Genomic DNA, 133104 nt, shown 5'->3' with positions numbered 1-133104 from the left:
AAGGTTGAGACAGCCACTGAAGTATTTCTGATGTGACAGAAAAGGCAGACTGTGAGAAAATCAGAAGGACAAGCATGGGATATTTTCACTTGGAAAAGTATTCCTCTTTCCTGAAAGGCCTGGAAATTAGTCTGAGTAGAATTAATTTATTTGCTCAATACTGATTCTGAGGAATGAGACCACATGGTATCGATTTTGTTTGGCCTTCAAAAGTTTTATGAGCAATATAGAGTTGTACAGTTAGTAAAACATTAGTACAGCACAATATAGGTAAGTATCTAGGTGTGTTTTTATGAATTTGTGATACAGGAAAGGAAATCTCAGCTTCTTGTTTGGCTATTCATGATGTAGACAATGTAAACCGAAAAAGGGCAATTTTGCTTTTGCTTTTAAGGTCAGTGACTAAATTCCACAGCCAGAACTGCAATGCAAGTTGGTTATAGTAAATAATGTACATCTTATTTCCCCGGAGGAAATAGCCAATAAGAATATGTTTTATTTGTTAAAAATAAGGTTTAAAGCCAGAATATTGATATGTAACGACCTGACCACACATAGAGTGTACATTGCAGTATTTTGTTATTTGAAAAAAAAGGAAAAGTGAAACTGAAAGCTGACAAGACTTAAAAATGTGTAGCTATCAATTGTACATGCTCAGGGCACATTAGGCGTGAATTTTTCAGGAGAATTTTCTATGGAGAACATTTATTGTCATTATACAATGGCATGATAAAACAGTTCCTTCCGAAGAAACTTTACCGAAACTAAATCTTGTGACAGCACAGCTGTGGTTTAGACTGGGTGCCAGTATTAGCAAGGCTATGAGAACCTGAGAGAGATTTACTAACTGCCAGGACTCGCTGAAGCTTTAAACTGCTGCAGATGCATCCCTCGTTGGAGCTAAAGAAAAGCATGTGTGTGTGCGTGTGCATGTGTGTGTGTGTTTTTCTGCTCCTACTGAAGAGAATGACCCACTCACAAATACACATGGCTTAAGTCCAGTCTAACTGCTTCTTTGCATTCTTTTATCAATGTCCTCTCTCTAACATTAAACTATCATAGAATCATAGAATAGTTTGGGTTGGAAGGGAACTTTAAAGGTCACCTAGTCCAAACACCCTGCAGTGAGCAGGGACATCCTCAACTACGTCAGGTTGCTCAGAGCCCCGTCCAACCTGACTTTGAATGTTTCCAGGGATGAGGCATCCACCACCTCTCTGGGTAATCTGTTTCAGTGTTTCACCACTCTCATTGTAAAAAATTTCTTCCTTATATCTAGTCTAAATCTACCCTCTTTCAGTTCAAAATCATTGCCCCTTGTCCTATCCCAACAGGCTCTGCTAAAAAGTTTGTCCCTATCTTATAGGCCCCCTTTAAGTACTGAAAGGCTGCTAGAAGTTCTCCTCAGACCCTTCTCCAGGCTGAACAACCCCAGCTCTATCAGCCTGTCTTCATAGGAGAGGTGCTTCAGCCCTCGAATCATCTTTGTGGCCCTCCTCTGGACCTGCTCCAGCATGTCCATGTCTTTCCTGTGCTGAGGACCCCAAAGTTGAATGCAGTACTCCAGGTGGAGTCTCACAAGAGCAGAGTAGAGGGCCAGAACCATGTCCCTGGACCTGCTGGCCACACTTCTTTCGATGCAGCCCAGGATACAGTTGGCTTTCTGGGCTGCAAGTGCACACTGTTGGTTCGTGCCCAGCTTTTCATCCATCAGTACTCCCAAATCCTTCTCCTCAGGGCTGCTCTCAATCCCTTCATCCCTCTGCCTATATTGATTCTGGGGATTGTCCCAACCCGTGTGCAGGACCTTGCACTTGGCCTTGTTGAACTTCATGAGGTTCACACTGGCCCACTTCTGGAGCCTGTCCAGGTCCCTCTGGATGGCATCCCTTCTCTCAGGCATGTCAACTGCACCACTCAGCTTGGTGTCATCTGTAAACTTGCTGCCTGTGCACTCAATCTCACTGTCTATGTCATTGATGAAGACATTAAACAGTACTCATCCCAATATGGACCCCAGAGGGACACCACTTGTCGTTGATCTCCATCTGGACATTGAGCTGTTGACCACTATACTTCGGATGCGACCATCCAACCAATTCCTCATCCAATGAAGAGTCCACCCATCAAGTTCATATCTCTTCAATTTAGAGAGAAAGATGTTGTGGGGGACCATGTCAAAGGCCTTACAGAAGTTCAGACAGATGACATCCGTAGCTCTTCCCTTGTTCACTGATATAGTCACTCTGTCATAGAAGGCCACTCAGTTGGTTAGGCAGGACTTACTCTTGGTGAAGCCATGTTGAGTATCTTGAATCACCTCCCTGTCCTCCATGTGCCTTTGCATGCCTTCTAGGAGGATCTGCTCCATGATCTTCCCAGGCACAGAGGTGAAGCTGACAGGTCGGTAATTCCCAGGGTCCTCCTTTCTACCCTTTTTAAAAATGGGTGCAATGTTTCCCTTTTTCCAGTCACCAGGGACGTCGTCTGATTGCCATGACTTTTCAAATATAATCAAAACTATACCGTACAAATACTATATCAGAAGTGCAGGAAGGACTCGCAGCCTTTGGTGGCTTTTTTCAGCTGCCTGCAGTGTCAGCTGCCTATAGCCCTGACACACAGGGCACTAAGCACGTTGGCAGTGACCTTACCTGCAAAGGAATGTGAGGCTGCTGAGCCTCTGAAGAACCGGTTTATTTCAATGATCCATTAGCACATGCCACACATTTAAAATTCCTCAGTTGACTTTGGTCCTCAAACATTGCCCCAAACTGAAATCAGAACCTGAGGGGAGATTTTATCCTGGGCATTGGCACAGAAAATACTGATAATGCCTGACGCCAAGTCCTTGTGTCCTAATAACCTTTCTTATTTGAAAACTAGGTCCCTATCTGTCTTTTTGTCACACCCCAGAAAAATACACAGAGTTAAGGACTGTTTACCTTGGTATTCATTCCCTTTAACTCAATATTTTACCACTCACTTTGAATCAGTATTATACCATGAGGGACAGATTGTTGCAGGAAAGAATGATCCACTGCTTTAAAGGAATTACTAAACTTAATGTAACATTTAAAATAAATATTCATGTTAGGGAAAGCAGGCAAAAAAAAAAGTTATTCATTAAATGAAACCATCTAAAGCAAGGAATTCTGAGTCTGTACATATCTTTATACATCCAACAATACATGGCTTGTAGGCTATGCACCCTCCACCCCTTCTAAAGATTTTCTACCATTTTTCAGCTTGTTCCTTAATAAATGAAAAGCAAATATTTGTGCCCAGAAAACGCTTCTTATTCCATTCTCAGTGGTACTGAGGTCTTCACTATAAGCACAGTAACTGACAAATCAAGTGACTTATATGAGTTCATGTCAGAAAGCTTATGGTTTTTTGCTTCTTTCTTTTAATGGCAAGGCAGCAAACTAAATTCCCTGGGTCAGAAGGAAGGTTGGAAAGGATGCAGCACTGTGCACTGCAGGAGATATATGCAAAGCAGAAGTGCCTGAGCTGTTTCCCAGTGTATTTCACAATAGCTAATCTTTTGTGTTGTGAGTCAGGCATAAAAGATCACTGAACAAGTATAAGTCAATTTTTTTCACATTTAGGTCAACTTGTGAAATTATAAGCTAATTCTGTAAAAATCATAAAAGTGAACAGGATGATCTCCTTCTCTGTTTACTAGTGACTTTCAGAAATCCACTTGCAAACAATTCTACATTGTTATGCTTTCACACAGCCATGAAAAAAGCTATTGTGTCTCCAGAATATCAATCCAGCACCAGAATGGATGCAGTGAAGAGGCAGATTTATGCTTACCACTTCCCTGACTTTTCACCAGGAGCTGTCTGCAGCCTCGTATCAGCCCAGCAGCCTGTGGGTCAAGGGCAGACAGACAAACAAGAAGGAATCTCCCTCACGCTGATGGCAAGAGGACACGGGCGACTCATAATGACTGTTTTTCTGTTTCAAACCTGCTTGAAGAACTGTAGGTCTCCCAGTTTGACATGGAAGACAATGTTACTGAGACTGTAACGAGATGACCTCTGAGATGACCAAGAAAGAGGGAACAGCAAGGAACGAAAGTGCTAATATCCTGAAGGCTAAAATATGGTTCAGAGAATATGCAGAGTGGGAAATAAATAGAGAAGGAAGGCAGTCCAATAAATGGTCCAAGGAAGGAAGGAGAGACAAATTAACAATAATAATAAAAAGTAATAATAATAGAAAAAGAAAAAAGAAAAAGAAAAAGAAAAAAAAAGAAAAAGGAAAAAAAAAGAAAAAGAAAAAGAAAAGAAAAAGAAAAAGAAAAAGAAAAAGAAAAAGAAAAAGAAAAAGAAAAAGAAAAAGAAAAAGAAAAAGAAAAAGAAAAAGAAAAAGAAAAAGAAAAAGAAAAAGAAAAAGAAAAAGAAAAAGAAAAAGAAAAAGAAAAAGAAAAAGAAAAAGAAAAAAAAGAAAAAGAAAAAGAGAAAAAGAAAAAGAAAGAGAAAAAGAGAAAAAGAGAAAAAGAGAAAAAGAGAAAGAAAAAGAACTTCCTTCACATGCAGGGCATGATTCTGGACTGGTATTAATCAGCTAAGCTTCATTGACACCAGTTGGACTATGCCTGATTACACTAATTCCTAGTCTAGCTGACCATGGGTAATGGAAAAGGCAAAGCTTAATGAACAGCAATGAAAAATATACAAGTGTTTGGCTGGAATCTCTATTCCAAAAGCTGAAGCTGCAGGTCTGAGGTTAAATTTCATTCTCTGAATTTTGACTAGATTTTCTTTCCTCAGCCCTAAGTGAACACTGCAGTTGTCAATATTGTGAGTCTCAAAGAGAGTGAAGACCCATCCACTCCTGAGCCACAGGATATGTACAAACTAAACAACAAATAAAAACCCTGACTTTTCCACATCGTAGAAAAATGACTGTAATGGACACCAACTGCTGCCCTGCCAGGAGTTTCACAGAGAGGCCTCCAGCAGTAATCCCCCTCTCTGATGTGTCAGACGTTGCTGGAGACCCTCTGAAAACTCTTCTCTGTGTTGTACCAGTCAGCCCGATGGCACTTTACTTATTCTTGGTCTCTGATCTGAGTTGAACCTGATGCAAACAAATAAAATTTCAAACAAAAAAGAAAGCGAAGAGTTTAAAGAACACTTAAAATCATAGAATCATATAATCATAGAATGGTTAGAGGTGGAAGGGACCTCAAAGATCATCTAGTTCCAACTCCCCTGCCATGGGCAGGGATACCCTCCACTACACCAGGTTGCCCAAAGCCTCATCCAACCTGGCCTTCAAGACGTAGAGGGATGGGGCATCCACAACTTCTCTGGGCAACCTGTTCCAGTGCCTCACCACCCTCTGAGTGAAAAATTTCTTCCTTATATCTAATCTAAATCTGCCCTCTTTCAGTTTAAAGCCATTACCCCTTGTCCTGTCACTACACGCCCTTGTAAAAAGTCCCTCTCCAGCTTTCCTGTAGGCCCCCTTTAAGTACTGGAAGGCTGCAATAAGATCACCCTGGAGCCTTCTCTTCTCCAGGCTGAACAGCCCCAACTCTCTCAGCCTGTCTTCATAGCAGAGGTGTTCCAGCCCTCGGATCATCTTCGTGGCCCTCCTCTGGACCCACTCCAGCAGCTCCATGTCCTTCTTGTGCTGGGGAATCCAGAACTGAACACAGTATTCCAGGTGGGGTCTCACAAGAGCTGAGTAGAGGGGCAGAATCACCTCCCTCGACCAGCTGGCCACACTCCTTTGGATGCAGCCCAGGATGCGGTTGGCTTTCTGGGCTGCCAGCGCACTTTGCCGGCTCATGTTGAGCTTCTCATCCACCAGCACTCCCAAGTCCTTTTCCTCCGGGCTGCTCTCAATCCATTCTCCACTCAGCCTGTACTTGTGCTTGGGATTACCCTGACCCACGTGCAGGACCTTGCCCTTGGCCTTGTTGAACTTCATGAGGTTCTCACAGGCCCACCTCTCCAGCCTGCCAAGGTCCCTCTGGATGGCATCCCTTCCCTCCAGCGTGTCCACAACACCACACAACTTGGTGTCATCTGCAAACTTGCTGAGGATGCACTCGATCCCACTGTCCACGTCACCAACAAAGATGTTAAATAGCACTGGTCCCAGTACTGACCCCTGAGGAACACCACTCGTCACCAATCACCTCCTTATTTTCTACGTGCCTTAGCATAGTCGCCAGGAGGATCTGCTCCATGATCTTGCCAGGCCCAGAGGTGAGACTGACTGGCCTGTAGTTCCCTGGGTCTTCTTTTTTTCCCTTTTTAAAGATGGGGGCTATGTTTCCCCTTTTCCAGTCATTGGGAACTTCGCCAGATTGCCACAACTTCTGAAATATGATGGATAGTGGCTTAGCAACTTCATCTGCCAGCTCCCTCAGGACCCGCGGATACACCTCAGCAGGTCTCATGGACTTGTCCACCTTCTGGTTCTTTAGATGGTCTCGAACCTGATCTTCTCCTACAGTGGATGATTCTTCATTCTCCCAGTCCCTGCCTTTGCCTTCTGTGACTTGGGCTGTGCAGCTGGAGCTCTTGCCAGTGAAGACTGAGGCAAAGAAGTCACTGAGAACCTCAGCCTTCTCCATATCCCGGGTAGCCAGGTCCCCCGTTTCCTTCCAGAGAGGGCCTACATTTTCCCTAGATCTCTTTTTATCACTGACATATCTATAGAAGTTTTTCTTGTTGCCCTTGATGTCCCTAGCCAGATATAACTCTATCGGGGCTTTAGCTTTCCTAATCTGATCCCTGGCTGCTCGAACAATCGCTCTGTATTCTTCCCAGGCTACCTGTCCTTGCTTCCACCCTCTATAGGCCTTCTTTTTGTGCCCGAGTTGGTCCAGGAGCTTCTTGTTCATCCATGCGGGCCTCCTGGTGTTCCTACCAGACTTTGTTGGGATGCACCGCTCCTGAGCTTGGAGGAGGTGATCCTTAAATATTAACCAGCTTTCTTGTGCCCCTTTTCCCTTCAGGGCTTCATCCCATTGTACTCTAGCAAGGAGATCCCTGAAGAGGCCAAAGTCTGCTCTCCTGAAATCCCTCAACTTGATAAAATGTTGAGGCTCAGAAGAGCACCTGAGATGCTGGCAGGTTAGCAGTCAGGGCTGAGCATCAGGTCCTCATGCTCTCTGCTGTCCTCAGGTGTCTGCTGTAAGTCAGGGCTCCCACCATAGCCACCTAACCTACCTGTGCTTTAGTTCACTCTATCAAATGGGTGCAGCAGAAAGGCAGATACAACTGTCTAACGAGCTCACACTTGAGGACAAAACTTTCACATAGCCCCGGCTCGGTCAAACTTTTGGGACACGCTGTGAGCATGTTTGAACAAAAGCTGAACAGGGTAAATGAAACAGATGGAGGAACACCCTCTTAACGTACATATCTTCATAAAAGGCTGTGAAAAAGCTTTGGATGAGTTAATCAATAAAAGGTTTTGAATGACTCAGGCAGTATGACCAAGAGGAAGAAGGAAACTGCCTGCTGCCTGTTGTGCCACTGTTGTGCAACATCATCTTCCCAAGCTCACAGTTACGAATCTGCAGCCAGCAAATCTATGGGAGGCAATCTTCCTCTTCTGACCAGATTAACTCTCTCCGTTAGAATCTGTAGCTCATTATATGATTTTGGCTATTGCATTACTGGAGGCTACTGTTGTCAGCGAGGGTTAGTTTTCCAAAAAGACAGGCATCATGTAACACCATGAAAACGAGTATTACAACCTTATGCTCTGAAGGCACTTACTGCATCCAGACTTTGAAAACAAGTGTTGCATCAGAGAAGAAAAGATAATAAGAAACATTGATCAACTTCATGCCACATCAGATGCATGATATCCCACATATTAATCATCTGAATAAGCCACACTGAAGCCTGAAGTGTCTTTTCATGACAGTAACTTAGATCTCTTTCCATAAAAACATATACTATCTTGATAGCAAGGAGCTGAAAAAGATTCTATTGGTGTCCATGGCTGTTTAATGTACCCGAGTTTGACCCAGACATTCAAATATTTTCATAACACCAAGAGCAATAAAAAAAATCATGCATAATGTTACAGTTGTGCAACCTGCGTGTACTTCGAAGGCTTTCGTACTGCAAGCAGTAGGTGGTATGCTTAAAAAATAAATATTAATCTCAGGAAAATGTTCTCATGCTGTTTTACTGCTATTCTTAAAACTCAGATGGACAACAATCTACCGAAGGACAAATGGAAATGTTGAAAGCTTGGGTTCTTTAGATATAACTGAAATGAGTAAAGTAACTACAGTAAAACTCTAGGGTGAATCAGAAACTTCAGGACTGAGTCCTGGCCTACCACAGAAATGGGATAATCGAAGCAGAACTCTAACTCCGAATTCCTGAACTGCTTATGTCATTACTCGTTGTATAGAGAAAAAGTATTATCAGCATCACCCTTGTCAAATATGGAAATAAGTGATTACATTATATCCAAGCAAATTGTCCCTCGGGTTTCTGTTTGGGAAGATGAGGTACGCAGTGTTCACTTCTTGGAGCACTGCTCTCTGCCATTACAGACTTGCTCCTTACTCTAAATCAACTCATTTCAGAGGAGGGTGAAGAGACCCTTGGGGTGGACTTAACAAAACTAGCGAGTTTAGTCAAGGGCTTTGAGAGTCTTCAGGTTGAAAAGCACAGGGAAAATGGGAAATCGTTATCATTTGAAAAGCCGGTGGAATGCTGCAAGAACAATGCCTGTCCCTGGGATTTACTTTGTTAGTTGTGGAGGCGAGGGAGGGAGAAAAGCAAGGTAGTAACCCTGGGCACAGACCAGCCCCTGTGAGCTCAGCACTGTTGTCTGGGGGCGCAAAGGAAACACTACATTTAGTTCACATGAATGTGAAAAAATGACACAGCTGCCTATACCCTCTCATGCCATGGCTACATGATGCAAACCACTGGGGTTCTTGCCGCTTTACACTTCCGTTATTCTTCTCTTGCATTCAGGAACTGATTTATCACTGAGGCTATAGAGGAGGAAGAGAGGAAAAGCTAAACATTTTGTGCACTCTGCATCTGGCAAGACATAAAACACTCCAATTTCAAGCATGAGACAGGTCACTGACAGTGACAGACATGGCTGGCAACGTCTCAGTTCAGCAGCAGTAACTTATCATCCAAGCTGAGTGTAATTGTCACCAGGTGTCAAGTCCCATTGTCTCCGGCTATAGGGCTCCAGGCTCCCAAGGAAATTATCACATGAAATTCTCCTATACAATGTGGTTTTTGCATTTGCTAGGACAAACTGACACCACAGCAAATCCTCTCTGCATTCCTTTTGACAGTTAATATCTCTATAGAATCCTCCTGAGTTTCACAGAAAGCAGAGAATAAAGAAAACAAGTTTCTCCTCTCAGTGGCTGAAACTTGATCACTTTTACTTAAAAGGGCCGAGAAACCCAGTAACTTACATTGCATCAATTTCTTCTGAGGAAGACCTTGGAAGCTATTAATGTCCTGTGCCCTACCCTGGAAGAATAATGTCTCTCCTTCAACTAACTAGAAAGTAGACAATGATCCTCATCTCCAGTGTAATGCAGAAGATAAAGCAATGAATATAACGTATCAAAGGCTGCAGTTTATGCATTTGTCCCATAATGGACCCTGTGCTGATTAACAAAACATAAGAACAAGCTGAGGTATAATAATGTTTTTACCGAATCACAGGTATATGTGTGAGGCCACACTGATCACCTAAAAACAGTCAGAAGTTAATCAAAGTGTAAAATGAAATGAACTGTATTTATCTCTTGCAGAATTATAGAAATGCTAAATATCAGTATTGTGTACTTTCATGCACATTTCAAATTTTCAATACATTTCTAGTATTAACTATCACTGCTACATTAAGAAGCCTGTATTAGTTGAAAACTTTTATGGCTTATCTTTTTCACTAATTTTTAGTAGAATTTTCCTCCAATGAACATTAAATGTTTATATAGCATTTGAAAACAATGGCACCACTACATTAATAAAAAATGCATAAAATGTTCATCCGAATGATCTGTACTAGCCTACCAAGCTATTACTCTGGCTAAACATACTGATTTGGCAAGGAATAAAGCTAATAGAAACCCAAACTTTCTCTTTTACTAAGAGTTCTTGTGGAGTTGTATGACAGTAGTAGGGACAATATCTATTAACACTTCTGATACTTCTGTGGTAGTATATAAAGACTCTTTTCTTTGCTTCTGAAGGAAAGGAGGAAAATAACCCTAAAGGGCTCCAAAGTCAAGAACCATAGCTGCATTGATTAAATTAAAAAGAAAATGCGATTACATGTTAGGGAGGGGGGAAAAATAACTCACCACAAGAAGAAAGCCCTGTCCTAATTAGCTTAATTTGGTAGTTTCCAATGACTCTGCAAGTAGGATCAAGAACACCTTAAAACTAATTTATCAGCTGCCAACCAAGAAAACAAAAATACCCAGATCAAAACCTGATGAAATTCCTAACGTAATTCATTACCCAGAGCTTCTTCTACCCTGACTATGCTCTATAGTATGCCAAGCATTCACAGTGCAGTGGATGGTGACCTGGTAAAGGTCTGACAGAAGAACACGAACGAAGTGTTTTCTGATTTCCTTTCATTGAACTGCAGAAGCTTGTAGGCTGGAAGAAGTCATCTGGTCCAGTCTCCTACTCTAAGCAGGTCCAATAAGAGCACGTTGCTTGCGTTTGTGTTGGTTTGGGTTTTGAACCCTTCGAGTCTCTGAGGAAGGAGAATTCAACACCTCTCTGGGCCCTTATTCCAATGTTTGATCACAGTAATGGTGAAAAACTTTTCCCTTATATCTAATTGCAATGTCCCATATTGCAACTTGTGTCCATTGCCTTTCACCCTGATATCAAGCACCTTGAGAAGAGTCCAAATTTGTTTTTTTTCCCATTAGATAGTTGTACCCTCCCATTAGATAGCTGTCAACAGCAATAATGTCTCCTCTTAGCTTTCTCTGAATAAATATAATCCTCTCAGCCTCTTCTCATACAACACATGCTACGATCCCTCAACCGATCTTGTCCCATTAGGTCAATGTTTTCCTTGTACTGGGGAGCCCACAACTGGACATGGTACTCCTGACATGTGTCAAATACAGGGGAAGAGTCCCTTCCAGCAACCTGCTGGCTGGATATACTTCTGCTAACGCAGCACAGTATGCAGCTGGCCTCCTTCGGCACAAGGGCACCCTGCTGATTTTGGTAGTTGGGGAGGTTTTTCTAAGAAGAGTGAAGAGAGTTCCTTTTAATCCTGCCCCTATAGAAGCCTGACATTCTTGAGAGATTTTTTAGCACTGGCTTCCTAAATCTATTATAACAGGATGGTTATTCCCAGCCCCATGTGAGTTTGCTGGCAGACACGGTTATTGTACAAGCAGAAAACAACCAGGACCTCAATAATATGTGAACCATAAAAGCAATGTAAGCCATCTCTGTAATTATTTTCTGATGGTCAGAGATAGATTTTTTCTCCTGGAGTTCTTTTCCTTTGTTCTACTTGAAACCATCTGTAGTAAAAAAGATTAGCCTTTGTGCCTATCAACCTACAATGCCCTGTTAAGCCAGCGGGAGCTTCAGATGTGAACGAATCCCAGGGTCTAGCCAGAGTACCACTCTGCTTGTCTGCTTCAATCAGAAGAGTGTGATTTGTATCTGAATATTTTAAAAAATCAAAATTGATCAGTACGAGAATCACTTGACCTGTTCCCTGCAGACCTCAGAAGCATAACGCCAGATTCAAATTCAATGTAACTAAAACCAAAATGCAGGTTATATTAGACGGAAATTATTATCAAATTCTCTGTGTCCACTACTGCTAGGACTCTAACCACTTGTTTCTTTTTCTCTGCGAAATACTTCTGTATTTTTACTTTTTTTTGGTGGAGTTGTTCTTTCTGCCATTGTAACATCCTGATCAGATTGTGATTTTCTTCAGAAGTAGCGTACACAGCATATATTAAACAATGATGATGAGAGTGTACAAAACAATACAAAGCCAGATTTTGGTATTTTTACTCATGTTAGAGAGCATCAAGCTCTAACGAGGAATCATGTTGCAGACAGACCATATTCAAGAGAAGTATTATAATTAAGATCAAATACGACATACACTAGTGTTGATTTCTGTCTCAAATACAATTCATATCAATACATTGTATCTCTTTCACCTAATTAACATTTATAGGAAACGTAAAAATGCATATAAAATAAAAAGAGTATAATCTATGGATTTCTATAGACATTTTTGTAGATAGCAAATACATTTAAACAATTTCTGAAACCTATAAATCGTACAGATTGGTGTTGATTGCAAATTATAATGCAATGGAGGAAAATGACTGTTGCTAAGCTTGTCTTACCTGTTCCAAGAAACAAGACATGGTATCTTCCATCAGCAGCATTCACTCGATCCACAGCAATCTTTGTATACTTGTAGTCGGCTCCTATCCGAATGATTAATGGCCTCTTGTGTATTGGGTAAATGGGATTAAACATCAAAGGGTGGTTCCTGATGAAGGTCACAACATCGTCTGGAAACTCTTTGGTTGTCCGCATATTAGGTGTGAAGGCTCCTCCTGGACACTGTAACAAACATGCACAGCAACGCTTAACGATACTTGCCATCTTTCAGAGAGTTTTAATCTCCAAGTCATTTACAAATATTGACAGATAGTTGACAAAGTAAGTTCCCGAAAGAGCACTTCAGACTCTGACTGAAAGTAATTATGTTCCAGTAACAGGAATGAAGTGCTTGAATAGCTACACTTTGAACTCACATCAATTCAGATAAAGGAAACACAAGCACATTTTTGCAGTTTCAAAACCCAGTATGATGGCAAAAATCCATACTTCTGGACCTATTTCCACGTTCTTTATGCTTCCAAACTGCCTGTTGAAAAAAAAAAATCCAAGCGTCTGGTACGAGAAGATACTTTCACAGTTGGTTTGTTATAGATTTAGTATAAAGGCAAAAGGTAAAATCGGATAATAACTGTATTTTTATCCCTCTAGTCACTACACTGATTATGAGATGGCAGAAGGGTCTGTGACTCATCTTCATTTGAAAAAACAGTAATATAGAGTTGATGAGGCAGTCCCCTGACAGCTCATTTACATCTGAGAAGACTGACCATTCACACGATCTTGTCTACACTGTTCCCTATACCCTAGAAATAACAGAGCTCCATGAATACTCTGGATGCTTCTTTAAATGTAATGAAGAACCATCCAAATCATCAGCCCTGAGGCATTCTGAACCTCCCAAGGAAACAAAAGCAATCTTAGAAAGCTCACGTGTTTACCCAGAGTGAAACTAAAAGAAGACTGTGGGAAGAAATCAGGAGCTATGCCAGTAACTGGTACAATGTTGTGGATGTACCTATGTTAACTTACATGACTTTTTTTCAGCCGCTGTTACCGCACTTCTTATTGGTGTTCCTGAGCTGTCATTTTACCCCTTACCAGATTTCTGAGCTGTGAAACTCGCCTTGGAGTATTGGAGCTATTCAGAAATATTTAAACAGAATATTTTTCCAGTTGGAAAATGTTGACTTGTTCAATACAAAGCATTTAATGGAAACTTGTTTATTTTGATGAGCACCATTCTTACATCTAGGATGGAATTTCTGGTCAAAACCACAGACACAAAAATAGCTACTAGCTTAGGGAGAGATTTACCTCACCTGACTTCTACTGTCTCAAAGTCAGGCATTTATTCTTAGTTAGCCATCTAGGTTTCCTCTGTAGTCAGTAATTCAGACTAGGTGCCCTGCTTTTAGAAGGCTAAAATTACGTAAAGTGAATCATACTTTGACAGACTAGGAAACTCACTGTGGACAAATGAGTCATGTGTCCAGCCTACTTGATGCAAGCAAATGCTACGATCTGGGTCTTCACCTCCTGGAGGAATCCCTCTAACCACCAGGCAGGAGTGCCCATTCTAACCTCGTTGCTAAAAGCTGAACCATCTTGTGCACATAACAAACTATTAATTGGGCAATACCAGGAAAAAAGTAGAGAGGGACTGCAGCCTAATCCCAGGCTTTACAATCATTTTCTGGCTCAATTAGGATTTAATTATTTATACAAAGCAGAACAGCTTTGGTAGGAATTCCTTAAAAGAAACTGCTTTGACACCAGTTACCTTCAGGAAAAAGAACCAGAACTCCGCTGGCGTATGGGTCTGTTTTCCCATCTGACATCCTCGATAATTGATTCTTCTGGACTCCTATTATCCTGAGGGTTTTCGTTTGGTTTTCATTAGAAATGACACTACATCCTAGCCCTTTAGGTCCTCACAAAATTGAATTCTGACTATCTTGTTTGCTCTGCTCCTTCCCTCTGTGGCACTTCCATCCACAGTCTTCCAGGAAATGTATGGAGCTATCTGCTAAGATCAGCAACAAATGCTGAAAAAATGAACTATCTTTTGTAGGCTATTAGCAAGATTGTTCTAGTTGGTAGTGATCTGCCAGACCTCGGCTCCTCCCCAGAGGAATTCTGTTTCACGAGCAGTTCAAATTAAACTTTCCTATCCCACACAGCTCAGTTAAAAGAAGACTTTCTCTGACGTTTTCTGTCCTTCCATTCTTGAGTTGGAGATCATAAGACCTTTGTCTGTGATTTCCAGCAAAAATGCCTGTGCTATGGTTCACCTCGGTATGACCCTAAAAACTTACATTATATTGTTGTTCTGAGCAAAGCCTTAACAAACATCTTTAATCAATTAATTCTTTTGCTATCCCCCATATAAACCAATGACAAGCAAAAGATGTTACTGAAGAACTCTATAAGCTCTCCCTTTCTTGGAGGGATTGGATGTGTATCCTTCACACCTCATTCAAGGACTTGGCTACATGATAATTATGTTCACAGTTGATCACCATGCAGGCAGATTGCAGGGAGAAACAGAATCCTTTAATTTACAGCATATTCCCCAACATGCCGTAGGTACAAAAACTATTTCTATAAACTCTCAAAAATGGAAACTATCCTCAAACATCATTGAATTTAGTAGCAAGATGCCAATTATGCATTTTTTTCCCCCTTTCTTTTTCCAAACGTAAGATTTGCTTGTGGAGAAATAAGAAACCATTGGTATTTAGTGAAGGGCAGCCAAACATTGCAGAGTTGATTATGGGCAAATGAATGTATTGCATTATTTAATCCTACTGAACCTATACTGAAGCCTTTTCATTGTTTATCTGATGTACTGCGACACAATGAACATTCATTGCTATCCAGAGTTTAGTATGAATATATCTTCAGGCAACAGTAAAGTAGGATTTTCCATGTCACATAAAAAGATATCCCTGTCCAGTCCAGCGTCCTAGAAGTTGCAAAAAACCTATGTTCCAGAGGAAAAAGCCTCATGCCCCATAGTCTGCAAGTGTAGCTATTTAAAGTTAACCCTTTGAACACAAATTCTGAGCAGCAGAAAAATCCTCATGTCCTGATTTTTACAGAGGCTTTGACACAAATGAAAAATACCAGTTTGTGGCATGCACTTAAAAGCGGAATTTTTTGGCAGTAAAATAAAAGCAAAGCCAAACAAGTCCCACCTTAGAAAACACACCTCTAAGATACTGTGTTGTGGCTGAATTGTGAGGAAGCACAGAAAAGCCAGTGATCAGAAAACCAGCAAGAATCATCTTAAAAGAATCTCTTTTGACTTGATTTTTTGTGTGAGCTATGATCTAGGAATTTATCTTCAAATTCAGAGCTTATCAGCACATCTGAAAAATGTAGATAATTTCTGTCACCATGTTAAATCCAAATCTGAATTTCCTTTTTCCCTTTCCATTGTGCTGCCCAGTTTCTTTAGGTCCATCTGGAACATCTCATAAGCCTCCATGAGGCCAACCAAAAATAACATGGCAGTGGCTGAGGAAACACACACAAATACAATATTCTGAAGCAGCAAGAAACTCTGAAATGTGAATAATCACAAGAGCACGAAACTTCCTGTTTAAATGAGCCTTTTTTTTTTTTGTAAAGTTTAAGCTTAATGTCTTAGTGAACTCATGATGAGATTAGAGCTGTATGAATTAATTGCAAAGAAAGATCAATGCTAGCATTAGACCTTAGTGGAATATCAGGTATTGATTAGCTAATTCTAGGAATCTGGGAACATGAGGTCCTAAATCTTACAGCCAGTAATAACCGCACTATAATGTCATGAAGAATTGTGTGAACAGGGAGAGCTATTCCATGTGTCTGTTAAAAGTTCTTGCAGTGACTTGCAAAATTAAAATAAAATTTAATTTCCTGTGATGAATGGAAAAGCAACAAAGTGTTCATCTAAAAAAATTATAACTACATTGTTGAGAGATGATTTATAATTCTGTGCATACTTATTTAAGTCTGATACTTAAGAAACTGTAAGACGACTTCATAGACTCGTCTATTTCTAGGTCCCTCTTCTAAGATTCAGTGCCTGGCAGAGTATCAGACCTATCAAACAACAAGTCCCAGAAGCCTTGTTCTCCTACTACATCTCCCAGGCATCCCAATAGAGTGTAAAACTTTAGAGAACTATGGAAAATTCATACAGACTGAAGACAGACTTACACATGTCTGGATCCAGGCTGTAGAAGACACAATGCTGTCTTTGTGTGCTTATTTATTTAACTAACCTCTGCTCAAATATATACACAAAATATAAATGTACATGTGAACAATATGACTGCCATCTAATGAAATAATCCTTACCACCTTTTCAGCAGAAATAGCAAGAGCAACCAGCATTTTGCATGACTTTTAATACTTTCTAGAAGATTTCCAGATACTATGTGATTTCTATGGCAAGCTGAGAAGCAAATAAAATTGTTCTGAACGGTAACTAAGTGTCATAGTCACATATAGTCCATTCTCCTGGAATAAATAAGATTAAACAAAGACAAGTAATTGGCAAGCCTGCATAAACATCTTTGTACTTACGGTGCCAGGTCTCGGGTATGGAATTCTGCCCTGATATGGAATCAGCTGGTGGTTTGGGCCCTCCTTGTGTGCAAATGGCCCATTGAACACGGTCTGGATGTCAGATAGATGATACACACACACAGCTGAGCCTTTAAATATGGAGCTGGAAGACAGCAGGAAAAAGTTAGTATTGCAATCTACCAACTTTTTTATAGCTTTTCCATCATTTTGCATGGTCCAATGATGAAACACACGTCTACAATAATATATTTAATACAACTTAATGCTTCTATAGGATGGATTTAATACATTTAATATCAACTGATCTAGCTTCCCAATATACATCACCACTCCTCAAGACACAGTACCTTTTTGAACAGTGAACTGAAAAAAGAGGGAGGACAGTATTACCCTACTGGTGGAATAAGAAAATTTCCTGATGTTGAATATAAAGAAATATAATCTGGCCCTTGTTAAACCAATGGCAAAAATATTGCTGACTTCAGTGAGGTAGGAGTTTTATAAACTTTGTACTGCCAAGCTCAGCACAGGTTTCCAGAACTCCCTACCAGTATATTAACCACAAGACCTCCATGAGCCTCCTAAAATATATGGCTAAAATATTAATCAAAACATCCAGTCCAATTACAATTGGTTAGATTATTACAGTCAGTTGCAAGCTTTTCTAAGCAAAATGGGGACAGGTTGTGGCTGCAAAAAAAAAGAATTACTCCTATACAGTCCTCAAAGCCACCCACAAAGTTGGTTTTACAAAGACCCCTTCAAGAGAGTTGAAGTCTGATGCTTCCTGAGGAGAACACAGGGTGTCACTATGAAAAGGGCATGTTTTTCCACTGCTCTGAGTTCAGCAATGGTCTCAGGTGCCTTCTCAGCCAGTACAAGCCCTGAATGACCTCCATCACCTTGTGATGATGGAGGGCACTAGAAGAATAATTTCCAGAGTGATGCTAAGACTGACTGGAGTGAATTAACTTTTTTTTTTTTTCTCTCACTCCATAGAGGGTTTGGGATATTTATCTTAACAAGTGGAAACTCTGGACAGTCTGAATCTGCCTGATGTTAACTGTAGGATGAAGATAATCCAAGTAACCCTCGGTTTTCAACTGAAAAAGAAAGAAAATACTCCAGAAAAAAAACCTGAAAACATTACACGTAGTGTCTAAACAAGGAAAGTGCAATCCACATTGCATTTAGCTATATATGGATTAGCAAGAGGAATCTTTTAGATGGATTACGGTATTTGTGGAAATTTTAGTAGGTATTAATCAGTTTTAAGAAATTTATTTAATCTTTCCAGATGTTTCATTTTAGATTTACAGCAGATTATGCCACCAGAATAATTTGCTTCAATATTACTTCATTTTCTTCTGTATAGTTTAGATAAAAGTACTAATAGTTATTATTTGCTGGGATATTTCTCTCTTGCTACTATTGGAGTTGGAGGTCTACAGAGTTGAAGATATAGGAACTCCCAAGGAGTAAAAATCATTATGATTGCTGTATTTAACTGGGTAACACATTCAATCTATAGTCAGGCAAAGAGAAAGAAAGCACAGACCATGTTCATGATAACAGAAATGCACGAATGTAAAAACTTTCAATAGAGAGAGAAAACAGCTTGAGAGCCAGGAAAAAGTGAAGTTTTCTCTTTGTTGCCACCTTATATGGTCCTGTGACTCAAACCTCATTTCCACTGCAGGAATACCAGGAGAATTAGGTAAAAGTGTTTCCAGTTCAGGCATGTTGCATCCACAACCTAATCATAAGTGTGGTTTTACTGCTAAACATAACCTCAGCATTTTCTGTTTTTGTGCATTAAGGAATTATAAAATGTAGACAGCAACAGATGTTTACAAGCTATAGGATTTTTTTTTCCCAATTAAATATCATAAAATCATATTTTCCTGCCTGGCTCACACATTTGAGAAAGTAGATCACTTGATCCACATGAAAAAGACAGCAAAGTGTATCAGGAAAAAATATTTTTTCATGCAAGGATTTCTTTACTGGAAATTGCCACTAGAGGAATTATCAGTAATAAGTTAAATAATTTGCTAACTTGATCAAATAAATTAAACGAAATTTAAACCCAAGCAAAACCCCTCTTTGAAGGTAATAGTAATAACAGCTAAATACTACAGGATAGCATATCAGCAGTCAGTAAGCAGAAACTATTTCTACTCTGTATACTACCACTATGTGGTAAAGGCAAGAAAAAAGTGAAAAAAATAAAGGCAGAGATGCCAGAATCTGTTGGCCCACCTGTTGGTCTATCTTCACGGTGAGTTTCAGCATAGTAAGCTATATCTGGTACTTCCACTGGCCTTGGGAGCTCACTGAGCACTTTCTAAACTGGACACTAAAGGAATACTTCTGACTGACAACAGAGAGCTTAACGCTGCAAGAAGGTGATCAAATTCCATGTAAGATTGTCTTTTCATAGCCAACTGAAGCCAACACAGGTTATTTGCGATCCGTGTGATCATTTGCCAGCTGAGACTGGAAACGACTTGTATGAATTCATGTAAGAAGCCCCGGGTTGACCCTTCAGGGTGCTGGATGTCCTTCAGGAGGTGTTAAGCACTCTCAGATGCCACGAGTTCACTGTGTTGATGTTGTTTGGCTTTCTGCTGCTGAATGGTAACAAGTGACCCTCTGCGGAAACGTTTCCCCAGTGCCAGCTGACCGCACGGCAGGGAGCAGTTTGCTCCAAGCAGCATAGCTCTAACATGGATATCAACAGTAATGATACTGACACTGTTACTCCTGCACGCCAACGAGGGTCACAGCAGACACACAAAATTGCACAGAACAGCCTTGACCCCAAACCATCACTTTCAGTTTTCATGTAGAAAACTGGGCAGTTCAGAAAGGCAATTTTTTTCGAATCTCCCCATTTACCTTGATGTTGTAAAAATTCCATACACAAGCGTTGTTCTGGGGTTATCTGTCTCTAAAAGAAACACATCCTCTGTAAGAAAAGGAAAAAGAAAAAACATTTTGAATACCAATAAAAACTTTATTTTCCAGTCCAATTTATGACTTTATGCCTGCTGACATCACCAGAAGTTTTGTCTCAGACTTGAATGGGAAAAAGCAGACTTACCGTACGAATGGACCATATGAATAAATCTAGAATATGAGTAAATTCAGAAACTGTTTTGGAAATTATGAAGACAGAAGACAAACGTTTTAAAATATGTTCAGGAACAGTGTCACACGTTTCTCTCAGCTGGATCTCATTTCAGCAGGTTGCTCAACAGTAGGTAAACGTTTAAGTTGCAGTAGGTCAAAGACAAAAGAGATCCCATAGATGGATGTAATCCAAAGCAGGACAATTAGGTGTTTTACCATCCAGCACACCCTCTGGATGCCCTCACTAGATCATTTTCAACATGACATGAATGACACACAGTTTTGCAGTGAAGACACTGAGAGATGCAAACCTCCTAGCTTCTGTTGTGTAGGGATTTATTGACTGCACTATGCAAAACTGTACCTACTCACTGAATTGAATTTGCCCACATTTACTCCTGATCTGTTGATTTGGTTTTTTACATTTCAGTGAAAAATGCTTTAATTTCTGACAGTTTCTCCTTACAAATGCTTTCAATAACTATAATCAAGCTACCTCTTCAACTTATTTTACAACACACAAAAAGACTGAACTGAGTGAGCTTTTTATCATAAAATATGTCCTTTAGCTTTCCACTAATTTATGTGGCTCCTTCAGTAACCCTCTGAAATTATTAAATATTCTGTTAAATATGTCAAAGTCAAAAGACTTCACCATGCAGGACTGGCAGTGTTACACTCTTCTGCATTATACACAAATTTCCAGCTGGGGTTGTATTCTTACTCTTTGCTACAGGATTGTGCTGGGAGCCCAGGACGAGAACATTGTCTCCTATTCTGTATGGTCCCTCATTTTGTCACACAGAAAACCAAAAGCAGTTATCCTACTGCTTTGTTGAAGAGGAGTGGGCTGGGAAATCACAGCTCTGAAAGACTAGTTGCTGTGGCAGTGCTAGGAGGTACTGGGAGCTTCTGAAAGTCAGTCCTCCAAGCACTTTACATATTCTGAGTTACAGCAAGTTAGGATCTGCTCCTAGGCTCATCAGGTTCCACTGAAACCTTGAACCAGAGCAAGTACACCAAATATTTGTAAAGGTATAAAGTCAAAAAGACTCCAAACCCCATTTGCTCTGGTGAGAATCAGGAATAATGACAGAGAAAAGAAATTACAATGGAGAGAAGATCAGAATCAGACGGAGCCTCAGTGGGGGACCCATTAGCTATTATTTATACTTATATTTATACTAATACATATAACAGATCTTCCAATATCTGAATTTAGAGCTATGACTTTTTATGTCACAGCTGTGGACACTGTAGAATTTGAACCTTTCTGATAATGTTGTTTGGCACTTAAGTATCAAGATATGCATCTATTAATTCCTTATATAGATTGTGACTGCTGTATAGATCATTAACTGAATATTTATTCATAGTGTTATTGCTGGTGCCAGTAACAGGATTTATTAGTATTATCTTGAACTATCAAATTGAGGCCTCTATCCAGCGATCAAAAGAAAAACTGTATTGTAGAAAAGCTGTATGTTATACAGTGGTATAAGAAACAGTCTCAAAGAGATGTATGTTAAAAACCCTCTATCATAATCCTAACTAGGACCAAAATAACAATAGACTTCAGTTACATGTTCTCTTCCAAATATTAAGTTTTCACATATATAATTCCTTTACATTGTCAAGATTAATTATCTTTATTTCAAAGATAATGATAATTATCCAGAGAGATTTATGAAGAATTTTTTCATTTCCTGTCCTAAAACTGCAAGGAGAATTTTGTCATGAATTTCACAGGGCCAAGATTTTACTGTCAACAACTTGACTAAGGAGCAGTACGAACATCAATAATTAAATATGCACAGGGTGCAGGATTTAGATAAAACTTTTAAGGGATTTTCTTGCCATACCTAATTCATCAAAGTACGTTTCTGTTCCATCTTCGTCCATCACTGAGCATACAAGTCTTGCTTTCAAGAATGTTGTCCACTTGTTCACGAGACTACGCTGACCACCTGTGTCATTCTGGAAAGGAACATTATTTTCAGAAAAAAAAAATAACACAGCTAACATTTTACTGGGCTTTCCCACATTTTCCTCAGGTTAATTTGACTCATTATCTAGACAATTACGCTGGCATATTCAATACAAAAAATAGATGAGCCTAAACCAAATCCCCTCATCTAAACACTCCAGATTCAGGAAAAACGAGAACTAGTTTTCTGAGAAGACTTTCTGCGCTGGGAGGGTTGGGCAGCAGATTTTGCGCAGCGGCAGTGTGTGTAGGTATGATTGCAAAGGACTGTGGAGGTCTGTATCACTCACCAACACTTAACTGTGGAGAAGTCGTGCTACCACTAAAAGGTCTAATAGGCCTGTGGAGGGATGTTTCTTCTAATCCTGACAGCAATATACCTGCATCCGACCTAGTAAGCCATGCTGGCCCATGAGATGGATGCTCTGAACTAAATTCAGAAATGATGGCTAGCATGGGTCAAGTTAGTTTTGCACTGTTGCAAGTCCTGCTAACTTGGTCCAGAGCTGGCTTGGTCACAGCTCACTCAAGAATCTCTCCATCTCTCTCCAAGGCAAGGTGAAAACAGTAACTGCTACAGCAGATGGTGCAGCTCCTGCCTCATTCTGCTAGTGAACGCCTTAGATAAGAGCAGTGTCTTCCGAACTGCAGAGCACGTCACCCAAGGAAAGGGGAAAAAGAGATGGAGACACTATGCAAATGTGATTCCAATGAAATGCTGGACATGTTTCACTGGTGCTCCTGGAGTCAGTAATCAGACTTTTGAGTGACCCATAAGGGATCTTTTGGAGAGGTCTCTCTTGGCACCATTGTACTAATACATTTGTCCTGTCTCAAAGGTGTTGATATGCGAATATGACCGTATACAAATATGAAGGGCTCAGATTTATTTTCATTGGCTTTGGGATTGTGCCACTGACTTCAGTGTAAGTCTAAACAGGCTGAGGCCTTTTCAGAAATCATCTGGGCTTCATTATAACAGTAACAATAACAAACACAACTATAATCGTGTGAAATGTCTTCTTGCAAAATACCCAAAAAGGCCTTTGGGCATCCTCACAAAAATATAGAAAACAGATTATAAAAAAGATTACATGCCTCAGCATATTGCTAGAGAAGGAGTTTAACACAATCCCAAACACACCCTCACACCCATGCACAACATCGTGACAAAGCATGACATTCTAAAGAAGACCCAGATTAAAGACAAGGAATACACAATCACTCACAATTATCCTCCTGAACTTTTCCAAAAGAAGGAATAAAAAGGCTAGCAGCAATTGTGCATTTATAATTTTACTTTCATTAAAAAAAATCCATTTCACTAGAGATATTAATAGCTGCTTCAATCATTTTTCATCTTCCGTTTGATTATAGATATGGAAAAGGAAATAGAGACTATGAGGAGTGCTGCAATCATAAATTAATTGCTGCACAAGAGTAGCCATTACTCCTGAATTTAATTTTCCTGTGCCATGTCTCTAAAGTTAGGCTCACGCATACATCAATGCAAGAACTTGGAAAGGACAGATATTGTAAAAATTAAAACAATATTTGAAAGTTAAATCAACCCATTTAAATGTTTGGTTCTGATATTTCCAGTTTGTTTCAAAGATTTTTATCGTGTGTGTGTGTGTGTGTGTGTGTGTGTGTGTGTGTGTGTGTGTGAAAGACTTCATTGTCTTATAATTCAGTTTTTCTAAGCAAAGAATGTACCTCATTCATGTGAAGGACAGCAAGTTTGGAAAGTAACACTGGTAACTATTCAGAGTCAGTCAGAGAAATACAGGAATTCCTGAATCTCTAAATTTCCATATCATTGCAGGTATAGCCAGATATACACGACATGTTCAGACTCTAGCTGTGTGCTCAGTAACAGCTCTTCTTAATTATAAATGTGGAAGCTGAAACAGGAAATTTGTTTTGAATGTAAATCAAAGGCTTTTCAATAACTTAGTCTTTTAACTTAACACGTCACACTAGCAGCTTGTCCCAACAACCTGGCAAACAAAATAGTTCTTACCGGGCATATTCTTGCAATCATTGAATGAATTTGCTTTGTGCTGCCACTGTTGTCTGTGAGTCTCTCTTTGAAGAAGAAGTAGATTTTGGCATCGTTGGGGTCAGTGCCATCTGGGATAACATGAGCATCCACAAAAATAGGCTCTGCAATGAAACAGTATACCAAAAAGATGAAACCAAAACATGTATCAGTATTAAGCGAATAATGATTTGATGGTTACTGACTGCTTCAAAGAAATGCTATGTAATACATAGAGTTACTGCTGCGGCAGGTTAGGCTATATGCTCTAGCCTCATGTGTGGATATACCAGATGTCACCAGGTAAATGGCTTCTTGCTGACAGCCTTAAGTTTCTACATCCTCACATTTTATTCCACTGCAGATTTTTAGAAAAGTGTTTCAAATACTGAAGCAATAGTATTAGATTACTGCAGAGATTCAAAGGCTTGGAGGAGGAAGAAGGGAGAATCAGTGTGTTATCGGGGGCACTTAAGGAAAGACTCACTGCGGCAAAACAGACAAGTGCTAAAAGGCTTTTGAGGAAAAGAACAAATAAGGTAGTTCCAAAATGTGTAAAAGAGGAAAAGAGCTGTTAGAACACTGAAAAAGGAAAGCAGAATATGCAAATGCTTGAACAGCATTTGAGTTCATATCAGAGGCTGGTAAACACACAAAACTGTAAAGAAGCACTAGTATAATGTAAATATAATGTAAAACTAGTATAATGTAATTTAAAATCTACATTATGACAGGTGACTGTGCACTAGTTTCTTGCAGTCTCTAAGCAGGCATCCACCTCTATTGGTGTACTTGCAGAACATATGTTTTTGGCAATTTCCTATGCTAAAATATAATGGACAGTGGAGGGAGTCATCAGAAGACCTCTTCTTTGGCTGAAGGAAGAAGCTACCTGCATGAAGGTTACATCTTCCCAAGGATCATGCAAGATTGCTTGATCGGTTGAAATGCAATACAAATCTTGAAACAATCCGATACAAAGGTTAGATGTCTGATAGAAAACTCACTTTAAATTGCAGCATTTTTCTATTCACGTAAGCCCATTCTCAACTAATATAACAAGTGTGATGACTCTGGCTCTAAAACAACATGGAAATAAATTGTGCTTGTCAAATCTTTTCTGAACAAACGTAATAGGTAGATTTTCCAGAAATCAGGCATTTTAATGGTTCTTTTTTCCTAATTCCCTTTAGGATGCACACTTCAGGGTGTACAGGTAAGTGCAAGAATAGCAAACAGAGAAACAATTTAGAAAGCAGACACAGTTTCCTGTTCAAAGTCAATTGAACTGATTCTGATTGAAATCCTGTGATTTCACTGTAGTCACACAAGAATAACAAGAGTCATCCTAAAAATAGTCAAGACAAAAACACATTAAATTTACTTTAACGTACTTGAAGGCTTTTTTAAATTGAAACTGCTATGATAGTTGCTCTGTAACCTTCCACATCTATCCCTGCTCAGAGGGCTGACCATCTTTTTAATCCAAAATAGCTTATTTGGAAGGAGTCGTCTTATCAGTAAAGTCAGGGAAAATTTTCACATTGATTTTGGTGAAGCCAAGAGTTAAGTGTTCGCACTCAGAAATTAGTTTTCCTAATTGTGTTTTGATAAAAGTGTTTTGATAATCAATTTCTTAACACTGAAATAAATGTAATTGTCACTGACTTCTCTGACAACGAGACTCTCTTCTGCACACATTTTTGAATGCAAGTGGTGGTGATTCTTCTGTACAGACGTGGATCAGCCTGAATCAACTAAAGTTGGTAGTTCATTAAAAAAAACTTAGAATCAAGCTCTCTAATTTAAGGCAATGTCTGATGCATTAGAGGTGGACAAGGCAACTCCCTAGAAGTCAGATTGTCTGACTGCTTGCCATTTGAGAGGTTTTCATATGCTTTCCCTTGACAAGTTTGGTTCAGTCTTAATGCAAACAAGGTCATCAAGTGGGGCAGCCTAAGAGGTTGGCTCATGCAGTGAACTCTTTATATCTGTGCATTGTCTACAATATGTATTTGCACTCATTTCTTCATGGTTCAACTTCATAAACTAAATTCAGAGAAAAGCTCTTTAAAAGACAAGCTCTTTATTTGAAGCAAAAGAAAGGAGAATCTCCGTGAAACCCATTAAAAGCTCTGGTAAAACAAAGGCATCTCACCACTCAGCCACTTGGAGTTGTGCTGGTCGGTTCGCACTGCATTCCTCCTGGTCAGGCTCCGAAAAATGGCCGCATCCGTCCCCATGAAATCAATATACATTCCTGAAAAAAGCTCTTCATCTGCAAAGAATTGAAATGGAGGGGAAAAAGCAAATGCATTGTTATGGCTTTTGGGAAATCCTTATTTACTGATCTATTTTTATTTTAAACTCGTCAGCTCTTTATTTACACAGGAATCTATACTGATAAATATTGGGTCAGGGGAATGGGGTTTCCTCTGACTTAAAAAAACACAATATAAAATGCACAAGAATCATCAAATTTTGCTCAAAACTGCATAATTAAACGAAACAGTAGAACTGCACATCAGGCTAGTATTATCAAAAAGAATCATATTCAGTTTTTTAAATAAGTACTTCAAAAAGTTTTTCTTTTGATATGGGAGTAGACAAAATGACTGGGCAGAATTTATTGCTGCTGTAACTGGCACAACATCTATTGCAGTCGATGGATCAGTGCCAATTTTTACCAACAGTATTGTCAAGGCTGCCCCAGGCAGCCTCAAGTTGAGTTCAGCATTGCAGAGGCCAGACAATCATATTATTGAACTTTACACAGAGTAATACGGAGTAACAATTGTCCCCTTTTATGTACTCGATTCTAAGTATAGGGTCATTACGCTTGAACGGAATTAGACATGTAACTCTTACATTAACAGAATCATGAACTTCTGCTCCCTGTGCAGGGCTGAAAACTCAATCCATCAGTCAGGATGTGTATCTGTGTTTGCATGAGTCTCTGTGTGTGCATAAATAAACATATACGTAATGACAATTATAATTACATATACTATCATTTTGTACTCCGTGAATAACCAAGCAATTTCCACTGACTAATGACAATGAAACCCCAGAGCAGAAAACAGTAGCTAAAATAATCTCAAACTCTCAGAGTGGGAGTGGTGGCTGAACACATTCCAGTACAGCTGGGTCCTTTGATTGATGTTTTTGTCTGAATTCCTGGACTACCCAGAGAGTGTGGTCAAGCTGGCAAGACTCACAGGTTCAGAAGCGCTTGAGGCTATTTTTATGCTCTATATGTGTGTGTATATGGAAGACTATTGACTCATGAGAGAATTAAAACTCTGGAGATTTTGGTTTTTTGCTGCTGGCTAGAGCCGGAACTGAACCCCTGCAGAGCAGACAGCAGCCACTCCTCTGCTCTCATCTCTTCCAGTGATGACAAGATGCATACACAGAGGATTTAAACAATGTATTCACTGCATGTTTGTAAAGCATTTACTTCCTGAGCAGGTACTGACAGAATGTTATTAGATCTATTATGATTTGTAACTGATTTTGTATATTGGCCTCATTGTCTCAATCCATAAGAGTTTTATTCTTATTACGAAATAAACTGTCTGAAAGAGATCAGGCTTGTGGTTCTCACTAAATGTTATGTACAGTTTCACGCATATACACATATGCACACACTTCAACAATCGTGTTACACTATGTAATACATTTTAATCCTCTTACATATCAATGCTATTATTTATGTCTTAAGCATTCCTAGTGTCTACTTGCTAATCATGTATCAGATGATATCTGTCAGCTCCACTTCCTTTTGGTTAAATTCTTAAATTCCGCACAGCACTTGGTCTGCACAGCACAACTAGTTCACACTACTTCTCTTTGTTTTTGGGGGAATTACTGAACTGATGAGGTATGTCTGCTTTTATAAATATCTCAGAGTCTTGGTGGGGAGGAAGACATGCATCCTGGATATTAGTTATGCCAAGCTTCTCCAAAGCACATTTTCCATTGCTTTGATGCAAAAGTGTCTTTGTAGAATGGCAAATTGTACCAAGTTCAAATTTGTTTTTATAGTATCACTTTTCTCTAAAGGGTGAATCAGCTTTCCTGCTGTATTCTAGGCTGGCGTTGCCCAAAATTGTCAAGAAATTGCAGCTATATTTAAAAATGGTTCCTTTGTTGTGGAAGTTACCCGGTCTGGCAGTATTTCCCATCTTCTGAAGTGAGGGGAAGGAATTCCTGCTGCTGAAGAATGCTCAAAGGAAAGTCCAATACATGGGCTCAGTCCTTGCATTTTAACTCAAGCTGTGATTTACAAAATCTTCCCTTTTCCGGCATGGATATTGAGGCTAAATTCATTCAAGCTTAATGTTTTTGAAGTGACTGGACTTTTTAGTAACAGGGAGAAAGTATAAAACTCAGTCTGTGGGACTCTTTTGATAAAAAATGCGACCTTTGCACAATAATTTAAACTTTGTAGATGAATTATGTCATGAAAGATATGCCAAACACTAGGGAAGGTCTCTTCAGTCACATAACTGAGACATCAAGGAAGATAACATAAAACCTACTAAGATGAACAAAGCTGCCATAGGTCTACTGCAGAAAAAAAATCAGCTTACTGTATATCCAGTAATTCAGAAACAGTGTACTTTAATGGTGTTTCATAAAATACAGAAGGAACAAGGAAAGGAAACCCTATTTTTTAATGACAGTTGATTCATTTAATAATAATAGAACAGTAATGAGTAGCAGTGGATTAATCCATCACTGACTTTGAACAAACATTTTCTTTACACAGTTGAGTGTCTAAACACTGACTACAGATCACTGATGAGATATAAGTGCAGCCAAGGGTCAGAGAGGTATCTAGGTAGCATTTGCCCGTCTTCTAAAGGTGCTTCAGTTCATATATCTGTGAATGAAATTACTTATACATTGTACTAAATATATTTGCAATGAGGAATCAAAAAGAAAAAAAGTTAATTTGTATTTGAATAGGCCATATAGGATAGACTATATGACACTTTCCTTAAGCTCCACGAGACTCAAACTTTAAAGGAAATATCTGGCACAATATGCAATTTCCACTGATTTCGGTGGAAGCTGAGTGGCAGAAATATCGCACACTGTTCTCTTGCAAACCTTGGGTGAGATACACAGAACCTGTGCGCACTGAGTTTTATTTGCTAAGACAGCCTGAAAAATCTGTGCAATTGCTGTTCCTTTCATAGCCAAAAAAATAGCAAGGAGTAGGCACATGTTGAAAAATCAAGGCTTTGGCACTAGAAGGCTGTGAACATGCTGCAAATGTGAAAGGCCGGGTTACACTACGTATATATCACATGGCTCCTGGTTAGGAAAAAAAAACAACAACGTGTTTCTTTTACTGATGACTTAGGTTGCACAAAGTGTATGCCCCCTTTGAGTTTTCAGTTAGGCACTGCACAATTAGTGCAACTGGCGCTGCAGTAATTCTTTGTATGGGGTATACCTCACAGTCACTGAGCACAGTCACCACCAATTCACAAGAATATTTGAGGTGTGTCAGCTGTACCCCTTTCTGGCCTTTCAAATGGAAAAAAATTGCAAAACCGGTTGGGTATAAAGCCAATTGAAGAATGAAGAGCAATAGCTGGTGGGCTCTACCGCAGAGATGACAACAAAAATGAAATTCAAAGTAACTGAAGTCTTCAGGCTTGCTTTCCCTGGCTAGTCTGAGATTTTACAAATAATTATATGAGACACAAGTGCTGTCTAGGATGAACAAGGTCAGAAACTGTTCAAACATAAAATGCCAGACAGGATAATGCAAAGTTGAAACTAACCCTGGGAAAAAATGCGTAAGCTGGAAAAGGGACAATATTTTGTTTTCTGATTGTCTCTCTCTCTCCCTTTCAACCGCTTATTTCTGCATTTCATTTGTACACCCACCTTTGGCTTCATGTAAACCTTGAAACAAGGATGGACCCAATCCTTGAGCCCATCAGCTGGACCCAAGATACCGCTCCTTGGAAGCTGAATTCTGTGTCCAGCTCATTTCAGGCATCCCAGCAATCCACATCATGCATGATCATACAGGTTTAGACCTCAGCAACTTGGAGTATCTGTACTTACTGATCATAACAGACACCGTGTTCACATTAGGGTTGAAAGAACAGCGTCCCTTCCCTGATTCACACTTGGAGTCAATCTTGAAGATTTGTTCCTGCAATGTAGATCTGTGTGTCACTTCTCATTCCAGAAACCATCAGACGTAAAGTGATTTTTATGCTTGTCTGTTCCCAACACTAACAATGCTCAGTGCTGCTGGGCACTTTTGCTGTGCTATCAGTAGTTTAGCTTTCCTATTCAGAATTTCATCACCTTTTTCAAGAACTTTTTCATTAGTACCCAGTTATTTTCAAGACTCTTGTTATAAATTCAAGACACTAAAATGGAGAATTTTTCCCTGTAGCTCAGTTACGCTGTGGAGAGATTAACTGATCTCTGCAATAACATCTGTGGAGGTTACTTCTGTGTTTTTGAAGTTATTTACAATTTATTTGCTGAATACATAATGATATAGGTGCTAGTCTAGGACATTTATAGTAAAACTACTAGAACAATAATATATATTAAATAAAAATCTCTTGTGACTACTGCCATTTGGTGAAAGCATAAATCATTTGCTCTTTATTGAGCTATCAGATCTCCAAAAATCCCCTAAGTCATACTTATTTTCATCAATACCATCTCTTGGATTATGTGCAGAGCTCCAATTCCATAGTGATAGATGATTTATAAATATGTCTTGCTGTAGCCTGAAATCTCTTGGAAATATTTTGCTTTTTAAGAATCTTGGTATGAGGCTTTGTTTATATTTTATATGATTTATAAATAGGAAATCTATTTGGCAAGGTAGAAGCAATCTAGACTACAGCTTGAAATGTAAACAGTTTGAATGTCTTTAGAAAATTCACCTGTTTTGGTGCACCTCCTCACTTCTTGTTTTCCAGCACTACTGAAGAGCACAGTGTGCTGAGCAAGAAAAGAAGGGACTCTTGGGCCCAAGTTTGTTCCTTAAAAAATGCAGTCAGTAACGGCAGAGACATCGATCCGTCACATCTACTCACATACCATTGTATACCAAACAAACAACCTGTTCCTAGGCTCCTATAACAAACATCTAATCTTTAATAGAAGGCCAAAAGGTACAATTGCAAAGGAAAAAAAAAAAAAAACAAACAAAAAACCAAACTGAAAACATTGCTGTTTCAATAGAAAAAGGTAGCCGACAAACTCCAAAGAAAGACTTTCTGTGATGTAGATGCCAATATATTAGTTATTATTCGAGGAAGGGCTGCAACTCCTTTTATTCCCTTTAATAATTAATGGAAATCACAGGGGAACAGGGATGCCACCCAGATCACTGAGCAGCCATCTGTTGACAGTGATCTGGAGACTCCACCAACCTGAATTGCTCAGCTACAGCAGGAAGTTTTCATATCCATTACCCTCTATGTCTTTTCTCCCTCTTCTGTTTTGCCTAATTTAATCACAGAGATCTTATCTACTCTTTCAGTAATAAGCTCTCTAAACAATGTCAAAACATAAGTATGAAGTTTCTGATACGATCTTCATTTTTTTTTGTTGTTTTATTTCTAGATTAATATGCAGTTGGATGTTAATCCACATTTACTATATTATACCACTATTTATCAATTCAAAATGCCCATTACTGCACTACTAAACCAGCTCCAGGACTACACTTCATTTTCATATATATTAAACTAAGGTTTAACCTATAATTAACTCACATAATGATTACATTTCCTTCTGTTTGTATTTACTTTGACATTAGAATATATTTGGGTGACTAAGAGAGTCATTACCAAAGACCAAAGTATTAAGTGTGCCAAGCAAGAAAATAAATTATTTTTTAACCTCTGTTTCAGGGAAAAGAGCAACACTCTGCCTCACCAATGAAGTCGCCTTTTTCTGTGAGATTATGCGAAATTCCGGAGACAAAAGAGCAAAATAGGCCAGTTCTTATGATTGTTGGACATGACTCTTACTGTCAGAATCTGTAGCTTCTAGAGAAAAACAGATGTGCTTTCTAAAATATCCATTTTGCATGTGCAAAACCAGCCTTAAGTGAATGGAAAACTGTGCTAAATTAAAGGTGAAATGATAAAAGCAGAGAAAAAAATGAGTTCTCAGTAGTCCCATCAGCATTACATAGTTCTTCATTCTGCTCTATTAATTAGTCATGCACTGATATACGCAACAAGTTCAGACGGAAATCCTTGGTTTTAAACTGTTATGCTGTTGTTGGCCTGTACAGTAATGGCTTTGAGCATGCGATGCCTACAGTCAAGTGTCTGACAGACTCCAGATGTCTGAAACAGCAGTTTATTTAATCAATTGATCATAGGCATGTAGCTATACAGACAGGCTAAATGAAGCCAATTCTGCTTTTCCAAGACATGTCTCCTTATTTTTAACTTAAGAAATCTAACATCTTGCATCATCGGGAGATGTCATTTCCCGCCCTTCCCTCCCCTCCCAATCTCATTTACAAAAACCCTAAAATAATGAGATTCAAAGTTCTCTGGGCTACAGTACTACTACTTAAGCTGATAAAGGAATATTACATTAATTAGAGACAAATGAGATCACTTTCCAGGTTTTAAATAATTTTTCAAGGAATAGGATAATGCTGAGGAAAGCTGATCTCAGTTTCAAACTACATCAAAATAAGTTAATGCAGACTCTGTTAACCAGAAGGATGGATTTACTTATTCAGTTCTGCTTGCTTGTGCTTTTAAATCTAGGTCTATGAACCTCCACTTCTAGATAATTCATTAGGACTGAAGGTGCAGTGATTCAGACTACACACTCTGTTAAGGAGGCTGGAGCCAGGCAGGGATCTACCAAAAGTCACTGAGATCATCCCATGCAAACCTACCTAGAGAAACAACAATTTATCACCTCCCTGGCAACCTCTGCAGTAGTCTTGGATCTCGGCCAGAATTCCCATCCCACTCCCAATGAAATCAGCAATGAATTTCCCAGTGTCTTTCCTAGAAGCCAGTCCAGTTTTTAAAGCTGCCTTCACATGGCAAAACTCCAGGTAGCACTCTCTGATCTTCCCAACACATCTGCTTCCACATTGTACAGGAAAATATACTGCACACCCCTGTGCCTGCAAGACATGAATCTGACCCAAAAACTACTGAGGTACTGGGTCTCGGTTAAGTGCTTTCCTTTCTCCTTCTGGTTGCTTAATTTATTACCTATTACATTTGCACATAAACAAACATTTCACTTTCAAATCAGGAAACTTGGACAATACACTTACAAAACACCTGGTGCTTTATACATTGAACATATACAGTGAAACTAAACATAGAAAAACTGGAGACCCATCTAGAGAAAGTAAGATTTACACCCTGGAAGATCTCACAGTGATGAGAAAACTTACTGACTTCATCCCGGCAGAATCTACTGGGACAAATCTTGTGCGGTGGATGAAAGTTACCTGTACTGGGATTGCATCTAGGGGGTATTAAGCTGAAGTCCAGCAAACCTTCGCATACTTGAACAGTTAGCCCACTTAAGGGCTTCTCCCAGGAACCAGTAACACACGGAAGTTATAAAAAGTAGACTGTATATTTTACTTTTTATCTAACTGGCTATTTCCTTTCAAGTATTCATTGGCAATTTTCCCAGCAAATATTAAGAATGAATTCACCAGACAACGTCAAATAAAAAGTAGTATCAAATGTAGCCCATCATTTGCTATGACTGTGGAATTTTGGACAACCATTGTATTTGAGGCATGGCTTTTGATCATGGCTTTGCTTCTTGCTGGTAACAGGTCAGAAAACTACGGATCTTTGTTCTTTTTCTATTTAACATGGGTGAAGGAAACTATTCAGATCATTGATTTTTGCATTTCTGAAATTTTGAGTTTTGCATAACGCTATTAAGATGGACCAAAAAAAAAAGAGTGGCTAGAATAAACAGAGCCTTACCTCGGACCTGCGCCCTCGGTTGACATACACACACACGGGGCTGAAGGCGCCGCTGCCACAGACATACAGGTGTGTGCGATTGTATGACTGTATCACACGCACAAAATTCCCACAACCATGCTGCAGGGAAAACAGAAAAAAAAAATCTCATTGGCAAATGTTATTAGATGTCAGGAACTCTATGTAATATACTCGGTTTATAATTTCAGTAGTATCATGAAAACAGTTACTGAGCTTGGTAGTCTTGGATTTGAACAGCTGTAAACTTCTATTTTCTTTTCATGCCATTTTGCCCAGTGTGGGAACTGGGCATTGATAGGGCACTATAGAGGAGTAATTTTCCCAATTCCACACAGCAATCTAATTTCCATCCACAGACTTCTCTATACCTTGCATGGGAAGAAGCAGTGCCTCTGCAGGAAAACAAGAAGTAACCTTATGAAGTTTCCTTAAGGATACCTCCAAAACAGTCACTTTTTTCCCTTACTTTTTGCATCATAGCTGGAGATAATCAAAAACCAAAGCAAGCCCAAATCTCAGGTCCCATTATTTGTGGAAACAAAAAATCTTTCCAAAACATTAAAACTCTGAAAAACACAAAGCAAGTTTGCAGTGAACTGCTACTTCCTATTAAAGATCAACGGTAACATCTTCAAATCAGCATGAAAATTAAAAAGAATGTTAAGTGGCACACAGTTTCAAACTATTGGATTTACAGTATTTTCCTTCCAGCACACCCCTTTCTTCTCTTGCTCTTTCTTTTTTTGACTATGATCAACTGTTAATGCACTTCAGGTTGAAAATAGATTTTTTTTCTGAATATTTTTCTTACTGAGATGCCAGATCTGCCTTCATATTCAATCATACAATCTTTACTAAAGACAGTGAGAATTGCTTGAATTTTGTGAGCGCAGGATTGGAAACCGTGTCATCAGTCATCTTCATGAAAATCAGTGGAGTTAATCCATGTTCAGCAGACTGAACAGTTTATTTATATTTAAAGGCATTCACATTTTTGGTTCAGCAGAAGCTGGTACCATACTACAAAATCTGAAAACTGGCACATGATTGTAGGTAGTTCAGAGTTCATGGAAGGAGTTTCTCTACAGGGAACATTGCATGTCTTTAGTTAAGTGTTAGCTCTAGCTACATCAGAAAAATCCTTTAACCCAGTCAAAATATATTGTTTCTCTAAAGCTGAAGGTTATTCCTAAATGTTTCCATTTTCTCATACTCAGTTATCTTAGTTGGGCTCAAATACGGCTTTAGTAATGTCTTGCTATCAAAGCCAAGCTTTCCTCAGCAGTACCACCAATCCACATTACAGCTGTGGAAAGGGAAGAGGGACAGGTGAAGGTATACCACCAGCTTATATATGCCAGAGTGTAAACTGATACTTTCTTTTCTTTCTGCTTGCAGAAAATTTTTCTAGAAGACTCTTAGATAAACAATTACATGCTGAGAAATCCCAGAATGAAAGTCTTCAGGGATCAGGACCAGGAAACAATGTCTACATGAACAGTACTGGTACATGGCACTTGCTACTCTGCTTCAGTACCATGCCTCATGCTTTCCAAAGTGTTTCTGGCAAGAAAACAGGGATGGTTGGATGAATAGCTCTTTTCTTTAAGGACAGCCTTCCGGGGTAACCATCTGACACATACTGTGTCTTCATGTCTCTTCTCTGCTGATTTCAATATTCAAGGTCAGGTTGAATGGGGCTCTGAGCAACCTGATCTAGTTGAAGATGTCCCTGCTCATTAAAGGGGGATTGGACTAGATGATCTTTAAAGGTCCCTTCCAACTCAAACTATTTTATGACTCTGTGATTCTGTTCTATGATTCTATGAATTACAGACAAGTAACACAAGTTGGCTCAATACCAACATTCTAATTTAATGCTGACCAGTGGGAAGACCATTCTATGATCTTCTCTGAGCCTTTGTCCATCTCTCTAGTGTTGAATCACTGAATTCCATTTGCAATTTGCTACGTAATTAATCTGGGTACTACACTGTGACTCTACAACCCAACAAAGCAACAAACTGTTATTTCAGAATATATTTGTAGGACTGTGATTCAAAAGCGCCTCCGCTTCAGTTTATTCCCCTTTCCTTGATATTGAAGTACTTTATCCTTTTAAATCAGTCTGGTCTGAAGTGTCATGAAATAGTTGTCTTTAGGATGGATGTTTGTCAAAGGCAGTGGCTGAGCTCTAGATAGATAATAACATACTACCAGTGCTTCTCTTGGAGCTGATACCAAAACTCACTCAGTAACAGTGTCTGGGGAACTGCCTTACTGTAGACATCTGAAAGTCAGTCATCCATGCCCTAGGGTCTCACCACAGTAAATGGAGAGAAATAATGTCATACGAATGTAAGCATTCAAGTTAGCTTGGTGAATATACTATTTAGAGCTGACAATTTCTTTTCAGTAATGAAAAACGCAGCCAAAGATGACATTTATCTAATGACAGGGAAAATGAATTCCCCCCAAATCTCCTTGGAAAAGAATTCGCTGATTGCACGAAGTCCTTCACTGGCTGCTCCAAGTCTATCTATTCTTTTACCTTGTGATAATCGTTATTCTCTGATAGGTCAAACCTTATCATGCATTCACTCGCTGTTCCCTTTTTTTTTTTTTCATTTGAAACTCTTAATTATTCTAAATTCATTCTCTGCTTCTCCTATGATTATCAGGAATGAAACTCACACGAATGCAATTAAAACCGAACTACACATTTTAAGTTGCAAACAGTGATTTAGCATTGGGTTCTCTTTTTCTCATTATTTCAGTGAGTTTTCAATAAGACACATCATTGATTTTAGTGGGAACAGCAGCTGCTTTTCAGTACTTTTTTTCTTTTAAACTCTTGAGGACAAATGCTAAGAAACTTTACATAAACTTCTATTTTTGGAACTTCATTTTTCTTCTGTGATGCACAGCTGGGATAAAAAAAAGTTAAAAGTTGATGCACATGGACATTCTTAATTAACTACATTAGAGAATATTAGCTTTACCCACAATTAAAATGCTGTAATAAGAGGTTCTATCCAGAAATCTGTCCACTAATGCAGCAACGTTTGAGTACTTTAATATGATTAAAAGCTAGGGAAGTCTCATCACTAAATATCCAAGATTAAAAGTTCTCTGGAGACTCCAATACTTAGTAGTGTCTTACGGGTCATATATTTTGCATACTGCTTTCAGCTTAGAGTATCATTTATGTTTTTCCCCTTTTTGCCCTGGAAGTGTTATCATATGTCAGAAATATGATTAAAGCTAATAAACTTTTGTATTTCAAAGAAAAAATTCCTTAACCAGTCTATCACAAGTTGATGCAGTTGACATAGTCAGTAACTAGGGTCAACATTAATCACCATTAATAAAGCTGTATGTTTTATTTTCACATTTAGTGCAACTTAACAGGCCACTAGCTATAGAATTTACTGCACACTGCAGTAACCGGAACAATGCAAAGATGTATAGAAACATAGGACATTCAATAGGAAAAATACTTGGTTTTCACTACGATAGGTACCAGGAAAGAAAGCAGATAAGCTGCCATACTGACCACAATATAGTTATTCATAAAGACTCATTCTGTTGCTCTGTAGCAACATAGGGAATTACTCTCCATGGTTTTGAAAAAGCAATTATTCCTGCAACATTCCAGTAGGCCAACCTTCTGGTTTCCTTACATTCATCAGCATTTGCAATAAATTCTCAAAATAAAGCCAACACATATTTTTCTTACAAAATGGGGTCAGGTGAATTATTGCAACATTGCAATAACTGAACTGTATGTCATCTGCATGTCATCACAGGCTCAGTTAACAATACAAAATGCGTAGCTAAAATAAATAGAAATATTAGGCATGATATAGAGATCTTTGAAACAAATAACATTTTTTATACTAAATTCAGTGGACTTCTCCATTAATTTTATTGTTTCTGAAATTAAAAGCTATAGTTATATACACCTGCTTATGTCCTTCAATCACTTCAGCAATTATGATCCTAGATATATGCTGAGTATGTTTCAAAGATGATTATATCAAATGTGAAGGCTTCTGATTTCCATAGTTCTTTTCTCAAAGTCAAATATAAGCAAATTTCATTGGTTTTTCTTATAAATTTAGTGTTGAGAAACTGTAATTTTCTAGCTCAGATTAGATTCTGAATTCTAATACTAAAATATCAGTTGGAAAACGCCTATATCTAAGGAACTAAAAAGAAAACTCGGATAAAGATCTTCAGGTGCTACTGAACTGGGGAAAAGTCAAAAGGTAACTGAATAGAATTGAAATGTGACTTTCAGCTTTACTTTTTACAATTTAACAGTCTTCTGTGAACAAAATCTAGGCATATACAGACTATAAATTCAAATTACTTCAGGAAGATAACCATGTTAATACACAACTCTGCCAAAGACAGGATCTGCTGTATTGTACCCCTCACCGGGTCTTTCAAAATAATTCATTTCTATGTATTGTCCATAAAGACTGTATAAGGAAATGACCAGCTGATTTAAGTCCTTTGGAAGGTGTCTGTATTTAGATGGGAGAATAATCAGCAGTGGTGCAAAATGACTCAACATAACCTCTCCATAGTCTGTGTTTCCTGTGATTCCAAAGATCATCTTTACCTCTTCCTAGTAAAGCATACTGGTTTCCAGATACTTATTTGGGCACTGTTTTATGGAAGTAATGGAAAGAGATGTTTGAGGTGTTCCTGACTCTGGGGTCTTCAGGCTGCAGACAGCCGGTACCATCCGCCTGTCGAGTCCATTCCTGGCGTGAGCAGAGAGCCAGAGCGTTTCCCTACACCAAAGAACAGCTCAGCAGGCTCTTCAGCATCATCTTCAGGACAGAGCTGGAGAAGTACTATTACCAAGGTTGACTAGTAACAAGTAAAAAAGGCAAGGGAGTGGACAATGCATACCTTTTTCCATCTGTCAAAGTCCGATGGTGCATTCTATTTACCTAGCTTGTTTTTTTTTTTTTTTTCATAAATTCACTATCGTTTGGTCCGCAGAGCATTTAAAAAGCAAAACAAACACTTCTTTCATTTTGCTTTTTGGCTGCGCTCAAGGTGCTCTTGCTTTATTGCCAAGTATGCAATTTGTGTACGTGTGTGCGTGTGCGTGTGGGTTATAACTTACCGTAGGATCTTTGCCAGCCATTTTGCACTCTTCAACCTTGTTTGCTGACGCTGGCCAGAAAATCTGCAAGGAAAGAAATATCTTTTAAGCAACATATTTATATATAATATTTTGATATCTTTTACACCTTGATTATAAGGCAAAACAGGATTTTCATTGATAAATGAAAAAAACCTTGCTGTCTTAGCATGCAGTAAACAAAGTACAGATCCAGGTCTTTGGTTGGTATAAATCAATTTTATTAAAATTTTTTAAGATAAGTTAATCAATTTATTTAAACTTCTTTCTTCTAAATAAAAGATATTTTCATCATTGTCTAAATTACTCTTATCTTTACTTTTTTGCTGCTACTGAATTTCTATAAACTGTTCACACTAGAAACCAGAAGACAAAAATATTGAAAGAAGGATTCTTGCAAAAATTATTTGGTTTTAACCTTAAAGGTTTGTAATATCTTATGTTAAAACCTGCTTAAAATTTCAAGATTTCAAGCTGATTTCTTGATTTCTTTCCAAGATACCTTGCACTACAGTTTTCTGATGAACATCTCAATGTCTGAATGTTTATCTGATCTATACTCAAACTCTAAGTTATTGAGCTTCTTCCTTTACTTATTTTGATTTTGAAACAGAAAAGACATCTATTAGAAATTTCTCCCTAGAAACTTTGTAGGTGACAGAGCCTGATAACATTTAACCTCAAGATAACATAAATAATAGTATTAAAAAATCTCTGTGTATATATATACATATATATATACGCAGAGAGTCGTAGTTATGTGTACATATGTATATACAGTTTCATAATGGGATAAGATCAGTAAAGAGAATCAGTTACAAAGATAAATAAACAAATGAAAGAACGTGTGGAATTGCAGAGATTAATTCTAAGCCTAATATTCGGTGATCACATTCGCTGCCAGAAAATCGCGGGTGTTTTTGCTTTCTGTTGATTCTTTTTAACTCTTATTTTTCAGGGCCTACACAGACTACTGAAATGCCCCACAGCTTCCTCCTGCAGAACATATTTCAGGCAAGGGAAGCCCTCCTATCCAACCGAACTGCGTACAGAATTAAAAGCAACTCGCCAAGGGAGAGTCGAAGCCGTGCGGGAGCACAGCAGCTCCCAGACACAGGTGGCCGGATCACCGGTGAGACGGGAATTAGCAAAAAGGTCACACGGGCTGTTTCAGATGCGAGCGGGTGGCCCCATTCCAGAGGAAGATTTCTGCACCATTCCGAGGAGGAAGGTCTTGCTCACGCCATCACATCAGAGGCATTTAATTCAAATATGCAAGCCAGAGCCAGCCTCCCGCACTCCCTGTGCTATCAATCCAGGTAGACAGGCATGTCCAGAGGGTGATTCAGAGCAAAGCCTAATTTAACTGCTCTTAATCACCCTTCGGAGGGGCCCCTCTCTCCCCTGACACATTAAAAGCCTTGCCTCTGAAGGAAGGCGTTTAACTTTGCTGCTGCAAGCTGAGGATCTCTGTCCAGGCCACCTATTGTAAAAGCAGAGAAGCTGGATTTGAACTGGCTCTGGAGACCAAAGTGAAAGCGATTTAAACATTTGATAATTTGATTTGTTTCATATAACGGCTGCCTACTACAGCCTGGGGAGGTGGGGCACCCAGTCCTTAGAAAGTGGCATCTCAACAAGGGAGAGAAGCCGTCAGAAAAGAGGTGGCGTCAAGAGGGAGATGAGGGTCACAGTGTCCAACAAACCCCGAGCACGAGGTGCATCAGCCAGCCAGCTGAAGGGCGAGGGCAGGCACAGACATAACAAAGATGGAAAAACAGTTCAGCGATTAGGCTTCAGAGTACAAACCAAAAATATAGTCAAGGCAATTCTGTCCCTGTTTTTTGTTCCCCTATGGCCTGAAAATGATAGCATGTATCTTATTCTTCCTTACAGGCTTCTTTTAAAAGTGTCTCTCTGAATTATCATAAACCTTGGAGAGGAGTGGAAACCATCAACTCATACAAATTTTCCTTATGAGGCCAAGCCGTGCTAAATGTCATTTCAAAATGAGTAAACAGGTCAGTTTTTAAACAGCGTTTGAGGAGCAGCCACCCTAATAGTTTGTTCATCTTGTATTACATGTAAAACAAGGACTAACAGTTCAAGAAGGTGCGGGCCTGGACTTTTGCCTGCTGCAAAACAATGAACACGCATACTGAAATTTTTTGTCTTAAAAAGAAAGGCATATAGTAAAGCAAATTTGGATTCTCAAAATAAATCTTGAACTTACACTGAGAGGGTCCTGGCTTATATTATTAATATTCAAAGACAGAATATGATCTTTGCTGCCCACGTAGATCCGATCCTGATCTTCATCCATTAATAATATCCTGTAATCCAGAGGACTGTGGGATATTCTGTGATATTCGGAGGTCTTTGTTTCTTGCAGCTCTGAATAGTAAAGACAACAAGTTAGTAAAGTGGTTCAGTTGCCTTTCTCACTTCACAACTGCATTTCTTTCTTTGAAGACAAGTGGGATCAATAAGAGAAGAAAAATCCTCATCAGACACTTGGTAATAATGCAGTGGTTGAGTAAAAAGAAATTTTCCTTTCCCAGTTTGAATGCAATTTTCTTCTACATTAAGTAGCTAGACATATCTCATAAAAATCAGGCACTGCTGTTATTCATTCATCTAATTAATTCTTATTTTAATGGATATAATTATTTACAGCTTTAGCTTTTAAGGAAGATCATATTTTAAATTAATCAATGTGTTCAATACATCTTGAAGTTTATGACTGCAGAAAATCCACAACATCAAAGAAAACTACGTAAGAAGACTTTACTTTCTTTTCCTAAAAGGGTGCTTCAGTAAGAATAGGTTTTTATAATTTTCAGGGTCAAATTATTTTTAAGTCTTCATCATTATGTACGGCTTATTTAAAAGAAAAAGAATAATGCATTCAGTCAAACTTAAATATGTCCCTTTATTCAGCTATTTGTTTATGGGATTTGGACCAAACTATTAGAACTTTAGAACTAACTCTATTTTTCCATATAAAACTTTCTTCAATGAAGTGAAGTGAAAAACATCCTTTGATCTCACTAGCGCAGAATCAGGCCTGTTACAGGAATAGCACAAGCATCTGCAGTGTAGGTATTACTTGCTGCCCTTGAGAAAGCTCAGCCTTCCTGTCTTTTCTTGGCCAATATGTTTTGGCTCTCACTCAGATTATTCTTCTTTTCAGTAATAACAGAAGGGATATTTCTCAAGAGCTAAGGAGAGAAAAATAAAACTTTAATAATCAATTTCTCGTTATTCAAATGTTTAACATATAATTATGCTTTCTTACCTCAAAAGTATTATTATTGGATTGTGTTCCCTGTGACTCTAGAACGGTGGCAAATACACTGCACATACAAAAATGAAGCCCTGCTATAATGTTTATTCATTAATCTAAGAACTGAGTCCACATTCCTTTTGCAAACTGTTTGTCTGGGACAACATGGCTTGACATTGTTGCTAAAGCCTATGTTTTACTAAAAGCAGTTTTTGCTTATTAGTTGCTTTTAGAAAACAGTAGATGTCCTATCCAAAATTAATCATCTATGCCTTTTAGATGACAGGATTAACATGGGCTAATGATATTTTGGAAAACAAAATTCTCAAAACAAAAATATTTTTGCATATTTGCTCCGTTAAAAAAAAAAAAAGTGTGCCTAAAGTATATACTTTCTGTAAAACACTTGCTTAGCTGGAAGTATAATTTTTTCTTTGAAAATTACTTAGTAAGTGATTTTTGACAAGCTGTAGACAAGCCACAGGCAAAGGCTGCAGTCTTGGCACTTACATCCATCTACTAGAGGCCTAATGATTGAAAGAATACTTAACAGAATATGATCTGCACTGATAAATATGCTACAGAACTCTGCTTAATTTTAATCATGATTGCTAAATAGTGTCAAATGAGGATGAAAAATATCTTCAGTTACTGAAAGATATGATGTTTGGATTCACTTAGACATGTGACAGCTCTCAGCAGCTAATGGATGCCTACATGTATTTATTTATGGTAATATTAACAAAAAAATATTTCTATTTCATATGTTGCTCAACAAAAGATAAATATACAATCAAGGTTTACAGTCTGCACCTAAAAGCCTAAACTGAAAAAGTACTCATTAAATATGTATGAAAATCATCCACATTATTTTCAGAAGTCCTTCTTCAGTGCTTGAAAAATCAATTGCTTTACTTTATTTTGAAAAAATCCTCCCTGTAAGCTTTTACTTACGATTTCCAAAGATACCTGGGAGACTCACCAGCATAGTGCCATTAAAATGCAGTCCCTTTGCACTCTCAGAAATTCTGACTGATCTTTCATAACAAGCCTGAGAAGCCAGAGCTCATCCCTTTTCCTGGTGGCCTTATTAACTTTACTGTAATATTTGGCAGCTGTAAGGTGAAACTGAACCTTCTCATAACTGTATATTTGATATCCTAGGCAAGCAGATACAACCCGGGAGAGGCAGCAGATTCCTGCACAACACGGGGTCAATGTGGGCACAGTGATTGCACAATAAAATGTCCCCCCTTCCTGCTTCAGTGGCTGATAACGACTGACAATGAATAAACCATGATTGACATAAAAGATGATAGAGATCATCATGGTTGTTCTTAAGGGAGAGACAAAAATAGCTACAGATATTTGATTTCCACCACTTTCATTTATTAAAATCTATTCTTTTCCTGGACTTTTAATTTCTTTGCAATGGTATTATTCTTTCTAAGGCATCTGGAGGGTAATTTGTCTCCACCAAGATGCTGATGAGGAAAATACCTTATGACATATCACTAGACCATGTAAACTCAATGCCATTCATAAGAGAGAAGGAAAGCCCTGAAACAAACATGTTCATATGGATTTATTAGTTTTATTTCTTTCCGCCGAAGCTTACAGCTTATTAGCCTCTTAGGGCTACTCAAGTAAGCAGGGAGGGAATTTATAATTGATCAAGTTTTCTTTTCATTTAACAAAATTTGCCACACAATCACCCAAGAAAATTTGATTTTTTAAAGATTTGCTATCTGAGTGTTTTTACTTGGAACGAGCAGTGTCTGGAAAGATGCTGTAAGGTCTTCCACGTTCCTTTTTACCTCCAAAAGTTTTTGTAAAAAAATGATGTAAGCATTTACTAACCTTCAAATAAACTCTACTCCATGGTTTGGGAATTTAACCAAACATTCAAGGCAGTAAACTCTGTACGGAGAACAATGTTGTGGACAGCTCTCTCTGAATATTAACAACTTTGGCAGTAAAAAAAGAGAATATAATATATTCCATATGCAAATAACTGTCATTCTTAATGATACAAGAATAATCTTTGTTTACCCTTTTTTCATCAGTCAGTGAATTTAGTTTTGGCTTTCCTCAGTGATAAAGCCAATACCAACCTGATTCCTAGTGTCAGAAATCTGATCTTAGAGGACAGGTTATATAGCTCTTGTCTCTTTTAACGAAAACAAAAGCTTCAGTGAACTAACTGTCTCCCCAGAACTATTGTTATTATTATTGAACTGCACATTTTGGAGATCCCAATGACTGGGAGCTTTCTCTGTACACCGTGTACAGCTTACTGACAGGCAGTTTAAAAGCTACTCTTTAATTAACCTTCTAATCCAACACAAAAAAAGTTATGCAGGTATTTTTATTTTATTTTTTTTTTAAATTGTGTTCTCACAGGAGAAAACCAAAATATTTGTGTAACATCACAAAAGCCTTTGTAACACTCAAAACTCATTGTCTTGGCCAGCTATCAGAGACTGGAAATCCAGGAAGGTGGAGAAATCTCCTCCACTGACAAACACAGCCTGTTATACCCAAATTGTCCAATCTGCACACGTGTATGAGCTAGATTCACTCATCAGGTTGTCCTCTGAATGTCTTATTTAATCACTCAGCATCAGTCTTTCATCACTCCTTAATTCAAATTCACTGGTGACACAATGCTGAAAACACAGCCTGACTTTCCTAACATAAGGGATATAATAATCCCTAATATGTAAGATAAGACCCTAATACAAGTGACTTCCTTGGTAGACATCTTATCCCAATATGGATGTTTGATATCTATGTTACTGAAACCAATACAATTTTTAGCAGGATCTTCCCAAAATACGACTTTTTCCTATTTGCAGACCCACATAACCACTTGTTACTGAAAAGTTCAAAATAATCAAGAAATTATACTGCAGAGTTTGGTAAGCTACAGCCGTGGTATGCAAGCATCCCCAGCCCAAGTTCAAAGCACTGAGTTTATCCACACATAAGCTGTGGATAAACTACGATACGTGAGAGAGTGCACGCAGTCATCTCTGCGCTATACCATCCCTGGCTTTCCAGCCTGGCAGGGCTTCTCCGAGCAAATCTAGGATGCTCTGTCAAGCTTTTAATCTAGGATCCCCTGTGGTAAAGTACAAGAAATAATATGTTTTCCTCTTCTTTCCTGCTGGCATAAGGATTCAGTCTCAGAAGGCTGTTTAAGGAGAAGTTCGGAGCAGAGGCGGAGACTCGGTGGACGTGCCTCAGAAAAAGAGGGGAGTAAAGCACAGCAACCCAGGTTCACACACACAGTGAAGGGGACAAACATAGCTTTCCAGAAGGATGAGCTACATTTCCTGAGGCACCTCTGCTGCCCAAATCAACATGGATTTTATGTAGCCTTAGCGATTTGGAAGTCAACAATACAATGCTGTTTTCTTTTATTCCCTCACAGTGCATGGGGTCCACAAACAACAGGGCTTGTGTACATCTAGCAGTAGGCTTGACATCAGCTTCTAGTTAAGGAGACTGTAAGACTCTCTTAAGCCTCATTAAACCCCCAGTTTGTGCCAACAAATATGCCAGTCCATGCCAAATATGATATTGCAATCTAAAATTTCAACTTCTAGGAACTGGAATGAAACTAATTTTAATATTTTTTTTCACCCCTGGAAATAAATATTTCAGTAGAATGATGTTTTTGCTTATAACATCAAATAGAAATGGCATCCTTCTACTCACAGGTCACTTTTGAACAGGTGGAAAAGTAATCTGCACATATTAATTTAGAGAGAGACCGTACATGATGTTGCTAGCATTGAAAGGAACAGCTACATATTTTAAAAATGTAAGCAGAATCAGAAGTATCTGCACAGTTACAAAAACTTATTTCAAAAAATGCTTCAGCCAGAAGAAAAGCTCTGTTTTATTTTAGTTTAAATATTTTCCTTTCTGCTTGGTATCAACTAACTTCTCTGGTTTGTAACTTAGTAGAAATGACTGCAAAAGATCTAGTTAAAAGGTATCAGATTTCATAAGAATCTAACAATTTTCTTGGCCTTATTTCTGAATTTTTAGTGCAAAGAAGAAATAAATGTATTATTTTTATAGTTTACATAGAACCTGTGGAAAAAGTATGCAATTTATAACACTGCTTTTCACCTCTACGAGAATACAGTGTGACTATTTGTTGAATTTTATGTATAAAAAGAGAACAAGGAAAACCTGACCATCTTCCTCAAAATTTCAGAACAAGTCCCCTTTGCACTGTCAATATTTCTTTTCTTTCAAGAAATCTGTATTGATTCCTTCTACTTAAGGGAGTGAGATAAGAGAGCTGTTAAAGCCTTGTGCCACTGCTCACGCGGTGTTCAAACTAAAACCCAACCCTCAGCCAGCTCCCAAGTGCAGCTGATTATAAATGGGTACGCAGTCATTCGGCCAAAGAGCCATAAGCAGCCAGATGTGCTACTAGTCAGTCCCTTGTGTGCCTTAACCACACGGGGCCCAAAAAGCTCAGGTGGACCTTTGACCTTTTCTTTATCTCTTTATCTCTTCTTCACGCATGAGAAGTCTTTGCACTTTTTTTAAATGCTGTCAGAATGAAATTTGGCTTTTTGTATAAGGAGGTAATAGGTTTATAAGGACTGGAAATCACAGATGTGCACACTTGCAAGCTTCTGAATCTGTCTGAAAGGGTTTTAATTACATTTTTATTTAAAAAAAATGAGAGGGGAGAAAATAGATTTACAAGTGCTCATAAAATCACAGGCTAAGTAATTAACAAGATCACTTGGAGGATAGGGAGGAAGGGAGTTCAGACAGTACAGGCTGAAACAGAAGCCTTCCTTGCCCAGAGCTAAAATGTATAATTTGCTAGAAGGAAACTTAATTGCTGTATTTGGAACGAAAGTAAATAACATGGAAATGTTCACGACATCTAAATATGATCTGATTTAAATATACGCCTTGAATATTTGTTGGTATATTTGCTAAATGAGTTGGAAATGGAATTTAAACATTACTGGATTGAGATAGTGTAGTCTTTTATAAATAAAAATAAAAGCACCAGGTGAAGTCTTTGGAGAATCAGGCCCAGAGGTAGCTCTAGCATGCCTGAAGAACAATCTGTCACCTTGAGCAGCTCAACATACACATTAGGAGCAGTAAAACGCTCAATAGCTCTTTGTGAAGGGGACCATGTGTTGATAGGAAAAGACATACCAGTTAATAGCTGACCTTAAGCAGAGCGTTTACATATGTCAGTAGATGAGTCTTTTTACAATTCACAAGACACACAGACGTCCTAAAATCCTGGTAACTTGTAGACTTTAAAAAGGTCACAATAGAATATTAACTGGCTTTTCATGTTGGGGCTTTTAAAAAGTTTTACTTAAAGGAGAATCATTGATGACAGAGTGCTGTTTTAGTAAAACTATCAGAAACAGAGAATTTTTCATCTTTGATTTGCTACTTTGGAGAATGAAGAAGGAGGGGTAGATCCACCGAGGTGTGGGCAGCTGCCAGTTTTGTGCAGGAGGAATGTGCTTTCTAAGCCAAAGCGAACACACTATGAGAGAAAGTCACTTATTTGTGTGTGGCAAAATGTATTAGCATGGCTCTGTGGTACATTCATCAACCCAATATACCCTACAAGGTTAACTGTGTTTTTACTGAAGCTTTATGTTATGAAGACCTGACATTATCAAAATGCTGATTTTTTTTTTTACTGACACAGATACTGTCATGATGAAATCACACCACATTCCGCAATAGAAGCCTCACTCCGAAACAAAGAGGAAAAATATGTCAACTTTTCCAAAATTCAGTTGCATAGCTATTCCAAGTCTTGCCAAATATTCCAGTATTGAGATTCCTTCATTGAGACCACCCACGCCCTCCAGCCAGCCAGTCTTGCTGGGCTGTAGACACTTCTTGGCATAATCTTCAGATTATTCCTCCGTTTACCTCGCTGTAAATCTGGAATAACTCCTCTGAAGTCTGTATAGGTATTTCAATAAAAATATCAAAAAGTGGGCTGCTTATTTTTTCACAAGTAGTTTGCAGTTCTAATTTTACCAGTCATCAAATTTATCCCTTTGTATAATTACAATTTGTGGGTTTTATTTCAGATGTCACAAATACTGCCACTATGCTGAACTTTCCAGAAGAAGATCTCTGATTTTTCAAACACTGCCTTGCTGATTTCTGCCTATCATTAACCTGTCCAGGCTTTATTCTCATTTTTGGTTCCAAAACCAAAGAGACAACTTTGGCAAGCACCGAGAGTCATAAAGAGATGATCACTGCAGCTGACCTAGCCATGTCAGATGGGAGCCAATCTTCTCCGTGTCTTGCGTATAAAGAGCTTGCATATAACAGCTCTGCGGTGTGCAAACTGCTCTCCGAGAGTTGTAAACTGCATTCTTCAAAGTCTGCACAGTTATACAGAGGTTACTCTTTTGTTTCTTTCCAAAAGACATGGAAAGAGTCCTTGCCACATTGTCTAAGGCTGCAGAAGCTCAAGTCTAGCCTTGCACTAGCCTTGGGTGCACACAGTGGCTTTGCCATTGGCGCTCGAGGGGTTTTTGTTTTCCAGTTGCAGGAGTGAGAAGCTTTCGGTTGGCAACTATGACATTATTTTTCAGATGGAGCAAGAAACAAGCCACACCTGTGGAGAAGTCAGACAAATTCCATGTTATTTTACTTCTTCTGGGAGCAGTATATCTTTTCATTGTAATCTCTTGTGTTTTCTTTCTTGCTCTTTTTTCTAGAGGACCAGCAACCACGTCCCTGGAGGAACGGCTGTGCTTCCTCCTGCAATGCTCAGTCACACGGAGAAATGTTCCAAGTAGCTATCAGACTAACTGGCCAGCTGAAGCCCTGACTGTATGCAGACACTGAAACTCTTTGATCCAAATTTTAAAAAAAGACATGAGAAATGGAAGAAAGTGAATTATTGTAATTGTCTGTCTGAAAAATGAATTAAAACTGAAGCTAGTGCTATTCTCCAAATCAGAACTGGGCAACAACATCAGACTTGTGAGCTGTTCTCCCAATTGCTTCATCTTCATCCCATTTGCTGCTACTGGCTTGACTTCTGGAAGGAGAACGAGGTCTGAGTGGACTTCTCTTTAGTTTTGCATCTCATTCAGGCTGCTTTTTTCATGACAAAAGCAAACATTTTTAGGCTTAGGTTTGAGTACCTGACTATTTACTCCCCACAACCTCATGTGGTAGATGATGTCAGCTGAGATTTTTTTTAATATTGGGGAGGCAGAGAGAGGAGGAGCGAGGGTGTACGTAAGGTTGAGTGAAAGGTAGGTTGTTTGACATGCTAGAATTATCTGTCTTTCCAAGTTTACCATTCTGTTTCAGTGTAAGAGTGTACTTCGCAGGTTTAGTGAGGTAGCCTGTAGACAGTGAAGACACAATTTGCCCTTTGCAAAACTGACAGAGGCAGCTACTCCCCAAATGCGCAGTTTTGAGGTGTTAATACATTTTCAGCGATGTACCGACAACCGTACCTCTGAATTGTAGTGAAGAGCTATCAAATGTGGCAACATAATCAACACCTTAAATAATGAAAGTATGACAGTAGTCTCTTAACTTCTTTTCTGAGCAAAAATGCTCTTCACATCAAATTACATACAGTCTTTCCTTTTCTCTCTGAGCATATCGTCACTAAACTGCAGAATTACTCTTGCTGCCAGCGCTAATAAAAACTCGTTGAGAAAACACAGCTCAACCACTGAAACAATTTCATTATGGTTTCTGTAATAAAGTAAGAACCCACTTCACTGTGGTGAGGCAGAGGAACCCTTTTCATTATATTCCTTTCCCTCCTTCAAAGAGCAACCTCCCCAGAGATTCAGTCAATCTCTGTATATCTAGGATTGGCACTGCTGCACTTGCTGCAGAAATCCTTGTCTTTATTGATGTTACCAACTTTAGCTGCAATTTTAGCCATGCAACTTTATCCACAGCTCTCCTTAAAACATATTGGTCCTTTCTTCAGCAGTCACTTTTCACCCCTACTCTGTATAAAAAAGGGTAATTTAGTATATGTAGGCTTGGTTACAGTTTCATTATTATTATGATCATTTTAATCAAATTAGGATTAGCTATCAGGCAAACATCAGGCATAAAGAGATCAAGTAAAATCCCAAGTGCTTAGCTTTTATTCACTCTTCGGTAAAATAATATAAAATTTACTCAGCTATGAGCTGGAGAAGGCTTGGAGGGCAGTATTTCACATTCAAAAGAACTTCATTAACAAATTCATTTCAATGGACTGGTGAATTACAGTTTACACACAGACAATTCAGACAGATGCTCGTAAAAGAAGCCAAGTTGTCTATAGGAAAAATAAGGAAACGGGTATGTGGGATGGTGCGTATCAGATACAACTAGGTAAACTGCTTCTTCCTATTTTAGTGTGCTTTCTTGTTTCCTAGCAGAGTCAGTATGTCAGTCAATGGTATGCATATACCTGGTGCCTATACACGCTTGTCTATATATCAGATAATCATCTCTATATACCAAGTCTAGAAAGTTAGCAAGTTCTGCTTTACATCTGGGAAGGATAAAAGAAACACTTATTCTCGCTCCACTACATGAGAAAACAAAGCAGCTGGAGGTCAACAAATGGCATCCCCCCTTCAGTGAACCTTCAGTGAACCCCCAGTCCAACATGATGCCAGAGGGGTCATTATATTGGAGATAACAAACTTTACCAAAGGAGATAGCCACACTCATTTTCACAGTTCTTTCATAACTGTATTTATCCAAATCTCCTCTCGATATTTCTAGTTCTAGAATAAACTAATAGAATAGGAGAATACTTCTCCACAACATTCTTAATTTATTTTCCTATATTTCTTTGTTGTTCTGTATGGTTAAATTACCCCTTGTAGCCTAATTTTCAGTCTTTGATTAAATTTTATTTTCCGTCCAAGAGGCCACCCAGCCTTTCGCATTGACAGGACGCAAGCTGCTTTCTGGACGTGGGTGTTTGAGATGTCTCCTGCAGCCAAGGAGAGTTTGGTTTGTGAGACAAGCAAAGGTCAAGCCTATCTTTAAATATTTTCCTGTTGTTTTATTCCTTGAAAGACATTTTTCTGGTATATTAAATGCATTCACTCAGAGGAATAGTCATGTGGTTTCATCAGACTGTAATTAATGCTACAACCTGTTTCACTGGACACAGGGTTTGGCCATGTACCCCAGAGGACTTCAGAGGTTGGATGCAACTGGAAATTATTAATTTCACTGATGTTCACTGTTTGTCTTGCTGAACACCTAGGATAGTTATGAGTACTTTCAATATTTAATTAATTAAGACTTAGGGTTTTTTTTAATGTCAACTTCAAAACACTTCTGAGCATGCATGCAGTGAAAATTATTTTATTTAAGCCTACTTTATTTCTGTATAGATTTGGAAGCTGGAGGTGGATTTGTCACCATTAGATGTCACTTCTAAGATATGGCTGTCCCTCCTGCAGGCTCAGTAGGAGTAGGAGTTCTGGGCTCAAGCCCCGCAGGAAGACATGTTCAGAGGGTAGCATGCTTGCTGTTTAAACACACAGAATGTAACCGTATTTCACTCTTTTTCACACCATGAAGACTGACACAAAGAGTGAATTTAGGAGCACATTCCAGAGCTGCATGCTATCATCAATCTTCAAGTGATCACCAGCTGGTATTTGGGTGCACAATAAAAGTCATGTTTAGTGGGCTGAGCATAGCCTGCTGGATTAGAGTCCACTCAACTCTAAATCCTATTCTGCTGGTATTTCACTTTTTGACTTAAGACGTGTCACACAAACTCTCTGAGTTACATATGTAAAGTGGAGGTAACAGTTTGGTATATATTTCACTGGGTTGTTTTTGGGCTGAACTTGGTAATGTACAAAAAACCCTTTGAAATTAAAATGAAATAGCTGGAGGAAGTTATTTCAAGTGTGTTTCACATGCAAAAAGAGATATTTTTTTGTTTGTTTGTTTTAAGTCCAGACTCTTCAGATTTAATAAGCTCAGCCAAAACTCTGGTTTGGATTTAAGAGATAACTTTTATGCTTTTCTGTTTGGATTTCATCTGAATGGGAAGCCATTTAAATAAATAAACCTTCTGCAGTCACTCACTGTGTTTAAACTAGACTTGCCATATTTATTCGGCAGGATGAGCATCTAGTATTTGGCCAAAAGAAGGAAAAAATGTATAAGAATTCCTCTTCTTACATGTCCACAGATATAAAAATAATTTAGATAAAACCTACTTGTTTATATTCAACTCTCCATTATGAAGCATCTCAAGATTAAAACATTACCACATTTAGATAATGGTAGGCTCTAACAGGAGTGAGCTATTAGCTAATTTCAATGAGCTGAACATCAACAAAAAGAGAAAAAGGAAGACAAATCATTGCTCTCAGGTAAAAGACAGAGGAGCCAAGAGTGACTAAAGTACTACACGGACCTCTTACAGGTTCAGCATAGAAAAAACAGGTTAAAGGAAGGAAGGACCCAAACAACAATCCAAAACTGAAGGGCATTTAGATTCCTGACAGATTAAAATTGGCCCACTGCAGGTATAGGATAGGAAGTGGTAGTGGACAGTATGGGATAGAAGTCAATCACATTCAACCACTTATCTCTGTAGGAAACTACTAATTGTAGCAGAGGATGATGCAACTGCCCTCAGTATATGATTCTGTGTCCTTGATCCTGAAGCAAAATAAAAACTGCACTAACATTAAAGGCAAAATTCACAGATTGTGTCCTTTATTTACACCCTTCATTCGTATTTTGGAAGCGTGGCAAAATAAAGCAGCTATTCATTTAAAGCATAACGTACAAATATCTAGAACAAAGGAGATTTGTTTCATGATCAGAACAGGGAACCATAAGTCAGTACTCCTGGGCACTTGCTCTCTGACCTTGAACAAATCTCTCACCCTCCATTTATGTCAGTTTAATCATCTGCTATATGTTTATAACAACACTTACCTGCCTTTCAGAATCACTATCAAGTTCAACTAATGCACGTTTGCTTAAAAAAAAACCAAAAAAAAACCCAAATGAAAGGCATTTTTATGTTCAAAGTATTATTCTAATTCACGTTCCTGCTAATCATTTAGGCTTATTGCATAATACATTTAAATCACTCCGTTTTACAGGTACATATGCTTTAGTGTTTCCATGTCATATGAAGTAGTGCTGCTTAATGCACAATGCATTTCAGCTCCATTGAATAGATAATACCATGAATTCTATTGTAGTAGAAAGGAAAGCTCTACCATGTGATTGTGGCAGAGTAAATAGAGACAGTTCTGAATAGCTTTAAATCAGAATTTGTTTACTGAAGACATGTTAACTTCTTTAGATTTGCCCATGAGGAGGAATGCCAAACAGCGAACTTTTGAACTCTTAGCTTGAATGCAAAATATTTTTAACAGGTTTAAGTCTTTTACCTGATGTTTACTTAATAGGGCTGTCACTATTATGTAAGACATATTTTGACTAGTTGCCTTAAATAGCTTCACCTTCATAGAATTTCACTGTACACTTGATAAACACATAACTGTTTATCAGTTATGAAAAACTAAAAGCAATTCTAATAACTTTTAACTTGTTAAACTGCTCTCATAGCTGTCCCTCTTCCTTGGCCTGTTTACTATTCAATGCTGGGTTATTGGGTGGTTTACTGACACTGAAAGATCCTAGAAGCAGGGGTCTCTTGCATCAAATACATATTGAGTATAAAAAAAATAATTTCAACTTATTCTTATGTGTTTTCTGGTGGCAATCTATTGTAAAGCCTAAATATTACCCACTGAAGACACTACAATCTAGAGATACCCATCTTTCTCATTTGTGCTACAAAAGTTATCAAATCCACTCTTTCTATGGGAGTATCACTAGCCTGAGAATTACAACACTTTACACAACCCTGAGTTTTATTGTCACTGACCAGTAGTCTGTCGACCTGATTTTCCACTGCATTCTGCAAATGTTCCACTCTCAACACCAACAGAATCAACAGAGAACTACTGGCATTAAAATACAGTTAAAGCATTAGGAATCAATTCTTAGGTCTCTGACCAACAGTCAGAAATGTAGTCTCCAAATTTACCAGTTTTCTGCAAGTACAATTTCAAAAATTGTTGAAATACGAGCTCATGGTGAGAAATGACCTAGAAGTTCAAATGCCTGGGCTCTACTCTTGATATTACTACTCAGCTAGTGTGCAGACAGGCACTCTTAGAAACCTGATTCTCAGCTTTGCAATGCCTGTCAGGCTCTCGTTGTACAGCAACCTTGAGGCAGAACTGATGAGAGCACAAGTATCCAGCTTCTTGCAGGAATATTTCAGGCACTACCCTTCTGCTTTTTTTTTTTTACAGCTACCACAGATCATTTGGTGCAGGTTGGACAGGCCTGAGAATGCATTATCAGGATCACCAAAGAATTTTGGCAGAAAAGTGAATTTGTTCTGCAGCCCAACAAACCTTACTACTACTAGAAACCTACCTCCTTTGCCAACCCAACTCAAAGAGAAACACTGTGCTGGGGATGCCCAGTAGTACAGCTTTTGTCTATGAAAATTTCTGATTCTGAGCTAGGCTGAGTTTTCCTGAATTAGCATTTTGAATTTAGGCTCTTAATTCCCACCTAGATGTCATTTTAGGTGCCTAATTGGTGTATTGATTATATTCCTGGTTATATGTCTTTGCTATACTCCACTTCCCATACTCTAACTTTGGGCGTGTCATAACTTCTGTCATCTCTTCTTCACATGAAGTCAGTACAGCAATGTTACTTTATATTCCAAAATATGATTACCAAAAGAATTCACCAATACCTGTTGATTTCATAACAAAGAAAACTTTCTGGAACCGGGTGAAATATGTTTTCTATTTTGCGTTTCATTCTGTTTTACATGTGCCATACTCAAATGATCATGCAGATATGATATTGCTACACTCAAAAGTCTAATTCCTGAGCTGAACCACAGCAGGCAAAGTGGGCTGTCCCGGAATTGTCACCACCTGCAGATGATGTCCCTGCCCATGTCATTGGTGTCCCTGCCCATGGCAGGGGGGTTGGAACTAGATGATCTTTGAGGTCCCTTCCAACCCTAACCATTCTGTGATTCTATGATTCTATGATCTGTCCCTTTATCATAGAATCATAGAATCATAGAATGGCATAGGCTGGAAGGGAACTCAGAGATCATCTAATCCAACCTCCCTGTCATGGGCAGGGACGCCCAATGCATGGTACTCCAGAAACCAGAAACAGAACGAATAATGATTTACAATTTATAAGATAAAGTACACACAAAGTTGTTCATCCATCCGTGTTCCTCACACCGAATGAAACGGTTACAAAACCTGCACTGCCAGGAAATATATCCTCTTCTTCAGGCTTAAACCACAACAAGACAGTGAGGGCAGTGTAAATTAGGCTTGGATATGAGAAAAGGGAAATCTTAACAATCAAAGACTATTCTGGGGAGAAACGTTCTGCTGAAAGAGGGAGATATAAAGTCATCATTTTCAGGTGTTTTCTGAAAGGAAGGACAGTGACACAAGAACCTAACTCATCCACATTGACATAATTTTGTCTTTTGTCATTGATTTCAACATTCTTCTGCAGGTTCCTGTTTGGTGGTTTTTGTTGTTTTATGTTGTTGTTTTGTTTGCTTGTTTATATTTTTTTTTTTCTCTAAAGATTAGAAAAGAAGCCTGGATGATTAACTCAGACTAGATATCTAACATTTAGATGACAACACTAGAAGAAGATGAATTTCCTCAATATGATAAAACTACAACTTTGGCTCAACTGGTACCTCAAGGGACAGTGTAACAGTGACAATAAAAAAAAAAAATAATCTGAAACCAGTTACCTAAGGGTTTTGTTTGTTTGTTTTAATGGTTGACTTCGGGCCATTGAAATAAAAAAGATCTAATTCTTTATAAATATATTGAGCTTAAATGTAATTGCATCAAAACCCTCCAAGCAGGACAAAAATCACACAGACAGGAGTACGGTCAATTAAGTAGTTTGATTTATCATCTTAGAAAGCAAGTGACACATGAGGAGAGGAAGGAAGGGAAGACAATAAAATATCTGCAATTTGAATACATTTACATTCATTTCCTGATAACATTAAATGTCACATAATATCCTCCTGCCCCTCACACACTAAACTGATGTGAGCTGAAGGTCCTGAAAACACTATTTACAGAAGTAATCAGAACGTTATTCTTCATACATGTAAAAAAATAACCACGTGAATAAATGTTTGCAAGTTCAGTCAGGCTGCACATCACTGATATTTAGATGCCGTTCACAAAGAGCACTCTGCAAAGCATATAATTAATACGATTTTTCTCCTTCAGTTCTACTTTCCTTTCTCCAGGTCTCCAATAAGGCAAAGGCTTTTAGCTGGTATGAGCTTTTGCGCGTCAATTGAGATGACACAGACAGTCCAGTTCCAAGTGCGAACTATAGTCTGCTTAGCAACACTGGTTAACATTTCTTTTTTAAAATGCAGTTGCAAAAATTGGCAATTTTTGTGTTGTGCCTTGGTCCCCAAATCATTCATATCCTGCAAAAATTCTGCTTTGAGAAGCTGACACCAAGAATTCACTTGTTCAAATATGATATTTTAAATATCTGACAAGGTTATTTATAACTATTGTATTATTTTAATTAAAATAAGACCTATCAATTACACTAATTAATAGTGGTAGTGTGTGGATGTGTGCCTAACAAGTGAATATAGAATGTAATTTGTTTGAACTGGCTTTTCTGCTCTAATGATACTGTTACTCAGGAGACATTAGTACTTGGCTAGATTTAATTGAACAAAGAAAACTATGTCAATAGCCTTGGGAAAAACATTCTAATCAGAAAGGAGCAAGTATTTAAACAAGCTTGCCTCTGTACTGAAAAAAAAAATAACAAACCAACAATAGAAAAGGCATAAAATAACTGTTAATGATTAAGATATGAGGACATAAAAAATATGCATTACCATTCTGGAATAGACAAAAGTCCTAAAATATTTCCAGAATCTTGTCTATTTTGCTTTATGTCAAGGTAAAAAGCACTTAATTAGTGTGATTATGTTAGAATATCACACTGTGATAAGGGAGTGTTATTTCTGATGCCATCTCATGACACAGGAGACAATGCTCTTACATTTTTTGTCTTGTTTTGTGAGTTCATTAAGTCGATGCATTTTTGCCTATGTCTTGCCTCTAAAATTACAGTTAGTAGTTGCTGAAAGCCAATTGACTTGGCTTTTAGCAGGCATTATTGAGGCTTTTCGTACTGGAAAAACACATATTTCTGGTGACAAGGACCGTTTAGATTAACTTGAGCTCTGCTACTGGCCAGCTGCATAACCGTGGGTGCATCATTTCATTTGTCAATTTCTCCTTCTAGCTTTGGTCTGTCTTGTTTATTTAGATTATAAACTCCTCAAGATGGGGCCACAGATAGCTTCTGAACCTCTGTGTAGAAGGGCAGGGACAGCATACTGCATAATTTCATTTTATTGCAATATAAGTACAAAAAAAAAGTGTTATAGTGGCTTAAATAATTTGGAAGAGGTTTCATACAAACAACTTCTCTTTTTTAATTAGTTTTTAAACAGTGCTTTTGCCCGAGAGATTTTAGGTTCCTAATTGGTATTTTGAGCAATGTCAGAGCAATATTCTTATGGGAAACTTTCCTTCAGGTTGCCTTCTGTCTGCTTCATTCTGTTGGGAGATCCAGGATAAATATGTTATCATTACTGTTGAGTCACTCAACCACATTAAAAACTCAAACCAAAGTCAAATCCTCTGTGGCCGTTAGGATTACAAACAATTTAAGCATCATTTTCTGGAGCAAATAAACAGGCAAGAAACACAGGAAAGTGATACGCAACAATTGCCTTTGAATATCAAACAAGGCAGGTCAATAGAAGGTCAAAAATATTTTGTACGGCAGCAGAAACCACAGACCCAAAGTCAGGATTGCCATTAAGTTACAACAGACCTGCAAGTATTACAGGAGGAGAAAAAGCAAGGGCATTCTTCCAAAAAACAATAGCTCCATCACCCTTTCTGACTCCACGAATACATAAGCAATTGAAAGAGGGCTCAGCAGGTTCATTTTAAGAATTCCAGGTTATCTGAGGGTAGGGACAAGGCTTTCACTACTCTGCCTTTTCCACTAATAAAGTCAAATCCCAAGAAGATGCGAGTTTGTCTATACACTGATCGGGCAGGTTGTAGAAAGTCATACAGTCTGCTGCAGACATCTACTTTGAAGCACTGAATTTAGGAGCCCAGTTTCTAGAAACTCTGTATATTCTCACTGAGAGAGAAAAATTAGAGGGTTAAACAGAGCAGGGGAGCAGCTTACACTCTCTGAAGCTCCTTCTGAAGGAACCAACCTTGATTTATTGAGTTGAAACAGGGCCCAAAGAGATGAGGCTCTAACTCCAATTTAGAAATAATTCTCAGCTTACTTCATCTGCACATCTAATAGTCTCTGTTCCCCATGAGATCTCAAAACAGGTGGAAAGTATACCTCCTTGAATAAAAGATCATGGACATTTTTCAAAACTCTAGGCCCACAGGTCAGTAGTTATGTATTTTTTCTTGCAAGTATTTTAAAATGCTTCAATATCATGCATATTGCTTACATGACTCACTACCAACATGAGAGTAAAATATTATAACTTTAATTAATAAAACTTCCATCTCCCTTGAATGTTTTTCCAAAGAGATTACACTTTCAGAGCTGATCCAGCCTCTGTAGATCTTTACCCTCACGCTCACTCCTTTTGCAATCAATGGGAGTCACAAGGTTCCACTGAAAGACTGGTGGCTGTATTTTCAGAAAGACAGGGCTAAAAGGGTGAAATAAACCAGGAATCTTTAAAGATTTCAAACAGGGGCATAGGGCAAGAAGAACATAGGGGCATCTTTAAATGCTCTGTTGGACCAATCTTTAATTTCAGGTAAAAAAAGAAGGCGAAGAAAGACACTCACATACAAGGGAAAAGAAAGAAAATAAGCAAGGAAATTAAAATATTGTGTTAGTTATTGCAAATGGGAATAGTGATGTCAGTGTTTTAAAATACACAGCAGTGTCTTACTGAAAGATAGGAAGCTAAATGTTCGCTGCAAGTTGTAAATAAACACTGGGCTGCCACAATTATGTATTGCTATCCCAGCAGAGGAAATAATCAACTAGAAATAAGAGGGCTATGGGAGAGAGAATAAAAAAAAAGATAGTAAGAAGAGAAGAAAATACCATTCTAGAAAAAAAGATTGCCAATACAGTTGAAAATTGCTTTGCAGGCTGTTTTCTTCCTCCTGCCTCTGTGCAATTTTGCTTGGATGCATTTAAGAACAGCCATTTTTCAAGAGTCCTTCTGGGTTAAGAAAACAAAGAGGGATGGCGGAAGGATACTCCTCATATGCCCAAGATGCTAACACATCTCTCTGGTAATTTATTTGTCAGATAGCACTAAATTACTTCAGATTCAAAGCAAAATTGCAACTCTTTGTGCAACACAGACAGAAGGCAATCTGTCAGAAACAGTCGCACCTTTATGAACAAGTCAAAGAAGAGAAATCAGAAATATCAAGAGTGAAAGCGACACGCCAAAAGTCACCCAAGACCATAACTGAGAGGAGTATTTACTGCCGAGGCCCACTTTCACGTCTTGTAAGATCAAGGGTAGCATCTTGGCCTCTCCTTAAGAGAAGGAAGAAATCATCTGGGAACAGTCATCCCTGAGAGGTTGCACGCGGCAAAGCCAGGACCCCTTCTCAGAGCCTCAGTGCATGTTGGCTCCTCTGAAGCCTTTCCAATGTCCTTGGAGGGACAGAGCGCTCTGGCCGCGTACTTGCATGGGCAGCAAATAAACAGCACATGCCTGGGGAGAAAATCGCGGAACCCCCTACTTTAAACAGCCATTAATGGTTTGTGGCTTAACTAAAAATAATGACGGCTGGAAACGCAATTGAATTTGCTTTTTCTTTAGGGGTTCAAATTATGCTGTGCAGTGATCAAGACATTTCATGAGATTCAGCCCAAACAAGTTAATATTTTACTGTCCTGGGAAGGTAGGTGGTTGGTTGTATATCCCCGGGAAACCTGTCAGAAGGAAGTTGGCTTTTATAAAGCCCACGCTAATACACTTCACTCCCAGCCTCCCACATTACAGAAAATTGAGCTAAGACATCACTCAGCCCATCTGCCTCTCCTACCTCCTAAATATGCTTCCCTTGGGTTTTAACAGTGTCTATGTCACGTGGTTCACAGCTACTAACAATAATGTTTGAGGAACAAGGGAAAGTTCGATATGGGCAAAAAGAAGCATCTTTTCTCTTGTAAACTCAAAAAAAAACCTCACCCAAACACAGATATTCTAGAGAGAAGTAAGCATGCAATCTAGCAACCCAATTTTCAGCACACAACAGTACAGTATGTGAAATGGCAAAGGCTTGTTACTTCCACAACCTGTCACTGACATCGAAGTCCACTGAACCTGAAGGCGGACAAGTCCATGGGACCTGACGAGGTGCATCCGCGGGTCCTGGCAGATGCAGTTGCTAAGCCACTATCCATCATATTTCAGAAGTTGTGGCAATCTGGTGAAGATCCCAATGACTGGAAAAGGGGAAACATAGCCCCCATTTTTAAAAAGGGGAAAAAAGAAAACCCAGGGAACTACAGGCCAGTCAGTCTCACCTCTGTGCCTGGCAAGATCATGGAGCAGATCCTCCTGGCGACTATGCTAAGGCATATAGAAAATAAGGAGGTGATTAGAGACAGCCAACATGGCTTCACTAAGGGCAAATCCTGACTGACTAATTTGGTGGCCTTCTATGATGAGGTTACAGCATTGATGGATAGGGGAAGAGCAACTGACATCATCTACCTGGACTTATCCAAAGCATTTGATACTGTCCCCCATGATATCCTTGTCTCTAAACTGGAGAGACATGGTTTTGATGGATGGACCACTCGGTGGATAAGGAATTGGCTGGATGGTCGCACTCAAGGAGTTGTGGTCAACGGTTCAATGTCCAAGTGGAGGCCTGTGACGAGTGGTGTTCCTCAGGGGTCTGTACTGGGACCAGTGCTATTTAACATCTTTGTTGGTGACTTGGACAATGGGATTGAGTGCACCCTCAGCAAGGCTGCAGATGACACCAAGTTGTGTGGTGTTGTGGACACGCTGGAGGGAAGGGATGCCATCCAGAGGGACCTTGACAGGCTGGAGAGGTGGGCCTGTGAGAACCTCATGAAGTTCAACAAGGCCAAGTGCAAGGTCCTGCACGTGGGTCGGGGCAATCCCAAGCACAAGTACAGGCTGGGCAGAGAATGGATTGAGAGCAGTCCTCAGGAAAAGGACTTGGGAGTGCTGGTGGATGAGAAGCTCAACATGAGCCGGCAATGTGCACTGGCAGCCCAGAAAGCAAATCATATCCTGGGCTGCAACAAAAGAAGTGTGGCCAGCAGGTCGAGAGAGGTGATTCTGCCCCTCTACTCAGCTCTCGTGAGACCCCACCTGGAATACTGTGTTCAGCTCTGGAGTCCCCAACACAAGAAGCACATGGAGCTACTGGAGTGGGTCCAGAGGAGGCCACAAAGATGATCCGAGGGCTGGAACACCTCTGCTATGAAGACAAGCTGAGAGAGTTGGGGCTGTTCAGCCTGGAGAAGAGAAGGCTCCGGGGTGACCTTATTGCAGCCTTCCAGTACTTAAAGGGGGCTACAGGAAAGCTGGAGAGGGACTTTTTACAAGGGCATGTAGTGATAGAACAAGGGGCAATGGCTTTAAACTGAAAGAGGGGAGATTTAGATTGGGTCTAAGGAAGAAATTTTTCACTCAGAGGGTGGTGAGGCACTGGAACAGGTTGCCCAGAGAAGTTGTAGATGCCCCATCCCTGGAAGTGTTCAAGGCCAGGTGGGATGAGGCTTTGGGCAGCCTGGTGTAGTGGAGGGTTTCCCTGCCCATGGCAGGGAGGTTGGAACTAGATGATCTTTGAGGTCCCTTCCAACCCAAACCATTCTATGATTCTATGATTCTATGACAACTCTTAGGTTTTCTGACTTGTCTTATTCAACGTTTGTTACTCTTGCTACACTTAATGTGCTTTGCACTGAATGTATACAAAGCTATTTCTTATTTCTGTTTCCTATTAGCAGAGGATTTATGTCACTGCATTAGAATGCTGTTACAATGAATAAACTCGTCATCACTCTGAAAACAAAAACAACAGGGAGAATAGGAAGAAAAGACAAAGAAAACCCAGATGTATATTCGGAGAGAAAAAAAGTTCTAAAGTTCCCTAAAAAATATATAATTTTTTGGCCATGTATGTATATCTTGGCGAGACAATGTCCCAAATGTAAAATGTAAGGGCTTTGGCCCAAAAAGTAGAAGAATTTTTGAAACAGACACTGACACGTCCAATTGCAGAGATGTGCATCAAAGAAAATTCAGAGAGTGAAGAAGAATGTATGTTTGGCCCTGTGTGCTCAGAAGGAAGCAGCAGGATATGCTGGTCTCCCGTTAACCCTGCCATCCTCTTTCACGTCATCAAAGAAAGGTACAAATTTTCATTACTCTTATAAATATCACTGCCTCGAGGAATATTACACATGTCAAAAGATCAGAGAATTCATTTCTTTAACAAACAAACAAATACTCTTGGCAGAGAAAGAGAAGTGTTTGGAGCAATGTGAATAGCGGGACAAATACAATCATTTTTACCAAACATTGGCCTACACTGAACTCAGGAATGAGCAGAAGCATGACTAAACCTAATTCAAGACCATTTCTGGTAAGGGAGATCAGGAGTCAAAGATATAAGAAAACAAATTCACTTGCACTGTAAAGATCATAAAGCAATCATGGAAACTAGCAAATTATTTGTGTCTTATAATGAGAACAGAATAGAAGAAGATGACTCAATCTCTGTGAAATAAAACAATAAAACTTCCTCTGTTCCTCTGAAATGATGCCAGTTACTGAGATTCAGAGATAGTTGGTAATTTCTTCCTTGAAACCTTATTGTAAATGTTGATTACCACTATTCTTCTATGGCTCAGGTAGAAGAAAAAGAGCTGAACTCTCACTGGAAATGCAGTAGCACCTCCAGTTTGTTTGGAAGAGGAGTGGTTTGGTATTTCCTGAAGTTCTGTAATTTTCGGAATTACTTTTTCAGAGTCTTTCCTCTGTCACGAACTGAAGCAGGATTTCAAAGAGACAGTCAATTATCAACACTGAGTCTTACACAGGGCTTGGTCCAAGCCCATTAGAGACCTCCCAAGTTTTTTGTTCTTGAACGCACCAGGCTCCACACGCGGGGTCGTGTGAACAGTTACATCCCCCACGTCAGGGCACTGGCCGAGGGCGGGCAGGGCACGCCAGCCAGGCGCTGGAGCCAAGGACTTCTGCAAGGGAGCATGCTTTCCAGAAAGTGCTCCTGAGCTCTTCCTGGGGTGTAATGCCCTGGTCTCTCTGACCTGCAAACTCATTTCCTAGTGCAGCAGGACAGTCAGCGGGTCCTGGCACACATGTCGCTGCAGAGGCAGAAGAAAGCCGTGACATGGAACGAATTGATGTGAGGGCGACCATATGAGCTAATCTGCATAAAGCACATGACTTACCAGGTATAGTATTAGTGGCAACAGAAAAACTTCATAGATAAAATAGAAATGCAGTAGAAAACATTGTTTTTGATAGGTCAGGGAGACAGTGAACTGATGCACACTTTGTCACGCAAGGTGACCCTAAAGCCAGGCAGAAGAAATAAGCCTGAGAAAGGACCGAGTTCAGATGGAATGAAAGCTGGCCTTCAAACTTCTTGTGTTTGTCAGCAGCAAACTCAAGCTTAACTTTATTGAGTCTCTCCCCATCAGTGTAGCTGACTGAGCTGTAAAAATAGGCCACATAATAATGAGGTTTTAGATAATGTTTCCCAGCACAAATGTTTCACAGAAGCTTCATTTGTTGCCTAATACTGCATAGGGAAATCATAAATACTAGTTAGAAATATATGAGTCTTTATGGGCTCATAATACATTTGTATCTGTTACAACTAGGATTAAGCTGTATACAGCTAGACCTGCAGGCTAAATAATAGCAGGTTTAATTAATTTGTTAAAGCCATATAAAGTATTCAGCTTTCTAAGTACAACAATTCTATTCATCCAGGTTGACTGAATACCAATAATTGCCTAACAGCAAATCTAGCTATGAGACAATGTAAGCATTCAAATAGCAAAAATTACATGTAGCAATTAGTTAATATGGTAAAACTAATAAAGCAAATGTTCATAGTGAAAAAAAGTGATAGAAAATAGTATATAAAAACAATAAAATGAATGTATTATTGCATTTGGCAAATAAACATTTTGCCTATCAAAATTATTTCCTTCTCCCTCCAGGGAAGCACACAACCTCACAGCCGGTGTCCAGGAAGAGCTCTAATCCTGCTCACTACATACGTCCAGGGAAAAAGCAATGGATTTGGCTTGCTTAGTTTTTGGAAGTTTTCATCTTGAGTAGGAACAGCCTACTTGATCAGATTGAAGTACCTTTCTGTGACCAGATCAGCTACTTCAGCATGAAACTTAATATCTTTTCTTTTGAATTTCACTTCAGATAAGAATAGGATGTGAACCATTCATATGGATACTACTAATTTATTTTTAGTAGATTCCATAAGAAAATCTGGTAGAAGGCAAGGAATTGGACCATTGCCTCCAAAGAACCAGGTTGGTGCTCTCAACCTTCTTACATGCCATTTTGAGTGTTAGATTTACAAATTTAGGTCATGTATACAAAGCAATTTAAAAAACAGTAACCGGCATTTACATTGCAACAGGTAATAAAACAACTACATGCAGTAACACTGCCCCAAGGATCCCAAGTCGCTTTAATTAAGTCTTAAAACATCACCCAGAGACAAGTGAACACAGTATAGTGAGCACATCTCTCAACAACCAGCTCCAGGTTAAAACGGAATAACTGTTCCACACTGCATAGCAAACAACACTCAAGCTTGGGGATGAGAATAAAAGCGAATACTGAAGTCAGACAAAGCTGTAGATGGTAGGTCAAACGCAAAAGTCAGAGGCTTAGATTTTACACAGCTATATATGGGCTCACACTCTTACGTCTTGAGAATTCAAACTCTAGTAACCTGACTTCTGTTTAACATTTCACCTGAAGGACAGCACCTCCAACAGCACAAATCCATCAAACTTTATTCTGGCTGTACCGACTTAGGAGACGGTCAGCCCCTGAACCATCAGCCAAGCTGCAGCAGCAGCTGGGTGTGCCTGGGTGCGGATCCAGCTCCAATTAACTCCACAGCCCCGAGAGCTGGCAGGATCCTTCTGCGAACCACAGCAGCTGCAAAACCTAGGTGGAGTGATGTCTCAAGCTGTCTGTAATGCACATTAATTTGCCAAGTGTGGAAAAATATACTGTGCAATATTTACAGTTAAAAATTTAAGAAAGTTATATTTTGACGTTGAAGACAGACTTATGTGGGTTTTGAGTATCTACTTGGAAACTTGTCAGTAACACTGGTTTACAGTTCATGTCATCCTCTACCTATCCAGACCTAGATATACAAAGATACCCAGATCTAAAGATTCGGAAAATCTTGGCTAGTGCTTTCACCAGTGCTTGCCAAGGCTGAAAATAAGCATTACAGAACTCAGTCTTCATGATGAACACTAATTAGCTGGCAAAATACTTAGGAAACATGTATGCTACAAACAAGCAAAAGAAGCTTTCCCACCTCCCCTTCAAAAAAAAAAAAAAAAAAAAGGAAAATGCTTTCCACATCAATGGACCAATTTTAACATGCTAAGGCTATGGACATTCAGATTTTTCCTCATTTGTTCTTTTCTATTGCTTGGATTTGTAACAGGTACACTGGCTGCACAGCATTCAGGTCAAAATGCGTATTTATATATTGACAGTGCAGCAGATTATCAACAAGCACAACTTTGGGCAGAAATGTTTTAGATGGTGCAACCTGGGCACGTGGACACAGATTTCTATTTCATTGGCACATTCTGTAACCACTAACAAATATCTGCTGTTTCTCACACTCAAAATATAAGTGGAATCCTCAGAAAGTCAGAGGCCTAGACATTTGGGAAAGGCTTTCTGGTCTTTTAATGTTGTAGTTCAGTAAAACAAAGCCCACTCATCACCCTTGAAATATGTCATGTCCTTGAAAATTTTTCTAAACCATCCTTTGGAAACAATGATGACAGAGAAGTAGCATATTTGTTATTATTCACTACTCCTTTGTAAGGGAGAATTCAACCGAAAATAGCATGTTAAACCTCCATAGCTACCGAGCATAGAGAACCCACAATAATCTTGGGAATATTTTTGTTATTTCTCAGCGTCAGCAAAAAAAGACAAGCAAACAAAGAGAAAACTCCCCAAAGAAGCTAATAAGTCTATTGTACATTTGACTGCTTTGTGAATATGTTCTGCATTTGTGTGTTGAACTTCTTTAAAACTTAACCAACACTGAGGAATACCAAATGATTTAATGGCCATATGAGTTTTTTCTCTCATGTGCATACTCCTGACCAAAGCTGTGCTGCCTGATGGTAAAATCGAGTATAATATCTCCCATAGAAACAGAGAATCTAATCATCACCTGCCAATCCTCACTGACAGTCGCAATACTTGCTAATTAACTACACAGAAAAGGTCAAGGAAGGAGGCATCGGAAATGAGATTCCTGTGGTGAGGTCCTACGTACAACCCAGTTTGACCAAAACAACTTACATCTGGGCAAAATTAGCACTCATACTGCCGATCCTTTGAACTCAGAGATGGTGGCCAAAGTGGCTTGGATGCAAATATATGGATGTGTGTATATATAAACACAGACGCACACGACTCAAAAAGACTGCCAACCAAGTTTTCTGTAGGGCCAGTCACCAAGACACATGAGAATCTGTGTCACATCTGTTAATGCTACACTCGGTACTTCAACCGTAGGCAGAGAAAAAGCACAGAATATGATTAAGTGTAAGATGCATACGTGGAAAAAAAAAAAAAAAAGAAAAAAGGACACTGTCATCTTTGAGGGCACATTAAACAGTGAAGAACACTGAGCTTTCAGATATAAAACACATGGCTAAGGCTTGTAATTTACAATACAAGAGTCTAAAAACGTAAAGAATCTCATTATACCAGCCAGGTTAAACATTTGAATTCCAACATGGAGAATTATTCTATTGTTAGTTTTCTTCAGAACTTTGACTTCTGTTAACTCTTGTATCCCCGCCCTGACTCAGTTAGAATTGTCAGGACCACATACAAGAAGTGAGAGAAAAGATTTAAGTGTGTTCTCAAAGTAGCTTTCCACCATTTACATAAATATTCTCTCACTGATTTTAAAATTTGCTGGTTGAAAAGGCCTAGAACTTGAATTAAATGCTAAATATAAAAGACTACATCTTCAGTATCAGTGGAATAAAGCCAGAACAATGTAGCATTACTGCAAAACTGGCACGGTTTCATAGTAACTCTATATAGCTTTCTAAATCCAAACTTTAGGTTTGCAACCAGCAAAAGACTTACTGTTTAAAATGCTTGAACACATTTGTCAACCCCCATAAAAGTGTGCAAAGGAAGGACATATGTGACACGTGCTCAGATTTCTTGTTTCCATACCCTTTCTTCAAAATATTCTTGCAAAATACGCCACCAACAGCACGATGCCAAGTGCCTTAAGGGTCACACTGGGCTTGCTTCACAGGACTACAATGATTATATCATGGTGGCGTTGACATGCAGCCATGTCCAAACAGCTGCTAAAGAGATGACAGGATACCATCTGTCAGGAAAAACCATGCCCAGCTGCTGTCTAATCTGAAGATTACTTTGCTGACATGATGCAGATGGCATGAAGAGCTTCATTACCAGGTTAGTTAACCAAGTCAAAAAAATCCAACGTTGCAACAGCAAAAGCCTTTCTACAGCTATAACAATGAGGCCTGAAGAAAATGGTGTTGACACCATGGCACGGCAGAAGGCTCTACAATCCACCAGACAGAAGATGAAAGCTAACAAGATACTAAAAGATCTGACAGTCTCCACTACAAGGCTGCTAACACTGTCAGGATAATTTGTTCTTATAAACAAATCACACCTGTCACTCTAAGTTTATCCTCCTCTAAGGCCCCCCATGACACAGGGGTGTACCACGGACCTCTGATCAAGGAAACCACTGTGTCCCTCTGTCCAGATAGCTGCCAGCAGCCACCTCTGGCTCCGGCCCACAGAGCGAAGTCATTCTGCGAGAGCACAGATCTCACCCAAAACTCAAGAAAGAACATTCCCATACGAAGCTTTGTCAGCCAGGTGAGCAAGGAAGAGGTTTTTGTGTTCTGGAACATCAGCTTTCTCCCTCTTACTATTGAATTGGATTTCATTTTCTTCATCGCTTTGCCTATTATGGAAATTGGTAGCACCTCCAGGACTTCAAAGAGCACAGTCAGCTGACATTAGCAAGCCCACTGCTTTGCTTTCTGCGGCTTCCAAGAAAAAAATGTTTATTGTAAGCAAAAAGATGCTAAAGTACCCCTTTCAATGTATGTACAGCTTTACATTACTATGAACTTGTTTTCTTTGTGTTTCACATTGCATGCCTGCTGATTGGAATAAGTTATACAGATTTCATTGCTGTAACGTGAAAACTATGTGAGGAATTTTCCATCTAAAAGATTTAGCAATACAACTCACTTTCAGTAAGATTTGTCCTGTCAAGCCGTAATTGCTTGAGAGCCCCACCCTCTAGTACTTTTAGTAAAAAGATAATGTCATTTCGTAATACAGGCATACAGCATACTGTATTTCACAAATATGTACGGTCCGTAGCCTCTGCCAAAATTCATAAAATAAAAAAGATAGGAAGCAATGCCAAATGCAGAAAAGGAGCTTTGTTTTAATCATGTACTTAGTTTACAATTAGCAAATGCAGTAATTCCATTTAAGGTTACAAACTGAGGATGCAGAACTCATAAAGAAGAGCACAGCTAGTAAAGAAGCTGGATAAGTAACGTCTTCATGCTTTTTCATTTTTTAAGGAAGACGTTTTAAGCAATACAGAATGCAGGGATAGTATCAAAACAGTTGTTCTACAATTAGTAATTTTTTAGAATTATTTCTCTACATACTATTTTGGTGCATTATATGAAACACTAATTAAATACACTGTAAACTGTCCCTCTCTTCCAATGGACTCTGTGTAGCTCTAAAAAACTTGTGTGTGAGTACACAAGAACTCACATGATTAGTGATCAGCAAAGTGAAGGTTTGGGAGCTGGAATTCCCTTTAGATGTTTATGTAAAGCATAACTAGATACGCTTTAAGATGAAAGTAAATAATGGAAATTAAGTCTTGATTATGAATTCTCTGTAGACTGCGCTGACCCAGACTTTGCATTACCGAATCCCTGTTGAGGTGACTCAGTCTGAGCCCAGGCATAGACAATAATAAATGCTGTTCTTATTCTGTCTTACATGCCTATAGTTACCATAATACCTGTCAAATTTGTAAGTGTCTTTATTCTCATAGTATATCTGTGATGTAGCACTACTACGGTTTCACTGATGGGAAATTACAGACAGAGGACTAAGGCACTCGCTCACAGCAAAGCTGTTCAGCAGTAGGGTGGTGAACCTCCTTCTCCAGGAGGCACCACAGATGCTTGGTCAGCCTTCTGCCAAAACACATCCAGGCAAAATTGGCAGAAATGTAATTTTGCTTCCTTAAACATTAAAACTTTGATTAGGGTAGGTAACACATTCAGAGAAGCAGCGTGGGTGCTGTATCATGCTCATGCCTATCTCTGAAGGAATAATGTAGGCTCTCTTGAACTTGGACAATTGAGATGACTTCTCTGTCCTTCAGTTTTACCAACTAGATAATATCCTCTTCAAAGCTTTTGATGCTTCTTTCTCTAAAAATATTAAAATGCCAAATATTGGTATTGTTGCTACCATTCAAGTTTTTGAGTGAGCAGAACAGGTCTGAATATCTTACAAACAACCACTGTGTTGAAATACTTTACATACTTTTGTAGCGTAGGCTGGATAAATCCCTGTAAATATAATAATGGTTTGGTTCACCCTTCTTTATAGAAACTGGAAAATTTTCAGCTACCTGGGGGAAAATACATTTTATATTTTCCAAAATGGTATTTTCCTTTTGAGGGTAAATATGAAATCGTAAAACATATCAAAAACTTTCCAGTACGTTCTTCTTAAAAGCTTGAACTATCGCTTCATTCAATTATTAAATGCATGCTGCTAGTGCTGCTAGTCTCAGTGAAAGCTCTCCTTTCTCTTCTAACACTGCTGTACTAACAACAAAATCTACCAAGAGTGAGAAACAGCACTGCCCACCCAGCACTCGCTGCAGCAATGTCCAGACGGTACTGGTTGTTGTCTCTACAATATCCTGAACGCAGGAGGGAAAAGCTGCCAGTAGCTATTTGCTATTCTTTTTTTTACTTTCTTTTTTTTCTTTCTTTTTTTTTTTTTTTTTTTTCCTGTCCGCATTTTACAAAGCAGCAGCAGCTCCAAGAACAACTCTTTGGCAGGGTGCTGTACATGCTGACTTGGAAACTCATCTCTGATTCTAATCCAAAGCAGCAGGCTGTGAAGAAAACCATAGTCTCCCGAGTGCAGCAAACATTTCTCCCCCATCACCAGCCTACTGAGACATTGTGTCATCAAAGATTTTACTGTCTCAGCAGGTGGGGGTTACATACCTTGCAGACAGCAACATTTTCAATTACAAACCAAACACGATGCCTTGGTTTTTAAAGGGACAATTTTCTGTCAAACAGTATGAAAAGTGTTCTGTACAGCTATAGAGATGTATCAAACCATGTAGATAGCAGAGGGCTCAGTGTGGCAGACCAAGAGCACACCTGCAGTCACAGCTGTATCTCAGGAAGATTTCCTCTTATAGCTATAGAACAGAACAGTTAGGCATACAAATGTTGAAGACATAAATGACTCAAACCCACTGTAATTAAAACAATTCTGAAACCTTAAAGCTGCTGCTTCTATCCAGAAAATCAGCTTCAAATACTTGCACAACCAGAAGATCAGCTCTGTGTCGGTACGCGCCCGTTGTACCATAAATCCTTCCATACTCTGCATTACTGCCGAGTAATTTTCCCTTCCAAAACATTATGTTGATAGTCTAAATACTATGTTGATAGTCTTTTGTACGTACCTCAGCACTTAAAAGTCAACAAGATAGAAGACATCTCCAACCCTATTCCTGAGAGTATAGTTTTGATGCTTATGTTTTTTTTAAAAGCACCAACCCAGCTGAAAGTGCAAGGTCTGTACCCTCTTGCAGTTCTTGTGCAGCAACCATTTCTGATATCATCTAGAGGCTTCTCATTATTGATGGGAAAACCTGGTGTTTTCCTGGAGCATAAGAGAGGGCTGAGATATCAAAAACGACGCTGCTTAGATAGCTGCACACTCTCAACACAGGATCCCCTGGATTATAGTGTCTCCCTTTTTCTCCATATGGGTAAATTCAGTCTAGCACCTACATTCATAATTGCAAAGCTAGTTCGGAGCGTCTCCACGTTTCAGTGCTTTCTGGAGGTGCACTCAACTCTCAGTTCCAGGGACGCATCCTGGAACCAAACTATATGTAAGACTCATAATGTTATCTGAACTAAGGCTTACAGAGTAGCTATAGCAGTTTCAGACAGTCAAATAAATATGTTCCCCCTATGTCCCTAATATTTAATCATGGAAATATTAAGTGATTTTACAGCTGGAATCCCACCAGAAAGTAGATACTGTATAGATTCAGCACATTAAGTATTCATCATTTCTTGTGGGAGCAGTTGATAAGAAATGTTAACAGGCAGTGAATTTGGCATACATGTGAGGGAAAGATTGACCTTCACAAAAGTGTGATTGACGGAAAAAAACAACCCTGATGCATTTACAGCTTACATTGGGGATGGCTCCCCTTTCTGCAGATCCAGCAGCGTTTTTAACTCACTAATGTTTTAACCAGACACAGCATTTACCTTACACTTCTATTAGCCAAACCGCCTCATTATTATTAGTTCCCTGTAGCCTTTATTACTCTTTATCAGCATAATGAATCACATCAATCCAACATGATGAATGCATCTAGCTTCCAGTTCTGCTGTGCTTACCTGAGGTGTGGCAGCATGAGGGGTCAGTCCAAGTAAAACCTTCGTGTTGAATCTCAGATAAAAAATAAAACTCAACTACAAACCATCAAAAGATCAAGACCTGACCTCAGCCAGAAGCTCTCACATCCTTCCTGTCCTTCTCTGAATAAAACTATAGCTGCCCAATGAGGGATGGTGGCTCACCTTGGCCCATTCTTTCAAAATCAGCATCATCAGTTATTTATTCACTCCTCTGCATCTCTGTGGAGATATCACTAATTCAGACCACTCTTGGTCTAAAAAGTTACATACAGGTGCAATAACCCTTCCACACAAATATATCTTGTGTGTAAGTGAATTAGGTTGGCTAAATGCCTCTTGTAGTATTTATCTTCAGATCTAGGCAGATCTAGGCTGGCTCAGTTCTTGGCGGGGAGGTCACCTAGGCATTATTTGCAGATTTAAAGAAGCAGTTCAAGCAGTTGGTAAATACCAGCCCAACTTCTATGCCCTTTCAAGACAAATTCTCTGAACCAAGTAATTCATTTTTTGTTGTATGTCCATAAGCTTGATGCAAATGTGTAGTCTAATTTCACAAATAGTAAATATTTGAGCTATAGTCTTTTCCAGAAATGTGTTGTATAGTAACACTGCTTACAGTTATTACTGACTTTTCATAGAAGTGAAGCCTTCTGAGGTACTACCAAAATGCCACTACAGTTGTTATACTAAGAAAGAATTATCTTCCTGATTTCATTATTCATAATTAGTTTGTTTCAGGACCCAGTACATGAAAGCAAAAACTTACTTTCATATGTATAGACCACACCAGCAGTAGAAGAATTTTCTGGTGTGGTTCTAGCTAAATAGTTATTGAAATAACCACATTTAAACCTGAACAGGATGAATAACAGAAAATTAAGCTACTTCTCTTTGCACTTCCCAGACTGAAAATGTGATCAATCTGCTTGATTTATTATTCACTTTACAGAAAAGCATATTCACTATGAAGCAAAGTGAGGCTACTTATTTACTCATTTGCACTGCGTAGGATCCAAAATCTGATAATCTTACTCATTTTAGGAAGGATCATGGAATTCACAGAATTTCGTGAACTTCAGCTTAAGCCAGGGTGCAAAATTTCTATTTGTTCCTTTAGTACATTTCTTTTTAACCTTTTAGCAGCTAGTCTTGAAATAAAAATGGTCCTCTCCTGCCTTGTGTCACTGCCTAACTTTATTCACCCTCAAAGCCCTGCTGCTGCATCCTCACTGCTCTCTCTCTTTTTCCTTGGGTGCAGGTGTCTGCCACAGCCATACTCGAAGCCTTTGCCTTATGTTCCCAGAGAGCTCAAAAGTCTGGACTCTGCTCCATACTATGCCTCCCTTCCAATATTGAAGATGGACTGGCACACTTTTACAAACACGTGCAGGAGTTCAATATTCATGCTCATTTAATATTGATGACCAAAGCCACTCAAGAAGCAGCAATTAAAGGTGAGCAAACACTTGAGATCACAAAGAATCAAATCACAAAACCACGAAACCAATAGAATTGCTATGGTAAAACTTACTAGCAGTAACAAAATTTACATTTTTCCTTTCTGTTATATATGGTCCATTCCAATAGCTCAAGTTGTATTTTATTTGGGCATACTGTACTGCTCTCTTTAGATTTCTGGCTCAGTCTAAGTCAGGGTAATAACACGGGACATCCCTAGAGGGATTCCATAAATGTTAATAGACATCTTCAGTACAGGAAACTCAACTCAGCACAGTATGATATGGAAAAAAAAAAAAAAGAGGGGAAAAAATTATGAAAGCTGAATGAAAAATGTGGGAAATGCCAGGCTTGTAATACTATGCACCACAACACCAACCACGGCATCACTCATAGATGGCAGTCATCCCAGACCTGTATCAGGAAAAATGCAATTTTGCAAAAGCAACTGAAAAGTGAATTTGGAGCCACCTTTAGCTCATTAAAAAATCTCTGTCTTATTTCCACTGAAGTCAGCAGCAAAATATTGTCTAATTTTATGGATCTGAGATACTAGGTTTAGATTTGCTCATTTTCACTTTGAAAAGGGATCCATATTAGAGCTAAAAATTATGACCACTATATATTTTTGGAGGAAAGGTTTAATTTGTAAGTTTGTGTAGATGCTCATTTCTAGACATTTCACTTTTTAGTAACCAGTCCATACAGCCCTCACATAGACTGTGATGGAAAGACCATGAAAATGAGATAACTTTTATGAAAAATATATTATGGAAGTATATGGAATACATGGAATATACAGAAATGTGTGGAATATATCGGCATTAATTATTTCCAATATGTGGAAAATATAGAATTAATCAGCATCAAACACCAACATCCTACAAAACTACTGGAGAAAGAATAGTTTTCATAAAAAATTGTTAGAGGTTACATATTGCAGTCAAATACTTGACTAATTTATATTTCAGCAAAGGCAAGAAATGTGTGTTATATTTCTTATACCACTCACATGGAAGCTAATGTAATGGACCAACTCAAAATGGAGGAGCAGAGTTGGGAAGGATCACAACATTATTATACTACCCTGCTATGTTGAAGAAGGATCAACGTATGTAGATGTAAGCACAATTTTTTTTCCTGATAAACATGTAATTCTCTGGAGACCATCGCTCCCATTCTTCCAATACAACCTGTTTAAGTCTGCACAGTTAAAGTTTCTCCTATGAACCCCTACTGCAAATTAAGTCAGTAACTCCTTGCCTTGTCCTTCGTGGATGTGGGGAGCAACTCATAAACCCCGTGGCTAAAGCAGTTTTGAAGACTGTTACCAGGTTCCCTCCTCTCACACTATGAGTCTTTATGAGTCTTCTCCTAGTTCCTCCAGACTAAACAAACTCAGTTGTTTCAAGCTTTCCTTGCAGGTCATATCTTTCATAACTCTTATCAGTCCTGATGCTGTCCTCCAGACTCCCTTCACTTTGCTTACGTCTTTGCTAAGTGTGGTGACCGAAACTGCACTCGTCAGTGTGCAGCAGAATAATTGCCTCCTGTGCAATGGACATTTCCATGAATTTATCTGACACATTACTTAGTTTGCAAGGTAGTACACCTAACTCCAGTTCCATGACGTTGTTGCCCAGTTTTCTTCTATTTTTCATTTGACCATTTAATTTCTTCTCCCTAATTGCATACACAGACTTTTCAGTTCTCCTTACTGAATTTCAATTTAATGATTTCAGACCATTTTTCAATTCAGTGAGATTATTTCGAGCTCTGACCTTATCCTCCAAAAATCTTGAAACTCCTCTCAGCTTAGTGTTGTGTTCAAATGTGGAAATTCTATTCTATCATCCAAGCTGCTGCTGAAAATGTGTAATAGAAATAGATTCCAGATGGACACTTTACGATCGCTCTAGAGAAGTCTTTCCAGTCTGACAGCAAAACAATATTCTTAAATTATTTTCCACCCAGTAAAATGATATTAAATTAATGTAGGCCTTTATTCTATAGTTTGCTTTTATGAATTTAAAATAGGGCACTGTTAAATCAAACTGTAACAGATGCACTTCCTCACATCCATAATAGCAGACACTCTATCAAAGAAGGAATTTGGATCAGACTAAAATCTACTTTAGGCTTTATAAATCTACTTTGTTTGATTCTATTCACCTCATTATCCTTCAAATGCACTTAAAACTGACTGTTACAGCACTTTGGTTAATATGGGAGTTTTTTTAGTTCCAATACTATCGACAGGTGTGTACTTTTTTAAACTTTGCCTCTTTACAAAAAGCAGCCTCACCTTCGCAGATGCACCATGCTCTGATCCACTTGGACATTACCATCCTCCAAGGACTCTTGAAAAGACTCACTAATGCTGTACTTGGCAACTAGGAGTCACCTATTATGGGATTAAAAATGAAGACACAAGCCTATGGCGTTAAACTGTGATAACAAGAGCCTGGCACTGTTTGGGCTGGTGCCAGGTAGCCCTTTCCTAATGAAATATTGAGATTGGATGCAGTACGGAAATAGCCACGGATGATTCCTAGTGAATGCTTTGGATGCAGATGATCTGTTTTGGAGGCAAAGATAATTTTTAGTGGAGACTTAGGCTGTTTCACGCCCCATGGCCTCCATACCCTGGAAAGTTCCTAGAAGTCTTATTTACTATTACAAGTATAGCCCTGAAATTGAAGGATTCCTTATACTTTCCTTTAATTTGTCTAAGATAAACCTAATTAGGCTCTCACACCTGAAAATATCTAGTGGGTCTAAATATCCTTTAACTTGTTCTTCTTGTATTATGATCAATGTTTCTCTCTTCCTCCTCACTAAAATAAACTGTTAAACTTGTAACCACAATATGTATATTTGCTCTCTTTTCAGTCAGCTACAGATTTGTACTTTTCTTTTGCATTTCTTACTCACCAAGACCTGCAGGGTAGAAAAACCTTTGCAGCACTTGCATAATTCAGAATCAGGCTTAAAATAAATCATCAACCTGCTCTAAAGTAACACTTTTAAATAAAAGCATTACAGGTTCTTTACTGACTCATCAATTAACAAACCGTTCCTTGGCCAAAGTCAGGTTTTAGTGGATTCATTGTTAAAATAGAAATTTCAAAATAGTTTTGTATCATTATAGAAACTTCTATTTCAGTTTGTTCAAAAGTACTGCAACACAAAAAGAATGGATCTCTGATACTAGCATGCATCTGCACTCTCGGTCAATTTATTTGTAGACTTTTCCTAAATTATGTGGTTAATTAGATTTTCCTAGTAGCTGAGTAGCCAAAAATGACCACTCGGTCAGAGTCTTATATGGTTTATAGATTCTACAAAGGTTACTCAATACTTTTGTTTTCAATTGCTTAACTGAAATTGGGCTAATTTTTTCCATTTTGGCTGTCTGCCTTGGGCTGAAACCCTGGAAATTTTCAGCTACACATTTCTGCTCTTCTAAAAAAAGGAGGCTAGGGATAATATATCATCTTGACCATTTTAATGTCAATAACTTTTCATATAGAAGGTTTGAGTATCCCTTAAATTACTGTTCTGAAATTTTACATGGAAGTGTTCTCTTCTCCCTTGTGGAAAAAGCACCCATGTGTGCCCAAAATGTGCACCTTTGAGAAACAATACTTCGCCTGTGCCCAGCAGAGACACAGAGGACTCACTCCAGCCTGATCCAACTGCTGCATGTCAGGCCAAGACACCAGACCAAAGAGAAAGAAACTTGGAGAAAGAAACTTGTCTCAGATTAACGCTTTCCATAACCTCAGTCTTACACCCTTTCTGCCCTTCCAACACGAGGTGAGGCAGGAAATGGAGGTAATTCCTTCAAACGAATACAATGGGTAACACCGGGAGGGAGGTTGGCTTATGGTCACAAGTGACTTCTCCTCTAGGTTTGGTCAACAAGGGTCATCTTACTACTTTTACCACTTAAGTAGCTGAGGATTGAATGACCTCAAAAATCAAATATGGTTTAGGATTTTTATGAGGATTAGGATGATGGCAGAATTTCAGCAGAAGAAGAAGGAGACACTCAAGAGTGCTTTTTAAAACACTGTTGCGAAGTTTTTTATTCATTCATTCAGCTTTATTTTGAAACAAAATTAACGCTGAAAATCCAAGCACTCAGAAGATAGAAACTGCCTGAATAAAATCTAATTTGACCTCTATGTTATTCTGAATTATAATATTATGAATTATAATCTATTTCTTAATTACAACAGCACATTTTTCCTTAGTACTCCAATTAACTCATTCAATGCATGGAATATTGAATAACCTTGAAGTATTTCAATATTTTTTTAATCTTCATTCCTCAGTGACAGGAATTACTCAACCTCTTTTGAAGACAATATTTTTAATTCCTCTGGGTTTATTCAGTGCTACTCAATGTAGCATATGAGCGCCTTTAGAAATGTTAACTAAATTACTATTATAACATAGAATCATAGAATCATGAAGGGACCTCAGAGATCATCTAATCCAACCTCCCTGTCATGGGCAGGGACACCTTTCAACTAGACCAGGCTACTCAAGGCTTCGTCCAACCTGGCCTTGAATACCTCCAGGGAGGGAGCATCCACAACTTCTCTGGGCAATTTATTCCAAAGTCTTACCACCCTCGTACTGAAGAATTTCTTCCTAAGATCTAATCTAAATCTGTTCTCCCTCAACTTAAACCCATTTCCCCTTGTCCTATCAGTGGACACTCTTGTAAAAAGTCCCTCCCCAGCCTTCCTGTAGGTTCCCTTCAGGTATTGGAAGGCAGCTATTAGGTCCCCCCAAAGTCTTCTCTTTTCAAGGCTGAACAATCCCAGCTCCAGCAACCTGTCCTCGTAGCAGAGGTGCTCCAGCCCCTGGATCATCTTTGTGGCCCTCCTCTGCACACGCTCCAACAAATCTATGTCTCTCTTATGGTGGGGACACCAGAACGGGACGCAGTATTCAACGTGGGGTCTCAAAAGAGCAGAGTAGAGGGGGAGAATCACCTCTCTTGACCTGCTGACCACGCTTCTCTTGATACATCCCAGGATGCGGTTGGCCTTCTGGGCCGCATGAGTGCACTGCCAGCTAATTTTGAGCTTCTCATCTATAAACACCCCCAAATCCTTCTCTTCAGGGCTACTCTCAACCCACTCTGTGCCCAGTTTGTATTTGTGCTTAGGATTGGCCCGACCCAGGTGAAGGACCTTGCATTTTGACTTGTTGAAGCTCATGCAGTTTGCACTGGTCCATTTCTCAAACCTATCAAGGCCCCTCTGTATGGCATCTCTTCCCTGAAGTGAGTCCATGGCACCACACAACTTGGTGTCATTGGCAAACTTACTGAGGGTGCACTCAATGCCGTCATCCATGTCGCTGACAAAGATGTTGAACAGCACTGGACCCAGAACAGACCCCTGAGGGACACCGCTTGACACTGGTCTCCATAACATGTCTATTAACTCATAGATGGAGAATTGAATTTAAGAAAAATTGAGGTATGCAACTGAATACACAAAGATACATTTCTTTTTAGACTTTAATATTGCATAGCAATCTATATGTCCAGTTGTATGCTGCTTATTATCAACCCTGAAGTTTAAGTATTTGTCACTTCTGCAATCAAACAGGAATCTCATCCCTGCTCAAAGAACTTTGTGACCAGCTGAAAACACTACTTAATGAACTAGTCTAGCTTCGCCAATGAAAACTGTGGAACAGACAATTCCCTCAGAAATGCTGAGTTGAAATTCTTCTCTTTCAATTTATACCTCCTGCAAATAAATGACAGTAGAGATCCACAGCCAGAAATCATATCTCAGGCCCTGATTAATTTCAAAGACGGAGACAGTCTACAAAAAAATGGCATGATAATTTCACAATACATGATCACAAAGTAGCTGAGTTAAATTTAGGCCAGCTATTTTCTAGCCTTTTAGTGATTGACTTGATCCTTCAGTAATGCTCACTTCACATGGCTGGGTTTTGGAAGAGTTTTGTAACGAGCCTAATTCTCACCCGTGCTCACTCATCAGTTCTATTTCCAGGCTGATGTGGAGGGGGAGCTCTGTGAATAGCTGACCTAATATACTAAAAGGCTTCACATTTCACAAGCTCTTACGCTTTCTGATCTTTGATAATACAGTTTGTCAGTTCTTCACTTTTTATCCAACCTGGGATCCTATCGGACAATGCCGACAGGGTCCCTTGGAGACGAGAGCCTCCACAGCAACATTCAGGTCATGGGAATCTTTCAACTGACTTCAACGGACAGTGGATCAGATTTTTAAAAGATGCCAAAAGCTGGTGTTCCTCTGCATTTCACAGGGCTTCAGATCACTTCAGACAACAGGCAACACACTAGCGTGTACACAGGATTGTGACAACATGGGGCTCAGTCTGCCAGGCTGGTGTGTGCATCTGGGAGTTCTTGACCTATTCATACATTGCAGGAGAGATTCTAAGAGCTAAGGTAACCAAAAACTTTGAAGTAGGCTATAAACATACGTAGTGCACAAATAACCTGGTGGTTTTGTTTCTTGCTAGAGGAAATTTTCAGTGTATTTATAATGCCCTTTGATGCTCCCTGTAAATTTGAAAACAAGAAGCCACATGTCCTTTCGATGAAACTTCAGTTTTAAATATATGTAAAATAAGCTGCTGGAAGAGTTTGAAATAAACAAACGGAAAGAGCTACACATACATCACCAAAACACAGCTTAGTTACATTTTAAAAGCTCAACAAGGCAAGCTTTGGCTCCCACAAGTTATAAAGGGTTGTTTAAATAGCTCTTTTTAACTAGCTATTTAAACTAAGAACACCATGTCTGAACAGGAGATTAAGATATACACTGGCTATGTGTTCCAGCACTTTTTAAACAAACCCCCACAAGCTATGCACATTAGAATTAAACAGACACAATTAAGAATGACGGCCCTTTCTCCTGCATGCAATTTCACTCATTTCTAGGGTTGAACTCAAATAAAATCTAATGTGTGGATCTGAAATATTCAGACATGTTATTTTATTCTAAATAATGGAAAAGGACTGGAAAGGACTGTCTTGAGACCTCTTGTTCTAATAGATGGAAGCAAATCTAGAGAGGCAACTTGACAAGGTATTGATGGAAATGAGAAGTAGGTTCTGTAAAACAGGCTACATACTACGTGCTAAGTGAGAATCTAAATAGATGCCAGCTTAACTTGGAAGCCCAGATATCTTATTGGTCACTATTCATGATAAGAGCACAGAAATCTTGCTTGACTGGATGAACGTGTATTTTCTAGCTAAAAGCCCACTCTGTCCTTGCTAATTAGAACATATACTTCAGGTGAAAAAATACATCATGGTTGTCCCAAGCAACAGAAAGAAATGAGACTCTGTGCATTACCATATGGCACATGAAAAGAAAGGAAAACTATACATGTCTTCAACAATGTACATGTCTGCAGCATCTTTTGTACTTGGTACTGAAGACTGCTTCCACAACCTCAGTCTTACTCCACTTCTCTGATAAAGGTAATGGTACACTGTACTGGAAGAGTTTGCTTCTGCAAGGCACTAGAGTGTGATGGATAAGCAGCAGTGGTTGAAATAACCCTTCTGTGGAAGCAAGCAGGATGTCACTAGCAGCACTGTGAATGGCTTTTCAATGGCACACAGCATAAAAATAGTTTGTTTCAACAGATTTTGATCCATATGCTATGTCATCATTGTTCTCTACAGCAAATCACAAAAAAAAATCTAGATTTCTTTTAAAAGTCCCCTTTAATTTAGGCTTTTCACTTAGGCTTTCTCTTTTTGAAGCATACGTAAATCCAGGTCTTGATGATTTGTGGGTATTTTTATAAAAAACTATACTAATTTCACATACATATTTAAAAATTTGATTTTCTGCAGATTTCTTCCAGCTTATCCAAGTCCAGAGGGGTTGATGTTTGTGCAAGAAAAATCTCCAGTTTAAGCTATGCTGTTTTACACCAGCTCACAGGGTAGCACCAGTCTACTCCACAAATATGAAAACATCTTGCAGAAAAAAACACTCGGACAAGTGTCCTGAAAGTACGCCTTGGTAGGATCTCCAGTGTAGCAACTAAAGACAGCCTGCTCTTCAGTGACCAAATTACCATTCTGATTAGCTTTTACAAACATTCATCTTTTGCTGCCCCAAACATCTGAATGAGACTAGGCAACCCTTTCATCTAAATGAGCTGCTGTTGCACGGTGTACCATTAGCTTATATAAACCTGCTGCTGTAAGCATCCATTACCACAGCCTGGTAGTGACATATTGATTTTCAAGCTGGAACTACTTCCCTTGAGACAAGAGAGCATATGGCTGTTTGTTAGACCTGCTGGGTAAAACATGTTGATGGCTAAACTGAAAAAGATGGAAAAAGTAGGTGTGAGTCTTTGTGATTTTTTAAAAATTATTACAGTTCTTAAAATAATGATAATTCAGTCTTAGTAACTGTCTTTTTTTAGACCAAATTAATTTCAGACTGGGTCTTCCGCTGTGTGTATCACACAGATAGAAATTCATGAGCACTGGAGTTTTACAATCAATAGTGGTATCAAGTTGAAGCTATTAGATTTTGAGCTAAAACAAAGTATTGAAAGGCAGCACCAGTGACTATTGGTATATATGTGACCAAGATCATAATTAAACACCTGTTGTACTGAGCCTGGCCAGACAGCCGGACAGCCATGCAATCTGCAGGAGTACTTTTGTGAAATGCTTAATGGGCTTCATGTTAGAAAATACAGCAAGCTGGTTTTGCTCACACCAAAGGTCTACACAGCGTCTACCCCAAAATAGCTAAAGGGGTATAATATAATAAAAATAACTTTTCGAATGAGATTCCATCTCTTCCCCATAAAATGCCTTCACACATGTACAAATCAGTATTTGATGTATTTAAATTTCTACGTTTAGCACTGTAACAAGTCAGATTTATTGAAACTTTTTAGGCTGAACATGTGAAATAAATTATATTAAGTGGCAAAGTTAAACATTTCAAAGAGATTTCAACTGAGGAACTCAAAAGAGCTGTGTCAAACTCTTTTAACCTTCCAACTCTTGATGCATTGATGAGACACAACTCCCTGAATAAGCTCATAAACTTTGCCTTATGCTGAAAAGTAACTAGTGTCCTGTTCATGAAAGATACCCAAAATATATAAAGAAAATAAAAACTAAAAAGAATTAGGTGAATGGTCAGGAAATGATATTTACAAATTGTAGCCTACAGGCAAATGTTTCACCATTCAAGCTGTCATGCATTGGTTCCATGGATGCAAGCTCCAGCCTTCTCAGCTATAGATGTACCAAAGCTTTACCATGTAGTGAAAACAGTGCTCACTACAGGGTTCAAAGCAGTTTGGGCAACTTTAAAATCAAGACAAAGAGAGAAAGCAAAAATACAGTTATCAAGCAGAAAATGCAAAGAGCCTTTTGCTATATGGTATCCATGCATGGAATAGGCTGTAGTCTGTAGAGTTTAAAGTGCTGCATAGTCCCAGCTCAGAAGATCATATGATCAGAAAAACACTTAGAATATACTAAGTAGTTCTGTTTTAGTAATGATTAAGGACAGTTAAATGGGTGAAGTGACCCCTGAAAGGAACAGGAGCTTACATATGACCACTGTAGGAAAGCATTTCTTTTTCCATCCCTCAATTTAGAGTGAGAATCTCCACAGGAGATTCTCACAGTAAACTGCTTTGCTTCCATACTCATCTTTTCTTCAGGAATTAGCCTAGTAGCAGCCTGGACCAGTTGCAATCCAATCTGGTCCCACTAATACTTTTAATATTTAGACTGAAAACCATTTTTACCCAAAGACTCCCCCAATTTTTTTACTTGTCTGTTCTAGGCAAAGACCTGCTTATATTGGAAAACAGAATAAATTGACAAAGAGAAACTGCAGTCATTTATGTTCTAGAGAGCTAAATACTAGCCACAAAATAAAAATACATATATTGGATGTGGATATGTACAGGTGGACAGATCACTACTCCAAGATGCTTTAGAAGTTCTGCTCCAGGCAGCGCTCATTACAAGTGTCCAGTAATTGCTGAAGCAAAACATTGTATTAGGTGGTTTTAGTGATTTTAGTGATTTCATGATTTCTGAGCTTCCACTTCACGGGCACAGAGAAGTGAAGGCAGCAGAAGCAGTACCCAGCACGAGGGGGTGGGCACAAAGGTGGGAGGCAGTGCAGGAACAGGGACCGTGAAAGAGCAGCACACGTTGAGCCCTTCACAGGTGCAAAAGTGCATGGGAGGAGAGGCAAAAAATGGCTATGAGAAGACAGCAGGCACTGTGCTGTTCATCGCAACTCTCTTCCCCCACAAATTTCTTCAAAACACTCCTATAATACCAAATCATAAGACAATTATATTTCTGGACTGTTACATGAACCCTAAATCCCCTGAGAAGCAAATGACTCCCTCGTGGGAAACGTTAGAAGTACTACAAAGGGAAAAACAGGAACAATTGAAGAAACAGGAAATTTTTATTCATCTTGAACATGATTTAATGGATACAGAGCTCTTCCTTCCTTGCAAGTCAATAAGCGGCCCACTGAGGTTAACTAAACTACTCCATGACAGACTAACCAAAGCTTTTCATTACTCCTTTTCTGAAAAAAAAAAAAAAAAAATATTATTTCCCACTTTAACTCAGCTCAGCACTTTCCTGGCTGGTCTGCTCATTCTGAAGCAGAGTCTATTTCTGCCTTCCTCCTGCCATCATTCCCCACTCTTCCTCTCCAGCCCCCTCTGACCTCTCCACTGCTGAGCGGAGCCTGCCGCTGCGGCACGCTCACCAGCGCTGCTAATACTCGCTCAGCCCACGTCATTCCAGGACATATCACAAGTCTCTAATCCCTGGAAAAATTATATTCTTAAAATGCTCTCCTTTATTAGAAACTTGAAAATGTATTTTAATCTCTTTTAACAAATGGTGAGAGTTTCTAGTGAGCAGCAGTAATTCCTGGACATGAGGCAACTGAAACAAACCAACCTGCAGTTTTAAGCTTGATCCACTTAAATTCAGCTAAAGACTGTCAAGCTAGGTTTTATTAACACTGTCAGACCAGCAGGTTACAAAGCAAGTACTCAAGTGCTCCTGAACTTTTCCAAACTATTTCTGGCACATCTTCAACTGCAAAGTTCAGAGACACAGCTGCCCGCTGGCATCGGCACCTCCGGACAGTCGTGACCCCAGCCCGGCTCGCAGGGCAGCTCTGCCGTCTTGGCAAAAAGTCCAGAGATCTCAGCCCTGGCACGGGGCTCCGCAGAGCGGAGCCAGGAGTCCTGCTGCGCCACCATGGCCCACGGGAAGCCATGCTGCTCTCACGGGGACACAGAAAGTGGGCAAAGATGGCCAGATTTACCTGCAGGTTCACCACTTCGGTAAAATCCAATTCTCTGTTCAGACACGGGTATGTGTAAGGTGTGAGGAGCACAGGATCAGACCAGCCTCAGGAAGAATGATCACTACGGTTGCTGTAGCATTATTACACAAAACTCTCTATTTAATTTTGGAAAGTAATAATGGAGAGAGGCAAGAGAGAAAATGACATAAAATGCAACTGAAGATTAGAAGGATTGATTTCTCCTATCTTATTTTCAGTCCTGATGTCTAATCCACATTGCAAAGTGATAGTAGAGTCTCATCTTCCTACAAGTCTTACAGATCTCGGTGCCGTTTCTGTAGCTTACTCAGTGGCTCTCCCATGTAGACCCTCCCGGTACGCTTAACATTGCACAATGTTCTCATCTGAGTTTTTTGGCTTTTATGCAAAAACTCTGCACAGTAGGTAATGAAACACTGCTTTGAAATCCAAGGACAAATTCTAATGATTCCAACAAAAATGCAAGCATCTTGGATTTTATTTCATACTTGTTCTAACGCCTCTTCCAAATTTTTTCATACCTTCAAGGAAGTGATAAAGCTAATGAGCTCAAAAGATACAGCCTACATTCATTTACTCTACTTAAAGAACAGCAGCATCAAATTAATTAAATATCATTAATTAAACATCATTCCTTATTGCATACTTCAAAATTTCTGCACTTTAAATCTTCCTGCTGCATGGCACGCAGACATCTAGCCATAAACAATGCAAATGAACAAACCAGAAATTCTTCTTATTTTGCATACACCATATAACTGATTTTACAATCCTTTGAAACATACACAAATTAAAACTGCCTTCAGGTACCTTATGTATCTAAAATGAAAAAAAAAACAACAAACAACCAACCCATATAAGTCTAATTTATTTTGTCAGTTGGATTTAACTGGGTCCTATGTATCCAAGGATACATTTTCTAGAAAAATAATATCTTAAGCACTAGAGAAAACAGGAGCTTTTCCTGAGCATCATGGTGAGCCCTTCTTGGTTTCTATTGTTCTTTAACAAAAGCCCATCACTCTCCCCAAGCACTTGTTTCTCTCCGCCTTTTTAACTCCAGCTCAAAGAACTGATGGATCAGCTAAACTTTTTCTTCTTAAGACTGCAAATTCCTCAGCAGTGCAACTTCTTTTTTGTTACATAGTAAACAACGGGCATAAGGAGATTATTTTACATGTGCATTATGCAACTGCAGTAAAGATTCCACTGCTGAACTACATTTTCATCTCCTTTCCATCACTATCTTCTTTCAGGGCATGGGGAGAAGATGAGTAGATGCGGAAGCCGCTTTCTGGGGAATACAGCTTGATGCCATAAGAGGGGCCAAGGAGGCAGCAGATTTCTAAGCTGTGTAATAAGGAACGCTGGCACTTGGTGACAATTGTCTGAGTAAACACTATTACACCAAGCCTGAGGCTCACTCCAAGCTTCAGACCCAAATATCCTTGTTGGATAAGTACGAGGCTGTTCAGAGCACAAGTCTACGGGGCAAGTTAAAACCTTGCTTTTGAAGGAAGCCCTCAGCAGACCAGCTGTGCCCATACACATGAAAAATACATAGAGAAAGAGTTCAGAGTTGGCAGCAAGTCACTGTTACGAGCAAATCTGAGGAAATACGCTTTCACTGGCATATTCCAATGCTGGTAACAATACTGACAGCATCAGTCACAGAGAGAGAAACATGTAACTGGTTCCGACATCATGAAGTCCCTATTCCAGTATCACAGCACTGTACCTGGACCTCTCTGCTTGTCTGCGTACTCCAAGCGCAGCAGACAGACTGCCTTCCCACTTAAAAGCAGAGTCATGGAGTGCTGCGGGGAGAAGAGGGGAGACAATTCCCTGAGACGAAGGCAGCCTGATGGAGCATCGCTGCCCACTCTTACCAGCAACCCAGCTCAGTATGGGTCTCCCTCATTCCACCTGCCAAGGTAATCCTGACTCAGGCAGCAGTAAGGAAAGGACTTGAGTGACCTTCAGGTGTGTGACTTCAGGTATCCTTTCCTTTTGTAGGTAAAACCTGAGATTTCCATCACCAGCCAAACCAAATGGTAAAATCTAGGATGAATTAGTCTGAAAACCTCTGGAACGACATACCCTCTAATTCACGCTTCTGTCCTACTGCATATGTGGTCTTCAGAGGGCAAGAACAGACATGTGCCTGAATATATTAAAAAGCTGGGAGTGCAGCCCTACGTGTTTGTACATTTAGTGAGTCAATGGCAAAACGAGAAGCTTCAGGGAACAGCGTGCACATAAGCATGTAAATAGAGTTGTCCAAAGTCTTGGCTCTCTTACTTCACTAGTACTGTGTCACTAGTGATATGTCAGGGTGCCTATGGACTTGGCTCACTGTATTTTTACTATTTCAAATCTAATACCTCAATACACAATTAGGAAGGTGATGCATATTCACCGACTTCAAGGGAGTTAGTCTGGATTTGCACACATTAAATTACCATGAGAACAATAGAAGCGTATGCACCTGCAAGAAATAAATTAAAAATGCACTGAATTGTACTTAGCATTACTTTGAACCCTACTTGGAGGAATCTCATCATAGAACAGCCCTTTACCACCCTGAGATTATCCATGGAATAATGAACTCCCTCGCTAAACTCTTCAGTACTAGCAATGTGAAGGAAAAGTGGAATGTTAAAAGTACGTAAGAGACTGAAGAGACAAAATTATGAAGGAAGAGTAAGAAAACACGACCAAACAAATCAACCAAAGCATGGCAGCAAGGCCAAAAAATTATTGTAAAGCAAAATAACAACAGTTCTGTGTATAAGCACTCTGTGCTCAGACGGGATAGGATTAGGATGCTGCACAAAAGTATAATTCACTGTTACAAAGAGTTACAAAATAGAAAACAAAGGCTCATAGTCAGAAAATAATTCTTCTTCCTGAAATAACAGCTCAGAAAAAAAGTTTCTGTGCTTAGGACATTCATTACTGAACAAGAGAAAGCACTACAAAAATGTGCTGGAATAAACACTTTTTCACTAAAATGAGGTGGATTAGAGGAGTTAAAGGTTTCTAATATTTCTGATTTTCATAATTCCTACATTAATAAGTCACGTATTTTCATTAGGACTGGATTTAAATATTGATTGGGTCTATTTCTTAAGACAGAGGTCTCACAGTGACATTCTGGGCCGGTGTGTGTACGCGTGCACACGCAGACAAAGGGATAGAGATGTGTGTGTACATGTGTACATATTAGGAGAGAGATATTTAGATACCTTTCTTACCTGAGGCAAAAACTATAAAGCGTGCTGAATTCACAACTATCTTGAATAGATATCAGTCCTGTTGCCTGAGGGAATGAGACATAAAAGCTCCAAGAAACAAGCAAAGTTAATGAAACAGAGCCAAATTCTCTGCTGGCAGGATTTCATTAGAGGTAAACGCAGCTGCCCCCACATACATAGCTGAGAAGGCTCCTCGAATGACGCAGAGAGAAGAGGGAGTCAGCCTAAATGTGTGGTTTCAAATTGTATTTTTCACTGTCAGCACAAATTGTAATTGCAACATTGGGCAATTTTTATTAATTAAGCACTTCAGAATTAGCTTATAAGTATGTATTGCCTTGCATTTCACAGTTTTTAAATTAGCATCTTCAGGATTGTTCTGATACATGTATTGACTACAAAGTGTGCCTCATATCGAAGAAACGTACTATTTTCACCCTGACTCTTAGATCTTTTCTTCCTTTACTTCTATAAAAATAATTTATAAAACTAAATTCACAGACTTCATCATTTTATAGTTGCTTCCAGGGCACTAGTTTACATCAAGTCATAAAGTAAATTGTTCTTACAAAGCATCAAACAACGATTTCATTAACCTTATCAAAGTTTTAAAGGAGATATTCACCAGGGCTTAAATCCATTCCAGAACACAGCATCTCTGTATGTCTGTATGCAGCATTTGGGGATCACTAGCATATAGAAATGAAAGATTTGTTCACTGATAACAGCAAGAACTTAAAACCTCCAAGCACAGGAGTATCTTCTGGCAACATATACAAATTTAACTCAGTTCTGGCATCTGACAGTGAGCCAGCCTAAAGCCAGGCCAAAGTGTTAGCAGCCTTCCAAAATTAGATGTTTCCCAACATCCAGCCTTGGAGATGCAACACAATGGATAATCTGTGAGGCCTAATCTGTGTAGAAAACAGTCAAAGAGATTTTGGGGTGAGGTGGGTAATGTTCCCCTTCGGTGGGCTACAGGAATCATGTGGTGGATGTAAAGAATGGAACAGTGGCTGGCCACAGCTCCAATCTTCCGTCATGCCAAAGACTGCTTCTAATGGACAGTTTCTCTTACAGAGCTAGCAGTTAGTATAAAATAAAGTTGCAATTATGAAAACAAGAAACTGCAGCTAAGACTCAGATCTAATCTACTGCCCTTTATGCTTCGCAGTCTAGCTGAGTTCATTCGACATAATTTTTTGTGTATAGTGCCAGGGTTTAAAGAGAGGAGTGAAAAGTACATTTCTTTCATTATCTTACCTTAAGCCTCCTACTTATGACAGTTATTTAGGAAACATGGGCTGGAATTTGAACTTCTGCCTCTTTGCTTCCAAATTAAGAGGGGAATGAAAACTTTTCTCACTCTTTGTTACAAACAATGCAGAAAAGAAAGTAATCTCTGATCAGTTCTTTGAATGTAATCTATGCAAACATTTCTCTTCAGGCAATAACCCTTCGTGTGGATTCCAGGTACCTCCATGCAGACCAGAATATGACAACTAAACAAGATTTGTGTCCTATTCCTGTTCTCAAAGATTCTCCCCTAGTGACTGCTAGGTCATGTTTAAAGAAGCATGACGATTTTTGGCAGCATTTTTTTATTTGACAGGGTTGCTTCAGCTCCTAGTCTGAGGTGCCTATCTCTTCCCATGGGCTCAAGAGCAAGTGCAGACACCTAACACAGGCTTTGAATTCCATCCAGGAGCCAGGCACATAATGTTTTTGCCAGAAATTTCAGCACATTATTCCTTTCTTGTATTAGCCCTCACTTTACAATACTGTTTGCATGCAGTCACTATCTATCTAGTATGTTGTGCATTCCAGCATATAACATACAGCAAGTAGCATCATTCATTGGTAAATTGTCTTTTGAAGCTCATCCAATATAAATTAATAAAAAGTTTTCAGGATTTAATGTTGGAGATCTTTGTACACAGTTAAGCCCCTGTAAGTTAGCCATTATACAGTTTGCTAGTGGAGTGAAAACAACTTAGGTTCTCAAATCACAGCTCCTCAGTTACCACAGGTATCTGCCACTCAACTGCAATGATCCGTCCTTATTCTAGAGCTAGCAAGGCCTGGGAAAGTGCATAACTGTGAGGATGCTTGGGTGAGAATTTAATGTTGCTACAGAAAGCTAATCCAATCTATCCAGACTTAAAATACATGCATTCTTGTTGCTTTTATGCTAAGCTACTAGCGCATCTACCCAAGAATACTTGGAGCACATATTCTTGTTTAAGTTCTTATTTCTTGCTCTAAGGTAAACACTTTATAGGCACATTTTTGTTTATTTAATGAGAGATATGTGTGCCTCCGCTGGGTGCTTAAGTGCATTAAAAAAGCCATGGTATGTGGCTACCAGGCTTATACGGTATGTAAACCAGACTGTGAAAAGTGACTCTATTCCTACCCAATGGTTAAAGGCACAAAAGAACCATGGGAACCTTGTTCTAGCCTTGATTTTTGGCTTTAGTAAAACAAACCGTAACTCTTTATTTGTCAAATTACTATCTGTTACAGTTTGAACTTTCCTTAAGCTTTACTCTCCTAATGAAGTTTAATCTGCCTCTGGCTTGAAGCAAAAGAGCATTGTGTGTTCGTGTGTAGGCAGTGTGAATGTGGTTTTGCAGAAAAGGAAGTCTTCTGAATGTTAGGGGCTAAAATCAATGGAAAATGGAAGCCAGCCTATTGCCCTTGTTTTTCCAGCTGTCAAATTTTACTCTAATAAAGTAGATAGTATTTCTTTACAACCCCATTAGTTTTTCCTAAGCAAACTGACAATACCATTCCCTGTTCTGTGAACGCAATCTCCATAATTTATGCTATTCTTCTGTGAGAAACACTCTGAATACTTATCTGCAGAAAAAGGAACCTTTCAGCAACATGTTCAGAGGCCCAAACATCTCTTATACTTTATTTTACTTTTTAACTTGGGCAGAGGACTACATACAGAAGGGATCAAATGTGAATCAAATTGGAGGAGAGAGTAAGTGTGAAGATTTGTCAGGGCAATTCACATTTTAGCCCGGCAAAATCGCAGGCAGTCTCTTAAAGAGCTTAGAAATAAATAACAATAGATTTAATAAAAAGAAGACATTAAATAGATCAGCTCTATTAAATCCTTCTATAATTATACTATTTGAAAGGCAGGCAAATTGGGGATGGGGCAATGGTGCAGAAGGCAGGAACTCCTCTTTTGCTACATGAGATGATCTGTGATTTCACACAGGATCTTCATCTATTAAACTTGTAGCTACACAGCAGATCATCATCTTTCTGATCTATGGTTTTACAAAATGTTAAAATTTCTTGAATGCGTTGCACTGTTTAAGATTCGGTGGGTCTAGCTATCAACAGGAGTCAACATCAGAGTAGGAAGAAAAACTTTGCAGCTATAGAAATTCAAATTTGTATTTGTGGAGGATACAACTACCCTCAGTCCTCACAATTCAGGTATTTGCAAGACTCAGAGTCACTAATAAATTTTATTTTTGCAACACCCCTGTAAATAAGGAGGCAGCATCAGTACAACTGGCCACATATATATTAGCAGTACAAAAAAGTTTATGAATATTTCTAGGTATCTCGTGCTTCTTACAAAATCTTGAAGTATTGAGATTGTTTGCATTAAAGACACTCGATAACTGAGGGTTTTGTTGTTCTTTTCATTTTGAAAAATCTTTATTTGATTTTGTCTGTGCATAATCAAACTCAAATCAGTAGGGCTGGCATTTGGGTTTTACTTTTTCCGTTCCTCTAAAGATTTGAGATGCTGGGAGAAATGGTCCTTCTCTCAGTCTGTTTCAGAAGAATCTTATTATTGTCATTATAACGGAAAAAAAAAAAAAAAGGCAGCTTTAACCAGTTAGGTATGAGACATATTTAATTGACTGCAGGAGAGACAGTAATTAATTATTGCTTCCCATCCACCCTCATATTATTTCCACTGACTAATACAAGCTTTAGCAGTGCTCTGCTGAAAAAGAGACTATTTTGCTTTTGATTTCACCACCTTTTCTGAACTGTAGTGTAACATTCCCTCAATTAGGAAGACTAAATATTCTCAAATGCAAAAATATTAACTAACTGCACAAGAAAACACAATTACAGAGAAGGTCTGTTTCTTTAACCTTTGTCTGAACTTGTAAATTACTGATTTCTTTTTGTGGTAGTTGCTTGACATGCCTCATTTCAGTTGCTGCCAGTTGTCATAAGATGGCAAAGTACACAAAAATCTTTCATTCTGCTTCCACCAGACAAACCTCAACAAAAGCTTGGCTGCAGTCGTGTGGGGTAGTGGCTAAAGAGAAAAGAAGGGAAAAACAAACCTGCAAACCAACTCTGCCTCTATAAATAATACAAAGTGGCAATTAGAGGCATGGGCAGCGATGAAGGAACAGCAAACGTGTACCCTGTTCATCGCTACCAAGGGAGCAGCCAGGACTGTCCTGAGATGTGTAAGTGCCACCCTGTTAATGCATCTCCGCTTCCACGGGCTTTGAAACCTCTGCCTTCGTGCTGAAGCTGGGACACAAGGAAAAACTGTAAAAACATAGAAACTGATTCTAGCATTTTTTGTTTTCATTCTAACTTCCATTAGAAAATTGAACACTCTCTTACAGCGAAAAAAAGAAACCACTGAACGCTGCCATGTGTCACAGCATTCATAACTGCACACCTTTCAGGGTGGAGCGTATTTCTAATTCAAATACCGAACCCATTGAAAAATATGATCATGATTCAAAGTTCAGTAACATCACTGGACTTCAGAAGGATTTATGCTTCGGTTTGGTTTTTTGGTTTTTTTTTTGTCTCCACAAAATGAAATTTCTTCTTATTTGTAGTTTCCTTTTGTTTTGCCAAAAACAAATGGAAACATGTAAGGCAGAGAAAGACTGCTGCAATGAAAACTATATGCTGTGGATAAACATCTGTGGACCATTTTTAATGTTTGAAGTGTACAGAGACACAGACATGAATATAAATATATTTTTTTTAAGTTTTCTATCGTAAGGTTTTGTAACACAAAGTTCTGTGACAACATCCATAAAATTGATCTCGGAATGAAAGCTGGAAGAAACAGCCTTTCCATGTCCTTTTTCTCCTTAAGAGTTTCCTTTCGTTTTGACATTTTGACTTGCTTCTTTCTGAGGGCCCATTCTGTCTAGAATGCGCTGTTTATGCTGGAGAAGCAGTTTCCAGTTGCTAAAATCCTGGCTTAACAGTAAAATAAAAAAAAATAATAAAATAAATTCATAATTAAAAATCTTGCAAGACCTATTCCTGTGTTCTGGATCACCATTGCATGTCGCTATCTAGCCAAAACCACAGCGAGAGACTGTGCCCTCTTCCCTGTGCTAGAATTCCTCTTGGGTGGGATATGTACATGGAAGCAAAAAGTCTTAATCTTGTAACACCATTTACATTAATTATGGCCTACAAGCAGAGCAGCACTAAATCTGTTATTCTCTTTACCTTACTTTCAGCCTCTTTTTTCACGTGCAGGAGGAGACAGGGCAGAGAGGTGTGGCAGCTGGGCAAACAGAGGCGGCATATTTTGCCATGAACTGTGACCCCCAAATCCTAAGCAATATTTGTAGAAAAGAACAATTGCTTTATCCAAGAACAATCTTGTTGGTATTTTCTATCCATAAAAAAATCATCAAAGGATTTTTTTTCCTGGCTCGATTTAGAAAGAAAATAGTTTTATTTGTTCTTAAAAAAAAATTACCTTCATCTCATCTAGTCTTTTTCATCATTGGCATTTATTATAGCAGATAACAGCTGCCGAGAGCCTTCAGTCACAGAGCTTTTGAAGGCTGATGGAAGCATCAAGCTAATATTTTCAATGGCTTTGGGATCTGAACCCATATCCTCAGGATTAAGGCAGATCAAATGAAAATGAATACCTCTACAGACAAAATCCACCTACCCTCTACCACACAGAGAATGTATTTGTCTACACAAAGTAGAGTCTAAAAGCATTGAATTGAGATACTTTCTATTTTATTATTCATATACGAGCTATTTTGCTCCTATTTTGGTATAACCAAAATGATGCAATGCTTTGGCTTCCCCCAGTGACAAGAATTAATGACTAAAATATAAATTAATAGGGAACTGGTAATGGATACATAGGCTTTTCCTTTTAAACTGCTTATATGAATTGAGTTATAGGCAGGAACCAAAAGGTATCCTCAGAAGGTTATAGAGAAAATTATCTAAAAATGGCTGGCTAGTGAGTTCCTCTTGATATCCTGATATCCAGCCTCAAGAAATACTCAACAACTGCCATGGGACACAACACTCACATTTCTTCACACTCTCCAGAAAAAAACCTGAATACTTTACTCAAACCCCACTGGAGCCAATGAAATCTTCCTGTTTCTTCCCCAGCTGGACACCAAAACAACTTAAGAGTCATTAAGTGCATACACAGACAGGTAGAGAGTCTTGATTCCGATCTTACTCAGATTTAAAGTGGCTGAAGGATCAACTATTGTAATACTAACGGAGTCAGACTCCGCATGTTTTATATGTGGAAATGAACCTGGAGAGGGGTGAACAGATGGTGAGCAGTTACTGAAGTAAGCAGCTCACTATTACAATGGAAGAACCACTTTCTAAGACTAAAAACAAGCCAAAGAACAAATAAAGTTTCTGGAGCACACGGCATGCGCAGAGAGATGAGAGAACTGGGTTTGCTCAGTTTTAAGAAGAAAAAGGAAAAGGAGAAATCTTGTTGCTGTGTACTATGACCTGCTGGGAGGCTACTGGAACACCGACATTAATGGGTGGGATTTCCACCCTCGGAATTATTCAAGACTGAAGTGGAGATGTCTCGGAGCAACCTGATCTAATCAGACTGGCTTTGAGCAGGATGTTAGCTGGAGGTGCCTTCCAAGCCACATGATCCTGTGATTCTATGGAAGACAGGAAAAATATATTGTTTTTGTCAAATAATGTCAGTAAGAGACCATTACAGCCTTTCAGAGAGGTTAAAGAAAGTTGTCCTAGATCTGTACAGCCTAACAATCAATACACTTTTAATGACTTTTTCAAATATTCAAAATAATACAGTACCAATCACACGACCGAACAGAATAAGCTCAGAAGCACGTATCACATTACTAGGTTTTTGCATGCTGGTTGTGCACGCACATGTGTGTATGTGTGTGCAACCATTTGTCATTAAAGGACAGAGCTCCAGCTTGCAAAGTCAGTCAGTGAAAAGAAAGAAAAGACAATAGCTTGGGCAAATTTAGGATGACATGCATATGAAACAGGATGCGTCGAGGTAGTTTAGGATTATTTACTCTGGACTTTGCCATTTTATAATAATTTTTTCAAACTTTTTTTGCTATGCATCTGCCATACATCACATAACATAAAACTTGCCCAGAAGTAGACACATGTACCTCCACAAACACAGTATGTGCTGCAGAAGTCTGCTTTATCTGCTCTATGTATCATTATACACACGTGCAGATACAAACTTTGAAAATAAAGGAGAACCAGATGTCACTGTAAGTAAAGATCTAATATCTGTTCTGAGATCAAATGTATACTGTGAAATTTGGTCAGAAACGTCACTTATTTAATTTAATCTTAATTTTAATTTGGTATTAAAAGAATTCAATAGAATTTTAAAAATAAATGAATAAATTCTGGGCCTGTAAATATAGCTACATTCTGCACACTCCATCATAACGTGTAGTGATTTAATCATCATATTATGAATGAGTTCAGTTTAACAAGAAAGTAATCTTTTTTTCTTAAACAAGAGAATAAAGGAGATTAAGCACAGAAAATACAGGTAGAATCATCTGGCGTTGCTTTCCTATCATTTCATGTAATGCTGCGTTTCTAGGATTTCTGCCATTCCTTAGAATTTATATTTTACTGTGCAGCTACAGACAGATCCATGCTTTTTTCCCTTCCCTACCAGGAAAATCTATTGTATTGAACTGTAAGAAAACAATTTACACAACATGTAAGGTTTCCAGCTTGGAAACCCACACTTCAGGCACAATAATTTGCAGTAGGCATCTAAATAAAAATTCCTGATGTTGAGTGTTTATAGCTTCCATTGTGGACACAGGTTGCCAGGTCATTTGGGTCAGATTTCTGATCTTTTTGAGTAAAGCTAACTTTCTTCTTCAGAACTGCTTTAGCAGATAAGCTGTGCTGGAAACACTGCCAAAATAGATACCAACGTCTTAATACTCACACCTGCTGATTGCTGATAAAATCACAGAACCACAAAGCACACAGGACAGAAAGGACACATGAAGGTTATATGAGCCAGTCCTGCTCAAAATGGGGCTAGCTTCTGAAGTGAGGTGGTTTGTACAGGACCTTGTCCAGCTGAGTTGCAGATACCTGACACTTTTTCCTTTCGTCCTGTCACTGTGCTCTTCTGAGAAGAGTCTGGCTCTGTCCTCTCTGTCCTCTCCTCACCAGGCAGTTGAAGGTCACTGCGAGACGCTCCTTTGCCTCCTTTTGCTCCACAAATTAAGTGTGGGTATATTTTTATATACATTTAGGAATGGGAATATAAAAAATTATTATAATAGTGATTCTCAGAATAAGCTACCTATGAACATGGTAACAAATGAACTATAACTTACGTATTTTACTACTAGTATTACTATAAATGAGATGATTAAAATTATTAACACTATGGGATCGTTTACCATAGCATACACAAATGCTAATGTAAGCATATTTTGTCTCATAACTGAGCCTATAATACATATGTATTTTCTTGAACATGAGAAGATCTGGTATCAAATCTGAAGTCATCTTCAAAGGAGCTGGAGGTTACCTCTAGAGCAGACGTTATGGCTGAATGCTGTCATACAACATGAGCTGGGGTGGAGTAACTTCATCCCAACTCCTTGTGCCTGCCAGTAATCTCCACGAGACCCTTTCACTCCTCACTCTCCACAGAGAAAGAGTCACTTTCTCCAAAGGGCCTTTTAGAGAAAAAAAGGTCCCAGTATCTGCTGTTGCTCTCTCACACATTTCCATGTAGGACTCATACCTATCAGCCAAGAATTAGATCCAGTTTGGACAAAACGCACTTTCAGCTGCTCAGCAAACAGGTTGGGGCTATCACAGGCGCAGAGCAGGAAAAATAAGCAAAGGGAACAGTAAACAGTGAGCGGCCACCTTGTTTATTCAGAGTGCTGGGGTTTATTGATGTTACACACAATCTCAAGTTTAGTTGATCTTAGATGTTAGATGTCTTCTCTCACAGCCACTCTGATCCGAGAGGGAGTTTTCCCCAGCTGGCGAGGGAAGCTTCCAACAGACATAAGCCATAAACCTCTCCCAACGCCACTGTCCCCTCATAGGTAGAAGAATAACCTTAAAGCAGAGGTCCTTCACAGTCACCACACAGAGTGGAAAGAAAAATCTCAGCTGCTTGCCTGTTGGACAAGTCCAAGCAGACTTCTTTCACCTCTTTAAGGACAAGACAAGAGAGGAACTGATTACAAAATGAGAAGGACAGGCTGCCTCATAACCAGCATTCAATGCCTAACTCCAATACCAATACTAGTACCAAACTACCAATACCAATAAAAACACACTCAATAGAAGCACAAGTATAAAATAACAATAATGGAGAGGGATCTCATCACTGTACCGCAGTGCTGGATGTATCTGGACCGCTCTTATGAGGGAAAGTTCTTTGGCAGTGACACCCTGAGAATCTGGAATGAACATATCTTTTTTTTCTGAAATCGCAAATGAAAATCAAGTTATCGTTTGTGGCAGATTCTTGTATCTGCAAAGAAATCCAACTCAAGAAAGGCTGCACCTCTTTCAAAAACTAATTGTATTAGATCACCTCATCCAACACATCTACGTAAATGACCCCAGTAGGTATGACACCTGCCCTGGTATTGATTCAGCTGGAACAACCTTCCTCTACAAAACTGTCTTCAGAGCTCCTGCATCAGGGTGGTCTGCACTCCCCAGCTGCTGAGGAGATGCTGAATTCCTGTGTTTGCCCCTCTGTCCCAGCCCCTGCTTTTACTGGAGTGGACACAGCAGCAGCTTTCACTAATCCAGTCGCACATGTACACACAAAAGCAGCAAGACTCATGTTCTTTCTCTTCTGCAAGTGCCATGCTAGTGCTTCGTGAGCTCACTGCTCATCTTCAGGGTGCTGGGGTGGGAGGAAGAATCCATCAGCTAAGGAAGCACATACTCTGCAAGCAAAGATTTTCCTGTGTCTCCAAGGCAAAGACGGGACCAGGTAGAAGTCTATTATTCGCTGGACCTGGCTGGTGGGCTGACCAAGTTCGTAAGTCTTCTCCTTGTTTCGCTTTCTGAACACTGTTAGTGCAGACAGTGGTATGTATACCTGACCACATCTGAAAGTTTCAAGTTATTTTTGCAATTTTGCCACAAAGTGGAACAGACTTTTTCAGCTGCCTGTGTCAGCTTAAGAAGACATTTACCTGAGATCAGGAAACAGTAGGAGAGAAAGTTTAAGAAACATCCAATGAAATAAAAATTACTGACGTTTGATTCTTCTCCCACTCTACTTTTCAAAATTATGTTTGAAGATGTCTTATGTATGAAAGTATCCATAAGAAAAACAAGGTTTCTACTGGAGAAATGAATGGCTGACACTCTTCTCATTTTAAAGGGACTTATGAAAGCTATAAAGATGATAAGTTATTAAATCAGAGATAATAGCTTTACAGGCATATTTATTTTCATATTTTATAGCCATGTATGTGCAGCTTTATTTCCCTAACGCAAACCACAATAAAACACTTCATGAGGGCTTTAAACTCTTTTGTCTTTGCTGTAGGTTTGTCTGCTTCAGAAAAAAAAATAAATAAAAAAAGATGGTGCATTATTTTCAACAGTGGCAGGAAGTGGGTTTTTAGTCGAATCAGCTTAAAAAATTCCAGCTGTGTTCACGCTGAAGCCATCGAAAAGTCTAAGCCCGGGATCAGCTCTCCATGCCAACTAAATCCTTTTCAGGCCTCAAAAAGTAAATTTTTGAAAAAATGCCAAGCCTCTCATTGAAAATAACATCTTAATTGGTTGATATTAAAAAAAACAGAAAGTGCCATTCTGAAGACGCAGGTGCTCACATTTTTGTATACTAATTTGATATCGTGCCCTGTAAGAGCACTCGACATTAACAGAGGCTATCTCAGAAAACTGCAGTGACAGGCACGCAGGCTGGTTATTTCAGACGAGGAGGCACTTCTAAGAACTGTAGAAACTAAACATGTTACGAGCTATCCTGTGCCACTGAAAGGCACCAGAAAGGCCAAAGAAGTGCGTGACAGCGTTTGCCCCAAGGAAAACACGGTGTTGCGTTCCCCGCCTGGCTGCAGCTCAGTAGAGGATAAGGAAACTCCACTCTTGTTGTCTTCTGAGATCAGTGACTGTTTTCAAGGAGTTTTTGTATCAGTTTGAGGTTCACACCTTGTGAAATGTTTGTGGTCAAAAAGCAGAAAATGCAGGTATGTATGATACAGTGTTTTGAATACTGATGCCTTTTTTCGTTAAAAATCAATTACTGCAGGATTATGAATACATCTATCCTACTATCTTTCCCTCTTTGCTTCCTGTTACACAATTAATTTTTTTGTACATACATATCATGATTTTTTTCCTCCTTCTGCTGCTCAAAACTTGGCATTCTTGGTCTGTTACATGAGAAGGAAAGAAAACCAACCTCGTCATTCCCCGCCACTGAACTGAATGAGCTATCAGACACTTGCCTCACATACTTCCCTTATCCCTGTAAATCTAACTCTGCGGCTCCTTTAAGCTGGGAGACTGAGAGATATAGCCTGATTTATACAGATGTTAAAAGAAGCCAAATTTAATTGATTCTGAGCTGACAGAAATTCATTTATTCTGCATAACTTGAAGCTTTTAAAAGCAAATGTATTTTTCATTAAGAATGGTAAAGGGAGATGGTATTAATCAAAGGAAAAAAAATCTAAGATACAACAACAAATGATCAGAAAAATAGGTGACAGAAAGCCTATTACTCTCAGGGAAGGATCTACAAGACCTTTTTCTTTTTAGTTGCATTTGCAAAGCAAATATAGGAACTATACTGCAAGACAGGAACTATGAAATTGCAAAGGAAATATTAAAAGGGGACACTAGTTGAGACAATAGATAGTTGAAAGTGAATTTTAAGGTCACAAATTTACCATGTAACTCTAAAGCAAAGTCCTTTTTCCTAATTTCCGAATGCCAGTCTTAATGGCTGAAAGTGATGTCTTTAATTAAAGAATTTGGCTTCAGTTTAATTTTGGGTTTTGGGTGTTTTTTTTAAAATAAAATTAACTGCCAAGACACATTTTTTTTCCATTAAGCAACTTGGCAATCCGGAGTGATTGTGATGTCTCCTCATCCACATTCTAGAAGATAATTTTGGTGAGGCAATCATTTATCCCAGAGCAGTGAGTAAGATTAAGCAGAACAGTTCAAAAGTTTGAGTATTAATTCCAAACTATTTCTAAATGTTGCATTTCATGAAGTCATTTGAAATTTGTACTAGAAGTAAAAACTTCTCAGCCCCCCAAACAGAAATAAAAAAAAACAAACCCAAACCGATTCTTCCCTCCCCAGGATTACTGATGTCATTAGAAATGTCGTATCACACTCCTGAGACAGTGGCCAAATTAAGAATTGGCCAAATTAAGAATTAAGAGCTCAGCCTGGAAAGGTGCTCATAGACCAAACTCTAAGCTCGCAGTGATTTGAGGGCATTCACACACCAGGTCTGAAGTTCACTTTCCCTCCCTAACATCATACGGAGCTCCTAACAGATCCTGCATTTCTTGTCCTGCCTGATTGCACTCACTGGAGTTGTGTACTGTCACACAAAATGCTGTTCCAGAGGTTTTTCTATCAAGATAGTTTGATGGGAGGTTCCAGAAAAAAAGGTTTTTTTCAGACAATGATGAAATACCATGGGCTACAGTTTCTTGGAGATAACATGCAAGACAGTAGCAGGACATTTCTTCAAAATGTTGTCTCCTGTTTGTATCACTGTCTTGGAAAAGAAGATAATTATTTTAAGATCATTAGTAAAAAATATTTATACTGTGTTTCTGCAAAAAATCTCTGGCGTATTAACTATGTTGATTGAGGAGCCTTTGTAGCACTCACTTTTGGGTAACTGATCTGCTGAGTAAGAGTAGCAGTTGGGAATATCCCAAATACTAGCTGCTGTACAAAGGCACAGGAAAAATAACCTCCAGCAACCTTATCCACACAAGAAGCAAGAGACTTTTCCTCAAGGAGAGATAGTTAATCATAAGGATAAGAAGAAAAACTAAATTCTCCAAAGGACAGGATGGTCTCAGCTCCTGAGAAAGGGTGGTTTCATGGTAGAGGCAAAGCTATCACTCCTTATATTCCTTCTGCTGTGATACCAGAGTCTTAGCTTCAGTAAACCAGTAAGCAGGATCTCTGCTTCCAGGAAGAAGTCATATCAATGGCGGACGAAGTAATGATGAAATGCAACCCTATCAAGCTTGCATTGAATATGAAGGGAAGGGAGGAAGGGCAGATGGTGTAAACCCTCCATTAATGACCATCGTGTGCTTCAGTACTGGAAACACACACTTAACACTTTTGATTTGCACACTTCACTGTAAGACAGAAGATCCAACATCACACTGATCCACACAGGTAATGGGGTATTTCTCACTCCTCAGCTGCATCCCTGACACCCCAACTCTGTCATCGGCTGAAGAGGAGAAAACACACAGCCTTCTTTTAACCCGGTGTTTGCTGCAGCCATGGCAGTCTGAACGTAAGATGAGACGAGAAGGCATGCTGTGAATCGGCAAACTGTGTCCCTATGACAAAGGCCCTTCCCTGAGAAAGAATGCCCAGTCTTTTTATTAAGGAGTGTTACTGAGAACACTGAAAAGTCAGCCCCAAAAAGAACTAAATACACATGTTGAGGAAACGGCTGGTTCAAGCGACAGGATAAGGTCTTGGTCTATGTATTTATTCATGGCAGGATCTCAGTCAACGCAGTTCAATAAAATGAGTAATTATTGTGAGTCACGTCACTAATTACGTCGGTTACACAAAAAGGCTTGTGCAGCACGAGATATCAAAGTGCACTGTGAACTCATCCAGTATGGAAATGGCTCACAGAGGAGCTCTTGTTACTGATACTCGAACAGTCCTGAAAAAGACAGGGTATTAGAAATGTCTTTGCCATTTTTCTCTCATCGCATTTTTTAAACATAAAAGGAGATGTGTTTTACAATAATGGCAACACAACTGCCTATGTAGGGACTTCAGCATTTGCCTTGGACACGCAACACAAGGGAGAACTGTAATGAGAGAGCAGTGGAATTGGCCAAGATAAGCAGCTTTCTTCTATGACAAGCAGAGAAAGCTAAGATATGTCAAATCTGTCAAAATGTTCTAAGATAAAGTTTGATTTTTCCATATCAAAAAAAAAATAAAAAGAGATGGTTCAGGTACAGGTCAAATTGACTGAGTTAGGAAACAGAAAGAGAAAGAGACTAAAGGAAGTGAGTCATCTCTTAGATAACACATCTGCTTTTTAGCATGCAAGAAACACTCAAGTCTTCTCGAACTTTGTTAAATCTGGATGAGTTCTTCATCCAAGAGTAGGACTAAATTTATAAGCTTTTCCACTAAATTTGGGGCCTGATAATTAACTACCTTGAAGACCATATCCTTATTTGAGATTTCCTACAAGGGTACCTCTTGTAGCAACTTTAGAGAATATACAATGAACTGGACAAAACATTGCCTGTGACTTCAGCTTTACTGCGTAATAATTTTCATAACTGAAGTCACGTCAGATGGCACGTGCAATCTAACTTTAAATATAGAAACAATACATGAAATTCTCCTCTCCCATACACGCATGTCAACAATAATGACAGTGAAGACAAGGCAGTGACGCAGCCACTGAACAAGAGTTAGTGTGAAAATAAGCAGATTCAATGTCATTTGCAATGTGGGACCTCTACCCATGGAACTCTAGAAAGAATACTGAGGTTTTCACATGAGGGTGGTGAGGCACTGGAACAGGTTGCCCAGAGAAGTTGTGGCTGCCCCATCCCTGGAAGTGTTCAACGTCAGGTTGGATAGGGCTTTGAGCAACCTGGTCTAATGGAAGGTGGCCTATGGCAGGGGACTTGGAATGAGATTATCTTTAAGGTCTCTTCCAACTGAAATCATTCTATGATTCTATGATTCATAATGCTTCCTTTAGTATCTGTTTGAAATGATTTTTTTTATATTTAACTCAGTCTATTCAAGTAATTCAATTTCTATACAAGTAAGATTCATTGCATTATGTCTCTGTTTCTTTTAACAACAGAGAAAAAAAAGACAAAGCAAGAAAAAAACTCTATATACGGCAAAGATAAAGTCTAAAAATACTCAATACCCTCAAATACTTCCATTTGTAAATTAGATATTTGTCTTTGGGAACAACCAAAGATTTCATTGTTGATTAGATCAAATGTAAAAATACCAACTTCACTACTAAAGATAAGAAAAAAATTATTTTCAGTTGACAACATTCAAAAGTGAGTTAAGTTTTTAGATCTCCAGTGCAAGACAATAGAAGGGGAAGAATTTTCACATGGCTGGTGCTCAATGCTTTATAAATCATTATTATTTAATATCCATGAAGCTGTGAAAGCCACAAATCAGTTACTTTTGAGAAAATCTGACCCACAATTTGCTGAAATTTATGCAACTATATAAACACTCGAGATTTCTGCATGAGTTCTGCATATAAACAAAAATAAACCCATGGTTTTCTTTTCTTTCTTTTTCTTTTCTTCTCTTTTCCTTTTTTTTTTTTTTTTCCTCTCCTTTTAAATGCTTTATCTCTACTCCATTTTGCAAGTAGCTTTCATTCTATGGACACCACCAAGGATCCAATCAACTATTTGAGCATAAACTGTTGCCTACTAGACTGTCATCAGCACAAAGTCCTTCAAATAATAAATGAACTTTTTATTAACTGTGGTAACATTAACATTACAATGAGGAATTGTTTAAAAACAAGTTGTACTGCTGTTGCTTAAGAGCTCAAAGAAAATGGTTCTCAGTTCCTTTATTTTTCCTTGAGGGTAACCACAGGGGTTGCATTAAATCTTTTAAAATATGTTGACAGTTGAATAAGTGCTGCTGTTGCTCTGGTGACATTTTATGCTTTTTAATTGTCATTAATGAAGCTGACTGATACTTTTAAGAAAGTGCTTTACGTGTTCTAGTAATTTCATGACAAAAAGAGGAACAAAACCGTCTGCAAATTAGCCTTGATCCACTTCTCATATGGAATTTCCACTGGAGACAATGGGAGGAGCTGCATGGGAAATATCTGCTTGACCAGACATTTTAGGTAGGAATGCATGAAATGTTCCCACTAAATTGTGAAATTATCACTTGGTTGTGTGTCTCCATATAAATTAAAAGCTCAAAAAAGATCTGTTTGAGTATATCTTCAAAAAATAAGTATTGGAACTATTTTGACTGATTCAGAACCTGAAGTTAAAACAGTATGGCCCAACATTTTCGGGTTGTAATAAAACCCACAATGTAGAAGTGAGTTGGAATGAAATTAAAGTCTGACACTATCCTGGAGTCTAATAACTCCTTTTTTATGTTGATAATACTCCCACTGATTTGAGAAAGGTTTTGCCCCTGTAAAAACTGAAGGATTCAGCTCCCAATTATCTGTTCAGGAACATGCAGTAACAAGGAGGAATGCACGTAGCTTGAGAAACAGCAGACACTATGCTTGAGAGTTCATAAACAGATAAGGTAAGTCTTTTGCTATGGGGAGTAAATAAACTACAGTGCTTTAAATTATGATGAGTGATTTAAGCAGATTAAGGAAGATCTATTCTGGGGACAAAGAGACAGAAGAGGTAAGAGGAGGGGGGGATGGTACACGAATAGCATAGGGAGATGTGTAAAGTCCTTTGCTTCCCGCAGCCCAAGTTCCCTCACTCCCTCATGCTCCGTGGTAACACAGCAGATGATTCTCCAACACTACTGCATCTGCTGCACCACAGCCTTCACATCTTTGTGATTTCAGAATCAGAAAAAGCTGCAGCCACCTTTCTTCAACTGCAGCAGCTCTTCAAGTGCAGATGTTGCACAAATACCAATAGTCCAAGCCATCGCAGTTGAACAGGACAATTAATCATCAATCTAATTTGTCATCAATTTGATTATGACAAATCTTTCCAAGCAAATCGAGAAGCCCTTTGCCCGATTCCCCATAGGCCTAGTGCCACGTATAACCACGCATACCTGGGCAAAAGCACGCGGTTCAGCTCCAGCCTGGCCTTTTCTTTCATCGGAGTAAACGGCTGCACCAGGTGCAAAGCAACAGAAGTTGGGCCTCGGGGTTCTGTACGGCGCTGAAATTTTCAAGACACTAAGGGTGCAGACCGCAGTAAGTTCCACACTCACGTCAGACGCACATTTAACAACCTCAGCTAAGTCATGAGCTACATTTTAATTAGACAAGGGGCCAGGCTTTTGATTTCAAAAATAGAAATTAGGGTTGCAGTCCTTCATCTATTGAAGTTAATTGCAAAATCCCTATTATCAAGCTCTTGAGGTATTACCCAGGCTTACTTTTTAATTACATTTGATTCTTAATGAAGTAGATGGCAAAGAGAAAAGCAGCCCATGATTCAAACGATTCACATTTTTATCTTTCCTGATGAACAACAGAATAGGTCAAGGTACTTGCTGGATTTTCCCATGAGAAATGCTGTGATGTGAATAAGCTCAATTGACTTGATCCTGAAGGAGCAGGTTAGCTTTGAAAAGCATCACTCATTTTCTCCTCCTGTATACGCTCTACCCTCAAAACTTATGCAATGTAATTATAGAACACCAAGCCAAATCCAGTTCGGAACTTGAAAAATACCATGTAAGTATCCTAAGCTTGAATGACTTGTCTTATATTGTCTAATGTCATTCAAAACATAAGGAGTCCTAATTATAGTTTTATTTTCAAATGATGCACTTTAAAAGAGTGACAATTCTCCATAAAAACTGACAACTTCTCAGGGCATGAAGACAGCCAATAACTTGATATTTCTACATGATTATAAAACAATAAGCTATGAAACAACTTATGCAGAAAGAGTATGTTATCATGCTTGGCAAGAGAATAATACAAAGTTTCACTTTTTTCTCTTACATCAGTACCCATGTAAATAAATGAAGATTTATAGAAAAGACATTCATACTACAGGTGGGGCCATTACCTTGTTATACACAACAACATTCAAACTCTTTTTACATAATGAAAGCTGTTTCTTACCATCTGGAAATCAGGTTTAAAAATAAAAGTACTGGTTTTCTATTATATGAAAAGCTCAGCCCTTTATTGCAGACATTATTTGTCATATTATAAAATGCATAACTAATTTCTTACTTTTATGACTTTGAAAGATCCATTAAAAATCAAGGATTTGAAAATGCAATTTTGTTTTTAAAAGGTTAAAGGTTGAGATAAGTATTAAAGAAAGTCAAATGTCCACTTTAAGTGAAATAGTATTGCAAGGCTCTGGTGACACTCGCTTTCCCCTACCTTTCACTGGGGACAATCAATTTTACTCATTCAAAGCATCACTTTAAAAATCAAGGAGAGGACACGACACATGCAACTACTGTACATGATACTGCAGAAGGGAGCTGTAATTGAGGCAGCCCAGCATGGTTACAGCCAGGAACTGGAGAACGGAGGCTGTGTCCACAGAGTGGCAGAGCTCTGGGGGCATGAGAACCTCACCAGAGGAAGGGGTTGCAGTGACATACAGATGTCATGACCCCTTTTAAAGGAAGAACATACAACCCCCTTTCAAAGAGGGACAGAGAAACTAAGGCTGCCATTCACCCAGCCTTTTTTCTTTTTTTTTTTTTTTTTTCCTAAATCCCTAGGTTTGGGTTTTTTTTTCCCCTATGGGTGGTTCTGTGTTTCAGACTTGCAGCATACCTGCTATGAACCAAGGAACAAAATACAAACCTCCCAAGTCCAGGTTAAAAGCATTTGCCCTTCATTACGATTCTTTCCCGTTCACAAGGCTGAAGACTTCAAAACCTGAGTAGGTCACTTCCTACTTCATGCTCACATCAGAGATCAGGGGAAGCCTAGATTACTTTCAAGGTCACCATGGACACGACATGGAAATCTGAATCAGCCCCTTCTACGTAACTGTGACAAACCTGCAGTGTAATACCCAACCACAGCCAAACTTCCTTCTGCATCACATTGTGTAGAATCAGCACCATCTACATTAAGCCAGCACTACTTAAGCAAGGAAAAGAACTTCTCACCTACTTCTTCATTTGGCAGTTCCCTCCTGGAATGCAATTTCTACTGTTGTTTTTACTGGAACGACGCCACTTTACACCTATTAAGTATTATGCTCATAAGTTTAGGGCCTTACGCTCCACAATATCAATATCTTGTAATCGTTCACTCTGTTGTTTAATATTTGTAGAAGTTCTAACTTGGCATGTCTCTTTCTGTATGACTCTCAGACTCAAGAGTACATAGTTATGACCACGGCTGCGAAAAGCACTCTGAGACACTTACTAGCCATTATTATCTTTGAAGTAACTTTTGTAAAGACTACTCAAGAGTACACAGAATATTCCCATGGCAGGACACAGCAGTTGCGGGGCATCCCTGCACTTGCAAACCATACAAACCATCCAAAAGCAGACAATACCAGTGCAGGGAGCAGCAAGCCCTCACGTCTCAAAGACCATCACAGACAAAGCAGAGGGCTGAAGAAAGCTAAAGCCCCTATGTATAGAGATGGAGAATTTCTGCTCAAATTTAACAGAACTGGTGAGCTCAAAGAACAGGTATTCTGAAGTGGTGGCTAAAATCACCAGTATTTAAGACAGGGATTAATACTAGAAGAATAACCTGCCTTACTATTAAAGTAATACTGAAGTAACTGCAGTAATAAGATACTGCTCACCACTTCAGAAGTAAATGCACCTTTCTTTTGAAAATAATAATTTTGATTGCATGTTTAGTGTGCCAGCATCAGTGATTGCTACATGCTCTGTACATCTGACACACTGTACAAAGTGCGTGAGGAATGATATTTAGCTAAAGGACTCTGTGCCTTGCTAACTATCTTGGTAAACCTTCAGGGAGCCTGATTTTCAGTGTATACAGTGTCTCAGTTGGGCACTAAATGAAAGCGACTCAAATCATTAATAACTTCCACTACATGCCATGTGCTATTATCTTTCTCAAAATTAAGGATAGGAAATAAAACCTTTAGTTGTTAGTAAGTCATAATAACTTTGAAAATAACGAGAAGGTATTATTAATTCTATAGCTATAGTAGCAATGAACTTCAGGTAAAAGTTTACGCTGACAGGTACCTCAGCAACACAACCCAAACATCATAGTTGTGGATGCAGATCAAAAAGCCAATTTCTACTCAGTTATTGAATTTAAGGGGAAGAAGAAAATGTTCAATCATAACATTTGCTTAAGAATGTTTATCTTCTTTCTTACCATTGAATGTTAAAAACACCCTTGCTTGAGGCTGGGAAGATCCTTTTACACTGCTAAAGTAAATAAATATCCCAATCAACACGTGCAGTGCAAGAAATGCCATCTCCTCGGATGCACAACTTAATATCCAAGAAACAGAACCTGAAAGACAGAGATATCACATTACTGTTGTTAAACAATTTTGTGGAGCAAAAACAACACTACAAAAAGATCTGTGTTAGAAAGCTCTTCCAGCTGAAGACATAATATGTGATAATATGAAGGAGGTACAGCAGTTCTGTTTTTCCTTTGTACATCTGAAAATGGTTTTCCCCCACAGTCTTCTGTGCTGGCAGAAAAGGAGCTCTCTGCCTGTCAGTATGAACCAACAGAGCCCAAGTTTTGGCTAAGGCACACTATAGCATTAGGTTCAGTTTATTTAAATAAGGACAATTCCACCTGCTGGAAAAATAATTATACCAAATGTCAAGGCAGAATAAAGCAAGGACAGGAGATAAAGTTTCACGAATAAAAAGCTGGCTGATATTTTTAGACGTCTCTCCTTAGTTTACATCATATTTGATCACCCTCTCGTGTTTTTTTTGGAGGGGGCAGGGTTGGGTTGTTGGTTGTGGGGTTTTTTCTTTTTTTTTTTTTTTCTTTTAACACATTTTAAGTCAAAGGTGCTTGGAAATGAGTTTTAAGTTGTAGTAAGTTGACTGCTCTAATAGCCCTCTACATTTTGTTTTAAGATGAAATCCTGACTATGTCTATCACTAATTTTAAAACCCTTGAAACCAAAAGTATTTCAATATGCTTGAAACTATTAGTCAACGTTTACTTTTTGGGCTACCTTCTCTCAGGATACCTACCTGCTCTCATAGACTTCTACAGAGCACCAAGAACACCTGGCATTGGACCACACGTTACACTTGATACTTCTACTACTCCTGCACATCTACTGAACCTACATTCATTTTATAGGGTTTAGCTGCTGAGAAGACTGAGCTGCTCAGAGATTCAGAAAACACACCAAAACAAATCTGCACCTTTTCTTAGCTCAGGAAGGGCTTGAGGTCACTGGAGTCAGTGGCACTGTCATATCAATTGTGATGGTCTTTTGACCAAACCCACAAAACCTAGTAGACATTAGAAGCTGAATATGGTATACCACTCCCAAACTGCATCTCTCCAAAAACTGAGTAGTCCAAATTTCATTTCACCTATGATAACAACTTTGTTCTTCAGCCTAGCTGCAAAAGCGAGAGTAAAATACATCTTCATTTTATGTCCATTCTACTTCCCTGCTTAAATGTATTTTTTCTTTTTGGCATCAACAGCCCTTCTACTAGACACGACTTACTGGTTAATCAGCTGATATATTTGATTCTATGGTAACTGGAAGCACTTTGAAGTGTTGTATTCTTCAGCTAGAAGATAGCATTAAAGGATATACATTTATTTCGTGAAGAGTTTTGTTGCCTGTGCAATCATCTTAACACTTCTTTACCTCAGCTCTGCTCCAGCACTACAGTCCCTCCAGTGGAAGCCAATATTTCTACACGCTTGTTCATTCGGTCCCTTTGAGATTCACACCTGTCCTAAAAGAGCCGGCTGTAACCACCACAGCACAGCAGGAATCAGCTGTCAGGCAGGGATGACTTTAGGTCAACACCAATTTGGGCTGGATCCACACCACTGACTGAGCGGTAAAAGCCCCGTATCTCATTACTACCTCTGTCATTCCCCAACCACTCACTGTAAATTGTTTTCAAAGGCTTCTCTCTGCATGAGAACTTCATACTAAGTTAGGAGTGGGATGGAGAGCATGCAAGCGAGGGCACAGCTCTGTAGCCCACACTCTAAAACTCTCCTTCACCACTGGAGTACTGAGAAATTCATGAAGATCAAGTAATGCTGCAGCTCTGCTAATTGACAAAAACACCAGAAATTTGCCAGCTACCGATCTGGTCTACGGGAGAAACATATCCATTCTGGCCCAGTTCCAAATTATCTCTAAGGGTCTGTTAACTAATGAAATGACAGTTGCAGAGTTTTCGCCAAGAATAATTCTTAAACAGGCTGCATGAACTCTAGTATTAATGTTGCTTTGTGGGCTTTAAATTTAAAACCTTGTGACTAGCCCATGGGATATCTTTTAACTTACCCCTCTTCTAAGAGAGAAATGCCATTAAATCCTGATAAAATTTCTTTGCCAGGCCAAGACAAATAGCCAAACATACAGAACATGTGATTTAACAGATGCAATGGGATTAATATTTTACAGTAGTAGCACTATGCTTTCTTTGCAACAGAGATAAAAAGTCAAAGAGGAACAAGTGTGTGGCTTTCTCTCTTCCCTTAAATGATATCGCAGGAAATAATAATGAAAAAAAAATCCCTTTCAGCACTCTTTCCCTCCCACTCTCATGCCTCCTGCCAGTTCTAGTGCAATCAGTTACAGGAGTGAAACACTGCTACATTTCATTGCTCAAATTGCAGATCTTCACTGTTAACACAGAAGTGACAGGCAAATACAAGATTCCAATTCTGAGCTGCATGGTTCCTACCCAACTGTTAGACACACAAATAATAAATGCATATGGTGCCAAAAAGGTACCTCAGGGTGTCTCGCATGTGAGGTACCTAATGGAAATAGGTTTAATTTCAGAGATTTACATACCTGGTAACTGCACACAAACCCATTGCAGGTTTGAGTCTCGGTTTGGGCTTTTATCCCAGTTCTGAATTTATCTCAGTAAGTCATGATACTATATTCAGCATGTCCTGTGCACATGATCTCTGCTGACAGCCCACAGACCTGAAACCCTGCAAGTACTTTTAAAGAATCTTTTTGGACAGACAAAAGGCAAAGTCTAATTACATTTCTACTCTAACTGTAAACAAACCAGCAAACCGCTACTAAAGTAAAGTGGAGAAGTTTTCCTGCCACGGAGGTCGCTTTCAGCATGCTGTATTGCTTTTGGAAAGTACTATACAGCTTTGCTGTGAAGTGCTGTGCAGGTGTCATCTGCTACAGGCTGAGTCCTACCCTTAAATCCTGTAAGGAAAACCATGCAGCAGAAGAAAGGAAAGAAAGAAAGGGGGGGAAAAAAAAAAAAAAACCAAACCGTGCCAAACACAGACTATGCTAATCTGGAAAATATTGCTTTAACTATCTGTGAACAGTAGGAAAATTCAGCCATCAAATACATTTCACATCTATTACAGCAAAGAAAGAGAACTTTCAGTTATGCTTACCCAGTGATTGGAGGAACCAGTAATACAGATTTCTGATTTCTATCAGTTTACGGACTCCACTCCTGCTACCAGAACATTTTATTTCCAAACCTGCTCATTGTGCGGGGAAAAAAAAAAAAAAATAAAAAAAAAAAAAACAATAAAGAAAAGTCTCTCGTCCCGGTGGTTGCAAAGGTACTGCCGGCTCCTTTGTAAAATAATCCTTCCAACCGGACTCCTGAGGCAGCAGGAGCGCTTCTCCTCAGCCCTCAATTACGCACCTAGGAGTGAATGGAAAGCGGCCGGGCGGTGACGGGCAGGCTGGGGTTTCCAGTTACAGGCGCTGCCCTGCCCTCGCCGCCGCGCTAGCGAGGCGAGGCACCGCGGCCCCCGGTGCATCATTAGCTGAGCAAATAGGGGCTGGAGCTCATAAATAACGGCGAGGCCACACCCCGCCGAGCGCCGCGGCCGCCCGGCCCGGCCCGCCCCAGGCAGCGCGGGGCTGCGGAGCGCCGGCGGGCGCGGAGTAGGGGGTTACGGTACAATCGGAGGCTTTTTAGGGGACCAGCCGCCTCCTCCGCCCGGCTCGCCCCCGAGGGGGGTTCAGCGGCAGGTAGCCTCCGAGCCCCATCCGCGCAGTTTGCGCGCCCGCGGGGCTCGCTGGAGGAGGGAGGGAGAGAGGGAAGGAAACTCGCCAGGAAAGTTTTGGCCCCTCCGTGCGCGCCGTCCCGGGGCTCCGAGCGCGCCCCGACGGCAGCGCCGGGGCTGCCGGCGCGGGCTCCGTGCCGGGGCCGGCGGCCAAGCCCGGGGAGAGGCAGCGGTGCCGGGCAGGGAGCGGGGCCACGGGGGAGAGCGGCCCTGCAGGGAGCCGGGCCCCGGGCTGGGAGCGGGCCCGGGCGGAGCCGAGCTCCCCCGAGCCCCCAGGGAGCGGCCGCGGTTCCGGGGAGCGGGAGCTTTCGGGCGAGGCCGGTAGGTGTCACTGTGAAGAGGGAAAGCGGCGGAGTCGTGGGGAGGGGGGACCGGGTCACATCCAGCCCCGGTCCGAGGCGCTTCTGTTATTTCCCCCGAATTATTTCCTCGATTTGAAAGTGTAAAGAAGATAAGCGAAGAAGAGTATGAAAGGAGCGTTAGAGCAGCGGTTGGGTTTGTAGTTCAACCTCCTCATTGCTCCAGGAGTTTAACCACAAGCTTTCAGAAGCTAATTTGCAGTTCAGAAGTCTGGGAGCTGCATTTGCTCAAGCTCAATTTTTCCCCAAGATACTAAGCTATTAGTTGTTGCACACTTTCTGGTTTTGGTGAGATTTGTGCACTCATGGCAGTCTGATATCTTTGAAAATTTTACTCAAAGTGTCTTGAAAATGTGAACTGCAGCATAGCTCCATTAGAGCCACTAGAATTTTCCAAACAACAGTATTTGGGTTCTGGGTTAGGTTTTCCTAAGCTGTCTTGCAAGCATATTATGTTCTAATCTGGCCTTCTAGGTGCAGACTTCTTTTGAATCAAGATTTCCTCTTTTGCAGAGAGAGGTCGTCTCTGATCCAGCTGAGGTGGTGCAGGTTGCAGGGCATGGTACTGTCGCAGCAATGCTTCAAGGGAGCACATCTCTGGATACTCTTGCAGGCGTGTGCCACAGCCAGAGGTATGTTAACGAGTAAACAAGTACCCACAATGAATCTGCACACACTCAAGTTACAGTTTTGTTTCCAGCTATTACACACTTTGGCCATACTAACCAAAGCAGTCAATAACACTAATGCGTCATAGCTAGAGAGCAGGGAGTAGCCCAAAAACACTGCCCTTACTAAAGGTCTGTACACATGGATGCCTTTCTGGCCTGTGTCTATAGGCTAATTTGTGTAAAAGCTCATCTGCAGGAGTTAGGGTAACATATTTCAAAGGCAGTTTTTCTCCCAGGCTTCAGTATCAGCTTAGCGGTGTTTTCTTCAAGCAAGAAATTTCAGTATTATAAGGCACTTAGAATCCCAGAGAATGCAAAAGTATGGGATGCTCCTTCCTCTGGAATGAAACATCAGATTTGAAACTGGTGCCAGAGAAGAAATGTGTTCAGAATTTTGGAAAGCTTGACCTGCTTCAGATCATACCTTGAGGATGAATTACCTGATGCCATCAGATGAACTGAACTGTCTAGATCATGAGTCCTTAAAAATACTGATGCTCTTCCAGTTCTCTTCCTTAACAAATAAACTATGCAGAAATGTGTGAATATTTGCTGTCCTAAAGAGCAGTAAAACTAAGCCATCAGAAAGCTTGTTCTCTCACTGAGCAGGCAGCGTGGCTGTGAACATGATGCTGCTCATCCTAGAAATGTGGTGATGTTTAAATGCCTCCGTCTGACAGCAGCCGGACAAAAGGAGAAGTCACTTGTCTGCTTTGGAAAATCCCCACAACTAAGTGCAATTAGAGATCACCACACCAAGCAACTGAAGTGAATTAGCTAATTCAGTATTCTTCCTCTTGCTGTGGTCTATGCAGGGTGATTCAGAGGAGAGTGCACAGAAAACCACAAAGCAAATACGAAATAACCTCTCTTTTAGGAGATTCTTGGGATATGTGTAATGGGTGGCAATACCAGAGAAAAAGGAGAATGTTACCATGAAATATCAATGCTAAAAATTATGATGATTCTAACTGTCCTCTCCAAATGTTTTTGCCTTAATGAAAAAAAAGAAAAAAAGAAGTGTGATGCTTCTACTTTTTCTTCTTAAACTTCAGAATAATAATCTTCTAGGTAAAATCAAAAGCGTTTGATCCTAATAATATAGCATTAGAAAAAGTCAGCAAAAAGAATACAAACAAGAATCAATGTCATCATTAGTTGAAGTCACTTGTGTTTGTCAGTGCTTTTGTATGTATGGATACTGGGCAGCCATTGGCTATCTACATTTCTTTTTCACATATGCTAACTACATCAGAGATAAAAAGGTAAAATGGAACATTGAGGAAAATTATGGGGCTTTCCGACACTCCCTCAAGGACTTTGAGTTTATAAAATAGCAAAGGAACTACAAAGAGACAAACACAGAACTTTAATCTGTGAGATACCATCGCACTCGTATATCTGTTAGGCATAGCAAGAGTATGCTAATTTTAAAAACAAAAAGCAAATTGAAACGAGAATAAGCATGCCATATTGATTTATTTGTATTTAATATGTGCATATGTGCAGGTCAGAGCATGATAATTAACTTTAAAAAGCAGTTTGAACTTCACAGCTGGGCTGAGTGAAATGGTTAAAGTTTTACTTCAGATGTTTTGTAATAGCATGTATTAGCTTCAAGCAAAACTCATGGAATGGAAATTACTTCTCCAAACTATGAGGTGGGGTTTCAGTATTTACTGGCAGGAATCAGCCCTGTGAGTGAAATGAAAAGTATGCAAGACACTTGCTTTCCAGGCTGTGTATTTTGCAGGCTAACACAGGGATGAGGACAAATAAGTTGGACTCTGCTTTACAGCTGACTTTTAATCAGCTTATAATCCTGTATTACACAAAGCTTACAAGGTGGTGTACGATTTGCCTCTAGTTCTGATTTGGTGCATGTGAGATGTAACCAAGTGCAGTTACTCCAGATGCCATCACGTGTGTCAGGACAGAGTTGAGCCCTCGCTCTCAGCTTCGGCGTCGGAGCAGCTCCGACTCCTGCAGTGTGATCGGAGCCGGCAAACCCCCATGGCCAAAACAAACGGATGCTGATTTTGTTGTATCTGTGCGTGGTGTTTGCGTCTCACCCAAACAAATCGTTCTAATGGACCCAGGCCTAGCTTTAGACCTAAACACTGACTGAAGCCAGGAATGAGGAGGATGAGAGTGGATTTGGGCGTTTACTTAATATTTTGGTTTGGGGTTTGTCTTTTTTGTTTTCTTTGGTTTGGTTTTGTTTCTCCTCACTTAGATTTTAAGCTCCTGAAAAAGTGCACAGATTACAGGAGGCAGTAGGACCAGAAGGAACACAGGTTTAAAAGAGGGAAGGCGGAGAAAAGAAACTAAGGTGGATGAAGATGGTAGAGAAGGAAGACAGGAAGCTCCTGAGACACAGCTGGATAGTTAAAAACAACATAGTGGAAGAGAATCAGATAATTTCACTGGATTGGCAACAGGTAGCCATTAACATCAGCAGGCTCAATAATCAGTTTCTTCTTTGAACACAAGCACAGACTTACAATTTAGACAAGATCAAATGTTAGCTATTAAAAACAAAAATGTAGTAAAGGCATGATAAAGTGTCCATCAAATGTAATCCATTCCTTCATTAAAAATCAAAGGAATTGTTTCTAATTGGTCCAGATTCCAAGCAATGAGAAAAAATGCTATTAACTTCTATTTCCTCTGTCCTCACGAGTGTCAGATCCCCTTATAGAAATGCAAGGTCATTAGGTAATCCAATTAGTTCATCATTGTTTATTTTCTTCCTTACAGTTAGAAGAACCTGGGAAAGTGTGAAATGTATCAGCAGTTTATTGTGGGAAAGCTATTAGGTGTTTGTTTTGAAGGTCTGCTAATATGAACAGCAATTTATATTCTTTTTCCCAACAAATAGTTCAAAGATTGAAGATAAAGCTACTGGTGATACCACTGTGTGATCAGAGATGGCATATGGTCTGTGGGTATAGTGTGCCCTGACTGGTCAATGTGCTTATTCGGGTGGGTCAAATAAGGACTGCTCATGAAGAGTGAGACTTCATCACCAAGGTCGAAGCCTTATAAAACTGCTGGCATGTAACTAACAATGAGTTGTCAAACTGAATTCATCAGTTTGCTTTTTACTACTTAAGGTTCTGTGAAAGTCCATTTGCAGGAGACAATTTGTCTTTTCACAGCTTAAGAAAAATTAGGTGCTGAGGAACAGGATCAGTGTAACCACATTAATGAAGCACAATTACCTGTATGGGAGCAGAAGAAAACGTTATGCTCTTAGTTTGATAAAACTCCAGTTGTCTCCAGTCAAGCAGACCCAGCTCTGAATGCCTCCCCTGGAAGTCAGTGAGCCAGTTCTTCATAGTGACCTCTTGTCATTGAACAGACTGTGATTTCTGTAAGGTCATCATCAAATAAGCACCTCTGTGTCTGTACAGAAGATGTAAGCTGATTGCTGGTATGCTACCAGGCGTTCATGTCTCCTCTTTTCAGTGAGGCAACCCCATTATAGCTGTTTATAGAAGCAAAGTGTTTTGGTCAGATTTTCCACCTTTTAGTCACTGTGACTAAATGAGGTCAGTGATATAACCAGGGTTACTGTGCTTACACAAAGCTGGGTTTGAGTTTTTAACAAATAAAACAAGTCATCATTATTTTGCAAGATTAGTAAGAATGTGTATTAGGAAGACTCGAGTTAAAAGAGATGGGTTGTCGATGCACCAAAGATGGCTTCAGGCCAAGCAAGCTATAAATACAAGAAAGTACAAGTGCATAGAGGATGCAACAATGTGTAGTCTCTATATTGGAAGTACTTGGAAGGAAGGTCTTAAAGTGTAAGGAGCTCATCAAACTCACAGGGACATAAAGCAGGAACAGTTATGGAGAAGCTTTTTATCCAAACACAAATAGGGAGAGGAGGTGAGAAGATTAAGAAGGCCAAGTGCAAGGTTCTGCACGTGAGTCGGGGCAATCCCAAGCACAGGTACAGGCCGGGTGGGGAATGGATTGGGAGCAGCCCGGAGGAAAAGGACTTGGGAGTGCTGGTGGATGAGAAGCTCAACATGAGCCGGCAATGTGCGCTGGCAGCCCAGAAAGCCAACCGTAGTCTGGGCTGTATCAAAAGAAGTGTGGCCACCAGGTCAAGGGAAGTGATTCTGTCCCTCTACTCTGCTCTCGTGAGACCCCACCTGGAATACTGCATTCAGCTTTGGAGTCCCCAACACAAGAAGGACATGGAGCTGGTGGAGCGAGTCCAGAGGAGGGCCACGAAGATGATCCGAGGGCTGGAGCACCTCTGCTATGAAGACAGGCTGAGAGAGTTGGGGCTGTTCAGCCTGGAGAAGAGAAGGCTCCGGGGTGATCTTATAGCAGACTTCCAGTACTTAAAGGGGGTCTACAGGAAAGCTGGAGAGGGACTTTTTATAAGGGTATATAGTGATAAGACAAGGAGTAATGGTTTTAAACTGAAAGAGGGGAGATTTAAATTAGATCTAAGGAAGAAATTCTTCACTTTGAGGGTGGTGAGGTACTGGAACAGGTTGCCCAGAGAAGTTGTGGCTGCCCCATCCCTGGAAGTGTTCAAGGCCAGGTTGGATGAGGCTTTGAGCAACCATGGGAGGAGGGTTGGAACTAGATGATCTTTGAGGTCCCTTCCAACCCAAACCGTTCTATGATTCTATTACTGCAAGATAGAGGGGGATAGTGACATAACCCTGGGCGTCATGGCAGTTTCCAGCATGACATGCCTCTCTCCACCCTAGTGTTCGATCCATTGCTATGAGGTGCTTGATCCGTTGCTACATGCTGCAGGGCTCACAGCACTCAAGGGAATCCTCTCTGTTGTAAGGAAATTTTGGAAAGGTAACTTTTTGCCAATGATTCCACTGCTTTGGTGTTTATAAAGCACTATGTGAATCACTGGTTAGATAGAAATAAATAGAAAAAAACTCAAGGTTTATGATTTTTTCCCAATCATCTTAGATTTGAAACACACTTGTAGAAGCCTGGTTTTGTAAAATTACCCACCTTCAGTCTGGTCACAGATCATATAGCAGTGAAGTCCTATTTCCCACTGTCCTTTGTCATCAGATGAAAAGTAACGACTGCATGTCTTGCAGTCTTTGATTTGTTTTGTTCTCTGTAAGTACAGACTAAGGCTTACTGATAGTATTTGTCAGCTAATTGCTCACTTCATATGGTTTGCATTCTGCAACCTGTTACTTTGGAAGAGGAGCGGAAGGACTATTCTGCGTATGCCTTGTCCTTCCCTGAACATGTCCTATCGGACACTGTTCCTATTGCTTTCCCTAAGGAAACCATGCAGAAGAAATAGAAGTCAAAGAACTTGTGTCTCCAGATGAATGAGAAGCAAAACTTATTAAAAAGGCGATAATTTAAAGCATTCATGCAAAATGGAACATTGATTGAAACAATCTGAATAATGCCCGCTATCCCCTGAGGATTTGAAGGATCTGTGTGTATGGACCACTGAGGGGTGGAACAGGCCCCAGAGATGTTTCCTCTCCTACTCATCAAGCCTGATTCTTTTGCATTACATCCTTGCCATCACTGAAGTTGAGATTTTAAACTAGATCTCTGAAGTGACCCACCATGACCTTTCCTACCTTTTCTTTAGGAAACTGAAGTAGCAGTAGCAATTTTAATGTAAATCCAAAGTACCCTGTCATTCCCGCAAGGTGGAAACCATCGAGATGCTGTAGGATTCAAGTCCTCATTCTTTACCATAGTATTGTATCAGTATTGAGGAAGAAATTCTTGCTTCCAGCAGTGTTCTTTTCCATTTCTCAAAGAGGCTGTCACATTGTCAGCTATGAACCAAGGCTTGTCTCTGGAATCAGCATGATACAGATGGTGGTGTACCAAAGTTTTAGCTGTAATACTGATCATTTTAGTGTTTTTTATATAGCTACCACTGCTTTCTTCTAAGGTCCCAAAGAAGATAAAATTGAAGCTCTGGTTTTTATCATGTTCTGTGCTCGATTCTTGATCATGTGAACTCTCTCCTTCCTTTGTCACAGGTATTTGTACAGTGCCTCCAAATGCCCGTGATTCACGGCGACAGGAGCCTCTGTTTTCCTTTTTTCAATGTCAATGCAATAGATGTTTCGAAAGGCTCTTAAAAATGCTTTTTGCAGTGTGTTAAGTTATCATATTTCAGCCATCAAAACCCTTCTTGAAAGGCACCTCATTGTATTCATTAGAATGTGTTGCGTAAAAAGCATGAGCAAACAGTTGGCCTGGATAGTGAAAACTTATGAAGTCAGTGTACGTTCAGTGGGGTTTAAAAGAGTCCACTGACTTCTTTGTACATTTTCTGGGCTTTAGGACAATCAGGATATGGGTTAATTTAAAATAACATTGTCATTAGCTTGAAATCAAATTTTATTAGTTTAAAAAGGACTGAGAAGCAGTCATAGAATCAGACCTGCATATTTATTGGCTATTACGGATTAAAAATGTGCCTTATGCCTATTATTTTATTAATTGCCTACCCAAAGTTAGGACAGACTTTGTGGAAGCACCTGATGCATGTGAAATACAGCATCATGTAATCTAACACTATGAATTAAGTCTCAGAATTTTCTCTCATACTGAGAAGTTTCTGTTGCTTTAGCTTGGTTCTTAGCTTGTTATTGAAAGAACTACAATTTAAAATGAGTCTACATTTCTTTTCTTGAAAAACATAAACATTCCACTAAATATTTATCTTTTTTTTAATCTGACTCTCTCCAGAACATCTGTTAATTGAAGCTTTATTTGAATCTATCAGCAGTAGTTTTTTTTTGCTTTCTTGGCTTAAAACAACCTCTATAGTTTGGATGGCAGTCGGAACACAGTATCTTCTCCAAAATTACACCTTTATAACTTAAAATCAATTTATTTATTGTCAATTATTCAAATACAATTAGGAGGAAGGAGAGGCAAAAGAAAAACACAGAATGGATACAAAATGTTTCTTAAAAACTTTATTATTTGCTATTTTGCTGTTGCTAACATTTAAAACACTTGTACTACTTACTACAAATTCATCTTACGTACTTCTGAAGTATTATGAAATTGATGATAAACATTTTCAGTAATATTTCACCACAGTCTTGCCTGTTTATTCCTTACAGTTTACTAATATTACAAACACTTCCAGAAATCAGTTAAATCCTTTGTTGTCAATATCAGTAAATATAAGCATAATATACACTCTTTGCTTTATGTATGTTCATTTTAATTTAGCAGTTGGCAAAGAACAGTCATTGAAATGTTCTAAAATTGAGTTCCTTATCTTAATTGTTAAAAAAAATGCTTCTAAGACTGGATTTTCTTCTCAAATATCCCAGAAGTGGAGGAAGTATAAAGAAAAATTATATAACTTGTTATGACTGTAATATAATGCACAGCATATTTTTCTTTTTCATTACTTTTTCCTTCCAGGATAAGTGTTTTTTCTGAGCATAAATTGATAATGTAAATTATCTTAGACCAGATAAGTTTTGGGAAATCCCTAAATTTTGCCATAAGAGGGCATTATTCATGCACTTAGAATAGAAGATGCATCTCAACATAAGCACGTATGTTTTAAGAAATGGCAATTCTCTACACTCATGCACCAAAGGAATGAAAAATATGGATACTTCTGTAATTAGAAATTTCTTAAATGAATTACTGAGACAGGCATAGTTCACTGTCTTGAATTTTTGTATTGGATAGTCTGAAAGTACAAGGGAAGACCAAAGAAGAGGCAAAGTGCTACTTCTGCAGTTTAGAAATTACCGCAGAAGAAGACAAAGCCAGAAGTTGGTGGCTTGACCTGTGGACACAATTCAAAAAGTATGCCTGCGCAGAATTAACGTTAAGCACTTGCTTATGCTCTCAATGTGAATGAATGTTAAAGATAGATTCAGATGCTTCCCTTGAAACAAACAGCACAACAGCAAAAATGGGACCCTTGAAGCTTTATTATGAAAAAAGGACTGAAGAAAAAATAGAGCCTGTGTGGGACAATGGACATGAATTCTTAAGTTCCTACTGTGAACCAAAAAAGGAAAAAAAGAAAAAAGAGCTTAAATCTGAGCCTCTAACGTTTTTTATGAGTGATGTAGATTGTGATAATAGGAAGAATACAGAGATGTGCTGTCTCAAAATATCTATATCAAAATATAGGCCTGAGAAACCTTTGAGGTGGAAAAGAGTTGTCTCTTCTCCCCTCCTCACCAAAAAAATTCAGAGTAGAAGTTAGATCCCAAAACATGCTGTAATGACTTCTGCTAATGTTGCTGAATGTTGGATCATTTCACAGAAAGATAGAAAGATCTTCATTCTGGAACAAGAAAAGTTGTTACCAAAAAAATATGCACTATGTGGGGCTTTCAGAGCCCTGAAAGACTGTCACCATGTAAGCTGCGGTTCTGCTCTCCATGAACAGAGATAGACTCAGGACCACACATACTGGCTGACTTGGGCAGTGATTGTCTATGTCTTACCCCATATGCTCGTTCTGTCAGGTATTGCAAATGTCTCTAGAGAAGTATTTGGTTGCATCATGCATGTCCATGCCAGCAACCAGCGGATTATTTTAATTCTGACTCTCTCAGAACATCATTTTCTGACTTAATATTATTTAGCATATACCAAGGATGTACTTTATTGTCCTGTTTCCTGGAATTATGTAATTGATCACATGATCTCTACCTCTAAATTGCTTTCACTAACTACTATAAGGAAGAACAATTTAACAAACAGAATGCAAATTGCTTCCAGATATGTTTTGGATATTCTCCAGTTTTTCTTTTTTTTTTTTTTTTTTTTCCATTGGCATATACCAGAAAAGTGCAGGGATCCAGTATTAATCTGATATTTGCAGAAATTGGTAGTTGAAAGAAAGAGCTGAATTTGGTCGTTTGTCATCTGGGTAGTTTTATTAAAAATTATTAATTAATATTAAATTAATTCTATAGGGGAAAGATTTATAGTCTTTGAGTTTCAACCCATTTCATCATTGCGTGGACGTTACAGTAAGAGTTGAAAAGCCAATGCTGCAGCTGGCACAAAAAAATATTGTTCTGGTGAAGCCAGTAAGTCCACTCTTACGAACTGGCATATAATTCCTGTTGACACCTGCATATCTTTATAAGAACTAGATACAAGCCCCAAGGCAATGATACCTCCATATCTGTATTGGAATTCCTGCCATTAAAAATGGAAATCATAGCAATTAAATTCTACATCTACAACCTCAATTTTTTCACCTTCCTTCTGCTTTAGGAAGAATGTCAGAATTTTTGCTAAATTTATCAGGTAACAAATATTTGAAGTCAGGGACTACAGCTGGGCTAAATTCCAACATAAAAACTGATGTCTTTGTTGGGAACAGGTTAAAATCAGATAGCTCCATGACTGACAGCTTTTGGGAGTGCTGCATTTGCTCCACTTATGGAATGACTTGTGGAACCACTTTTATGAATTTGCATATATGCCTCAATAAAATCATACAATATTTATTTGTCAAACATACCAGCTACTACTCCTCCAAAATTCTTCCTATTTTTCTGGGTTTTTTTTTTGACCTGCGGTGTTATTGCTAGGAATATAATTATTGCCTACACACTTGGAGATCTGAAGCAATAGAATTTTGCAGTTACATGTAAATATTTGAAAAATTAGAGTCACAAAAAAGGAGTTATACTGATTACCGTTGGGCCTTTTAGGTGCCACAAAGTCTTACGCTTGCTGGAAAGGCAGACACTTCCGTCCAGAGCATCTGACACATCCTGAAGACTCAGCTGGAGATGAGTGTGCAATAGTGTCTGTACCTATTTGGGAGCCTTCTGCCAGGCAATTTTCTCCTTTATGTTTTAAGCAGGCTTAGGTTTTCTTTTAATAGTAACAATAATAATAAAAAGACAATATATCTCCTCCTCTTCGTTTTAGTTCTCTCTTCAGGACAAAGATTATGCATCCTAGGAACACACATTAGGTACGGGTTTCAAGGTTTGTCAGTATTTTTCCAGTACCTTTAAACACACAACTGTTTCATGAAATGTTGTTTTAGGCAGTTCATTAGAACCGTTTTGAAAACGGGCAGGGTAGTCAGGTATGAAAGACCTATTATTTTTCCTCTCTTAAGAGAAAATATTTGTTGTCACTTCAAGAGTCGTTGGCTTCCACAGGCCAGCAGATAGACTTTCCTTCTGTCTCTTTTGTGGCATCCCTCTGAAGGAAAGCAACAGCCTTCTACATGCTTCAGACTTGTACTCGGGTGTCCCATGCTCCTATTTCTGCCTGGTTTTTGGGACAAAATTTATTCAGGTTGGGCCTGATCAAAACCCAAATGAAATCATAAAGAAGTATTTTCTAATCACTGTTGTAGGTTTTGGATTAAAACCAAACATATTTTTTTTTCCCCCAGCTAAAACCTGAAATAAATGCAGAACCTTAAGTTTCTTCTGTGATCTTGATGGTTAATTCCTGTGTGTCACTAGTTCACCTCCATTCACATCCTGCGTGCCTTAACTTCACCTCTCACAGAAAAGGAGGCAAGAAGGCTTCCTCGCCACGTTCTTTCTCTAGCTTCTCTATTTGAATAGGATACTTTTCAGGATGCATCTCTTTCTCAATGTGTTCTTCACCTAATGCTATACTGCCTTTAGGTGGATTCTTAAAATTAATCTGTTATGACTCAAAGCAAACATTGAAGAGCTTTTAAGTAATGCCAGGACATACCTGTGTTTTTGATGTACAAAACTACTTTGTCTGAGAGAGTGTCACACATTTGCTGTGTTTGTCTGAGACGTCCTTTCAAATCAAGAAAAGGCATGAAGTTAGCAACCTACCTAAATCTGAAAGTAGTCACTGCAGAAAAAAAGAACATTTACCAAGAGTATTTTCTGTCATTTTTCAAACTCTGTCTCTGAGCATTCGAAGAACAATTCTGATACGCAAAAAAAAATAAAAATATCTTTTAAAGCGCAAATGAATATTTGTGAGCCACCTCAGACAGCCTCAGAACTTACTCCTGCTTATCTTTATCTTTGGATAATGACTGTTAAAATATTTTTTGAATAATGAAGGCATTATCAAAAATCAAGTCTATTCACAAAAAATGCATGAAAAGAAAACGAGGCTCAAGTTGTTGAATACATTTTTCATGCTGAATAGTTTGTCAGCCTCTATTTACATCTTAGAGAGGGTGTTGATTTCCTGGTTGGTTTTAAAATACGTGTTCACTTTATAAATATTTAAAGATGCTAATTTTCTTTTCCTATCATAGAAACTAATTTTTGACAATAATCTTTTTAAAGCATCTTTGTTAGTGAAGAGGTATTTTGGCCCTCGCTGCTGACTACTTCACACCTTGTTTGGTGGTTTACACAGGTGCGAGGTGATGTAAATTGCAATCAAAAGAGAATTATTTAATTTTTATTTTTATATTCCCTTTGCACAACTGCAATAAGTGAAAAACATGTGATTTCCATATATGAGATTAGTGATTTGTTATGACACAAGAACACAGAATTTGTACAGAGATTAGCTGCTTTCAGTGAGCAGATGCCCCCCTGCACACAGTCTAAATAAAAGTAATTTTTATATAGGATGTACTAATATGAGGTAAACCAACAAGAATTCATTTAGGATTTTTTTTATCACTTAGGTTCCTTTTGAGGATTATAGCATTTTAGCTGGTATTAGTAAAAAACAAACTGCAACTAATAGCACTGAAGGGAATTCAGAAAAAAAAACTTTCTGCAAAAAATCACAAACATCTAGTTATCATCATATGCTCTAGAGAAGTTAGAAATAAAGTGTGTTTTACTAGCATTTACAGATTTAAAATATACAGTAAGATAAAATGACTAGTAAAACCTTTATTTTTTAATCTTTAATATCAAAAGAAATTGAAATCCTTTGGTATTAAACATACAGAAAATCCCAGATACTAAAATGTTCCTTTCTTATAACACTGTTTCATGTCCCTGTTCTTTAAAGTCTCTTTAAAGTCTACATTTTCCTTAGAAATTTTTCTCTGAGGATGAAACAAAATCTTCCAAGCTATCAAAGCTGGTGTGCTAGGTCAGGAAACCTGTGTTCTATAGCAAATAGCTGAAAGTGTTTTCTCATTCTTCGTGTCTGCCTAAATGGTAGTATTTTATCAGAGCATCTCAGAAAAATTAGGCTATCATCTGCTGGGGAGGGGGGAGCTTAAATGAAAAAATTATACTATATATTAAATTATCATATCATATTAAAATATATAGTATATTATATAGTGTATATATGTATGCATACTATATACTATCTGCTATATACTATAAACTGTAAACTATAATCCCAGTCATAAAGGAGTGCATGGGTTCCGTTGTAAATTACATTCATGTTAGCACAGTGTTACTCACCTGCAGTCGCTGGAACTGTCTCTTGCTGACACTTTTGTGACCTGAAAAATGAATCGAACTGAACCCCAGAGTCACAGAATGATTTAGGTTTTCAGTCCCCTGTCAAAGCAGGACTAACTCTGGAGTTAAAACCAACCGCAAAGTGAGATCACATTGCTCCTTATCCTGTCATGTCTTGAAAATCTCCAAGGACTGACGTTCTGCCACCTCCCAGAGCAGCCTGCTCCTGCCCATAGGTGCTCTCATAGTGAAGATTTTTTCCTCCTAAGTGGAGTTTTCTTACATCGATTTTGACCCGTCCTTCCCTTGACCACCCCCTGTCCTTTCACTGCGCTCCTGGAAGAATCTGCCTCTGTCTTTGTGACTTGCCCTCATGTAGGCAAGACTGCTATTTGATCCCCCTTTGTCAGTCCTATTTTCTAGTTCTGTTTGCCCTTCCTTGCTTTTAAGCCAGGAGTTGGATGTCAAACTTCAGTGGATTCTGGGCATGGGCTGGTGGCCATGAAGTAGACTAGCCCAGGACAGGCTGTGGGGCAGGGGTAAAACAAGATTTTCTCTTCCATATACACACAGCAAGAGACGATTGCTACATCCAAGACTAAGTGGGCATGGAGCAGGAGAGAAAGAGCCAATGGAGTTGCCCAGTCTGTGCACAAAAGGGCAGCTGTAGCTGAGAGTTAAACTTTCTGAGATTAATTTTTAAATGGAAAATTTAAGAATCAGCATTGGTTACAAGAACCGTTTGTACTGGATGAAACTGCCTCAGCACATCTTTGATCTGAGCAATGATATATATTTGAATTTATAATTGAGAGCTGTAATTTATAGCAGAAGAGTATGTATGAGTAGTCTATGAACGAATACCTCACTGGTAATCTGACCAACTTTGTGTAAGGGAAGTGAACTGATGAATATGTACCATATGTTCAGATGGTGTAAGTGGAGGCAATCCTCAGTGACTTCAGAGAAGCTGTCCTTGTTTACACCGGCTAGGAGCTAGCCTCGTGCATATAATTTGCAGCTGAATAAATGCAGATGTTAGCATTATACAAAGCTTACAGAGTTTCAGGTTACTTTTGTTAAACAAGGCATCTAGCCCACAAGTTTGGATTTGGCAGCGTTGCGCTGCACTGCACTGCTGTCTGAGAAGAGACATAGGTTTGGAAGTGAACGTGGCATTTTTGAGCCTTTGGAAAAAACAAATGTTCATATATCCTACAAGAAGTCTTCCAAGGCAGAGAAAACAAGGAAATGAAAAGGAGGATATATGGAACCTGAAACAGTGAAATGTGACAGGGTAACGTGTGTATTTGAAACTTCGTACCCTGCACACCTGCCTTTTGCCAAAATACACACCAGTGACTGCATCACCTACAGCACTGGCATCTTAGGACGCACTGGTTTGCCAAAAGTAAGTTGAGTTTTCTTCAGCTTTGTGTTGAATGTATCCATTGTAGAAGATACTGGGCTTCCTGCAAATACTGACATTATTTAATGACGAGTGCTCTGATAAAATCCTGATTCGTGATGAATTCAACTCCAGCCATCTCCCTGAAGTCAGTGGGAGGGCTCACGTAATTTAAGTGCTGCCCAGTAAGGAAAGAGTAGTAAGGACCAAATCTTTAAATACTTAACAGCACTGGCAAGATTTTAAAGCCCATGAGGGCATGTTAATTAGACATGAGAGAAATAGTTGTCGTGATGATATATTTTATTTCATTAGGAGAATATACAGTGTACTAAATTTGGCTGACTTTTTCAGCATTGTTTGCAAACAGATCTTCTGGGATAAACAGAAAACGAATGATACTGCTGACAACAATCTAACCAGGCAAATATCTTTTGGTACAAACTAACACATAAAAAAATTTCTGTTGCTGCATCTATACTGTAGCACCCACAAATGGTTTTCTATTTCCATGTAAAGGAAAGTTGGCATAAAAGGCAGACAGTGTGTGTCTGATTGTGTGCCAGCTTGAAGGGCTGATGGATCAGGATCCCAAAGCACATTGTAACTTCAGGAGAAAGTAGGTGAATATACAGTCAGTATCTTTACTACAATGTGTATGCTGATCAGGATAGTATCATTGCTTGAAGATTGTATGACTCATTCTCTGCTGTTTGTTTGCTGTTTCGCGTGTTTATTTATCAGGAAAATCTGTATATGTAATCATCTCAGTCATAAAGCTCATAAAGAATCAAAATCCAGTTTTGCTTCATTATATTGTGAGATTGAAATTGTTGTCCTGGCTTTATGAGTCTGCATACAATGATTAAATAAAAGTCAATTTAGAAAAATCCTAAGGCCCATATCTTGCAGAAGGTTAGAGTAGCTTGGCAGAGTGAATCCTCTGGGCCTTTTGTTCCTTGAATGTACTGATCTAAAAGTTTATGGTGGAGAATAATACCACTGAGACCTGGCCACGACATGTTAACATGACTGGGGGGAAAAAATAATCTCTTTAGCAGTCAAGCAGTCAAAAGATTTTTCCAAAGTATCATATGTTTCTATTCCTGCTTTCTCCTCCATTTTCAGGAAGCGTTTCTCAACCGTTTATACATTGGAATAAATTCACTGGGTTCTCGAGATTCACTAATGAAGATAAAGACAACCAGATCTGCAAAGCATTTTATGGTTTTTCTCTGTACTTTTCCTGCTAATAGGAGTTCACTTCCAGCTCGAGTTACAGGGTTACAGACAGATCTGAATGCCAAGCAGGGACATGTTGTATTCATTTGTGTTTTTAAATAATTGCACTGTGTCTTTAACTTGGTTACCTTGACTGTAGCCTCCTGTGCTGGTAGCCAGTTGGTATGAGTCTCTCTCTTTGATCTTCTGCTCAAACGACACCTTATTCTGGCTTTCCATCTAAAGCTAGCTATCCAGCCTGGCATCCTTGCTCTTTCTTATAGTACTTTAAAAGCAGTCGCCCACAATTTAAACGCTGGCTTTAACAAGGAACCTGTCAATTGCTCTTTGCAGCTATTTTATTTTACAGTACTCTGAATCTTTTCTTCCTTCATCTACATTTTGCCTCTTCACATTTCATATTCTCAGGACTATATTCTCTATCCCTGAATAAAAGTCTTTACACTATGTATTATAATAGTTGCACAATTACTTGTAAAACTAGAAAGTATGTCACTGATCTGCCTTTAAGCAGTCAGGTATCCATCCTGGGTTCGTTTGAAACCAAAGTGAATCAACAGGACCTAATGAGGAGTGATAACGTTGCATACACTATGCATGAGAACAGGAATCCTTGCCAAAAGCTCTTGTTGGAGCTTTGGAAGACCTATATCAAGGGGAACTAAAAGCAGAGTAGTGAAATATTCAGATAGTTCAGGCCTTATCTGCATTCTGTTTTACAGCAAAAGCAAGCATTTACTCTTTCTCCTCAATTCTGATTCATATGTGAAAGAACAAGACCAATGTCTCTGGGAAACAGCATAAAATTACACCTTCATTACAAAAAAAAAAAAAAAGCGGGCACAAAATGTGAGATACTGGCACTGTAGCTGCTGTTTGGTGAAACGTGGTGTTGAATTCAGGTATAGCGTTTCAGTGATGGGTTAGAAAGTTTCTGGAATAATATATTTTTTTAAGTAAGAAAGAAACCAACATTTGCAGCATGTAGGAAGCCAGTGACTACCAGAGTGGTTCTGCAACACCCAGAAAATTAGGCACATCAAAACATCCCATGCGTTGTTAATGCAGTGGTGTGGCTGTTTTGCTACAGTTTTTTAGCGGAAAAGCAGACGCTTGAAACTTTTTGATTGAATTCCTAAGCCTCTTTCCCAATTTTTGACTGAGCTTTTGTTTCAACAGACAATGAACCTGCAATAATTTCAAAGTGCTGAGAGTACTGTTGTTTCCCTGAGATGTCTCAAGATGAAGAGGTAGAAAGTAGCTCTTAGGACTTTTTATAGAAAATACAGCTAGAGCAGTTGTAAATGTGAATGCCACATAACTGTACAAATGTGTTATAGAAACATAGTATTTACCAGCCATTATTTATAAGGGAAGTGTAATGCTGCCTTATCCTCCTTGTACTACCACACCTGAATATAGCCAGGTGTGATTACTCCAGTATCAGAGCTGCTGTAGGTGGTAACTTCTTTGTCAGCTGATTGTCTCTCTCATCACTGAAACATGACAGCTAAATTCAATAATGAAAGCTCTACTATATAATCATGTAGTTCACTTAGCACATCACTACTTTGAGTAAAGTCTCACATGTGTAAAATACATTGACTACTTCTAGAATTCCTTTACCAGCACTGATAAAATAGTTCTATGGAAACATGAGCTCAGAGTGTGTCAGTGATCAAAAAAGCAAATAAAATATGAGGAATTGTTGGGAAAGGAATAGAGAAACAGAGAAAACATAATAAGCTAGTGTATGATTCCTCGTTTCATAATCTATACACTTTGCTGTCTCAAAAGAAAGGAACATGGGCAATACGGTTGAAAGAAGGTACACAGCAGCTTTCATACAAGCAACAACAGAGTAGGTTGGACCTCTTCGGTCTACAAAAGAGAAAGCTTATAAGTATGATAAAGATCTGCAAAGTAATGAGTGCCATAGAGGGTAGATAAGGATCTATTCAGTTTTTTTTTTCCAGTATCAGATCCATCAGATGGTCCCCTCTACTATCATCTAGTAGAGAATTTCAAAACAGAAAAAAAGAAGTGATTCTTCATGCAACAGGTTTTATGGCTGTGGAGTTCTTTGCCAAAAGATGCTTTGTTTGCAAAGCATTTATATAGTTAGCATAAAGATTAGATGAGTACTTGGAAAATAAATCTGAAAGTAGCTGGAGGCAAACAGATTATGGGTGAAATATTATACATGCTTGCTCTGATCCTCTTTTTCCTTGTATGTTCACAAGTGGACACTTCTGGAGACATTTCAGGGCTAGATGGACTCTCAAAGCAGCATGGCTGGTCTTATATGTGATCAAAAATATCACAAAAATGTATCTTAGAAGTACTTACCTGCAGTGATGTTGCCGTTAAAGAATGTGGGTTTCTCAGTTGTCTGGAATTTAGAAAAAAAAAGGAGGTGCGAATTGGGGATAATATTTTGTGTTTAAACATGTGTGACCAGAAAGTTTTCTACATGGAAAGTCTATAAGGAGATCATTTTTCTTGCATTTCATTTTGTTGTCTTAAAAGGACCAATTTAATGCAGAAGTCTATCATAATATGCCTGGGGATATTGACTCATACAGCAGGCAGACATATAGGAGCTCTGAAAATGAGGAATAATAAGTAAGTCTTCTTCAAACTTTGTAATTAAATTGATTTTACTGTCCTTTGGTAGTTTGATGATGATCCATAAAGCTGGATGAAACATAAAGCTGATGATTTGCCGTTATTAAGTACCCCATAATTTATTTAAGATCTGATCTTGAGAAGTGAAAACACTCCTGTAACATCTGAAGACTTGCAAAATTGCAGGGCTTAGCACTTATCCAAATTAGCGATTAGCAGGAACAGAAAGTTAGCCCTATGGTCCTTGGCAAAATCCAACTAAGTGAAAGTACTGTTTATAGTGGTGCCTACATTTTCCCTCTAGTTTTATATGGATACAGGATTTCTCAGGTCACCTCCCAGAAAAGTAATGTGCTGACTAAGTCAGAATGATTCATGTTTCAGGGAATCATGGAATCACAGAATCATAGAATCCTTTATGTTGGAAGAGACCTTGAAGATCATTGAGTCCAACTGTTAACCTAACACTGCCAAGTCCACCACAAAGCCATGTCCCTAAGCACTGCATCTGCATGTCTTTTAAATACCTCCAGGGATGGTGACTCAACCACTTCCCTGGGCAGCCTGTTCCAATGCTTGACAACTCTTTTGGTGAAGAAATTTTTCCGGATATCCGATCTAAACCTCCCCGGGTGCAACTTGAGGCTGTTTATTCTTGTCCTATCACTTGTTACCTGAGAGAAGAGAGTGACACCCATCTCACTACAACCTCCTTTCAGGTAGTGGTAGAGAGACATAAGGTCTCCCCTCAGCCTCTTTTTCTCTAGGATAAACAGTCCCAGTTCTCTCAACTGCTCCTCACAAGACTTGTGCTCCAGACCCTTCACCAGCTCCATTGCCCTTCTTTGGACATGCTTCAGCACCTCAATGTCCTTCTTGTAGTACACACAGTATTCGAGGTGTAGCCTCACCAGTGCTGAGTACAGGAGGACAATCCTTCCCT

The 133104-nt window shown here is 39.1% G+C and overlaps 1 protein-coding gene across 1 annotated transcript; it reads right to left on the bottom strand.

Moving 5' to 3' along the window:
* Positions 1 to 12254: 12254 nt before the first annotated feature.
* On the bottom strand, positions 12255 to 109727 carry SEMA3C (semaphorin 3C). Its single transcript, XM_009982379.2, has 11 exons — positions 109604 to 109727; positions 41547 to 41707; positions 39296 to 39358; positions 34129 to 34248; positions 30227 to 30317; positions 26295 to 26414; positions 24119 to 24261; positions 21971 to 22085; positions 19875 to 19944; positions 16971 to 17115; positions 12255 to 12614 (listed from the first exon to the last, which is right to left on the bottom strand). The coding sequence occupies exons 1-11, from the start codon at positions 109704 to 109706 to the stop codon at positions 12255 to 12257; spliced, it is 1491 nt and encodes a 496-aa protein (XP_009980681.2). The 5' UTR covers positions 109707 to 109727.
* Positions 109728 to 133104: the final 23377 nt, after the last annotated feature.

The sequence above is a fragment of the Tauraco erythrolophus genome, chromosome 4 (assembly GCF_009769465.1).
Source record: "Tauraco erythrolophus isolate bTauEry1 chromosome 4, bTauEry1.pri, whole genome shotgun sequence".
Classification (NCBI taxonomy): Eukaryota; Metazoa; Chordata; class Aves; order Musophagiformes; family Musophagidae; genus Tauraco; species Tauraco erythrolophus.
The sequence above is the reverse complement of the archived record's forward strand: the minus strand, read 5'-3'. Positions and strand labels throughout refer to the sequence as shown.

What these genes read in the sequence shown, in the direction of transcription:
- SEMA3C (XM_009982379.2), bottom strand. Translation starts at nt 109,706, where the DNA reads ATGGCATTTCTTGCACTGCACGTGTTGATTGGGATATTTATTTACTTT. An exon ending in TAAGCCAGGACCCTCTCAGT is followed by an intron (nt 39,359 to 41,546) that starts GTAAGTTCAAGA and finishes CTTTCCTTGCAG; the next exon opens with ATTTTCTGGCCAGCGTCAGC. An exon ending in TGATTGCAAGAATATGCCCG is followed by an intron (nt 22,086 to 24,118) that starts GTAAGAACTATT and finishes GTTCCTTTCCAG; the next exon opens with AATGACACAGGTGGTCAGCG.